The sequence below is a fragment of the Manacus vitellinus genome, unplaced genomic scaffold (genome assembly GCF_001715985.3).
Source record: "Manacus vitellinus isolate BGI_N305 unplaced genomic scaffold, ASM171598v3 scaffold_90_pilon, whole genome shotgun sequence".
Lineage (NCBI taxonomy): Eukaryota > Metazoa > Chordata > Aves > Passeriformes > Pipridae > Manacus > Manacus vitellinus.
The window spans coordinates 33,831-175,432 of NW_021940867.1; the positions used below are offsets into that span (position 1 = coordinate 33,831).

The following is a 141,602-nucleotide window of genomic DNA, read 5'->3' on the forward strand; positions in this document are numbered from 1 at the left end:
GTTAGCTTTAAATCCAGAGAAACTCCATATTCTACCTTATGTTGTGAAATATCACAGGAGGCAGATGGGATAACAGATGTGAGTTTCAGGCAACATAAATTAAATTCTTAAAACCGTACAATTGTTGAGTGACAACAAGATTCTCTTTTATTTAACTCACTAAATTTTCACTGATGTTACTCTGTTTAAATACAGACTACACTAATTGATGTCGCTGACCTCAGTCCTTCTCAGTGGCCACCTGGAAACACATTTCCATTGGGTTAATTGTTTCTGATTCAGATACTTTGGTTATCTTGCAACCCTCACTTCTCACTGCAGATTGATCTGGCAAAGATATTGGCAAGACAATGGGTACAGACAGTATGTGACTTGTCAGAATTCTGAATTCAGATACGTTAAGCAAAGTGAGAACAGAATTTCATCCTTTGCATTTTTATTTGAGAGCTTGCTTATTGATTTAGTGGTTCATTTGTCCTTTTGAAAATGAAATCAAGAGAAATATTTATCTGAAATGAAAATAAAGTTAAAATACTTCGGGAATCTCAGAAAATTGCAACAATTTAAGGTTGGGGCTTAAGGAGAATGGAAATGCTTCATGTAGCAGGAATACTTAGCAGATCCAGCTGCAGAATTGGGATGGCAGATGTTCCCCCAGAAACAGGTAGATACCCTAAATACTGTTCTACAGAATTCCTTTGTCATTTACTAGGCTACTTAATTTTATAGTTAGGCATATGAAATTAAATAAGACTTTACAGGATAACAGGCTGCCTTGTGAATATTAACATTACAAAGTCCCTCATAGCAAAACACTTAATTTTACAAGTATTCTTTTTCTCTAAGCAAAATGTCATTACCTGAATTGGATTCATATTTGCATACATTTTGGCTACCAAACAATCTTGTCTAATACTTCAGTGAATGAACTGAATCAATGGAAAAAATCAGCCAACTGTAGTACTAATACTAGCAGGAATAAATTATAGCTTCTGTAGAAATATCCTGCCAGGTTTTATGGATTCTTCTTAGAGTTCCTTCAATAAAAAGAAAGGTAAGATGAACTAATGTATTCTGTACAGAAAAACAGGTTATGACATGCTTGTACTTACAGGCTTCAGATCACAGTGAATGATTCTTTCCTGGTAGAGCACTTGTAAACATCTCAGCACACCCCGAGTGAAGTGTCGGATTAAAGACAGACTGAAACCTTGGAAGTTGTTCTTTTTGATCAGCTCATACAAATTTATTCTGTGGAGATGGAAGAAACAGAAGACAGAAGGCAGAAAAGAGATTAGGGGAACTTATTTTTAAGGCATGATTAGTTTCCACTGCATTTAGAGGGTATTTAGCTTTTCTTCTTACGTGAGGGAGGACTCGTGAAGAAGAAAAAGACAACTATTTTCCTCCTGGAGAATGTGTTCTGCATGTAATATGCCCAAACATCTCCCACATCTGAAGATGTACTGTCAGTGTGCCAGAGACTGAAATGGCTAATGATTTATGCATTCTAGGAGACTTTTGCAGGCATTTGACCCCCAGTATTTTTCCTGCCTTTCGTGATTAGCAATCATGCTGGCAGAGTTGAGGGGCACAGCAACAAACATGGTAAACTCAGCTCTTCCTGCCTTTTCAGGGCTTGACACCTTCAGCACTGGAGGGAGGGATGGGCCCAACTGCCCATCAGAGGTATGATGCAAAAGTCAAAAGCCTGCAAAAGTCTCCTAGAATGCATACCAAGTTGCATTGCTGGACCCTGTGGGCAGTGACTACATACGTTTTTTCCACTCTCATCTTTTCTTTTTCCTTGCTCTCCCTTACTCTTATCCTGTCTTTCTCTCCCCTATGCATTTTCTCCTCCCCCTCCAAAGGTTATCTGTATGTCACATTGTTATATGACAACACCCAAAATGCTAGCAGACCTGTTGATACAGAATTGTTAAAACAAACCTTCAGACACCGATTATTCAGTGTTGTTTCACTCTAATCCACCCCAAGGGAATTATTGCTAAGAACCTGGGTTACCCCCCTCCCCTTTTTCTGGGGCGGGTCGTAACACAGTGAACTTTCCTGCTTGCTAAACCCTGTGCTATGTTATGCAGCTGTGCTGGTTTTCACCAAGAACAATCAGCATTCAGGAACTGAAATAAATTTTCTGCAGTCTCCTTTCACCCTCATTTCTCTTTGCTGTGGTACCTTGTGTAAATCATCTTTCTCTAAAGATCTTTAATCAGCAGTAAATATTTCTAGATGGACTCCTCCATAAATTCAGGTCTCGTTAGGTTTTTGTATGCCTCCTGTGACCATCATATCTTAGCTCCTTCCAGTGGGGCCTTAAATGAGGTTGCTGACTTCTGCCAGCATGTGAATGCACAAGGGCCTGGAGTGACAGGAGAAGGGGGAATAGCTTCACACTGACAGAGAGGAGGTTTAAATTGGATATTAGGGAGAAAGTCTTCCCTGGGAGGGTGGGGAGGCCCTGGCACAGGTTGCCCAGAGAAGCTGTGGCTGCTCCATCCCTGGAAGTGTCCAAGGCCAGGTTGGATGGGGCTCTGAGCAACCTGGGCTAGTGGAAGGTGTCCCTGCCCATGACAGGGGGGTTGGAATGGGATGATCTTTAAGGTCCCTTCCAACACAAACCATTCTAGGATTCTATGACTCTATGAAGTACTAAGTGCTTAATTTGTGATCATTTTTCAGAGGAGGAAATGGCCACAGGGCTGGTGGCTCTTAAAGGGATGCACCAGTGTTTCCTCAGTAATATGATCTCAGGAGGTGTCCTCAGCACGACCCCACGTGCCTGGAAGGACATAAACAACTGCAGCTTTCTGTCTTCCCTCCTTGTGTGTCCACTGGCCTCAACCAAGGTCCTTTCCTTTGGATCTGAATTTACCAGGACTTGACAGAGAAGGAAGATCACAAATGAAAGGGGTTTTCACTATGTTTTAAAGGCAATAAAAATTTTACCAGAAAAACATTTTTCTATGACAACCAGTCTTCAACTCCTCTGTAAAGAGTTAAACATAGTGTCTGTCCCATGAATATTTTCCTCTGCGTTTCCATAGCAGCTTTCTGAAAAGACTGGTCTGTGTCTTCTCTGGAGAGGAGTCAACTCTTACCCCGTGTGTCTCTAAGTGACAGACTCACATGTAACAACACAATTAATTTAGGTTTCTTTGAGATCAAGCCATCCACGGGGTACTGAATCTTCAGCAAGGCTGTAACACATGTAGAAACGGGGGCTCTACTGTAAGGGATGGGGAACTGTGGATAACCTCCATAATTCCAGGTTAATTCTCTCATTATAACAAGGTTGATGACTAAAATTACCTGACTTCTCTAAAATTTCTCCAAAATTCCTCCTAAGATGTGTCTTGCAGCAAAGGTTCATCAAAAAGCAAGAAGGAGCTTTATTTTTAAATTATTTGGTATTATTCATATTTATATATCCTGAAGTTTACCAGTACTGAACTCATCATTTTACTCTTTTCCTCAGATGTCTTTCAGGGAAGAATACTTCAATACACAGCACAGAAAATAAGGGATTGTATCATGTGACTGTCTGTGTGAAGTCTTTTTCAGTTCACCTTGGGTGATCAAAAGGCTCAGTGTGTGTTCAGTATTCCTTTCTTGCAACATGAAGAGCTGCCAATTCTTCAGAAGAAGACACAGAAATTAAAGCTTGTAAGGCACAAGGTCTAAAATGCTCTGTAAGGTGTGTGTAAGGGAAAATGTACTTTACCCCAGCAGTTCAAAGGAAATACAGAAGTGGTTGCGAAAGTAGAAGTATTCCTTCATGTGGATGATGTTGTGAGTATCATCTTTGTCTTTCTTCAAGAGAGCATCTAGGATCTTCACTTCCACCAAAGCCTGGCTGTGAAATCTGCAATACCATGTGACACAGGAATGATAACATTAACTCAGTGTAGTATTTGTAGAAATATAAATGTTACAAACACCACAATCTTACTGTAAGCTCGGCATGTGGGACAATGATCAAAAATGTGTCATTTACCCCTGATAACTACTGTAATTTTGACTCATTATTGTTGGTTCCTAGTCTTACATAACACTTAAGGGCTGCTATTTTGACTGGTCTGAAAAAGCCCTTAAATGAAAAAGTTTCAAATGAGCATCCAGAGTAAAATCCTGGTGCTTTCAAAGTCCATAAGAACTCTTCTGTTTACTTGAACAGGGCCATATTTCACACCTAGCACAGTCAGACAGTCAGTTTTGAAGAGTGTCTTTACATTTAGTGTTCACTGAGGGGGGAAAATGGAACAGCTAAAACTCTGTTGCTGGAGTCAACAGCATCATTCTCATCTGCTTCATTGGCTCTGGTTCAAGGCAACATCAATAAAAAGTTTGTGACCAGCCATAAAAGAAGAAGAGGTTGCTTAGGATCCACAGTGTAGAATTTTTCATATTAAAGTGAGAGAGGGGAGCATCCCAGCATGTTCCTGTGGTTTTGGGGTCTTGAGGGGAAGTGAAGGCTCTCAGCTCTCAGTCATTCAGGGCTGGTTACCTGGGCTGTGAGTGAACTGTGTCACAGATATAGAGACCTCCATGGAAGCCTGGAAAAACTGTGTTTGCTTTCGTAGGCTGTGTCTTCTCTGGGTCTAGGCCAATTCTGAGTCCCTGACATCCCTTTTCTTCACTCTGATCTCACTGCATTTAATGAAAACCTGTTGTATAGGAGGTTTGATTTTGCTTTGCTCGCATCGTTGTGGTTTGTCACTGCCTGTATACAACACAGATGATTGTACTGCTTTAAAGGCAAAGGATGCCTCACCTTTTCTTATTCCTTATTATTTTCAGTGCCACTAACTCATTGGTTTTGTGATCCAGGCATTTGGCCACCTGCCCAAAGGACCCTTTCCCAATGACCTCCAACACTTCGTATCGATAGGCAATGTGGTCATGTAAAACCTTCAAAAAGAAAAGAAAAGGGTTCAGATTCAAACAGCACAGCAAAGATAAGGCTTTAAAAGTAGCTCCTGTGTGTGGGAGTTTGCTGTCTATGAAAGATGATGGACCAGTAGCAAGTGAAGTCTACATTAAACAAGGGTTTAATGAGAAAATCACAAGTGATGCTCCAATAGTCCAATGCAAAGTAGATTCTCCTCTGAGCTTTGAAGTGATTGGTAATGATTTTTTCACATTTATCTTCTAGAAACAACATTTATCTCATATATAACACTTAAGAGTTGGCACACAGTCACTACAAACTTATTGAGCTGAAAATAAAAACCATGATTTTTCCACTTACCTTTAAGTAGGAACCATGCTCATCATCATAACAATTATTATTCTGGGTTTCAGGCAAACCTTCAATCTTTTTAGCTTCCAGGCCAAGAAACCATAGCTCTGTATAATTGAAAATTTCTTTTTGCTCATAGACTGTTAACTGGTTTCTAAAATTTTTCAAGGCTTCTAAATCAGAAAACAAGAATGTAAAAGCAAAAATCAATAAAATGTCAGAAACCCAATTGCAAATTGCTTTTACAGTGGAACATTTTACAGCAGAGCACACCACTTTGAGCAGGATGCTGAGAAAAGCTGTTAGAGGTCCCTTCCAACAAACATTCTACAATTTTGTACAAATTTATATATAATTTTTATTTTTTTTTTACTAAAAATATTACATTCCTCATTTGTCAGCAAGACTTTTAGAGAGCTTAGGTAAAAACTACTTGATTCTGAGGGAAGTTATGTGCTTAGGTGTTTTTGAAAATCCCATCTGTTGCCTGTCAGATTCATCAAGCTTCATAGCTTGCATAAAAAATATATGTTTTTAATGGTTTGATTGTCATATTTATAAAATGGCAGTAAGGTTTAGTTTACCAAAGCTTTCAAGTGCTTGTTTTTCTGATAAAAAATATCAAGTTCAGATGCATTAGGGATTACATGGAGACCAAATCTGGTTCTCCTACTTCTGATTCTTCCTGCATGGAATCATTTCAGCTGCCCTAACACCTCCACTTATATCATTTAAATGTGGATATATATTCAGACAGGAGCATTATAAATCAACATGTTGCATGCATGTGTGGGTGTTTTGTTAAACAGTGGCAGATCTTCATCCAGTAATGCAGGGCTGCTAAACCATTTCAAAGCAAAAGGCCACTACTTTTTTTTCTTAGACTCCTCCTAAAAATAGATTATCTCTGCCAGAAACTTTCTAGAACTGAGAACTACCAAAATGCAGTTTAGCCCACACCAATAAAGTGGGACACAGCCACCAGCAAGTGGGAAAAAGTTTTATCACTGTAATAGAATACTGCTGTCACCTCCATGACCTACTCTTACACAAATATACATTCTTTTGTATAATTCATAATTCTCTCCTATATTTGTGTTAGCCTATTCATTCTCTTATTGTGCTCATATTTAGAAGTCTCTGAGCCCATCCATATTCCTTGTGCTCCACATTGTTTGTTAAACATTCCAGTAACCATTCCTCATGGAACCTCTACTCCCTGAGTATCCTGATTGCACACACTCCCTGTCACTCCAGTTTTTTTAGCATGTCCAGTTATATTCTACCTGAAGCTGTCATAGGCAGTTTGACCCCGTTGCTGGTGCTTTCCAGTTCTGATGGTTTTGTCTGGGCTCTAGTGTCACTTTCAGGAAGACTGTCTGGAAGGCTAAACTGGGAAAAATTGCCTTGAGGTCCGTTTTCCTGCTGAGAAAGAAAAAAAAAATTAGAAAATATATATTCTCAAAGACAAAGCTGCAAGATATTTATTTTGAATTTGTTGAGTAATCTCTCTGCAAATTTTGTGCTGAGACAGAACAAGCAAGCCTGGGGACCAGAATGTCCTGCTTACCCAGAGAGTGAATTCTGCCAATAGCACTAGAGGGTATTGGACCGTGGAAAGATAAATCTCTATAAATAAAAGAATGTGTGAGGGCAGAAGTGCTAGAAGAAAGAAATTGCAAAAGAAAAGACATACGGATGTCACCTGTATCAGCAGGTGACCAAGATCCCAGCACACACAGGTTCTCAGGACTCCCAGAATGGGAAAACAAAGAACAGATTACAGGATCGAGCCACGAAGAGATGAAGGGGATAAAAGAGCACCAGATAAGCAGATAGAAGAGTCTGGGACAAGGATGCTGGATGAGGGGGTCCAGGCCATGTTCTCTTCAATTCCTTCACTAAAGGGAGAAGACTCAGCTGGAGATGCATCCAGTGGATCCATACTTGGCTGAAGATACAGGGAGGATGGATGGATGGATACATTCTATGGTTATAGGACAAAGAACAAGAATGTCTGAGCAGAAACAGAATTGATCTGATGAAGCAGAGCAAGAGTGTCTGCAAAGAGCTTTGCTGGCTTAGTGAAGGAGGGTTTTAATGAGGCACAGCAGGGAAGAGCCATCATAACCTAAAGGCTTACATGGTAATTCAGTCACCCCAGTACCTGCTGATGTGCAAAATCATTCTGGGAGATTTTTGGACCGTGTTCTTAATGCAGGTGACCTGACATGAGCTGCTGGACAAGTTACTCACACACAAGGAACAGCTGGTTGAGGATGTGAAGGTCAAGGAAAGGGCAGCTTTGACTGCAGTGACTTTGTGATTGTGGAGTTTAAAATCAGAGAAGTGAGACAGACAAACAGAATTACAAACCCAGTGCTTCAAGAAAGCACCTTATGGCTTGTTCAGGGATCTCCTCATCATAAACCCATGGAAGACTGCCCTGGAGGGCAAAGGAAATTAGTAGAGCTCATTGTTCTTCAAAGTCAATCTCCTCAAGGCACAAGAAGGGTCCATTCTAACAGGTAGAAAGTTGCACAGACATTGCTGAAGGCCAGCAGGGATGAAAAGGGAACTTCTGACCAAGGGCAAACACAGGAAGGAGAGAAAAAAGGTGGGAGCAGGGATGGGTTATCTGGGCAACATGCAAAAGGCACCAGCTGAACATGCAGGAAGGATTGGGGAAGTCAAAGCTTAGCTGTACAGTACATCACCAGCAAAAAAACACAGGCTAAGGGAAATGTGAACCTACTGCCCAGTGGAATATGGGTCCTAGTGACCAAGGATTTGGAAAAGAACAAGGTACTCAATGCTTTTCATTGGGAATTTTTGCCCTCTGGCCTCCCAAGTCCCTGAGTATAGAAGCAGTTTGTGTAATGAAGTGGAGGAAGATAATCAGGGAGCACTTAAGTAGCTGGACATACCTATGTCTGCAGGACCAGGTGGGATGTGCCTGAGGGTGTGGAAGGGGCTGGCCAGTGTCATTGCAAGGCAGGTCTGTATCATCTTTGGAGGTCCTTGGCAATCAGGAGCAGTTCCTGACCATTTGGAAAAGGCAAACATCACACCTACCTTAAAAAAAGGCAAGAAGAAGACTTTAGGGAACTACAGGCTGGTCACCCTTACCTCAGTCACTTGGAGGGCTGTGGGACAATTCCTCATGGAAACCATTTCCAGCCAAATGAGAGACAGGAAGCTGATGTGGAACAGCCAGTATGGATTTGCCAAAAAATGGTGTCTGAACAATTTGATTGTTTTCTCTGATGAAGTGACTGGCTTGGACAATGGGGGAAAAGCAGTGGACGTGGTAGGCTTTGACTTGAGCAGGGCCTGTGACACCATCTCCCACTGTGAATGTGAAGCCCGAAAAGTGAGAGATGAACTGGATAAATGGATCATAATGTGAATGGAAAATAAGCTGGAAGGTCAGGTTCCAAGGACTGTGGTCAGTGGCAAATGGTTAGCAGTGAAATTCCTCAGGGATCAATACCGAAGGCAGTGCAGCGTCTTTATTAATAACCTGGACCATGGATGAGTTTACCCTCTCAAATATGCAGACCATAGCAGGCCTGCCATCCAGAGGGATTTCAGCAGCCTGGAAAAGAGGGCTACAGGCATTTTCTAAGGTTGAACAAAGACAAATGCTAAGTCCTGCACCTGGAAAGGAATATATCCATGCAACGGGACAGGCTGGTGGGCAACTGACTGGATGCAGTTTTGCAGGGAAGGGCTTGACAACAACCTGAGCACGAGATAGAAAAGAAGGCCAAACAGATTCCAGGTTGAATACAACCAAGAGAACAGCCAGCAGCAGGGTGGGAGAAGTGATCTCCCCCTCTATTCAGCTTTTGTGAGACCACAGTGGGAGCATTGTGTCTAGTCTGGGGTTTCCCAGTACAAGAAAGACACTGACCAACTGGAGTGAATTCAGGAGATGGTCAGGAGCCTGGAGCACAGGATGTACAAGGAGAGGCTGCAAGAAATACATCTGTCCACCCTGCAGAAGAGGAAGCTTCAGAAGGGACCTCACTGCTGCCGAGATACTTGACAGGATGGTACAGGGAAAGCAAAGCCAAACCCTTCTCGGGTGCACAGTTCTAGGACAAGGTAGGTGTCTAACCAATACAAGTTGCCATACAGGAAAAGCTGATTAGATATTAGGAGAAATATTTTTTACCGTGAGAGTGGTTCACTATTGCAACAGGTTGCTCTGAGAAGCTACAGACTCTCCACCCTTTGAAATATTCGGAGACAAGCTGGTCAAGGCCCTCAGTAACCTTCTCCAAGTTTGATCTGCTTGTAGTGGGAGGTCTGGCTAGATATCTCCAAACCTAAATTATTCCTTAATTGGTTTTTACTATTTGTCATCCCTTGAGAAAGTCCTGATGACTCATACAAATGGGACAGGATGGAGATAAAAAAGATCAGCCTATCTCAGTGTCAGAAGGGAGCAAAAGATGTATTCAATAACCAGCACATGGTTGCCAAGACAAGAACGCAAGTGATGTGATATGGACTAACCAGTGGGCAATCCTGGGCCCCTGTCTCCTTGAGAGAAGTCCTGACTGGTACCACTTTAATTTGTGCATCTTGATGCTGGTGAGTTTTGAGTTAAAAGTGTGTGCAAGCAAAAATGTTTTTTTTTTCAAAATGAAATCATCTTTCCATACTTGTCTCTAATTTTCCTACTTTTTTTTTTTTTTTCAGTATTAACTGGTACAAAAGCAAGGCAACACCTGGACAGCTCAGGTCTGTGCTGAGGCAGGTATTTTTATCCTGCTGAGCTGCACCTTGAAAACTCCCCTCTCCCCTTTCCAACACACACTCCCTTAATTCAGCAGTGCTGTGTTATTTCTAAGGAAGGGTAAACAAAGAAGGTCTCCAAAACAGAAAGCACATAATCATGCCATCCAGGCTAAAATGTTTACTGTCCCCTGGCATTTCTAAGCCAAGGAAAGAGGCTTTCTTACTGGTGTTTGCACAACTTCTTATATAAGTCCATAAATTCCATTTAAAGAATAATAATAATAATAACAATACAATCCCCTCTGTAAAACGCTTGGCTCCAACCTTTTCACAGCAAATAAAATGGAGGGATGGTTTGTTTCTGCATGCAAAGGTTAATCATTCAGTTTTGCAGAAGTTGAGTGCAGATTTGATTTAGGAAGGGCACAGAATTAAGCTTTAAAAAAAATTTAAATTATTTTGAAGACTAACCTGTTCCCCTTTATGCTATTTTGTGTCTTGTAGCTTTGCCCAATGACACAACTGAAATAATTGCCCCTAACCAAATGAAATAATTTTTAGTAGTAGCAACCTGCCAATTTGAAACTCAAAGTATTTGATAAGACTCTTGACCTCCCAAACAAAATGCTTTATGTGGGGACTTCCAGTGAAAGAGATTTGACAAGACTTCACATCGTAGCCCCATAGAACCTGTCAAAACTCTTAACAAAGAGACTCCTTTGGAAAAGAAAGGTAAAAAAGGTAGTGATGATGAGTAGTGCAAGCCCCTGATTTGCTGGGGAGAGAAGCAGCAAAGGAAGAAGAGTACAGACAGGATGGACACAGGATTTGTGAAAAACAAGGCGAAAAAAGGAATGGTGAAAGTGCAGATGACCTCAAAACCTTCCTGTTGGGTGTCCTTTAAAATATCTGACATTATAGACAGCCGTGCTGGTTTGACTTTTTACTTTCTGGTTGACTGTTTACAGTTCTTACTTTCTTTTTTTCCCTTTTTAACTATGGTTGAAAAGAGAAACTGGAGCAAAAACTGACACTAAGTGATTTCTCTGTTCCCCCACACCAGCGCTCTTGTGACACTTTGCCACTGACACTCTCAGTGGTCCCTAGAGAGAGGCTGTTTAACCAGGCCAACATAAGATGTCCAAGAGCTTTATAACTCACCTGAAGAGAGGAGAGGACACTCTGCAAGCTCTTATTTGCTATTTGAGGCAGGCTGCCCTCGAAGGGGGGAGGGTTTGCAGAGTCTGCAGCCAAGTCATGCTTTGCTTGACCTTCCAGATGTGGGAGGGAGAGAACACCACGGCTGACCCTCTAAATGGAAAGCAGAAGTAAATATATATGTAACGACCTAGCAAAGCAATTCTGTGTCACACCTACAAAAAGCAGAGGGGTTTCAACCTTGGGAAACGTCTGTAGTTCGCTCCTGACACCTAATGGCAAAGGGGAAACGAGCACATGTGCTCTGGCAGCTCCCGGTTGTACCAAACGGCAGGAGGAGATTGTCCGGGCAATTGGGCAGCCTGGCACATTTTAGGGCATGAGCTCCCTCACAAGAACACCTCCATGTGTGCTTGTGTTCACTGGAATAATCCAGAATTATCAGCCTTTCCTAACCTCTCCCATTTGTTGTTTGCAAAACACTTCTATGCCACTCGTTATTTAAAGCCAGCCATTTAAGGGCACAGTTTTATGAATGTTAGAACCTCTAATACCCTTGAATATATAAAGTCAGAGAAATCCCACTTTTAGCAGCAAAGAGAATTTTTGAGGTAGACTACTTCTTTGGTAAATGATTAAAAAATTATTTGAAGTAGATCAACTCTGCACTGTGAAATGCAGAACAAGGTCCAGAGAGCTGAGGCTACAGCCCTTATAAACCTGTGAAATTTTTGTCATTGGGCAAGGATAGAAACAGGTTTTTCGAGCTTTTGACAACAAAGATGAGGTTTGATCTTTCCTGAAAAAGCAAAGAAACAAAGCTCTCAACCCAATCAACTTCAGTGAGAAAGTGTTTTATTCCAATACCACGGATAAGTCTTTAAAACCATAGAACTTAGATCCTGGTGGACTTTTTCTGAAAGCTTCAGGAAACCAAAGTGATTTGGCAGAAGTGCCTCAAATGCTACTGAACCCAGTAAAACCAAAATAGTTGCAGGCACTTGAGACAGTCATACAGTGGAAATGGAAGAAAGCAGGGAATGGAGGATTTGTCTCTGCTCATATTCCTTTATTATAAGGGGTTCCTTAGAAAACAAGCACTCAGATATTTTTGAAGTCAGTTCAAGAGTCACATACCTGATGGAAGACTCTGTTAGATCCCAGCTGATCTCTCTCTTGAACAGCCAGTTGAGACTGAGAAAAAGCATCCACGTGGGAAGACTGCAAACATGAAGTGATGCTTTAATAAAAAACTGTTCTGGAAAAAAAATGTCATGAAATCTCTGTATGGTTTCCATGTTTCCTTCCTTTGTGACAATGCCTGTGCCAGTGTAGGAGAGAGGACCACAAAAGCTGCTGAAGACACATTATGGTCTAGCAATTCCTCTCCCAGTTGAGCAGCTGTTTTGTGGGCAGGTGCAGAGACAGCTTGCTTTGTTATTTTTCCTCTCAGAAGGTTTGATATGCTCATGTGGTCAGTGAAGGGGAAGGCAGCCCTTCCCATCCCTAAATATGTCCTCAAAAGCTGGCAGTGAGTCCTCTTAGAAGGATAACTTTAAACTGCCCCACAAGGTAGATTGTGAGCTCATCCACTGTTAACAGCAGAATTAAACTGATTCAGCTCGTGATTTAAACACAAATCAATGTTTAAATTTACTGAAATATATGGGAAAAACTCTACTGGTTCCAATGGACAGATAGTATTAGCAACAGATACAAAAAAACAAAGTCATGGGGAAAGTGCTAAGCAGCTCAGCATTTTTAAGATTTTGCTGGTGCTTTCAGTAGTTTTTTAATAAACATGGTATTGCACATTTCTGTCCAATAGCAAACTGCAATGAAATGCAGAAATCTTTACAATAATTTAGATACTGAAAAGTCTTGTGATAATTTAGATACTGAAAACTCTGTGGCTAAAGCAGTTTGGAGCTCTGGTCTACAGGCTGGAGTGAACCTCACTGTGTTTTAAAAAAAGTGCTCTCTTGTCCCCTGGGTTTTGAGACACATTGTCATTCTATTCACAGTGAAAAAAAAAAAATCACCTTTATCCAAATAGACACACCAGTTCCACTATAGAAGTTGTAGAACAGCAACATTTTCTTGAGAAACAGAGGAACTCTAGAGTTTCAAGATAACAAATACACAGTCAAAATTATCTTGTGGATGTGAGCTGCAGATTAAAAATACTTGAATGAAGCAGCATGGTATTTTCATATATTTGTTTTGCAGCCAGGCCTTCCAGGGCCTGTGCCTGTCACACAGTCTTAAACAGGCAGAGTACCTGCTGCTGATAAAGTCTTTGCTCCTTGCAATGACTTTTAGCCTATCCAGTGCCACTGTCAATGCCAGGGGATCACTTTTATATATATATAGATAGGAATAAAATCATAGAATCATTGAATCATTAAATCATAGAATGAGTTTGGGTTGGAAGAGAGCTTAAAGATCATCTCGTTCCAACCCCCTACCATGGGCAGGGACACCTTCCACTATCCCAGGTTGCTCAGAGCTCCAGGGTTCAGGCATCCACAGCTTCTCTGGGCAACTTGTGCCAGGGCCTCCCCACCCTCACAGGGAAGAATTTCTTCCCAATATCCAATCTAAACCTCCTCTCTGTCAGTTTGAAACCATTGCCCCTTGTCCTGTCACTCCAGGCCCTTAGAAATAGTCTCTCTCCATCTTTCTTGTGGGCTCCCTTCAGGCACTGAAAAGCTGAAATTAGGTCATTCCAGAGCCTTCTCTTCTCCAAACTGAACAATTCCAATTCTCTGTGTCTTTCCTCCTAGCAGAGGTGCTCCATCCCTCATCATCTTGGCATCCCTCCACTGGACTCAGTCCAGCAGGTTGCTCAGGACGGGTGGTACATCCGTCCTTGGATATGAGTTTGGATTAGAGACCTTCAGAAGACATTTCCAAGCTAAACATGGAGATAAAACTCCATGAAGGAAATGCTGCCCTTTGCCTGTCTCACCATCAACCATGAAGACACCACTCGAGTTGGGCAGAGCAGCTGGAAACTGCCTTTTGAATAACTGTGATGTTCATGTGTCCTTTCTTTTCATTTGAACACAAATAAATAAGTCCTTCCTCAAGCTTAGAGGGTAGATCAAGAACAAACTGAGAACAACTTTGAGCCTTATTATGCTAATTAGGTACATCTTGAGAGGAAGGGTCATGGGTATCTCTGAAGCAGAGGAGAACGTTAGGAAAGGGATGTGTACTAAGACCTGTCTTTGCAGGACATAGTAATTCCCATTTTTGGAACTGGAGATGAACTTGCCAGGGGTAAGGGATTATTATGCTGTAAATCCAAAACATTCCCAGAACCACCAACATCCAGAAGAGAACCACTGGACTTCTACATCCTGCATGTGACTGTCCTAGAGCCTAGCACAACAAAGATTTCTAGAGGTGACCTATGGAAAACCTAGTGCCAGAGTATTTTTACAGAAAAACACTCCACATGGAAACTACATTTCTTGCATTTCAAGTAAGAATTGCATGTTATGAAGGTGAGTCTGGGATGCACATTCAGAACTCTACCAGGTTTATCAATATAGCTCTTAATAAGACTATTAATTTTAGTGCATGTTGTACTTTTCCCCACACTTCATCCATACTTTATTCTCATCTAGCTTTTATTTTCAGTTTCTGGAGCTGATGAAAATATACCAATTCATTTAGAGACAGTTTCTTTTAACTACTTCATGCTTTTGTAACTACAAGTCTATATAAAGCCAGGATTTTAGAGAGAAACAGCTGTGACTGAAACCCAAAGAAACAATGGACTTTGCATACCTGTACAGACTGCAGAATCTTCACTCCAAAATGGCATTTATTCCTTTTAAAAGGCTAAGCATTACTAAAATATTGTTAATTTTTTAATCATTATTATATTTGCTAACGAAGCATGAAAAAATTCACCAAATGTCTTTAAATCCCAGTAAGAGCTAAGGAAGCAGGAGAATGAGCTCCAAGATGTGCTGCCAGAATTTGAAATCCATTTGATTTTGATTCAGTGGGGAAAGATTAACAAGATTTTGATTTCTCCTTTCACACTGCAAAAGCAAAATCAGTCCCTCAGGCTATCCATCGGCCGGGACAAAAAAGCCATGACTTTTTTTATCCTGGAAAATTGTGATTCTTTTTGTCTCTCTTTCTCAAAACCTGGTTATTAAGGGTTTATAGCTCTCTGTTGCTCTTTGAGCAATTTATTCAAAACATCTTAAAATCAATAACTGATCAACCCTCATAAAATTCCCCCAAACAGTTAAATAGAATAAGATTTCTTCTGTAGAAAAACTGATCTGTGCCTGCTGGTGGCTGAATGGGGAGCAGGTGGATTGATCAATTAATCCACACAGTGGCTTATTTGATGGTCTTGATCCAGGTGACACATTAGAGCTGCTTTAGCAACATCCTGCACTTCTGGTACAGGGTCCACAGCTGAGCTGTTGTGACTGGTTTAACTCTGGCACATGCAACTCAAAGAAAAACTGCAGCAAGTGTTACTATTCCTCTCCATTTCATTCTGTTAGTCCTACTCCCATGGCACTCAACCTGTCCCACAGCTCCAACTTTGCACTTCAATTCCAAACTATCAGCTCCTGCTATTCCAGCCCTTCAAATCAAGGATCACCTTGATAATTCCAGGTATCACCAAACAAAAAGAACAATGTCCTCGTTCACTGCCTAGTCTGCAGTCATAAGGACTATGTGCTGAGCATATAGCATTCTGGAAAATCAGAAATCATTATGTATTTTCATAATTCCCAAAATATCAGCTGATTTTTTCAATACTACGTTGACCACAGAAACCACAGAAATGCATTAAACTTTTAGAAATTATTAAATACACAACTACATAAAATATAGAATCCACTGTCTCCTCATTTAAATAGGCATTCTCTTCTCTCTCTTCTCACAACTGAATAAAGCCTGTAGAATGCATGGAAAGAATGCAGTATAGGTGTCCAATCATGCAATACATTAAAAAGCCATAGCAAATACACTCTCACTCACTCAAAACACAGTAGGAACATAAACATTTTCCCCACCTTGTCAACTATTTCTGTCAGCATAACTGCAAGATCTGTTAACTGGAGGATAGAAGTTGTTTATTCCATTCAACGAAGGCATTTCAGGAAGCCCACCTTCATCTAGTCAGAGCATAGCAGGAGCAGTTCCATACACAGTGCCCTGATCAGGAAAAAATGGATAATGCTTCTGCTTGGCTTCAGATTTAAATTTTCACCCCGGAAATATGCCAGTGACTATTAGCTGCTCTAGTATTCTTTCGGTGGCCATCTGTTCCCTTTCTCAGCCTCCTTCTAGCCAAATATAATTTTCCATATTTATCATGGCAAGTCAGTAATAAGAAAGACAAATATAACAGGATTGGCTGTTCTCCTTGTCGTCTCAGTCTGTTCTTTCTCACTGAGCTCATGTGCTTGTGAAACCAAAAAACACTCGAACTTGTATTTTGTCAAAATTTGTCACACAGACCTCGCTATGCAGTGAGCAAAATCTTTTCAACGAGACTGACAGACTGGAAAATGGAAATAAATTAATTCCTCAAGGGTTGGTTTCTCCTTGGGCATTATGTGTCAACTAATGAGGACCAAACTGTGGCACCTTGGGCTGGGGTTCCTGACGGCATCAATGCAGAGATGCTCTGTCTTGGGAGATAATGAGGCTCTCATTTTGCTGTGGATAATGAGACAGAGCTTAGCTGCCACCTTGTCTATCCTTTTCATCTTTTGGATGTTGTGCATGGGCGATGGAGCACTGATGGAGGCATCCCTATCTCCCCACTGTCCTAGGGGAATATCTACAACTGAAAATTCAGTGTGCTCCCTTCCTTCATAGAGCCTATTCCCTGCTGGTCTTAAATCTGTCAAAACCCCCCCAAATAGTTTCTACTTTCACTCAGAAACCAAGGTTTTCAAGGAAGAAATACATGCTCACCCACAGAAGCTATTCTAGAAGGCTGCCACTTTTGTGGATGTTCTGGAATGGGCACCACTTTCCACAGCATGGTCAAAGGAAAAACAGTTATTCCTTTGCATTCATGGTGGTCTGTGCAATGCCTTTGCCTAAAGTAATTGTTGAGGTGCACCATCTGAAAAGGCACATCACTCCCTTTTCCATCAATCCCACTTTTCCACTCTTTCAAGCCTGGCAACACTCCAACAAATCCTCCCCAGTGTTATACACCTCACATGAAAGAGAATCTTCTCATTTTCCAGCCAAACAACCACACAGGCTGTCATGCCACCGGGGAAGGCATGGACATCATGGAATCATAGAAGGGTTTGTGTTGGAATGGACCTTAAAGACCATCCAGTTCCAACCCCCTTCATGGGCAGGGACACCTTCCACTAGCCCAGGTTGCTCAGAGCCCCATCCAACCTGGCCTTGGACACTTCCAGGATGGGCAGCCACAGCTTCTCTGGGCAACCTGTGCCAGGGCCTCCCCACCCTCCCAGGGAAGAATTTCTTCCTAATATCCAATCTAAACATTCCCAGGATAACCTATATAGACAGGAGTGAAGGACAGATCTACCCAAGCATTCAGTTGTCCCCCCACTAAGAAGAACATCCTCTACTGCCCCATCCCTGGAAGATCAGGTTGGATGGAGCTCTGAGCAACCTGGTCTAGTGGAAGGTGGCCCTGCCCATGGCAAGGGAGTTGGAACTGGATGATCTTAAAGTCCCTTCCAACCCAAACCATTCTATGATTCTATGATATTTTATTTTCTTTATTCCCCTTTTTGCAATGCTTTCTCTTCTCCTCATTTTATTTTATTACATTCTTGTAAACATATTCAAATTTGCTTTGCTAAGTCATGCAGGAATAAAAACAATCTTCAGGATGATTATTTTCTCATACCTGAAGAGGACCAACTAATTTTTGACAACAAAAGAAACTGAATGAAGTTTTCTCGTACATTTCTCAACAATACTCTCAAAGCCAGAGAAACCTGCCAGGATTACTGCAAAGTCTCAGTCACGATATCCTGAAGTAAAAAGCAGTGCATAAAAGATTCCATGCATAATTTAGAAATTTAAAATTTGAAGGAAATATGCATGGTCTTTGTAACTAAATTTATTAAAAATACCCACCTCTGAAAGGAATTTCATTAATGGAGCTAAGTACAGTGGTAAAAAAATTCCTCGTGGATGTGATCACTAGCAGTGCTTATCACACAAACACCTTAAGGACAAATTTGGCAACAGCACTGTGAAGTAGAATAGCATAAGTGGCAAACAAAATTAAAGAGATTCTGATGCAAAAAAACCCTTTCTGGAGTGAGAAGAGGATTCATTCCATCTTAGCTAAATATTCAAGGTAAATGAATTTCCCCATGGAAGTGCCCCTGTCTGTTAATTGGCTTGGCTTGAGAAAGAACCTATGCAAATAATGTAGACTGGCTACCCTAAATTTTTACATCCCAAGAAATAGATTAGATCAATTCTGCTCTTTATAGCATTTACTGTGCTACTCCTGCACTTCAGTGTTCCTGATCTGAGCGAGGGCAGAAGGCACAGAGGAACAATGAGCTGAGCACTGTCTCCAGCCCTGTGCTTTTGCACCCACACAGGCTTGAGCAGTGCCCCAGAGAAAGTCAAATGCTGCCACTGCAGGCTGAAGCAGGGAAGATAAATATAAAATTCCCCAAAGTAGTGTGAATGGAGTTGACAAAAATCTTCTTAAACCATTCCTGCTCCATTTGCTGTGATAAAGCACATTAACTGTGTCAATAAGACTGTGGCAAAATCAGTGCAAAAGGAGTGGGTGATTTAAGGCTTTGCATACATTTAGTTGGGCAAAGATCCCACCAGATGAACCAATCAGTCCAATCAGTCCAAGTCTGCTAGAAATGGGAAAACCAGTCACAGTTTTCACAGTTTCTGTCTTCTTTAGAAAATGTCTTCCACTGAAGAGTGCAAAAGCTTGGGGTATGGTAAAATCAAGATTCTAACATTTAAAATAATTGCTAGTAAGTTGGCTCTTTATTAACAATTCCTATCATGGTTAAGATCTGCTCTTTAACCTGGCAAACAAGAAAAAATTTATAATGCTGGTTCTAAAAGGGCTCAAAAGCTGGATAAGAACCATGAATGTAATTTTACATAGGAGGGAATCATGTGTAGCTAAGGATGTAATTACCATAACTCTTTGAGATAATTCCTAACATCTGAGCAAGGGTCCTCAATGGAATTCAAATAGAATTTGGGGATTTTCCAAACAGCTCTCTGACTGCATAAAGCCACAAGGACCCCTAGCAACATCATCATTTCTAGAAAACAGGCTGGGCAAAGAAATGACAGCTCAGAAATCAGTGCTCCAACAGGCTTTTCTAATGCATCAATCTGTTCTTAGGACTATTCCAAGAACAGAAAATATGGTTATTCCTGGACTCCCAAAACGAAGAGAAATCACATGAGAAGCAGGAATTGGACATGGACCAGATAAGCTGATTTAAATCGAGTGGGGTGCACAGATGAAATGATGGATATGGTGAAAATTCATGGGCAAAAAAAAAAAAAAATAGTTGGTAGGCAAATGAATCACGGAATCATAGAATACCCTGAGTTGGAAGGGACTCACAAGGATCATTGAGTCCAACTCCTGGCCCTGCACAGACACCCCAGCAATCCCACCATGTCCCTGAGAGCGTTGTCCAAATGCTCCTTGAGCTCTGTCAGCCTTGGTGCTGTGCCCACTGCCCTGGGGAGCCTGGTCAGTGCCCAACCACCCTCTGGGGGAAGAACCTTTTCCTGAGATCCAACCTAAACCTCCACTGACACAGCTCCAGCCATTCCCTCGGGTCCTGCCACTGGTCACCAGAGAGCAAAGATCAGAGCCTTCCCCCTCCACTGCCCCTCATGAGGAAGCTGCAGATGCTGGGAGGTCTCCCCTCAGTGTCCTCTTCTCCAGTCTGAACATACCAAGTGACCTCCTGTGTTATTCCCTGGAAGGGGAAGCTGGAGAGGCTGGTCCAGGAGAATCAAGGCCTCTCAGTCCTTTTATAGTTCATAACTATACTTACTAAACACCTCCCCAGATACTCCTGACATCAGATATTCACCTGTGCACTCAGATATACCTTCTGAATAGTGCCATCTGGGGAGGAAAACTTGACAACTTCATCACTTCTGAGGAGTTATACAAATATGAAACTAGTAGCTCATCAATGAATGAACCCTCATGTTGATTTTCCTCTGGAAGGTCAGTTTAAACAAAATTATCAAATGTCAGCTTTAAACTTAGAAGCACACTTTTTTATAAGGCAGAGCTTTTGATTTCAGAGTAATGTAAATCACTGGGATTTCTATAGAGTATCTTATTTTTCTCTAAAATAAAAAATAGACCAGCTGTCTACAATATACATATATTTTTAATAAGCCATGAAGCCTTTCATATAAACCTGAAGTTTATTATGAAAACTTTTGCAGGACCCTAGTTACTCTGGGTGTAGAAATTAATAATTTGCTTATCATTTATGCAGAAACCTTTAAGATACTCCTGTGACTTAAAAATGTTAAGTTTTTAACTTTGCAGCATTACTGCTGTTGCTTCCATTAAAAATTGCCATCATAGAATCACAGAATATCCTGAGTTGGAAGGGACCCACAGAGATCACTGAAGTCCAGCTCCTGGCCCTGCACAGGACAGCCCCAAGAACCCCACATCTTAATTCAACTTCTCCAAAGAAATTTATGGTTAATACAATAAAAATATCATATGGAGTTGATGGCAGATGATGCAACTCAGCAAACTATCTTCTGTTTTCTAGCAGTTATCTTTCTATTCCTCACAACAGGTGTGTCACAACCTGATACAAACGTATGCACATCAAAGAATAAAAACAAATGCCAACCACTGTTACCTCAGGCTGGATTCTTTTATTTCTTCTCACTGGTAAACAAGAGTTACTGAAGAAGCTGAAATCACAGCAGCTCTCATTGTTTCCTTCTTTCTTTCCCCACCACGACAAAGCTTTTACATCTGTCTCCATTAAATTGTTCTTTTTGTCATTCAAATCTGGCACTAAAGTTAATCTAATCCAACCCGTGCCCCTCTGTGAATAAAAGCATGGGCTGATTGATGATTTTGATGCGTAAGGTGGCTGGAATCAAGTCCCATGTTGTTTTACCACGTTTCCCAGCACTGACAAAGTCTAAATAATATTAAACTGAACTGTGGATGGTAGCAGAGCTGCTGACGTGCTATGAAATCTTTGAGGACTTAGCACAAGCACAACATGTTTGTCAATTGGGCTCAGCAGGATTGCAAAACCATCCCTTGAGAGTCATTTGCTTTCCTTTCTTCTTCTTCTTCTTCTTCTTTATTCTTCTTCAAAGGACACAGCTTTACCTCACCTGCTATAAACATTAACTGTCTAATGAAGGTAATTCAAAGGTAATTCAGAGTATTTAGGCTCACAGCTCTCTCTTAGCCCTCAAAACTACTTGCAGTCTTGGAGTGAGTGTTTCTAGGTAGTCCTGTCTCTGCTTACATTTTAATTCTCTAAGCACCCTTTATGTATTAACCATCAGCAAAATGCCTACAGCAGAAACAGCCTTAGTTTGGAATATTAAGGGAACAGACTTCAGTCATGTTTTATTCACCTCACCATAGTCTATTTTTATACTCCTGACAGACTCCATGGGGAAGTAGGCAACACTTAGTCTCAAGTAATTATTTACTTTACTCTCTTTGCATATGAGAAAGCAATTCATATTTCATAAAGGCAGAAAAATGCAGACACAGTCTTAACCACAGAGAAAGAAAGATTTTAAAAAGCAGAGGAGCAATGCTAGCCTTAGGACAATAAAGCCATAGTGGGTTTGGAATAAAACAGAGAAAATAAACCTTCAAATCTCCTTCTTTTTTTGAATCACAGGATCATGGAATGGTTTGGTTTGGAAGGGACCTTAAAGATCACCTGTATGGGCAGGAATGCCTTTCACTAGCCCAGGTTCTGAGCCCCATCCAACCTGGCCTTGGACATTTCCAGGGATGGGGCAGCCACAGCTTCTCTGGGCAACCTGTGCCAGGGCCTTCCCACCCTCCCAGGGAAGAATTTCTTCCTAATATCCAATCTAAACCTGTCAGTTTGAAGCCATTCTCCTTGTCCTTTCACTCCAGGCCCTTGGAAATAGTCTCTTGCTGAGTTCATAGTGACTGGAGATCAGGATGTGAGGAACAATCCATCTTCCACGAGGCTTCATAAAAAACTTACTTCAGTTTCTCCATTTTCCATCACTTTCCTTGTCTCCTTTCCAGCTCTAAACTTGACTCCTGGAAACAGAAGAGCACTTCACTGATGTGAGTTGGAGCAGGATATGAAGACAAAGGCAGAATTTGTTTATTATGAACTTTATAGTGCAAGCCCTTCCACTTATTATTTTATTGCTGTATTTCCTGCCAAAGACAACCTCTTTGCTGATTCTCTAAAATATTTTTCAAATTGGTTTTCTATTTTTTTTGCAAGAAAAGTTATAGTCTTCAGATTTTATTGTTTGTTTCTTTACATTTTTTTAATTTCTTTTTGTTGGGTTTTTTCCTTTAATTAAAGCAGTTTTGGGTTTTCACTTCTTGTTTTGTCATCCGATTGTCTTTTTTCTCATCCTTCTCTTTCCTTGCCTCCCTTTTTTTTTTTCAAACTTCCAAAAGAAGTAAAAATTGAACAATGACAAAATATAAATTTAATCTCTCTGTGGTCCTGAATACTTTTTGCATTAAAATATTTTGAAAGAAAGAGTAAATAATATTAGGGTTTGTAAAACAATTTTTTTAACAATAAAAATATAAGAAAATTAACTCTTATTAATTTCAGTATTCTAAAAAAGGAAAAGACAGGACATGGACCTGTTGGAGCAAATCCTGAGGAGGCCACCAAGAAGATTATAGGGATGGAGAACCTCTGAGGTTGGGAGAATTGGGATTGTTCAACCTGGAGAAGAGAAGGCAGTAAAAAAGGTGTAAGTCTGTGACTTCCTAACATTTTAAATTAGGTTGATGGAAGAAATCACCTCTCTCCAGACCTCAGCTTACATATAACCTTAATCATCCCAATTGCAACTACATGGCTCCTACTAAAAAAACAAACACCATATATATTTTGACTAGAATTAAAAACAGATCTAATGATTAGGTGGAAATATGTAAAGGCAGGATGCAACTTCCAGGCACATCCCTCTGCCTACATTTTGCTTTAGACCATCTCTGACTGTTCTGGGTAGTTCTGCCTTCCCGCAAGGAATGGATGTGAAGCCCAGGGATTTTATTTAGGGAGGCTGGACTGCGTGCTCATGGGATCTACTTTTAGCTCTTGCAAGATGTCTACATTTATCTGCACAGGCTCCAGTGGCCAAAATCCAGTTTTCAGGAACGCTGTAGGCACTCATGCACATCAGAAACGCAGTGCAGGGGTTCACTGCTGTCTACTTCCTCTCATCCAGTGGACACCAAGGGAAAACCCTGGGATCCAGCCTGCATTTCATGTGTTGTTATTGACCTGAGCTCTGAGATATGCCTTGAATAACATGGTTAAGGCAACACCTCTGTGGGGGAGACATGAGTTAATTACCAGTGAGGCTCTGATTCAGTGAGATATTTCAGCTAATTTGGAGTGTGTAAGTGGTTCTATGTACTTCAGAGTGAGTGATCACAGTCCCTGCTAGATCCAGGTACTGGCAAAACCTCACAGAATCACGGAATCATTTAGGCTGGAAAAGACCTCCAGGATCATCGAGTCCAACCTGTTCCCAGTCCCCACCCTGTCCCCCAGCCCAGAGCACTGAGAGCCATGTCCAGTCCTTCCTTGGACACCTCCAGGGATGGGAACTCCACCACCTCCCTGGACAGCCCCTTCCAATGCCTGACCATGATGTCAGCGAAGAAATTCTTCCTGATGTCCAACCTGAACCTCCCCTGGCACAGCTTGAGGCCATTTCCTCTTGTCCTGTCCCTTGTTCCCTGGGAGCAGAGCCCGACCCCCACCTGGCTACAACCTCCTGTCAGGGAGTTGTAAAGAGTGGGAAGGTCTCCCCTGACCCTCCTTTTCTCCAGGCTTAACACCCCCAGCACCCTCAGACACTCCTCATATGACATTTTTCAGGAGAAATATGTATTTAGTAAAAGAACTTTCAAATTATTTCTAGAAAATATTTTAATAATAGTCTCTTAACATGCATTGTAAATTCACAGAATATTAGGGAGATTTTGAAGGAGAGCTATTTCCTTAATATTATTGTCCAAAGAATAATTGAAGCAGATGATCTCAGGCACTGCCTTAGAATCTAAGTGACCTAGAATCTAAATGGTGTTGCAGTACCACTGTTTATTACACCAGACCTGCATGTTTACTTGTGTTACCACAGTCTTGTCTCACATTTGGACAATAACACTCACTTTCTCATTCTTTGTCAGACACCCCCTGCATATTTAACCAGGGAGAGCAAAATAACATCATCATCAGGACAGTAATAAATCATATCACACGTTATCAAAACCAAAATTTGCTCATAAATCCTTTTTGTTCCAGAGGAGCTACTGCAGTATGTGCTGGGTAACATGTCTCAGGAGTGATATGGATGAAAATTTGGGAGTTAGGCAGTGTTCCCACTTGGGAACAGGCTGACTGTGATGTCATAATGCTTCCCATCTCTGAAACAACATACCACCCCCCACTCTTTTGGGAGCAGCTGGAAAAATCTGCCTCCAAATTTCTTTGGCAAGAAAGACAAATCTGAGCAAACGAGAAAAGGGGGAGAGGGAGCTGATCTCAGTGGAGACAAGCTCACCCCTGTTCCAGAGGGAACACAGTTCTGCACAAAATATGTGCTCCATTCTCACTTACCATTACAACCTCACTGGGTAATGAAGATACAGAGCACAAAGGTGATGAAGGAGGAGAATCAGACTTTCTGTGCAAACTGCATAAATTAGAAGTGGAAAACACATCCCATACAGATTTTTTTCTTACAATGATCGTTCCAAACCCATTCAGTGCTTCATCTCTATCTTGCTGATTTAAATGTTCCCAGGATCTTTGGCAGCTCTCCACATTTGCAGTTACTTTGCAGGTGTCCTAAGTGCAGCCAACTCTTAGGAAATATACCTCGTCTGCCTTTGCTTTAAGGGCATGTTTCACCCGTCCTAGGAAAGACTATGTGCCATTTTGTCTTCCCAGTTATATGTTCTGTTATATATTGAGTTCTACCTAAAATCACTGCAGAACCTCTGGAGATTATTAGAGATTATTTAGAAGAACAGGTAGGGAGAGGACAAGGGGGAACGGCTTCAAACTGACAGAGAATGGGTTTAAATTGGATATTAGGGAGAAATTCTTCCCTGGGAGGGAGGTGAGGCCCTGGCACAGGTTGCCCAGAGAAGCTGTGGCTGCCCCATCCCTGGAAGTGTTGAAGGTCAGGTTGGATGGGGCTCTGAGCAACCTGGGATAGTGGAAGGTGTCCCTGCCCATGGCAGGGGGTTGGAACGAGATGATCTTTAAGGGTCCTTCCGACCTAGGCCATTCTATAATTCTATGATCATTATGATTTTCATCTTATCTTCACTTTCCTGGAAATTTTATAACCTTTAGAAAGCGATATTTAAAGATTTGTTAATGCCAGAGTAAGCTATAATTCAGCAAACCACACACTGGAGGCCGTGAATGTGATAGGTTTCAGTACAATTTCTGTGGATGAAGTTCTAACATTTTACCAGGTTTCAAAAACTCTTAAATGATCTCAGAATGTAGGCATTTTCCTTGGAGGTCTCCATCTTATGGGATTGAAATAGGGGCCTAGAAAAGGAGAGATAATTACCAAAATTGTTCTCTTTTAAGTCTGGAATCTTATGAGCAAGTATAACCAACCAGTTACTGTTACTGTAACTATTATTAGTCCCTTCACCTATGAAAATGCATTAAAGCTGTGTTGTTGATATACTTGGACAAAAGTTGTTTGTTAAATTTCTGTTTGTTTTCCTATTCTAGATGTTTTGCTCCCAAATGTCACCCAACCCTTTGATATGCAAATACAAATCATATGTATATCATACATATAGCTCCATTGCACTGGAATGATAACTTGATGTTGTTGTGCCCTCTAATGTTGATTTCCTACATGGTTACACTTATATTACTCTTTAAGACAAGAATTATTTAAAAAATTCTTTAAAATATTAATATTCTTTAAAATTCTTAATATAATTCTTAAAAATATGCACCTGTCTTCTGAACTTTCTGCTGAGATGGGGTTCACAAGGTATTCCTAAAAGAACTGTCTGATTACAACTCTTTAGAGTCCTTCAGTTCAATGAATCTTACAAATATTTTAGAATAAAAGCAAGATTTATGCAGATTTACTGGAAGTAAAAAAACGTGAAACATCTGAGTAAACCTGTCACGTGTTCAAGGAGGGAAACAGAAAGATAACCAACCAGATAAATATCTGGTTTTCATGTTCAATCAGTTTTATTTTTTTTATATGATTTCTTTGTTCATCGTAGTCTTATAACTTTTAATGACATCCTAATTATGATCACCTTGTCCTCAAGGGCTGTCATTATGAAGAAGAATTTGGTAAGAGGAACTGAGAGGCCTGAGCATTAAACAGAGAGAAGCTTAAAGACACTAAGGAATATGTAGCTTTTGTCTTTTACACTCAACGCCAGTTGATCAAGCTTAAAGTCCTTTCATGCTCTTATTCAGACAACCCTAGAGAAAACTAACCTTCAAGAACAATTAAAATAAAAAATCAAACTGTGGGGAAAGCCCAAAATATAAGAAAATGAAATTTCAGATTTTTCAATATCCCAAATATGCAGGAACAACTCATGCTCAAAGCCTTCATTTAAAATGTACACAATATTGTGGGTGTGAGGAAAGATGCAGCACAAACAGAAACAGCCTTAACCCACCAAAGTTCTTTTGTTTATCACAGCTTTTTTGGCTTCCTCCCAAGAGAACCGTGTCACACATGAGTGGAGATGGACCAATAATTCTTTGTGAGCAGCAGGACAAAGTGTTTTAAAATGCAAAGGGCAGGTTTTTGCACAGGGCCTCAGTGGAAGTGGTAACACAGGGGTTTTCAGCTTTGTGGTTTGCACTGATAGGTTACAAGTCTGCTGGGGAAAAGGAAGTTGAGACAACAAAAGTGATCAGGCATGAAATATAGTTTACATTTGATCTGTTTAGAGCAAATAATACCCAACCCTTTTGTTGAAAATTAAAGAGCAGTTAATGGAACTCCTGTTGCACTCAATCACAGGAAATGGCATTTGGGCACTTCTGTTTCCATTAGAAAAATAATGGGGAAAGGTTTGTTTCCCTTATTAAATCCCACAGTTCTGAGTAAGCATTGTTACATCTTTATTATTTAATCACAAGATACAGATTTTCACATTAACAGAATACCTGAGAAAGGTATAGACCAGGGAAATGAAGGCTTGGCTTCAGGGTGACCTAATGGTGGCCTTCCAGGACCTGAAGAGAGCCCACAAGAAAGATGGAGAGAGACTATTTCCAAGGGCCTGGAGTGACAGGACAAGGGGGAATGGCTTCAAACTGACAGGGAACAGTTTTAAATTGGATATCAGGAAGAAATTCTTCCCTAGGAGGGTGGGGAGGCCCTGGCACAGGTTGCCCAGAGAAGCTGTGGCTGCCCCATCCCTGGAAGTGTTGAAGGCCAGGTTGGATGGGGTTTTGAGGAACCTGGGATAGGGAAAGGTGTCCCTGCCCATGGCAGGGGGTTGGAACAAGATGAGCTTTAAGGTCCCTTCCAACCCAGGTCATTCCATGGTTCTGTGATATTCCTTTGATAATGCAAATTGGAGAGTCATGACCAGATCCCTCAAGAAAGAAATGCATTTGCTACATCGTCCCACATAATCAATATGCTTAGATAGGAAATTATTTACATTATGGGGCAATAAGTTTGAAAGCTCAGTTTCATTACTCAGTAACTGTCACTCCAATGCTTTACAAAACCCCCTCTCTAAGCTTGGTATCATGGTCCTCAAAGAAGCCTGAGGAGCTCCAACCAAAATCCTTGTTGTCTGAGTCCAACCAATACTGCTGACTTCCAGTAAGGGCATACACATGCAAAAATATTTGCCAGACTGTAGCCAAAATTTGAAGTGATTTTCAAAATTAATAAAGTAAAATCATAAAATCAGATTATATAAAGTACTTTAATTTAGTTTTTTTAAAAAATACAACATTCTAAAAACGTATTTCCTGTCATACATACTGCTGTCTAGGCTATTTTATTGCCAAGAGTTTAGTTATTAGAGAATTAAAATTATCACAAACCAACGTCTGTGAATATAATACATGAAAGAGCTGGTGACCCAGATGTCACCTTGATTAAATAATACAATTATTCAGTAGCACTTAAGGATGCCCAGCAACTTGCAGGATAAAAACTCATTACAACAACGTCCATAAACAACAGTCCTTGAAAATGGATGGTGCCATGATGCTGTTTATAAGCAAAACACTTTCCACAGTCTTTTCCTTCATGTGGCACCTTGTCACTGACCATTTAACTGCTGGTGGCACTGGGATGCAGTGGTTTAACTCTTGCCAGTCTGGAGAGGCCAAGTCTAAGGCAGTGAGTAGGTGACTTAACAGCAATGTATTTCCCAGAGGAATTACTGCTTCCTGATGGAGCTGAAAATAAGTTTAAAACAAAAAGAAGGTATAAGAGGTTTAGAGGGGGAAAAAAAAAATAAATCATATGACTGTTGACTTTTTGTAGTTTTCCTAACAGAAGAAAAAAAAACTATTCTAAAGATATTGCAGAGAGGTCTGAACAACACAGCATGTGAAAATCAGCACACTCCCCAGGAATCCATCCCTTTGGAATGGTGCACAGTTTCTAATTAACCAGCAAGACACTGGAGCAACACTGCCCATAAAAAGTGTTCCCAGTGTTCTGTGCATTTTCAGGCACTCCACAGAGAATCACACAGCACAATTCCAAGTGGGAAAGGAAGCTTGATGGAAAGGAGCCAGAGAGAACCAGAAGAGTAAATTAGAAGGAAAATCAAAGCAAAGAGCAGGACTCAATGGCAGCAGCATGTTCAAACACCTGCAAAAATAAAGCTTCTAAGCACTTGCCTTACTGTTTGAGTTAAAACTCTCAAACATTTTTCTAATATTATTTGTTTAGGATAGATAATTAAGCAGCATGTAGCAGAGATAAAGAAAGCTCTAAATAAGAGAGAAATGGACATAAAACAATCTCTTGATCCACACTATGAAAAATATTTCATTAACCCCTCCTTCCCAGATAAAGGAGTTAAGGATAATGCTGTAAAAGAAGCACAGGGATAGCTTTTCATCCTTTCTCTCTTTTTTTAATCTTAAATCTGTCAAAAGAAAACCTTTCTTTATAAAAAGGCAAGCATTTTGCTGAAACAGTTCATTTTCTTTGTTTGCTTTCAGGTGAGATTGCTAAAAACTCAACTAATGTATCTGTTTACAGTTACAACCTCACACCTACCTGGGGGTGTCCATTTAGGCTTTTTGTGTGTTACAGGACTTGATGCAAGTAGAGGCCTCCCAACTGGTTCTGAGGAGTTGGACATCATCTTTTGCCCTGGCTCAGGTTTCTGTTCCATTGTCCATGAAGGAGAAACTACAGGTGATGCTTGGTTGGAAAATAAAAGTGACTTTGGGAAGGCACTCTTTAGCAGAGAAATCATTATGTAAGACGACTGATCAGCACAAGCTCTCTGCAGAAACAGCAAATGTGGTACTAGACTGTCCCATCTTTGAGCAGTAAATATTTATACAGACATGTCACCTACTGGGGAATGACTGAGACATGGATTAGCTTGCTTTCCTAAGAGCTGAGAATTGGAAGAAAGGAAGAAAGAAGGGAGGCTACTTATTTTTATAAATAAGCTTAAACTGAAACCAGCAACACCTCATACTCCAGAGTCTTCACGTTGATGCAAACCTCAGAAAACCACAAGAAAAATGAACAGAGGCTCTTTAAAAAGACAAAAGCTTCCTGGACAAGAAGGGCAGAAGAAATTTGTCCTGACATACAAAGGCAGGGAAGCTGTGGAATTCTGTCACTTTGGGGTCTGTGTATGAATAAGCTGCAATTGTTTAAATTTAGTGTGAAAGTGCTATTGGGTTGTCACTGGTATTAGAGAAGGGGGGAGGGAAAATACAGTGGAAGCAGCAGGAATTTCACTGAAAATACAAACTACATGTAAGGCATCACATTCAAAGCACATTTAAGGAGAGGGTTTTTGTGGAGAAGAACTTACTGGGGACAGACTCTGGCTCAGAGTCAGTGTCATGCTCTCTGTCATCACTGCCAACCACCTTCTGCTGTGCTGGAACTTTGGATGTCACTGTTCTTTTCCCACCATCACCCTTGGGTGTGTCTTCGTCCATCACCTGATTGAGACCTAGGAAAGAAGGTGGTTCAATTAACTGAAATTCACCTTCTCAAAAAGAAGAAGGTATTTGAGTTCCCAGAAACTAATTTGTGGTGATGCTGAGTTATACTACACAAAACCACATCACTGACACTTTGCTTTCCTGGGGTCCTCATCTTACTCTTTTAACCAACCAAACTGTACTTTCTCATTGTGACATTTCTCTGTAATCAAGCTAACAGAGGGACCAAACTAAAAACTGGAAAAATGAAGTTTCCAATGGCACAGCAAATGCTTGGTCATGTTTATTTGATCCTTAGGCATTACGGACCCATTAAAGAGTATTTCTTCTTAAAGAATGAAATGAAGTAAGCATCTAAAAATGTCACACGCCTGTTGTGTTTTCCAACTGACTTTTAGTGATGTGTAACAATCTCACTCAGCAATCCCCAGGTTTTCCCATTTTAAGACTTAATGAAAAAAATTAATGCATCCTTCAATCTTTATTTAAGACAAAGACTCTTTTTTTCACATCAGTGAAAAGCAACAATAGAAATAAAAAAAGAGAGAAGCTACTTAAATCCTCTTTCTGAAGACAGAATATGAGAACAACTTACCTAAAACCTCACTGTCTACACTGCAGTTGGAAAAAGGGGGTCTCCTGTGTATGTTTTCTGATTCAATACTCTTATCTGTTTTAAGATCCAGAAAAAAAAGTTAAAAAATATAAAATATCAACATGCAAAAAATGCATGATAAAAAGCAGAAATATTAATAAATGAAAACAGCTACAGTTTTTATCTGTCTCTAACCAAACTATATGTTTTGGGAGATCTTACTTTTCTCACAGAAAAAAAACAAGAACATAAGAAGACAGGCACTACCTAAAAATGCTCACTTCCTTATCAGGACATCTTGAAATAAAGCACGATTTTCAATCTATTCCACTGCAAAATAAATTCTCATGTTCAAATTCACTACATATGAATAAAGAGTGTTGCATTGAACTGCAAAGTAACCTTGTTCTTCTGAATTTTGCACCTCAAGGATATTTGCAGATTTTTCTTTGACAGACAAGGCTAAGGCAACTTCCAAATCTCTCTTATAAAGTTTGTCATCCAAGGATAACCTGGAAAAAAACCACAACCATGGTAAATAATAAAAGAACTATATGAGTGTTATAGATCTTCTTCTGACTTACTGAACTTTTTAAAATTCAGATACTTGTAAAGAGAGAAATATTTCTATACTTATTTATAGAATTTCATGTTCTGAGCACTACCTTCTGAAATTATTTAGTCAAAGTACACCCTGATGTTTAAAGCACTCTACACTTAAAAGTATCATGATTGCAAAACATTATATACATATATATATATATATAAAAACTAATAATTGGTATTAGCACAGAGTTGACCACAACATTTGTTACCTTTTACTAACTGTCTGTGTTTGTGACTGAGTCACTTCTTTGGGTGGCTTTTTTTGCTTCTCTTTTTTCTCCTTCTTTGGTTCCTTGGGCTGTGTTCTGGATTTTTTGCTTGAAGGTGCAAAGTCTTCATCTGTTGGAAAACAGCAACGAGCTCTCAGGAGTTTTCCTACACTCTTCCATGGGGCCAAAAGAAGTCATTTGACTTAAATCTCAACACACACTGAAAATATATCACAGATAACCTTTTTTTTCTGAAATTTTTAAAGAAGACAACAACTGTAAGTATACTATCCTTAAATGTATTTGAAATGAAAATTCAACAAGACTTCTTTTATATATGCTTTTATTAGCAATAAAGCTTCAGTGTCCACTGTGTTACCAGATTTTGATACACTGAGCATCAATCTTATTGATAAAATATGATAGGACAGGATTGATATTATATATTATAATAGTAATCACTACCACTGTGATTTCAGTTCCTGGTGTTTTGGGATTGTTCCCCTCAATGACTTCCACTTTTAAAAAATCTATGTTGCTCCCTTTTTTCTATCATTTTCATATTGCCTCCTATTAGGTATAATGCACTTCTCCAATTTTCAAATAAAAATAGAAGGCACGAAAACTGCCTTTCTTTCAGTTGAGGGCACTGCATATTACAGTGCAAAATAAGGAAAAAAAATAATGATCCTCAGTATTCTCTAAATGATGGAGAACCTTACCTAAGATCACAAAGGTTTTGGAGAACCTACGTTTTTCTTGATTGTTAGAAGTGGTCTAGAAACTAAGAAAAGTCGTGCACCACATTTAAACTAAGAATATGCATTGCCTTCAACATTATTTATTTTTGCCCTCCCCTTCCCACCAATTCAAACTGTTCCCTGGATCCTGCAAACAGCATGGAAAAAAAAAAAGCAAACAAAAATGGAAGCAAACAAACTCTGCCAGAAAAATTAGTAAAAATGATTAACATCCATTAGGGTTTAGAAGGAAAGGAGGACCTTTGTGGAAAAAGACAGCTTGCAATCTATTTTTCTGGTCAATGACACTCCAAATTTGAGCACTATGTCCTTACCACAAACCCACTGAGACAGAGAGCTGTGGAGAAATGTTAGACCTATGTGGAGATGATTCACACTTCCTCTGTATTCACATTTACAGTCCTGTGAACTAATAGTCAGGGCATCATGGAACTAATTGCCACTGAAAACTGGGGCACGGAGAGAAAGATTTAACTGCAACGAGATACTGTGTATTCCACAGTTTCCTGGCACACTGCTCTTATGCTCTGCTTTACAGCCATGACGTGGTTGTGGAATTGGAATATTTACCAGTGTGCCCAGATTCCTTCTGCTGAAAGAAGTAAGAGCTTAACAAACTATTCTTAACAAATATACTTCATTAAAGACACTCTGATGGTATTTTCATAGAACCAGAAAATCACAGAATATGCTGAGTTGGAAGGATCATCGAGGATCATCGAGTCCCTCATGAGGAAGCTGCACTGCTGTGAGGTCTCCCTTCATCTCTCCTCCCACCCATTTTGGGTGGTTCCATTAGTTCCTGGCGTGTTTGTTACATGCAGGAACACGCCACTTACCGTCATCTTCCAAATCCCCAAATTGAGAATAATCAACTACTTTCCTGTTCCTGTGTCAGAAGAAAATATAGACTATTAGTCCTTTCTGTCTGAGTATCTTGACTTGCTAACATTTCATTTTTGGGTGAAGCAAGTTTTACAAGAAAAAAAGCAATGCATGTTCAAAGGTAGGGAATAACAAAATCACAGAATACCCTGAGTTGGAAGGGACTCACAAGGATCACTGAGTCCAACTCCTGGCCCTGCACAGACACCCCAACAATCCCACCATGTCCCTGAGAACATTCTCCAAACACTCCTTGAGCTCTGGCAGCCTTGGTGCTGTGACCACTGCCCTGGGGAGCCTGTTCAGTGCCCAACTACCTTCTGGGGAAGGACCTTTTCACAATATCCAATCTAACTCTACCCTGACACAGCTCCAGCTGTTCCCTCGGGTCCTGTCACTGGTCACCAGAGAGAAGAGATAATGTGTATAATGAGTACTACTGTATAGAACAGGGTTAACAGGAATAGCTTCCAGATTTTTTAAAAATCTTAAAATAACAGCACTTTTTGTTGTTGTCATATGGGAGCATTGCATTGTCCTTATGGACACACTGCCTGTGAGCTGCTACTGTGCAATGGAAATTGTTTATCTACGAGGTCACTTTTAGGCACTTGAAATGCTGCTGTCAGGGCAGGTGTTACTTGAGGGGACCAGAGAGGACACAGCCTGGGATCTACCTGAGGGGTGCTCCCTGACAGGGACACAGACACACCAGGGAGAATCCCCGTGCTTCATAGAATCAAAGAATTTAAGGAAGGGTCAGGTTGGAGGGGACCACAGTGGGGCATCTGGTCCCACCTCTCTGCTCCAGCAGGGTCATCCCAGAGCACATGGCACAGGATTGTGTCCAGACAGCTCTGGAATATCCCCAGTGAGGGAGACTCCACACCCTCTCTGGGCAATCTGGTCAGTGCTCGGTCACTGCACAGCAAAGAAGTTCTTCCTCATGTCCAGCTGGAACTTCCTGGGCATCAGTTCCTGCCCGTGGCCTCTTGTGCCATTGCTGGGCACCCCCGAGCACAGCCTGGTCCATCCTCTGCCCCCTCCCTGCAGACACTGACACACATGGATGAGGTCCCCTCTCAGTGTCTCCTCTGGAGGCTGAACAGCCCCAGCTCCCTCAGCCTTTCCTCCTCAGGGAGATGCTCCAGTCCCTGAATCATCTCCGCAGCCTCTGCTGGACCCACTCCAGGAGCTCCATGTTCCTCCTGTCCTGAGGAGCCCAGGACTTCAGATGTTCCTCACCATGGCTGAGTAGAGGGGCAGGATTACCCTCCTCATCCTGCTGGCAGTGCTCTTTCCAGTGCCCCCAGGATGCCATTGGCCTCCCTGCCCCCAGGACACACTGTTGGCTCATGGACAGATTGTTGTCCACCAGGACCCCCAGGTCCTCCCCCGCAGAGCTGCTTCCCAGCAGGTCACCCCCAGCCTGTAGAGGTGCACGGGGTTATTCCCCAGGTGCAGACCCTGCATTTGCCTTTGCTGAATTTCAGAGAGGTCTTCTCTCCCCATCTCTCCATCCTGTCAAGATCCCTCCGAACAGCTGCACAGCCCCCTGGGATATCCCTGGGATATCGGCCACTCCTCCAGGCTTTGTGTCCTCACCAAACTTTCTGACGAGGCATCGACCCCTTCAGCCAAGTCACTGACGAACAAGTTAAACAACACCGGGCCCAGGATGACCCCCCCAGCTCTGGGGGCCCAGCACAGCAAGGACATGGAGCTCTTGGAGCGAGTCCAGAGAAGGGACACCAAGATGATCAGAGGGATGGAGCAGCTCTGCTGTGAGAAAAGGCTGAGAGAGTTGGGATTGTTCAGCCTGGAGAAGAGCAGCTTTGGGGTGACCTAATGGTGGCCTTCCAGGACCCGAAGGGAGACTAAAAGGTAGATGGAGAGAGACTATTTCCAAGGGCCTGGAGTGACAGGAGAAGGGGGAATGGCTTCAAACTGACAGAGAGCAGGTTTAGATTAGATATTAGGAAGGAATTCTTCCCTGGGAGGGTGGGGAGGCCCTGGCACAGGTTACCCAGAGAAGCTGTGGCTGCCCCATCCCTGAAGTGTTCCAGGCCAGGTTGGATGGGGCTCTGAGCAACCTGGTCTAGTAGAACGTGTCCCCCTGCCCATGGCAAGGAACGAGATGATCTTTTAAGTCCCTTCCAATGCAAACCATTCTTTGATTCTATCACTGAACCCCGAGGGACCCCACTAGCGACAGGCCCCCACCCGGACCCAGCGCCACTGACCGCGACCCCCTGGGACCTGCCGCTCAGCCAGCTGCCAATTCCCTTCCAGCTGGAAAGGAAAAACAGGGCCGCCCTGGGAGCCATCCCAGGCCCCGAGAGCAGGCGGCGAGCCCTCCTTTCCCCGCGGCACACGCACCTCCTGCCCGGCCGCGCCATCCCCGCTACGGGCGAGCGCTCCCGCCGCCGCCGCCGCTCGCCGCCTTCCTTTCTTCCCTCCCTTCTTCCCTTCCTCCCCTCCTCCTTCCCTCCCTCCCTCCAGAGGCGCTTTCTCAGCACGTTCGCCACGGAAAAAGAGCCGAATCTGCCTCTGCGGACGCGAAGCTGCGGTGCCGGGGAGGCGGGAACACGGCGGGTCGGCACCGCCCCGGCGGCCGGGTCATGGCAAGCGCCCGCCCGGAGCAGGTGAGCCCGCGGGAGGGGACACGGGCAGGCGGCCGCGGCCCGGGCGGTGATCCCGCAGCCTTCTCGGGGCTGGAGAACGGGGAGGGCATCACTGCGGGCCGTGCTTCGCGCTGCCCGGCTTTGCTCCTGCTTTTTTTTTTTTTTTTCAGGAGCAGATTTGGGAAAGGGGGTTCGCCCCCGTCTGCCTCTCCGCCACCTCGTCACGCCCACCTCCTGTACCCCACTAAACCTCGGGGCACAGCAGAAAGACCTTGGTCAGGCTTGTGTTTCTCCCAGTGTTTTCCCTTTGAATCCAGCTCCTGGGAGGGCGGGGACACCGCCTGGCTTTAGCGTGGGGTTTATGTTTATGTATCTGACCTGTCTCATCTATTTCCAACACGTGGGTTTGTTCAGAGGAAAATCCGGCAAAAAAACCACAAACAACAAAACAACTAAACGCCAGAAACTGATCCCATGAATTCTACTTTTTTTTTTTTTTCCCCCTTTCTTTGTCTTCCCCTTGGGCCGTGGTTTTTAGCACTGGGGAGGTTTCATCCGAAGCAATGTGTCCGGCTTTGCAGGTAATGTCCAAAAAAGAGGGATGTGAATGAGCAGAGGAGCCCGAGAGGAGGGTAAAATTACCGACGCAGGTATGTTCTCCCATCCTGTATTTTCATTCTGTAGACAGCTCTCCTACATTTCTTTTGGATTTTCGTTTTTTTTAATACAGGTTACAGAATGACAAAATAAACTCTTAAAACTTATTGCAAACATCCGCTCTACTCCCCCCTAGCTGTGCCATCTGCTCAAAGGAGGAAAGAAGACCTTTGTGCACTGAGAAGGATTTCAGATTTTGAGACATCCATGGCAGAAGTTAGAGTGTTTCAGTTAGTTTTGTGTTTATGAGGATTCCCATCTGTCTTGGTTATGCCTTTAAGTCAGGAGACTTATGCTGTAATTTCTGAGAGTAATGGCCCAAATTCATATAGTGATATAATTTAGAAATACAAATTAGCACTTGGTGTTTTGGAAATGGATTTATGCCCCAGTTCCAGCTGTATATGTTTGGAAGTCAAAACTGAGGGGAGTATCTATGAAAATGTGGGGGATTAAGTTTTTGTGACAGAAGCTATAAATTATTAACAAAGCTATGTTTTTCTTATTTTAAAAGAACGTAATTCTTGTTATTTTCATTTCTAGTGCAGGAAATCACCTCAAGAAGATGAAGCCTAATAAAGGAAAGACTTACACTCGGGAGAGAGACTATGTGTACACATTCAGTGCTGGAAATGAACATTTTGTGCTCACTGTGCCTCTCAAATTCCCCGTGCAAGAGAATATCAGTCATTTGCACGGACGTCTGATGGTTCTGCACAACCTACCATGCTTTGTAGAAAATGGTATGAACCCATTTCTTGAATCAGCATCACATATCTTTGTCCACAATTGTCTTGCAACTTGCTTTAAGGAAAAAAAAAAAGGGTATTTTAGTAGAGCAGTGTTAAAAAAAGTTTTTTAAACAGCAAAACATCGAAGAAAATCACTGTCAGTGCAAACAAGTAAGGTGGCCAAGGAAAAGGTTTTCAGAAAAACTATTTATGTTTCCTAGATGATTACTGGTACTTCTATTGGTGTGTTTTGTTGATGGACCATTCTCTTCTTGTTGTACAGACCTGAAGCAATCTCTGAACAAGTTCATAAAAGAGGAAACTATAAAAGATTACGATAGAGAAGCTGAAGTGGCCCTGGAAGCAGTGAAATCAGGAAAAGTAGACATCAACCAGCTGGCAGATACTTGGGCTAAAGCTTATAAAGAGGTAAGATTAAGGCTGGAAAGTTAATATTCAGGACTTGTTTTGTGAGAGTGTGTGAGTACAGACAGAATCACAGTTGTGAAGAGGCAAAATTACAGTGAAATTCACTTTTACTGAGTAATTCGTGCAGTTTTTTGTGTGAAAGTGAGCATTAAGTCCTCATCCTACAAGTTCTGTGTCAGGGTTTTCTTGAATTTAGTAGATTCAAAAGATACAAAATGAGGAAGTAAAGGGCTAGTTCGTTTACCAGTTGATATTCAAACAAAAATAGGCATAAGGATTATAGTGCATTAGAATTAAAGCAAGAGTGGTGTTTTTAAATTAAATTAAAGTGGTACTCCTAAATCTCAGTAGTAGCAATGAAGGCTATAAAGAGAAAGTGTACAATGGAGTGCAACCTCTTAGCTCATTTTTTGAGTTCATGTGACTCTTACATTATTTAGGAATGATGAGGATTTAGCTGGAATAAGGATTCCAGTTTTGCATGTGATCTTCAAAATAGTGGAATGGGAAAGAACTGGAGGGGTCCTAGTGAAGGCAAAAAAAGAGTTGACAGAAACTGCAGTATTTGGGGAGAAGTTTGTAGGAATTGAGTTTGCTTCTCATGGAATATAGAAAAATGTTGGGAAAAATTTCATAAAGAGCTTGCAAAACTGGCACTTTTGGGCCAGTCTTTGTTCAATAAAAGTAGCTTTTCTGAAATCACTGTTGTTGATCAAATTCTTAGTGACATCAGAGGTTAGTCATCCTTGATAGTAAAGCATTTTTATTTGCATAGCTGGTATTTTGGTCCTTATCTAAAATTCATCAGTTGCAGATACTGTGGACATTGCTGTTCTTTCCAAGTTGGTGTTGTGTGAAAATTCTTAAGTCCTCCCTGTAGTGCAAACCTTAGTGATTCTGCCTTCAGTTGCTTTGAACAAGAAAGAATATGGGAAAGGAGAAAATTTAAATCTAAAGTAGAAAGTTTAAATTAGGAGAGATGACGTACGTATGGTAAAAGCTGTGTGTGTGCCCACTTGGTTTTGCCCCACCATTGTGAGGGATCCTTGTATGTCCTAAAAGGTACCATGTGCTTTAAAATCTCTTTAAAATCTCTTTAAAATTCTTAGACAACGTTAGAACATGCCAGACCTGAAGAAACCAGCTGGGATGAAGATTTTGCAGATGTTTATCATGATCTGATACATTCTCCAGCTTCTGAAATGCTGTTAAACCTGGAGCACAATTATTTCGTCAGCATCTCGGAATTAATAAGTGAAAGGGATGTGGAACTGAAAAAACTACGGGAAAGGTATTCCTTTTTGTGTTTTTTATGTTTTCTTCTCTCTTATTGCATGTCACTGGGTGTATAAACTTTTAGGACAATGCATCAACTTGTATTTGTTTTGTGTAAACACTAAGTACGAGAGCATTTAGTGACAGGAGAAGGGAGAATGGATTCAAACTGACAGAGAGGAGGTTTAGATTGGATATTAGGAAGAAATTCTTCCCTGGGAGGGTGGGGAGGCCCTGGCACAGGTTGCCAGAGAAGCTGTGGCTGCCCCATCCCTGGAAGTGTCCAAGGCCAGATTGGACAGGGCTTGGAGCAACCTGGGCTAGTGGAACATGTCCCTTCCCATGACAAGGGTATTGGAAAGAGATATCTTTAAGGTCTCTTCCAACCCACACCATTCTGTGATTCCATGATTCATGAGGGACAGCTGTCTTATATTACTTTGATGGCCTTAGCTTTTATTATTTTCAATGACTGAGGAGAATATAAGTTTTGATTTCTGTTGTTCTAACCACCTTAAAAGTGTTAAAGGGCTTAAGATATAAAGAATATGAAAAGATAAGCAAAAGACTTGAGGCAGCTATAAATCAGAAACTGTTGAATTTGAATCCCAAGTTCTGGAATAAGTTTGGATAGCTGCAGGTGACTTTTTTGTCCACAAGAGGGAACACAGACAGTGTTTTTCTTTTCCTGCCAGAATACTCTGAGTAGGTGTGTTTGAGCGTTCTGAGTGGCAATACTGCTCTTGAACTGTGAGTGTTCAAGCTCACATTATGCAATGCACATCTGTTCATATGGTTTCTCTGAGACTGAATTGTACATATTTCTAATTTGGGTTTAAATGTTGCCAGTAACGGGTTTGTAAACTTTATTGCTGCTTATTGGCTCTTCTCAAATGTGAAGGAGCAGTAATGTTTTAGAGATCAGGTGTGATGCAGCTGTGTATTGACTCTGATGGAATTTATCAGATCTATTTGTCATAACCAGAAAACTCCCTATTCTGGTGGCAGCTGAGAGTGTCCCAAATGAGTCTAGGTTGTTGTTTTGTTGACACAGGAGCTGACTTGGAATCCCTGATCCTTAACTCTAATTTGTTTTGTGGATATCCATTGCTAAATCTGGGAGTGATGTAACTATTCACTCTACCACTACCTCTACTCTTATCACAGCAAAGGGTGTTCTTCTGCCAGGTTTTTGAAGTCTGTGTTTCTCAACTCTTTCAGACAAGGAGCAGAAATGGATAAGGTGATGCAGGAGCTTGGGAAATCACTGACTGACCAGGATGTGAATTCCTTAGCAGCTCAGCATTTTGAATCCCAGCAGGTAAACTGAGGTCCAGTCAACTAAAACACATCATACACATAAATGTCTTAAAAAGAAAACCCAAACCACTCAAACTATCACTGTTGTCTTGTCAGGATTTGGAGAACAAGTGGGCTAATGAATTAAAACAGACTACTGCTATCCAGAAACAGGAATATCAGGAATGGGTGATAAAGCTTCATCAGGACCTAAAGAATCCCAACAACAGCTCAATCGGGTATTTAATTCCTCTGTGATCCTTACTTCCACCTGTAATAGTTCAAAGGACTTGCATTTATGTAATCTTTTAAATAGAATAATATAATCCTATTAGGGTCGTTATAATATCTGTATAAACATTGAAATAGGGTAATCAAAGCAAATCAAAGGCAAATAAACCACCATAATTAAATGTCTGTATTATTAGGAGTTTCTTCATTATGTAATGCTATAACCTTTCAGTATCAGAAAGTGTTCTACTGCACTGATATACAACTTTAGCTGAATGGAATTTTCTCCTATTTTGCCTTTATTTCCTATGTCTGTCTTTAACACTGTTTCACAAGGTTTTTTGTTATCAGTTAAGGATGTTCTGCAGAATAATGGTGACTCAATACCATAATAATAGTTATAATGGTAACAATATCACACTTTTGGAATTAATAAGCCACTTGATGTGTACATCACTGGGCAGCTAAAAAAATGGCATTTTTTAGTGTGAACATTTATGGAGAGAGTGGATTGAAAAGCTTTCTGTTTGAGAAAATAGCAGGGAAATTAGAATTTGTAAGTGGTGGTGGGGATACTTAGTCTTTATCACTAGTAACCACCACCTTTGCTACTAACAGGAAAACAGGAGGAGTAAAACCTGATGCTTTCTTATCCCTCATGTTGGTAGAAGAGCCAGTCTGATGGTGGACTCAGTAAGGAATTTATGGGAAACACCACCTTTGAACAAAGTGGCTACCAGGGATAAGAGGAGACAGGATGGATTGCAATGCATGAAACACTTCACTTTCCCATAAGTGTTTCCTTTTGGGATAAGGAAACTGAACATATAGAGCATGAGGGAAGAGAGAGAGGAGGGCAAAGATGTTGGAAGATCGTGCTGTATGTTTAGCTTTCTCACTACTTCCCTCAGGATATTTTTTTTTTGTCTGTGAATTCATGTTTTGGAAGTTCTTGTGCAGTTCTGAGGTTAGTCCCAGAATGTCCTAGGACTTCACAGCTCACAAGCAGTTTGGCCACATTCTAATCCAGCGATTCCAATCCCTGCAGACTGTGCAGGCTCTAAGCCCAATCCTCAAATATTTTTCCACAGAATTTTCATGTTGACTCTGTTGATTTATTTCCATGAGGCTCTAAAGATAATGAAATTGCAAAGGCTGTTCGTCCTTGACAGTGTGAACCTCTTTCCAGGTTCTGGCCTTCTTATTTTACTGCTGTAAAATAAGACCAGAGTGAAGTTGCTTGGAGCTGAAAGCTAGAACTGGAATGCTGGAATTCCAGAGAGACAGTGAGGATGTCTCAGCTTCATAATCTTGGGTGTTTATTGTAGATGTGAAGTGATGGTGTTTTAATCATTGCACCCTCATGCAGTGGCAGAAAGGGGGATCTCTCTGCTTGTGTTCAGTCTTAAAAACTGTAGGTCCTTAATGCATTTGAAAATAATGCAAAGGAAGTCTGTAAGAGATCAACTAGAAGGTTAAAGAGAGAGAGAGATGTGTGTGTGTTACACATGTATAGACATAAAAGAGAGAGATATGCACATATTTATGCATTATTATATTGCTTGTATGTGTGTATATGTATTTATCAGTGGTATATTTCAGTCCTGTCTCATCACTAGGCATTTGCAATGTTTATAAAACACCTTTGTAAGTTTATAAAACACCTTTAGAGATGAGGCACTTTGAAAACAGAGAGAAACATTTCATTGATGCAGACTCAAATTGTAGAGATGTTCATGTTATTTCACGCAGCATCAACAGCACTTATTGCATCCCTAACAGACAGCTGAACTTAGGGAAAAAATTGGAACTGATATCTGAAAAATTTCCTTGTAGGTTGAACACTGTGGAACATTTGATAAGGCTTTTTTTAACCTCCAGTTTTGTGTGGGGAGAAAAAAGAAATGCTTTATCTGATAACTTCATAAATAAGTTTTTTGCTATTATAAATAGGCTGAGAAGATTTTTTTTTTCCTTTTATTCCTGCATTCTTATTTTGTTATAAAACTTATTTTTATTTCTCAGTCTTGGAATGCTTTACAAATAAGCCAAATCATGTAAATCTAACAGTGGAGTCTACTCTCCCTGCTGCCAGGAAGGTAAAAAAGCCCCAGATTAGTGGAGTTCATGGAGGTTTAGTGTCCTGGTTTCTACAGACCAGCTGAGAAAACTTTAGATAGCTTTCACAGAGTTGTTGGTCTTGAACAAAAAATTAAGGATAAACTCATTATGTATGTTTCTCATTATTTTAGTGATGAAATTAAGGTTCAGCCCAGTCAACTGAGAGAATCTGTGGAAGGAAATGGAAGAATTTATGAAGAACAAAGGTTGTTAGAAGAAAGCTTTACTATTCACTTAGGTAAGTGGAGTAAACTGACCCCAAAACCAAACATAAGAGGTGCTTATAAATAATGGATCTAAGCCATGTATTGTTTGCAGTATTTAACTGTCAATGTATATAATGTACAATTTGTTTTGTATTTGTTCTTTACTTGTGTAAGAGAAGAATAGGATGGTATAAACTGTGTCAAGCATTATCTAGCTATCTGAAATGTACTTCATGGAAGACATCTCTAGAAGTAAGGTTTTATCCACTTTAGCAAAGTGACTCATGTAGAAAAGCACAGTAACGTCAAACCCCGTAGTGTTTAAAAATGATATTTTAACTTTTCTTGGTAAGAAAACGTGGTTATCAAACTCAGTTCTTATGCTCAGTTAACAGAAGAGTAGGTACTTAAAATTTGCATTTTTTGTTTGTGCAGTAGAGACTTCTTGTGTTGTTTTGACCTTGTTATGTGGCTTAAAAAATCACCAGCAAAGGCATCAGCCAAAGCAGTTTTAATATAAATTTGCAAAGGAGCAAAAAGGTTCAAAGGCAAGGTTCACTCTGTTGCTTACTATAGAGATAAAGCACACAAAGGAAAATTGGATTGTAATCAATCTAAAGTGATTTAGGCAGAGATAGGCAGTGACAATCCTCCAAGTGTCTCAAACCTCAGAGGTTGCCAGCTCTGAGAAGCTTCTCTGTAAGAGGAAGATGCCAGTGCATCCTGCTGGGGTCCAGGAGAGCTCAAAGACATCCTTTAGGACCGCTGTCCATAGCAGTCATAAGATGATTGGCTTTAGTCATCTGTAAAATTTTCATCCTCAGGTTGGTAATTACTGGAGTTTCCAAACCAACTGGGAATTGTTTCCAAAACTCCAGCAGCAATGGTACCGTTCCCCTCAGGCCATGGTTCAGGTAGAGAATGTTTCAAGGCCGTCAGGGGATGACTGATGATCCCTGCTCTTGTCCTTCACCTCCATGCAGCTCCCACTTTAGCAAGACTTCCTAGGATGGTCAAGGGATGCCTCACCTTTACACTCATTACACAAACACCAAGGCCCGCCGGGAATTCCTGAGGCTGTAGAGTGGTTCTAAGGAAGGGGGGAGAGGATACACCACCACACACAAGTAATTGAATCCATAACCTTACAATATTCCTCAGGAAGAATTTCTTCATGGAAAGGGTGGTCAAGCACTGGAATGGGCTGCCCAGGGAGGTGGGAAGTCCCCAGTTTGGAGATGTTAAAGGAAAGACTGGATGTGGCACTCTGGCCTAGTTGACAAGGTGGTGATTGGTCAAAGGACTTGATGGTCTCGGAGGTCTTTTCCAACCTAAATGATTCTGTAATAGGGAACAAAGCTCATTTCAGGAGTGAACAAGCCTTGCTTTGTGACAGCATGTGAAAATACTTTACTTTGAAAATACCCTTTGCAAACTGCTGATACGTCTGTGAAACTGAATACAGGGTTAAGAACTTCTTTTGAGTGGTGTTGGTTTATAACTCCCTCACAGATCTTTTTCAACAAAACTTAGGGGAGCGCTTTGATCTCTTGCATTTTAATCACAATCCTGAGTTTTGTCTTGTACTGTGTGTGTTGAGCTGTGTGTGTTCTGGGCAGGAGCTCAGTTGAAGACCATGCACAACTTGAGGTTGCTGAGAGCTGATATGTTGGATTTCTGCAAACACAAGCGCAACCATCGAAGCGGAGTGAAGCTTCACAGGCTTCAAACTGCAATGTCTCTCTATTCAACTTCTCTTTGTGGCATGGTTTTGCTGGTGGACAACAGGATCAGTTCATACAGTGGGATCAAAAGAGGTGAGATTTCCCGGGGGCGTGTCATTTAAATTCTTGCTGTCTTCTCCCACAAAAAAACCAGTCCTTGTAATATTAAAATTTAGTGGAGACCCTAATGTAAAATTTAACTTCAGTGGAGACCTTAGTGTTTTGGATATGGCCTTGCAAAAGGGTAACAAATGCAAAAAGAGACACGGGTAAAGGTGGAGGACAGTGTTGTGCTGTTACCCCTCTCATCTCTTGCCTAGGTTTTGTGTTTGAGTGAGGAACATGCTGGAGAGGACATTTCGATGTTGATTTTGCTGCCTTTGACTTTTTATAGGGGCTTCTCACTCTCTAATATCAGATTAGCATGCTGAAACCTGTTTGCAAAAATGAAAAGGGAGTATGCTAAAGTGATAAGTAAATGTATAAAAATGCTTTTGATAGCACGAATTCCATTAAAAATGAACAACAGGAATATTACTTCCAGGTCTATTCCTGGAAAGCTTGATTAGTAGCATTGATTGAAGTCTTTTGAGGAACTGGACACTATGATGAAGGTGTTTTCTATCAAGGTTAACCAACTGAAGGTGTGTTTGTTCCTGTTCTGATTTTGGTCACCAGGACTTTCTGTGAATCACATTGCTGACCTTCCCACCTTGGTCTGGAAGTTCAATTCCAAAATATTCGCACTTGGAATGTCTTTTTTATGACTGGAACCACTACTACTTGTCATTATTCCAGCATGCCATAAAAAAATATACTTTGGAGGTTGATATTCCCTGGAAACAGTGTGGAATCAGGCTTGTACCAGTAAAAATTGCAGTTGCATTTGTGCTGTTTATGGTTCCCAAGCTGTTTAATTTTAACAGTATTATTTCATACTTACTTGCAGTTACTTTTTCAACTGCTTAAATATTTAAATGAATAACAAAAGCAGAAGATCTGTTTTTATGCTAAATTTTAGGTGATAAGACAGACATTTAGGTAATAACTTTAAAAACAAAATTGCGTTTCCCAGCCACCAAGGAGATCCTGCAGCCACAGTAAAGGAGGAAAATATGGACCATATCACAACCTGTAAAATATAATCCTCAATAAGTTTGGATTTCTTTGGCTTCTGAAGGGACTCTCTCAAACCTCTGAGAATGGTTTCTTTATATACTTTATGCCTTGCCTACCTCAAGTGTTTTATTAGAGCTTTTTAAGGCTACTGTGGCTCATGCTTGGAGTAGTTGTAGTGCACCCAGACAAATTATGAATTAAAATTAAAGTTAAGTACAATTTATTTGCTTTCAGCTGATGTCTTCTAGCCTTATTTTACTTTGATGCACACAGAAAACACACTCTTTTGGAGTATCAGCTTTTTTTCTCCCTTGGTTTTAGACACCAGAATTTAATAAAGCCTTTTGAAAATAGTTTTTAAGATGGAGATGTCATGCAAAAAGATAAGATACATTAAGATTTTTCTGTCTACTCTGCCTGTTCTTGTCACTGCCTGTTCATAGGAATATATGGTGCTCTCCAGACAGGCAGAGCACATTAAGAAATTAAAGGAGGATTAGAACAGGTACTCCAAAATGGGAAGTAAGTAGGAAGTGCTTAGTTTTTGTGATGGAGATTTCATGTAAAAAGATGAAACTCTTTGCTGAAGACTTGTTTTGGCTCCTATTGACTTCCTTGGCAAGACAACTGGACATTGGCATAAGGAGTTTAGAATACCAGTCACATTGTGATCCTAATTATCAGTATAATATTTCCAAATCTGATGTAATACCTTCTTTATCAGGAAAAGGAACTCACAGCTCTATTTAGCTGATGACACTTTTCTTTAGCTTTCAAGATCTGTGTTTTGAGAACTGAAAGGAAAGAACTGTAATTCCAGTTTTCCAGATGCACTGTTTAAGAATTTCATTAATAGCTCTCATTTTTCAAAACAAACTGGAATGTTATTGTTACTGTAGGAAGCATCTATTATATATGTTTTAACAAAGTATCACGGATTGAAAGACTGTTAGTAACAAGGCATCATTTTTAAAGCACAATTACATTTAATGCTCATATTATTGCTGTTATTTTGGGGGTTTTTTTGGTTTTTTGTTTTTTTTTTTTTTTGCTCTGGCTGGTTTTGTTTAAAGAGCAGCAACACTCAAAGTTGGTTTGGTTTGGTTTGGTCCTTTGGTTTTGTTTTGGTTTTTTTCCCCCCGAGCATTTAATTTATTTCAAAAAATATTTTGTTCCTCTCCGAATTTTTTTTAGAAATTGAAAGGGGGTGCAGCAATTGCAAAAACATGCAAGTCTGCTTTTGAGGGGGTTGACTTTGTAGCTTTGTACCCTTACTTGAACAGTGGAGTAGAATTATGTAATGGTACTGAGCACAACCCGATGACGCGGATCATAATCTTATTTTTTTCCTAGATTTTGCAACTGTTTGCCAAGAATGCACGGATTTCCACTTTCCTGGAATTCAAGAACAGCTTGAAATTGTCCAGAAAGTTGTACTTAAGGCCCGAGCACAGCGCAGCAGTAAGTCGAAAAGGCACCATGGTTAGTGACAACCAAAATTACTTTCCTTGGAATAGAACAGTGGGCAACTGGATGTTTGTGGGCAGGGGCTAGTTGATTCCACTCTTCTGCAGTTACCTCAGCTATAAAATCGGGATGTTTGGGTTTAGCAATAAACCCTGAGACTTCTGCACGAAATTCTCTTTTCATAAAAGTCTCTCTTTGCTGCCATAACAGATATAATTTTACTAAAACCCAACATATAAGTCCTTAGGTTCTGGTCACATTTTAACAGCATGGGAAGTGTATCAGGCCATCCTGCTTTCCTCTGCAGTTTAAACTGCCTGTAGCAACACAGACTTTATCTGTGGTTACATTTTATTTCTGTTTAAATTTAAATCTTTAAAAATAGCAGGAGAGGAGTTATGACTTTTTCCCCTTCCTTTAAAGTGAATGCTAAAAATTGAATAATAAATTGACTAAATGTGTGTACCTTTTAGTGCTGACCAGATCTTTGTGAATGGTTTCCTTTGCAGTTGTATTTACAAATGGCTATGAAATGTTCTGACCACGTGGTGTTTGTACATCCCAAAACTTTGTTTTTTCTTGCAAAGAGCTACCTGTGTGATTTAAATATGTCAGGAATGTGAAAAAAATTCACAGGAGTACATAGAAAACCAGGTTTTCTTGGGAATATTGCATTATTCTTGGAAATATTGCTGTGGTCTTGAGGGAAATAGTGAAAGCTGTTTTTATTTGTTAAATTTGTTACATCATTTAAAGTGTAATAGGTGCTATGTAGTTGTGGGGGCAATTTGGAAAGTTCAGTATCATGTATGAGGAACTGTGTTTTGTTTTTTTCCAAATGAAGAGATATCATAGAATATGATGAGGAAGTCGATAATTTGAGGTAGGATTCAGTTCGGTGTGTCTTGAAGGCAGCAAAAACACTTCTGTCCATCCTCCTTCTTTTGGTGGACTTTTGTGGTAAAAGTTCAAGCCAAATATCATCTTAGTACATCAAACTTTCGTGCTAAAATGTGATTAATAGAGGACCTGTTTAATGTTTCTGCTGTGTGTTTATGTACAGAAAACAAAATGAGTGGAAATGAAGATAAATTAAAGAATATTGAACGAAACCAGTCCAATATTTTGCCGGGTGAGTTGTGTCGCAGTGACCCCCCACTTCTTGAAGCAAGTTGTGTTCTGTACATGCACATTTTTAGCTCTAAAGTCAGAACATAAATTATAAACTAAACCCAAGTTGACCTCAATCAGAGGAGAAGGATGTTCTTGTGGCTAAGGCAGAGAACTGGGTGTCAGGACATCTGGTTTCTATTCCCAGCTTTGCCATTGCATCATATGACTTGGGGCAAATCACTTCTCTTTGCCTAAAATTTCTTTTCAGAATTTGAGGGTGAAAAAAAAAAAAGATCTCTGAGCGTCTTGGGGAAAAGATGAAACTGAAATGCCAGCAGCTAATTTTATTTTTTAAAATAACTGGGTGTACATCACTGTTGCGATGCAGAAAAGCACTTTAGGATGTGTTTTTTTAACTTGGGAATGGAGAAATCCATTCACCTCAGAGAAAGTATCTAAATCCTGATGTTTAGTAATGAAAGCTGCTGTGGAGCTTGAAGATGAATACATTGGTTGTTTGCAAACAACTCTGCAACTCATCTTCTCATTGTTACGAATTATTTTAAATTCTAATGATCACCGATACCTTTGTCTTCCAGTGCCATATCTCAGTTGTTACGTAACCCACTATCTGTTTCCACATCCTTTATTTGAACCCATCCATTTTTGGTATTTCCTCCTCCCACATCTGTCTGCAATTCAGTGCTTGCATTGTGTATTTTGAGTATTACACCTCCTCTGTGTTTGTTTTGCTGCTTCGTACTATATATAGATCATATCCGCCTGTGCTGGCACTGTTGTGTTATTACACCACATGTCCATGATGCCAGTGGAACCCATCAAAGCAGGAAAATGAGTGTAGGATGAATGTAAAACAGTGATATTCCAAGAGATCACTCGGTTCCTAACCTCTTTTTTTTAATCTCCTTGTTCCCATCTCTGCTGTATATTTCTATTTGACTTTTATCTTGAATGACCCCGTCCTTACACTGCCTAACAAGGGGATTTCATGCAGATCACCACCATGAGATCTTGGTTTATGTTATTCTGCAGGAGAATTCTACATCACACGCCATTCCAATCTGTCTGAAATCCATGTTGCTTTTCACCTGTGCGTGGATGACAACGTGAGGTCTGTTAATGTGACTGCTCGGGATCCTGCAATCATGGGGCTCAGGAACATCCTCAAAGTCTGCTGCACACATGACATCACCACCATCAGCATTCCTCTCCTGCTGGTGCATGAAATGTCAGAAGTAAGTCAGTGGAAAGGTTTGGTTTGGTTTTATATCCTTGGGTGCGACCGAAGTGATTTTTGCAAAGGGCGAGTTTCGCGCTGGTTTAAGCCAAATGGGGATGGTCTATCTCAGTCACATGCCATTGTCCTGGCACTTGGATCTGTGTGGTGACCCAAGGAAAGGAACTGAACCAATTAAAAACATTTCAGCCAGCTATATCACTTGGAGTTGTTATTCCCACCCCTCATTTTGGACACTTCACTTCCTGGATCCAGCTCGTCGCACAGTTGTACGAGTATTAATGAAAGGTGGAGTCTTGTGGCAACAGCTCTTGCTTAGGAACTGTACCTTCAGACTTGCTGATGCAGCAGTGATACCAGATCCCCAGTTTTCACTATCATTAGCTATAAAACCTGAAAACTAAGTTTTAGGAGCTGCAGATCTAGCAAAGCTCAGCTTAGAGTTCTGTATTCCTAAACACCACTCTGTAGCACCTCAGCCCTGCACAACAGCAACCAAATTTCACCTTTACTTTTAACTCCCTCCTTCTTCACTGTCTAATCAATATCATCCTTAAATTTTGTCCCTTTTTCCTCTAAGTCCTCCCAGATACCAGCTGGGCAAGAGGCAGTATATTGCCGAGGCTCTTTGTGTTCTTACCTACTAGGCTGAGTTCTGTCTTATTTTCTTTAGTGGGATTCTGATGTGGAGCTTACCTCTCAGTCAGTAAGTTTTCACAGTGCACAGTAATTTAAAACTGTTGGCAACCTCTTTTCTCTGTCACACCTGGCTCAGAAGACGCCAGCAGAGAAGAAAAGGGGGTGGAAAGGCAGGGAGAGAAGTGATGGACAGGCAGCACAGCCATATCCTTAAGAGGTGGAATGTCTATAAACCTAAAGAAATGAGGAAAAAAAAGATAATTTTGCCATCCATGCCAGGGTATCAATGGTAATTATAGTCGGTTGTAGGTTTTTTTTAAATAATCCTTTGATTTTTCACTTGTAATTTCAATATTGCCTTCACCTCTTGGGAAGTACCTGAGTCACAGCAAGGTAAAGGCTCATGAGAGGATTCCCTTAAACAGTGACTGGTTTTGTAACAGAATTTGACTGGAGCACAGTGTAGAAGTGGCCCCCCTTTTGCAGGATCAGGGTCAATTATGAAAAAGCAAGCAATGCAAAAGGTAAAAATGTTGGAAAGTGAAGCTTCTAAAGGATATACTAGCATACAGAAAAGCAGACTTTTAGGAACAGATGGAATTAGTTCTGAAATTTGTATCAAGTCCTTTGTTTTGGGCACAAATGCAAGTAATCAACATGCAGGGTAGGAGTGTGGGTCACTCATGGGACCCAGTTGCTGTGTTTCACAAATTAATTTACCTTTTTCTTAGCCAAGTTGCCATCTGATTATATTCTTCTTCTCTTCTTTTGTTTTATTTAAACTTTGTTAGTTTTAGCTTTCATTTGCATATCTGTATTTTAATATACAAATAAAGCAGAAGACCAAGTGTTCATCATGTCTTGAGAATGTGTGAAACTGAAGATTAATCTTCTTGTCTAGTGCAGGATTCTTTAAAGGTCCTGATAAAACAATTTATGTTTTATATGAAGTTGTAAGTCTTTGCAGAATAAGCAGAAAGTGACCTATATGATAAGTGTATGTTTAGGCAAAACTACCCTGTGTGACTTGCATTGGCAGCATTGTTTATTACAGTGCTTTGCAGCTGGCTGACCTCATTTGAAACATGCAAATATGTGACTTCTTGGTGAAGGAGAAGTGAATAATGACAGGTTTCTGAAAGCTCAACCTGAACTCTGTGCCTTTAGCGGCCCCAGTTCTGAATCTGCGTTTACCACCTACATAAAAACATTTTTGTAAAGTGGTTAACCAGGAGCCCAGCTGCAGAGATGTTTCACCCTGACAGGCATTCATTAGGAGTGTTCTCTCTGCTTTCTTTTATGGTTGGAAGGTTGTAACCTCAGAGAAGTGATCGCAGAATCACAGAATGGCCTGGGTTGGAAGGGACCTTCAAGATCATCCAGTTCCAGCTTCCTGCTGTGGACAGAGACACCTTCCTCTAGACAAGGTTGCTCAGGGCCCCATCCAACCTGCCCTTGAACACTTCCAGAGATGGACACTGTTTCTCTCTGATCACTGTTATTATGGCTGGGCTTCATCAACAAAGATTTGGAAAAGGCTCTATCCACATTTGTTACAAGCACGCTGGTGGCTAAAAAGGCCAATATGAGATAGACACATCCGATTGCAAAAGGCACAGCAGAAAGACTCCTTAGGTGGTAAATTCTGCAAGACACGGTTCTTTCTGCGTTGTCTTTTCTCCTCAAGAGTGATCCTGTGTGCTTTCTCAAAAGAAGCAGCGACGTTATAGATGGTGTGTCTCCAGGCCTCCTGATTGAAGACCAGAGTAGACCAGTTATGATGATCAATGTGACCAAGGCTGAGATGTTGTTTCAGGGAGTCCTTGTATCTTCTCTTCGGGGCTCCTCTCTTGCGGCAGCCGGTGGCAAGTTCACCAAAGGCAAGATCTTAGGGAGGTGGTGGTTGGTCCTTCATCCTTTAGATGTACCCTGCCCAGCACAGCTGTGTTCTCAGTAACATGGCCTCAATACTTGTGACTGCTGCTTGTTCTAGAACAAATGTATTGGTCACATAATCTGACCAGTGGATGTTTAGGATTGTATGGAGACAGTGTTGATGGAAGGGTTCTGGGAGACGCAGGTGGTGGCGGTAGATGACCCAGGATTCAGATCCATACAAAAGAGTAGACAACACTATGGCTCTGTAAACACTGATCTTGGTACTTTTCTTCAAGTGTTTATTTTGCCAAACTCTTTCATGAAGTTTTCCAAAAGCACTATATGCCTTTGCTAACCTGTTGTCTATCTCTCCGTCAATCTTACCATTCGAGGAGATGAGGCTGCCTGGGTAATTAAACTGCTGGACTGATTTGAGCACTGATTCGCCAATGGTGATATGGGGATGATGGGGAACTTCCTGAGGTGCAGGTTGATAGAAGACTTCTGTGTTCTTTAGGCTGACTTCCAGCCCAAAAACCTCAGCAGTGTCTGCAAAGCAGGATGTTAAAGGCTGCAGAGCTGCTTCTGTGTGTGCAACAAGGGCGGTGTCATCAGCATAAAGCAGCTCCTGGAGAAGATGATTTAAAGTCTTGGTGTGAGCCTTCAGTCGCCTTAGGCTGAAAAGGCTTCCATCAGTACGATATCGAATGTAGATCCCGTCCTGATCCTCGAGGTCTGCTATGGCCCTTTGGAGCATCCTGCTGGAAAAGATTGTGAATTGGGTTGGTGCAAGAACACAGCCTTGTTTCACACCACTGGTTATTAGAAAGGGCTCAGAAAGTGTGTCGCTGTTTCTGACTTGGCCGTGCTGATCCTCATGGAGTGAGATGATCATTTTAAGGAACTTGGGGGGACATCCTAGACCTTCCAAAATCTGCCATAGACCTTTTCTGCTCACAGTATCGAAAGCCTTGGTGAGATCAACAAAGGTTACACAGAGACCTTTATTCTGTTCCCCACACTTCTCCTCCCGGGACGCGTGCGCTCAACGCGGCCCAGCCCTGAGCACTCGGGCCCAGGCCTGGCTCTGTTCTTGCACCAACCCTATTCACAATCTTCTTCAGCATGATTTTACTTCCTGTATTCTGCACTGTATCTTGAATTGGTACTTAAATGATCATCGTTTTCACAACTGTTACTTAGTCTGCACACAGAGAAAAATCCTGATAATATGGCCAATTCATGAGAACTTACGTTGTTAAAGATGGATTAGAAATGAATCACTGCGACATCATTTTGAGTTCCTGTGGCTTTCATGGAGTGACATTCTGGATTCAACCTGTTATTTCCCTGAGTGCCCACAAAATTTAACATCTGTGTTCCTCTAAAACAGTCCAAGGAATAGTGTCATATCCTGCTGTTTCAATCAATCCTTTTAAGGCTTAGTTCCCATCAGTAATTGCACAAGGTAGTCCCAAGAGAGAACTTTTCTTCTTAGTCACTTGTTTTTTTACCCAAGCCAAAACAGAGATCAGAGCCAACAATAAACACCTAAATTATTGTGACAGAAAGCACATGTGGGCAGATAAGTTGTAATAAAGATCAAGTGTTTCTTCTAGAAAGCTTAGAAATTAAAAAACTCCAAACCAATACTTGTTCAGCATTGTTCTGATTAATGTGTTGAATACCCTAAAAGCAGCATCTATTGATGCAGTGATTTACATAATGAACGTTTTCTGAAAAGACATTTCTAACTTACACTGTTTTAAACGTGTTGTGTATTTTGGGGAGGGCAAGGGATACTCCCACCTAAGTAGGAATTTTGGCCACACATTCAGTTTATTGCTTCAGTGTTGTCAGTTATCATTCTTAGATAACCTTCCCTCTCAAGTAACTTTCTTTAATCCTGAAATTAAGCTCTTTGATAATGGCAGATTGCAGTGTTTGACATTGCAAAATAAAGGCTGGCTTTTTTTTTTTTTTTTTGTGAATAGAAAATGATGTAAAGCTTACATTTGAAAAGGTACCTGGGAAGATAAATTGGTTTCCACGTCTCTATTCCTGTATTCAGACTAGGAAGTGCTCATCTTCATCTTGAGAGTACATCTGAACAAATAGAGACTGTTTTCTTTCTGAGAAGTGTTTGCAGTGAGTCATTCTGTCTCTGACTAGGAATATTCAACCAAAGAATGTTTAATGTACGAGATTATTTAAACTGTTAACTTAAATTATTTAGTCCAATACTTGTAGCCATATCTTAAACACATGTGGTTTGCATGCCACGTTTTGCTATTGAACTTTTGGTAAGGATTTGCTCTCTGTTATATCTGAAACTCCTTCATCAGATGAAGATGAATTTTGTTTGTTTTTACCGTTAACATAAATGCAATTTTAGAGAAGGGCTTCTTCTAGTTCCAGTATTAGACAGAAGGTTTTGCTGAAGGCTGTGGGTGTGCCAAGTAACCTTCACCAAAATCATCAAGAACAGATAGAAGTCATTATGCTGTTAAGATGTGGTCAGGAGCCTGGTTTTGACTAGCTGAAGCATGAACCTGACATTTATCAGTTGGATATTGGACATTTTCCTGCATTTTCCTGTATAAAAGCGTTCTGACATGGGAGTCTCCTGCCAATAAGCAGTGGCAGTGCTTTTCTGATCTCCTGTAAGGTATATACCACCTGCCCAGAACACTCTGGAAAACTCAGTCTGTAATGCTGCAGGAAAAATGAGGTTCTGCAACAAAAATATATTACTTTTAATAATTACCCTGCCACTCTTGTTGGTTAGATCCATTGTGCACTGAGGCTTTTCTTTCATTCATTTTTAGGAAATGACCATTCCATGGTGCTTGAAGAGGGCGGAGCTCGTGTTCAAGTGTGTCAAAGGTATGTCAGTGAATGCTTTGGTTGGGTTTTGGTTTGTGTTGCATTTGGTGACATCCCCTCTCAGCTCAGGCTGTGTATTTTACAAAAAAATTTAAAAAGTGTTTTTCAAAGTTTATCATTTGTTAAACACGCTTATATTTTTTCCTTTGAAACTATTAACTGTCATACCAGGAAATGCTCTCAGACACTTAGAGTACTGAGATGAAAAATGTTTCAGAAGGATCTTTACAACTTAAACACAGAGAAGAAAAAGTGCACAGTAATGCTTTGAGAAGTTTCTGAAGGGGGGCAAGAGCTACTGTTACAGGTGAAGGGGGGGATTCTGCCCCTCTGCTCTGGGGAGACCCCCCTGCAGTGCTGCCTCCAGCTCTGGGGGCACAGCACAGCAAGGACATGGAGCTGTCAGAGCAAGGCCAGAGGAGGGACACCAAGATGATCAGAGGGATGGAGCAGCTCTGCTGTGAGGAAAGGCTGAGAGAGTTTGGGATTGTTCAGCCTGGAGAAGAGAAGCTTTGGGGTGACCTAATGGTGGCCTTCCAGGACCTGAAGGGAACCCACAAGGTAGATGGAGAGAGACTATTTCCAAGGGCCTGGAGTGACAGGAGAAGGGGGAATGGCTTCAAACTGACAGAGAGCAGGTTTGGATTGGATATTAGGAAGGAATTCTTCCCTGGGAGGGTGGGGAGGCCCTGGCACAGGTTGCCCAGAAAAACTGTGGCTGCCCCATTCTTGGAAGTGTTGAAGGCCAGGTTGGATGGGGCTCTGAGCAACCTGGGCTAGTGGAAGGTGTCCCTGCCCATGGCAGGGGGTTGGAACTGGATGATCTTTCAGGTGCCTTCCAACCCAAACTATTCTATGATTCTATGATTCTGTAATTTCCAGTGCCCTTTGTATTTTGGTTGCCTCAAACAATGGAATTCTCTGCATTTTTCCAAGACTAATTTATATACTAATTCATCTCCTTGATGCAAAGTCCTCATGACTCAGCATGGTTTTCTGTCTTTCCAAGTGGTGTTATTACTTTCTGCATTTTTGTGTGCTGCACTTAAATACTTGAACCAGTCATTCAATTTAAAATGTTAGTAGTGTTCCTTCTACCACCTACTTGAGGGACCTCTTCCTATGGTGACCTTTAGTAATTCCTGATGGATATGTCATCCATCCCTACTTTTATGTGAAAACTCCCTCACTGATTGATGCTGGTGTGATTAACAGGAAATATTGCATGGATATATAAGAAATGCTGTTATTTTAGGTTTCATGATGGAAATGGCCTCGTGGGATGGAGGAATTTCTCGGACTGTACAATTCCTGGTACCACAGGTGGGTTAAACCAAATTCACATCCAACCTAGGAGACTGTTGGAAAAAGAAGTTACATGTCAGCAGATCTAGTTTTGATGTGTTTGCTATTCCCTGCTCTTTTGGGGTGAGCTTAAATTAATCAGTGTGGTTTTGGTTCCTTGCCTGTAAAACAGGATTAAGGTTTATATTTTTGAATATCCAGTAGTATCTTCTGAGGATGCTAAAATTTCAAACTGGGAAGTTCAGCTTTCCAAATGTGCATCATTTTTGAAAAAGAGACTTTTTTTTGCTGTTACCCTGAGGAGATGGGCTAACCTTGCATTACAGAACTTCAGGTGTTTATTAGTCATAACATCTAACAACTTGGAAAGCTGCAATGCAGTCACTTCAGTCATGCTTCCACAAAAACCTGAATTACTCCGGGTATTTGAAGTTACTTGTAATTAAGGTTCTACAATGGTTTAATTTGGAGTTGTAGCTGATCTTCAGAAACAGGAAGTTTTCCAAAGATAAAAGGCAGTGCCGGACATAAAATCAGAGTTATGTTAGGAAAGAAATAACATGTATTTCTTGACAAAGTAGGAAGCTGCTGAGCAAGGAGGAAGCCAAGAATAAATACTGAAGTTTAATTTAATGCTGGAATTCAGAGGGCAGGAGTCCTGTAGATAACAAGCAGCACTATCCTACTTTTGTTAGGTAGAAATAATTATTGGAACAAGAAATCTACTGGAAATGGATATGTCACATAAATACAGTGGGTTTAGGTCAGTCTTTTCCTTTTAATTTAATTAAGTAGGATTATAACACACAGTTTGAAAATTATCTGTGTGGTCTTCTGAAAAGCAGCAATTCTCTGAAATATCAAGAAACGAGGTTGAGAGAGACTTAATTCTTCCAAAAGCCAAAGCTTACTGGTGTGGGTTTTTTTTTTCCCCAGACAATTTCCGAGGAAATGTTTTACCAACTGAGCAACATGCTCCCCCAGATCTTCAGAGTATCCTCTACACTGACTCTGACCTCGAAGCACTGAATTTTGAGGAGCAGAAAGCTGTATCCCGTGGACAGAGGATGAGATTAAAGAGATTCTGGACTAGAATGTCTCTTTCCTGAGGGATGATGACCCTGAAATGGTATTTGTTGCATTTTCAAGAATCGTGTCATCATAATAAAAGATAAATGCTGTCTGCACCTGGGTGTGAGCAGCTGATTTTTGCCTCTTGCTTTGTTTCAGCACGGTATTAATGTTGAAGTCCTAAACTTGGAATAACTTTGGTGTAATTTGTAACAGTGACCGCAAAATAAAATGTATTACTGCCCCATTTTTACAGAACGAAAGACATTAATCAAACATTTAACCTGCTACATTTTGTAAATCATGGGAGTGTTTAAAAAATCAAATTATTATACACCTGTGACAATAATTAGAATTTTTAATTATTATTTCTTCCTTTTTTTTTTTACTATGTTTGGTTTTTGCTTCATTTTCAGACTTCATATTGACAAGTGTGTCATATGAACAACTTAATAGGAACACTAAAGTGTTCTGGACTGTTGTACAGGTATAATTTGCTGCTTATTAGTTATTAACATTTTATGAATAATCAGAAATTCTGGGGAGACAGCTCAAGATGCAGCTATGGAATTTCTTGGGACGAACTTGAATCCAGTCAAAAAACCCCAACCAAACCAACCTTGCATCCCAGTGATGGCAGGTAAGGACGATATTGGGAACTGGTTTTCCTCCTTCTTGGACATCCTGGAACTCAGCTGTGGACCCAGGAGACTGGAAGGAGCCCTTCTATGCAGAGACTGGCCACAGGGAAAGTCCTGTCTGGAATTGGGATTGCTGGGATTGCCAGGACTGTTGGGCTCGTGGCAAAGCAGGTGGGGAGGGGAAGGTCCCAGGTGACTCCTCAGATCCCCAGTTCTGCTGTGTAGGAAGTGTGGGGATCCTGGCAGAGCTGGAATCAGAAATCTCTGCCTGTGTATTGCTGAAATTCTGCAATACTTGAAAACTGGAGAACCTGAAAGCTGATTAAAACCCAAATTCTTTTCTATCTCCATTGTGATTTTCTTTGAAAGTGATTTAGTTTGACAAATGCAAAGATGGCAAAGCTCCCTTGTGGGGAAACTGCATAATTTAAAATTCTCACAGAGAATCCAAGGAATAATCACCAGTTCATGATGTGTATAAAGTCACTGTGTAATAACAGACTCTCAGCTTAGTATTTTTGAGTCCTGCGTGCTGTAAGAAGCCACTTAAGTGACCCAGCAAACATCTCTTGCTGAACTGTTAAATACTTTCTTTTCCTCTGCCAGCGACTTCTAAAGAGGAATCACGCAAGTAATGCAACCTAATTTGGTGTTCTGGAAAAGAAGGATGTGAATTCATCTAGAAGGAGCTGGATTAATCCTATTAGAGCTCATTTTACATTGCTGGCCTTCAGCTGAAATCAAACTCTGGTCCCAGAAAAGCAAGTGCTCTTAACACTATTCTGTTTAGGAAAGGTGTGGTGGCAGAAGTACCCCTTTTTATAAGCTCTAAGACTTATCTGTGTTGTGATAAAGGTCTGTGTTACAGATTTTTAGTTTTATTTTTCCCTTCAGTCATCACATCCACCAACAAGGAGCCTGTGGAACACCAGCAGTCCTTGAGCAAACATCTTGCTTATACTTCTAGACTATTTGTTAATAAAAATTATGCCCGTTCCTTTGCCAAAGCAGGAAGACACCATTTAATTTAGTTGCACTTTGGTGAAACTGCTGCTAATTTCTAAGAAAATAGTTAAGCTTTTTGCCTTTTATTTTTTGAATGTGTGTTTTCAGTCCTCAGGAGGTTGCATAGAAACTTGTCAGCAGTTGGTCTTTGGTACTAAAAAGAACAAACAAGCTCTAGAGATGAGGTTTTGGAAAGTCAAAGTGGTTTGGAATGGTATGGGGAGACTATTAGTTCTGCTTACTGAAGTCTGACCCTTGGAAGTGCTGAATTGTCCTGCCAGAGGGAATCTTTGTCAGAAGGATCCTTGACACAACATGTATTATTCCCATTTTTCATGTCTATTCCCAAGGAAGTGGTGGTAACAGCAGATTTTTAGCTGCCTTTTAGAAAAAAAAAAAAAAACCAGAATATAGAGATGGGATCACCTAAACTGTACTTTCTGTTTGATCTGTACCCAGCAACTGTAACATCCAGGCTGTAACTTCTCAGAAACCCTGTTTGGGTCATGAAAAGCTATTCAAGATTAAGAGGAAAGTGACTTAATGGGAATGAGGTTTTCTATTTGTATATGCAGTGCACTATTCCTTGGAAGGATGACAGGATCTAATGCCTTGAAAATGTCGTGTAAAATTGCAGGCATGGCTCGTATTGAATAAAAAATTTTTGCCACTAGGAGGAGTGAGGAGCAAATGCCGTCGTTCAGCTTTATTAACCTGCTCGTGGCGACCACTGTAAACTGCAGGTGCCCTTTGCAGAGTCTGAACTGAGGTTGTTGCAAGGAAAAAAAAATTGCCGAGGGTCTTGATTTGCCAAGGATCTAAGTTACTGACCTTCACCTATTGTCCCCAGCTCTGTGATCCCTGTCTGTTTGCTCACATGGTAACTGGTGGCAAACAAGGGCAGCAGAATGCAGGCAGTTGAGACACAGATGTACAGACCTTGTCCTGCCCCTGCTGCCATGCCAGAAATTATCCTGTTGGTAGATGGCACTGCCCAGAGGGGTGGGAATGGCATCTGGGGTCTTTCCTTCTGCAGTAGTTCTCTCTGGAGAGCACAATCTTATTATAAAAAGTTATTTTATAATTTTTCCCATTGTATCAGAGATGAGTGAAGCCACAGAAGGTGATTATGGAAGAAGAGATATAGTGTAAAGGAGGAAATTATCATGGAATGGTTTGGGTTGGAAAGGACCTTAAAGAACACCTGGTTCCATCTCAGTTAGGACTGAGATCACACACTCTAACCCAGTTCTGTGATTTCTGTGAGCTTAAAAGTTGACCAGTTTATTTCATCTGTGTCTCATTTTCCCCTCATTGGCAGAAAGTTTAATTTACACTTGCATGATATTTTGAGCATTAGTCCTTGCAGGCCTCATTTACTCTTATTTCTTGCCTGTGCTATATCCAAAAATATATAGCTATTTGCTGGTATTCACACCAGGTCAGCAGTGTAAAGAGATGCCTGCCCTCTTCTTGTATCTTTGCCTCATGGAAGTACCAGAGCACACCATCAGTACTGCATAAAAATACATTTATTACTTCATACTAGATAGTGGATGTGGTAGAAGTCAGTAGCAACCACAGGATTGTGGTCCCGTGGGACCACAGAATTAGAAGAATATATTCTTATGCACAAGGACAAACAACTTGCTCCTGGGCTGGGCCCTGGGGAGAGCATGTATGGTGAAGGCAGCCTGAGGTTACCAAATCTGACTGAGCTCAGACACAGCCAGTTGTCTTATGTGCTTGTTACTCTTGAAAATGCATTTTTGAATATTTAGAAGCAAAGCATTTCAGTTCTTGGAAACATATTCATGTCCCATGCTTCAGTACCAAGTGCTTCCATGGGTGACTACAGGCTCAGCATGGGTGGCAGGCTCACAGCATCTGAAGTGGGCATATAAATTGCATCTTAATTTCCATTTGGAATGGGCTAACTTCTTTCTCTGCACATGGTACAGGCTGCCCTGATGATTTTAAGCTATAGAGAAACCCATAAGAAATCTGTAAAGCTCTTTTGAAGGTTGTTTCTCAGAGGCTAGGCCAGATTCTGGGTAAAGACAGGTGGTTCATAGTTCCTTATTTCCAATTCCCACTTCAGAATAAACTGGAAAGGGAGAAAAACAGGGTTATCGTTTATAATAAAGAGAAAAGCTGTTGAAATGAGTCAGATTAAGATGTGAAGTCAGTCTTGCAAGCTCTGTCTTGTTCTATAAGGTTCCATACTGAGTGCCATGTCCAAAGTCCATTGCTTAGGAGGACCTATCAACTATCATTATAGGGAATCATGGAATCACAGAAGGGCCTGGATTGGAAGGGACCTTAAAGATCATCCAGTTCCAACCCTCTGCCATGGGCAGGGACACCTTCCACTAGACCAGATTGCTCCAAGCCCCATCCAACCTGGCCTTCAACACTTCCAGGGATGAGGTATCACAACTTCTCTGGGGCAACCTGTTCCAGTGCCTTCAGTAGAGAATTTCTTCCTAATATCCAATCTAAACCTACTTATATCCAGTCTAAACCTACTCTCTGTCAGTTTGAAGTCATTCCCTCTTGTCCTGTCCCTACACACCTGTGTAAAAAGTCTTGTAAAAAGTCTTGTAAAAAGTCTTATAAAGAGTCCCTCTCCATCAAGGAAGCCAGCTGGAACAGGAACACAATTTAGACCAGGCCAAAGGATATGGCTGGAAAATAGCTGATGTAATTTTGCATCCCATATATGCAGCCTATATGTTTAGTGGAATATGGCAGAATGGACAGGCCACCAAAAAGACTGCAGAGGTGCTGGAACACTGTATAAAGAGTGGAGTGGCAGGTGCAGCTTGGGGAAGATGAGACAGTTTGAGCAAGCAAAACTTCCTTTGGGCACTTCATTTCTATGTCATGTATGTTTTTAACTGGAAAATGTACTGTGGACATAAGTATGTGATGCACAGTTCCCATCTCATTCACCAGTTCCTCTGCTTTCAGAACTGACATGGAACAGCACTTTCAACCAGTCCTATGCAGGGCTGAGAAAAGGTGGAGAGATTTTCTCTAGTGGGAATAATTATCGATACCCATCGGAAAAAGAAGTCACAGAGCAAAACAAGGTTACTGTGTCATGGTTTGTATCATGGTCCTATAAATTTGAAGTATCTAGTATCAAATAATCTATGTAACATAGAATCGTGAAAGAAATCTGCATGGACCAGCACATAATGGTGATATCTTCACTTCTCACAAGAGCCATGGTCTGTACTGGCATGTTCCAGGTGGCTGTTGCACTTCCAAACTTCTAAATATTCACTCAGTGTGAATGCAAGGAAAAAATATCATGATAGAAAAGGCACTAACCTTGTGCAGTCTGGGGCGTGCAGGATGTGATGTTAGTTTTGATTGTCTTCCTAGTTTTTATTTGGCATTCACTTCCTGCTCTGTGTTTTGCTCATGTAAATTCAAAGTCTACCAAAGTTCACTGTCTTACTCCAAAATTACACAGGTGTAACTGAGGGCAAAATTTGTGTCCCCCTCGCGTGTCCTTCCAAGGGTGCTGCGTTTGAAGAGATACACACAGAGCGACACTGGCTGAATGACAACTGAAAGGGAATATGAAAACCATCTGTAAATATTCTAAGGGTGCAAAGAGTAAGGAGGAGGTGGGTTTGTACCTCATGTTCCAAGAAGGGTTTCGACTTAACTAACAGGGATAAAACTAGCAGAAAAAAACTATGTAAGATTTAGAGAAGCAGCCTTTCTAAAAACTTAGAAATCAGTCTCGTAATGTACAAATATTTCTCTGAGAATGGAGAGAGATCCACTGTGTGGATCAAGGTGACAGGATACAGCTATGCCTTTGTGTTATAAAATGCTCTCAATCTACCTGAGAGGTAGAAAGACAGGGCTCCATGTCTGCCTTCCTGGTTGCTCAGCAGAACTGGATTAATTTTTCCCACCTTCTATTCCATCTTTGGGAAGCACGTGCATGACTGTCTGTGTCCAGGCAGACATGGTTCATCTCCAGTTGGCTTAATATGTTGATTTATTTTAAATCTGCACAAAGGAGTATCCCATGGAGAATATCTCTCCGTTCCTTCTAAAGAGATTTTCCATGGAAGACAAAACCTTGGGGGAAGGAATCCTTACTCTGAATTAATTCAGGTTTGGATAAAGGGGCATAGAGATGTGCTACATGGCACTGCCAGCTCTTTCCAACTCTTAACAGTGCCAAATGTCATCAGAGCATCTTGGAATTTCAATAGGAGTTCAAGGCACTCAGCCCCCAGGCAGGAACAGACCCGGTACACATAAAGTTAGGAATGTCTTGGACTGGGAAGTTACCAAAGGTGAAACTAGCTTGGTTATCTCCCAGAAATCTTATTTTGAGTTCCTTAAACTGAGCCATAACAGCTCCTGCCTGGCATAAATTACAATCCTCCAAAATGTTCTGTACTCACTCATGCAAGTCATTTATAGTGACTGTTTCAACTTTGCTCCAAAGGACAGTTTTAAATCCCAGCAGAAATAGCAGCACTCCACAAACAGGGGCCTACTTCCTTCCACCCCTCCTCATCCATGTTATCAGTCTTCTCGTGCCTATTTCCACAGCGGAAATCCTACCAGCACAAGCCAGCCAAGCCTCCTTTTTTGAGGACTGAATCTCTCCTTGCTCGCCAATAAAAGATGGAATCTGCAGTGGGTCACTGACAGGAGCTTGGCCTCGAGCTTGACCAGCTACACAAGAGGATGTGAGTCCTTCTGTTGAGTAGTTGTTTGGAAACCGCTGCCTGACCACCAGTTGTTATCTTGGATGTGTTTTTAGCCATTTTAGGCAATTCTCCCTGCCGATGGAAGTGGTTCTTTCTTCCAGGCAGTCCATAAATTACAGGCAAGTCTTGCAAGCTGATGTTGCTACATGTAAAATGGTCCACACTGCTCTTGCATTGATAGTGCTCCTCAGCTCTCTGGAGTCTTCCTGTTGAGAAATATGAACTGCAGATAAAAATACACTGTTGGCATCTTTCTGAGTGACCACAACGCAGAAGGCAAAGCTTGAAATGAAATTATTGTATCCTTAATGAAAATTAGCTGCCTCACCCCTGAAGTGCCCAACACCCAGCAAAGTCCCTGTGTTTCAAATTATATAGTCCCTTTAGAAAGCCTACCATTGCATCAAACAATCTATTCTACTAAATTGATTTAAAAATGGAAGCATTCAAGAATGATACACAGTTGACAGTCATGTAGAAGACAGGCAGCAGACCTGAGGAGTTTTTGTTGTTAGCACTGAAGAGAGACCTTGTCACTCTCTACAACTCCCTGAGAAGAGGTTGTAGCCTTGTGGGGTTTGGTCTCTTTTCCCAAGGAATAAGTGATAGGAACAGAGGAAAGGGTCACAAGTTTTGCTAGGGGAAGGTTTAGATTGGATGCTAGGGAGCATTTCTTCAGAGAAAGGGTTATCAAGCACTGGCACAGGCTGCCCAGGGAAGTGGTGGAGTCACCATCCCTGGAGGGATTTAGAAGACATGTGGATGTAGTGCTCAGGGGCATGGATTAGTGGTGGACTTGGCAGTGTTAGTGTTTGGAGTCCATTGTCTTTAAAGATCTTTTTCAACCTAAGTGATTTTGTGATTCTATGAAGCTGCAAACTGTGGGCCAGGTAATGATAGGATAAATTAGAAAGAGACAAAAAGTAGTTTTAGATCAGGACATTATGCTGATTGGAAACATTATACAGCTATAGAAAAGTTAGATCACTTAAAATCACCTGGGAATTAAGTAATATGTCCAGATTCTGATAAGGCCTCAGAAGAAAATACCAGCACCCACAGGTAATTTGAAGCTAATTCCTTATAATTGAAGTCCCATACCAGGAAAAAGATCATTACAAGGGTCAAAAAGGTCATTACAAAGGCCTTCCAGCCAGAGCACTACACTCAAGCAGCTGGGAGCTCTCCCCATGAAAACAGCAGGTTTTGAACTGGAATGGCTCTGTAAAGAGGACCATCGAAGTTGTTTGTACTGAAACTACAGAATTTGAAAAGCTAAAGCCCCAAAACCTTCATGTGATGATCTTTGCTGGGTGCTCTTATAGTGGCTGACTTTAAAGTCAGTCTTCTCCACTCAGTTGCCCACCTAAGCCAAATTCAGGGCTTTTTATGGCAACACAATGTTAAATACCAGCCCTACTGAACTTTGTGGGAGTTTTGGCAGCATCTGGCCCAAGATTTCACTTCCCAGCCTATCTCTAACAGTAAGAACATATACAGCTCCACAAAATTCAAACCCATGCTTTCCAAGTCCCCCTTGTTGGCAGTGCATCAGTGTAGGCAGAACATAACTCATGAAAAACAAAACAAATTAACAGACCCATTCATTCACATCAGTAACATTATTCAGGTGCTTACATTTTCACAGAAGAGAAAGAAAGAAAGAAAGAAAGAAGAAAAGAAAGAGGAAGGAAGGAAGAGAGAAAGAAAGAAAAAGAAATAAAGAAAAGAGGAAAATCGACTGCCAGAGGTCTTTGCAACAGGTACCATCCAGTGTATTCAAAAGATCCCCCTAGTCAGAGAATTATTCTTAGCCCTATAGGAATCATCATATGTTAAGTTAGATGGCTGTCTCTCTACTGCTGGAAATACAGCATGAAGGTCAGCCATGGCTTGATCTTTTCTAGGGCTGGCAGGAGTCCTAATACAAGTGGGAGGTTAGACTAGATGACTTCCAAAGGTCCCTTCCAACCAACATGATCTCACACCTATATTGTAATTAAAAGGATCATGTTAATTAAAAATAAAAAAAAGAATCTTTGAGATGTGCAGAACACATGAAGGGTATTCATTTATAGAGTTTGGAAGAAGAGGCTTTCAGTCATGCTGATTCTTTATCTATGTACACCATATTTATATCTGACCACCACAGTTATATCTTACTTTGGTTTACAGTGGGGAATCTTTTGCTGAAAGACGACAACAACATTTTCCAGTTCTTCTTCTGCCCATAATTATTTTACAACAAGTAGATATTTATTGATTAGGACAGTCTGCCCCCTTGTCTGGGTGTGAGACCCACCAGGTGAGTCAGCACATCCTGGTTGTTGCGATGAGGGGGCCCTCAGGTCCCCAGCACAGAATCTTTTGGAGAGTCCAGAGGAGGGACACCAAGATGATCAGAGGGATAGAACAACTCTCCTGCGAGGAAAGGCTGAGAAAATTAGGGTTGTTCAGCCTGGAGAAGAAAAGGCTCCAGGGGAACTTTCAGTTCTCAAAGGGCATCTATAAGAAAGAGAGGGACAAACTTCTTTGCAGGGCCTGTTGTGACAGGACAAAGGATAGTGGATTTAAATTAAAGAAGGGTCAACTGACATTAGATATAAGGAGGACATTTTTTACAATGAGGGTGATGAAACAGGTTGCCCAGAGAGGTGGTGGATGCCCCATCCCTGGAAACATTCAAGGTCAGGCTAAGCAGGGCTCTGAGCAACCCGATCTGTTGAAGATGTCCCTGCTCATTGCAGGGGGGTTGGGCTGAATGGCCTTTAAAGGTCACTTCCAACCCAAATGATTCTATGATTCTAGGAAAAAGGCATCAAGAATTTGGCAGTGCAGGCTTTATGCAATAAATGTTGGATCCATGTCTTTTTTGTGTTTTCTACTTGATTTTTTTATGGGGAAAGATGCTTTCAGTTGTGACTTTTGGGAAGCTCAGGTCATGCACATAAAGGAAAGAGCTCTCCTGTCCATCCAAACACCAAGCAAGGTCTTCATTTTTGAGTATCCAAACACCAAGCAATGTCTTCATTTTGAGTACCCAAACTAAAGCAGGTTGGCTTTCAGATGGGACACATTCAACACTTTCTGAGAGCCAAGCCCAAGTGTCTGAGTTTAATGCATCTCATAAACAGGGGTATTTGGAATTGCAAGCTGTCTGGGAAAGCCTTGGTCTTCATGCAGTGCAATGACACCAAATTGGTGCAAAATCTGGCTGTGCCCCTGTGGTTTGCTCTCACTGATGGCAGCACTTGACATCACAAATAGCTCTTTAAAGAAGCATCCTACTCAGTAATAACTGCCTGCTGAGTCACCTGCTTGCTGCAGGTGAGAGACCAGACCTGCCAGACACTTATAAAAACTAAGCTGAACAAGAACAAAAGATGGAAAACATAAAGGAATCAGAGAGAGGTAAGGATGGGTCAAGCTGGAGGTGGTGCTTCCTGTGTTTGTCACACAGATAGTAATAAATAGTAATAAAGTACAACAATCCAGGGCCTATTAGCATGCACTCCTGTGGCCAATTCTGGTTTCTCAAGGTGGATTTTATTGTGCCACGAGCGCAATTAATTTTCACAACATTATTTTCGTGGGAGGTTATTACACATTACATTACAGCATTGCCATGCCTCCAGGCTTTTTTGTAACAGTAGGAGAAATGATGGGCTGGAGAAGACAGCTGCGTTTGCACGTGGTATATGTCAGTTTACTTAAGCAGAACCATTTTACTGCTGCTGGAGGAATGCAGCAAAAGGTCAGTGCTGAAACTCCGCTAAAGTAAGCTGAGCACACATTCCATAGTGAGCCAACATATGCTCACTACTTGCTTGATCAAAAAGGAAATTTCAGAGCTCTGCTACATGCTTGCCTTGACCCTGCTCCGTACCGCCTGTCCAGTGTGCATCAGGCAAACTGTTCTTTAATCCTGCATGGAGTACACATTCTGGTTAGGGGATGCTTGGAATACTTGCATATCATCATTAGCAGCATAATCTTTAAACTGGGCCTGTGCTTGTGGAGCAGTGCAGGGTAGTGTGGAGAGGGATGTCAAGAGAAGTGTTACATGAATGCATAAAATGTATGGTATTATTTCTTAGTCCTTTGTGCCCATCACAACCTGACCCTGTCCAAATGAGACTCGTCTTTGCAGGGGAAAAATAAACTCAACATTATTATTCAGCTCTTGCATTTTCTTCGCCTGTCTTCTTCCAATGTTTAATCTTCTGGAGTTTGTCAGATCTGGGCAGTGTCAGAGGAAGAATTCTGTACTAACAACATGCACAAGAAGCTGTACCAACTTAATTGGGCTGTTAAAAAGTTGCAGAAGTGAAGCTCTTGTAGCTACAAGAGCTTTAGGCTGATTTAGAACATGCCCTCATAACATCACTTGATAAAAATAAGACTTGAGCTTTTTAATAGAACGAATTACTTGGGTTTTATATTTAACCGCAGTCACTGTTAAAGCTATAACTGGTTTTCAGAATATTTTAGGAATCTGATCTTGATCTTCCATATGTTAAAAACCATCACAACAAATACCTTACACTGTGGTTCCCGACAAAGAAGTAACGAGGTGGCTGCAGCCCTTTCTGAAAATGGGACTTGCAGGCTTTAAAAATATTATGCAATGATTGGTGTAATCAATTAAAACTAGTTGATTAAAAACCTCTGGGCTGTGCTTTGGGGGGAAGCTACAGTTGGTTTCAGTGTATTGTATGGTCATGGATTAGGAGCAAACCAGACATTTACTTAAGAGTTGGACTCAATGATCCTTGTGGGTCCCTTCCAACTCAGAATATTCTGTGATCTAGAATCATACACAGATAAAAAAGTGGGTGTTAAAAAGGGCACGTCTCAAGGATGAAGGACCACCGCCTCCCTAAGATCCTGCTTCATGGTGAACTTGCCACTGCCTGCTGTGTGAGAGGAGCCCTGAAGAGGAGATACAAGGACACCCTGAAACAACATCTCAGCCTTGGCCACATTGATCAACATAACTGGTCTACTCTGGCCTCCAACTGGGAGGTCTGGAGACACACCATCTATAACGCAGCTGATGCTTTTGAGAACGCACGCAGGGTCACTCTCGAGGAGAAAAGACAACGCAGAAAGAATCGTGCCTGGCAGAATATACCACCTAAGGAGTCTTTCTGCTGTGCCTTTGGCAACCGGACATGCCTGTCTCGTATTGGCCTTTTCAGCCACCAGTGTGCTTGTGTCACACGTGGGTAGAGCCCTCCCCAAATCTTCATTCGCGAAGCCCAGCCATGATGGTGAAAAAGATGAAGTTAAAGAATAAGGTCTTTTCGGGCAGAAACCCAACCTGCTTTTTTAGTATCCCTTTTTACTCTGGGTACTATGTATGATGACCACGTGGTAGAAAATCACAATAAATAATAATCTGGGGCGTGGAAACAATATGCTGCATGAATGGAGTAGGCATTTGAGGAAGAATCCACCACTAGCACCAGATTAGTTTAATTTCCCTTACTCCACAAGTTTGTAGTTGGCAACAATAAATTGTAGGAAAGGCTGATACAATGAGGGTAGGGCTGGCATCCAGCAGGACCCTGGAAAGGTGGAGGGATGGGTTGACAGGACTCTCATGCAGTCTGCCATTAACAAATGCAAAGCCTTGGCCCTGGGAATACATTATTCCTGTCAATAGTCCAGGTCTCATAGAATGAACAGAGTTCAGTTCCACTTTTCTAGTGTCATATTTTACCTTTTTCCATGTTTCTGTTCATAATTTCTTTACTAATCCTGTTATACCATTGAAATAGAGGCTGTCTCATCTCCTTCATCTCACACCAAAATACTGCTTATTTTGCACCCTCTTCTCCTTAATGCTCATTCTACCTTCTACATGTGCCTTTCTTTACGTAAGTCAGGCCAGTTCATTGATCTGCAGCAGCACTTTGAGAGTGTGAGCAGTCCCAGTTTCCATAGGTGCCAACAACCACAGACTCCAAGAGTGCAGAGTGCTAAAAGCTGGGTAGTGATTGATCCCAACCATCTGCCACATGTTTACATTTCCTGGACAGACTTTTTTACCTCAATCTTTCTTTGCAGAACTGAGTCTTAGCAGTTGCATTGACTTAAACAGCTCACCTGTCTTGCAGCAATGGTCCCTTGCAAGGTCTATACAAATTTGGAACTCCTCAATAAGATATGGCATAGCTTTGAGCCCTCTTTGCTGTATTACTTTTGCTGCTGTTGGGGAGCCAAAAATTACCCCTTTCTCTTTCCCCTATTCAGAAAAGGAGCTGTAGGAACAAAACCTGAATTACTAACGTTATGAAAACTCATCCTGTTTGCTTTAGCCTGCAAACCTGACTAGAATGCAGAATCACTTCTGAAATGGCTACTTTTCATCATTTAGCCAGTGGACCTCCTCTTTGGATGAATTTCTGGTGGCTAACTGAGCTTCAGCCACACATCTACATGGCTTTCTGAGAATGCAGCCTGCAGGTTTACCAGACCTCTGGTGATAGTTCTATATGCAAAGAGGGAATTAAAAATCTACTGTTACTCCTGTAGATTCAGTTTAATCTCAGGTCCCTTTTAATAAGTCTCAGGAATCAATGCATTTATACTAAATAACGATGAAATAAAACTCCTCTACCCTCCCACCCTTGTTTGCCTATTTACAGAGATTCACATAAATAGCAACATGAAAGGAAAACTCCAGCTCCATCTTTAAGCTAAAATGACATTTTTGAGCCATTGAAAATTCAAGATGACACCTGTTCAATTTATGGTCCCAGGAACTGAAGGCAAATAATTCGATCTTCTGGACAATTTTAAGGACAAAGTTCTATAACAAAAAAATATTTACCCTTTAGAGTAGTGCAGCACTGGAACGGACAGTCAGAGGGAGTGTGGAATCCCCAGGAATCCCCAGTCTTTAAGGACACTTTTTTCAGAGCCTTGAGTGCACCAGGAGGCTGTAATTGATCTGTACATCCCCATCTCTGCCCTCCAAACTTCATCCTCTACCCATTGCTCCTTTAAGCTCAGAGCTGCACCTTCGGTCCTGGCCTAAGCTGCAGAATAGGCATTCCTTGGGTCCCTGAACTCCTTCTAGCTAGGTAGCCAAGGTCTTAATCACACGGAAGGCTCATGCCACTGATGACAGGAGCCAAGTGTTTCAAAACCCTTCATGGGTCACTTAGCTCAGCCTGGAGTTTTGATGCCTTTTAGAAATGTTCTCCCAAGTTCAGATCTGGATGCAGGCAGGGTCGGGATTGTGCATTATGCTGCCACCCTCCACCCACCCTTGTGTAGCTGGGAATGTGCAAATACTCCAGCATTTGCAAGGGCATGTAATGACAGGCCAAGAGGGAATGGCTTCAAACTGACAGAGAGGAGGTTTGGACTGTATACTAGGAATTCTTCCCTGGGAGGGTGGTGAGGCCCTGGCACAGGTTGCCTAGAAAGCTGTGGTTGCCCCATCCCTGGAAGTGTTGAAGGACAGTTTAGATGGGGCTCTGAGCAATCTGGGATAGTGGAAGGTGTCCCTGCCCATGGCAGGGGGGTTAAAATGAGATGATCTTTAAGGCACCTTCTAACCAAGGCCATTCTATGATTCCATGAAACCAAAGGAACATGGTCTTTGAACACACATCTCACCCCAGAAAACATCCAGGATGCAGCAACCAGAATACTGAGACACCCACCTGATACAAGAGTGCAGGAAGAGTATGCTGATTATGGACTTGAGTTCCCTTTTCAGACTTTGAGAAACACGTCTGTGCCATCGGAACAGACGTGCAAGAGGTTTCCAAGCAGACATCCCTGCAGATGCTGCTGGATCCAACACCAGCTAACACACCTTTACCTGCAGTCTATTTGCTGCTCCATTCCCAGGGAGGCTGCTGGGTGCCAGGGAAGAGATTTGTCTCCAGAGTAGAAGGCATCCATGTGTCTCAGCTCCTGTGAAACACAGACCTTGTCAATGAAGGTGGTGGAGTCCCAAGAGTGTTTCAGCTCCCTCCGAAAAAGACAGCTACTGGGGGGTGAGCTGTGTCAGTTCCTGGGCTCCTTGACTGTATTAATTAAATCCCCACTGGCTGCTCTGCAACCTGAAATCCTCAGTAGACATGGACCTACACACTGGTGTCTGAATACGAAGCAGATTCCCACCTCAAGCGGTCTAAGAATCCTTTTCCTTGAACCAAGCTCTCCTCTCTCCTTGTGGGAGAGCCTGCACATTTCCCCTTTCCCCTTCCTGTCACTCTCCCAGTAACTCATAACTTCCTCTGTGGAAGGGTAACACACAAGGGTAACACACCTGTCTGACCTATGGGATTTTGAAGGTACTGTGAGAGCAGCCAAAACATGAGGTAATGTTGCTTTTCCTCACCTCCTGGGGACAAGTGGGCGATCCTGCCACGTGCTGGAAACATCTGTTATGCTTTGGTTCAAGTCTTGTATTCCATTTAAAAACTAAATGCTACTTCCCTAAATATCAGGGATCTGAGGAGTTTCACTTCCACCCCTCAAGTAGCTGTGACCAGGACTCCAGGATGCAGTATCCACCCAGCATATTCCCACCTTCTCCTCCCCCACCAACACAGCAGGGAGAATGGGAAAAGGGCAGGAGAAGAGGATAGGAGGAGATTTCAAAAATAGGATTCTTTCTATGGAAATTAAACTACAAGTCAAAACTGCTGTCAAAAAATGAATTACGAGCTTCAGAACTTCAAGTGTTGCCCACCATGCAGGGAAAAAAAAGCTTGAAAAAAACAGGGAAAAGCTCAGATGACTGCACAAAAGGTTTCAGAATTCCCCTTCAAGAGATGAGGAAGGATCCAGACCAACAGATGAAGAATTGACGTGCAAGAGAAAGAAAGTCCTCAACAACACAAGGAAGTTACCTGGAAAATGGCAGAAATTGCCTTTAATCATCTATACTGGATTGCATCATTTAATCTGAATAGTTTCCAGGTCAGGAGTCACCCAGAGATCTGATCAGCTGGGCCATTGGACAAAATCTCATCACCAACAATAAAAACAAGGGTTTTTTGCTTTCCTATTCATTCTGTTACTTAAAAGTGGCATTTAGCATCCCTGTTCCTGCTGTAATGAGAAAACCATTCACGTGACAAACTAAACCCAAATTAAACATGCACCGTGTCATTCCTCTCTTCTGATAAATAATACCAAGCAGATCCCTGTGGGGGCTGGTGGCTGTCACTTCTGTTTTTTCCAGCTCAGCCTTTTACCCTTGGACTGCCTGTCCCTGCAGAGTGGGAACAGCTGAGGAGGTGATGAGAGAAGCAGTGTGGGCTGGTGGGCACAGCAGCAGTTGGGAAGCCACAGGTTCTCCGTGGAGTCAACACTCTGTCTTCTGACTGTCATTCCAGCTCCTGTAAGACATGGAGAGACAGACATGGCCACTTCAGGAGGCAAAGATGGGTGTATTTGACTGTATCTGTGCTTGATGTTCCCTCTTCAGAAAATGAATTTATCATGAATAAGCAGTAAACCAAGATTTTTTTTTTCAAGGAAACTAAAATCTCCCTAGTCCTAAATCTTCCACAGTTTCCTTTGGGAGTAGATACTTTTTGCCACTTCCCTCAAAAAAAAAAATAGCAGTAAGCTGTTCTGTGATTTGTGCCTGCCTGTAGTGTGTGAAATCTCAGCGAGAGCCCTTGTGGTGAGACCTCTCTCTTACCCATGTACTCACATGCATGTGCCCCAGTGGCCTAGCCAGGATCTCTGTGTGTGTGACATGAAGGATGAAGTAGGACCTCTGTTAACTCTCCACTGTCTTGGGTTCCTCTTTACTGACAATAACAAACCATGTCTGAACAGGTCTTGTATATGTTTTAAGAGGCAGCAGCTGTAATGAGGTGACAGTTTTGGTTCAGAAGTTTGTTTGCTTCAGCCTCCAAGAGCTTATTAGCCCTCAAGAGTCTTAGCCAAGATTGCTGCCTGTTGTCCTGTTTGTTCATTCTGGGTTTTGGTATGACAACAAATCCGCCTCTCTGTTGGATAATGGGGAGACAAATAACAAATTAATTGTGCTATAACCATTTTTGTCACCCTCCTGCTACCAGGGCTCACGCCTGCTGCTGATTAATCACCTATGCTGTGGCCCTATCCAAATTAGTCTTGATGCCAACAACACACTCCTCAGTGTTTATCAGTTTTATGGCTACTGGGGGTCCTTGGGTGTCAATACAGCCCAGCCCTACAACCTTTGCTGTATTTGATACTCTCAGGTCCATGGTGTGACTCTTGGGGATGGTTCTGTGCAGGGCTAAGGGTTGGACTCGATGATCCTTGTGGGTCCCTTCCAACTTGGCATATTCTGTGATTCTTGATCACTTTTTCCTGCTGCTTTCATACTGTGATTCATATTTCATTCATAATAGCCCCTGTATTTGTGTTATAAATCTCTACATGCTGGCCAACAAATGCCAAACCACTAAAGATGGTCTGATGGGGCTCCATGGTCATTCTTGGGCTTACAGAGTTTTATGCAGGTTGTCCAGAGTCTGCAACACTTGCCCTGCCACAACAGTCAGATTTGCCACCTGGAAATCTCCTATCTCCTCTGACCACCACCAGCCTGGGGCTTCACAGGCGAGGTGAACAGTTTCAATCTGTCCTTCTGAATGAGGGATTGCTCTTTCCAGGCCTTAAAATAGGGAGAGACTTTAAAGAGATTTGAAAATGGAACTTAGGATCCCTAAGTCATCATGCATTTTTTTGAAAGACGTGCTCTGCATCCATATCATGTTACTGCTCAGCTGCAGGACTTTTCTTAGACTATCTGAAAGTGGATCCTTGCTGCTGTGTTCCAAAGGGGATTATTTTAATATTGTACTAAAATACCAACAATGAAAACTCGTTACTTTAATTAGGCAGTGAGCACTGTCATCCTGGGTCTTAAGATTTCCAGTAAGTGGAGGTTGACTGCTGAAGTAAATTTTTACCATTTTTGAGTTTTTGGAGGGTTTCTTTTACTGCAAATGCTATAGGTCTCTCCCTTGATGCCTTCTGTGAAGGCACATGAATCCAGGACAACATTCTGTCTGAAAATTAAAAGGTTACAGAGTGTTTTCTGGAAACAGCTGCTTCATGGGCCAAGAGCACAAGTTCAAGGAGGAGACATCTTTTAGAGGAAACAAGGCTTGCCTAGTTGAATGAGAAGCTCCAGGATTAACATTACAATTCATCTTCATATGCAAATACACAGAAACTCAGCAAACTACTGGCCACAGGTCTGACTTCAGAATGGTTCCAGACTCATTTCAGCTCCGATGCAGAATTGCTGAGCAACACAAGACTGCAGTATTCACTTTATCTCCCAGCTGCACACCACTTTGTCTTGGGCCAGATACCAAGGCTCCTGCTCTGATAAGGGCCAGGTGTCCCAGTGAAATCACAATTTTTTAGCTATTTAGTTTGGTTTTCAGGTCCAGTAGGAGAAGTCCTGATTTTTGCAAGCATTCTGGCCAGCCTCTCCACACAGAATGCTGTCACATCTACTTGCTGGGAAGAAACCACCAGAGCAAGGCTGTCCCCTGGTCCACCATGGCCCTTAGCAGTCACTTTCCAGCTGGGCTGACTAAAAGGCAAAGCAATGCATCCCATAGACTTGTCAGAATTTATCCCCCCCCTTTTTTTTTTTTGTCCTGCTATTTGGTATTTCTTCTAGGATCAAGGGTGCTGGGATGAGACACAGTGTATCCCACAAAGTGTTCCTTTGACTTGGGCTGTCAGAATACCTTGTAGGGAATCTGCAGCACAGGTTAGAGAAACTCTTTTAGCCCATGGCTTGTCTTTGCAATGAGAAACCTAATGAATAAGATATAAAAATGCAAAGGTGATTAAAAGATGATTAAAGCTGATGATGGAAATCTATCCATTACACTTGAAACGTTCTTTAAGGGGGGAAAAAAGCGGAAAGGAAATACTACAATGCATATTTTAACAGACAGTGATGGCTCTGAAATCAGGCAATGTTTCCAGGAGTCATGTGCATTGGGAATGGGCAGGTCTTCAGACTGCAGAGAAATTAGAAAATGAGTGCTCCATGCTTGTAACAGTGACCCTGGGCTTTGGTTCCCACTGACACTGCCCTCTCACAAGGGCTAAGAGGCCAGAAAGTACTAGTGATATTCCTTCCTAAAAATTATATATGTGTTTTGCATAGATGAAAAATCTTGAGGTGAAGTAGGATGAGACAAAGATTTGAAGATTTTTCTTGTGAGCAAAAGGCAGAAGGTACAATTCCTTTGGTCACAGCCCCAAGCCTTGCAGAGTTCAAGGAGTGTTTGGACAATGCTCTCAGGCATGTGGGGGGATTGTTGGGGCTGTTCTGTGAAGGGCCAGGAGTTGGACTTGGATAATCCTTGTGTGTCCCTTCCAACTCAGCATATTCTGTGATTCTGTGATATTCAAGTGCTGCTTCAGCAAAAGCACAGAGGTTTTGAATGTCACCTGGCACAGGGTCTAGTCCAGTGCCTCCCAATGATTTTACAGCTAAGCCTCTCTCAAGAGAGCCATCATGATTACATACCTCACTGGATCTGACTGTTCACCTGCCTCAGGGCTGCCATGGGCTCCCCTTCACTCAGGGGTCTTGTGCTGAAGGGTTTGCAGTGGCTCAGGCCTCATATTACACTGCTCCTAATGTGAAACTCTCTCACGCTGGGTGTGCTCAGTTCAATTACACTTCCAGGTACTCTCCTCCTTAACATGCAGGCATCTCAAATGACACAGAAGATGCAGTTTCTTTGCTGTGAAAAGCTGACAGTCATATTGGCAAAAAATATTTGTATAAATCTCAACTGTTTTCCTCCAACTAATATCTTAATAACTCCCGTGAAACTAATTTAAAAGATTAATTTGTCCAACCCCAAAGAAGCTGAAACGGTATCAGTGCAAAATGAGGGGAAACAAGCAAGGCAGATGGAAGGAGAGGCAAATTAAGATAGTCATATGTTATTAAAAAAAATAAAGTGAGTATTTGCGCTTGGGGAAAGGAGACAGTGAAACAATAGGGAGCTGTGGCCATTTTCCCTTTTCCCTCTTCTTTAGCACATTACCTAAGTCCTTGTCTTGCACATACAAATAAAATTGCACCCCTGCAGGAGGCAATTACACCCTCCCCAAATAAATGTGATCATCTTGAAGTCACCTCAGTGAACGACATGAACACTGAATGTACCCGGCTACGTGTCACTGCAGGATCAATGCTCCAGCCTGCACGCCCTGCTCAGCAGAATTGCCACTGCAATAAAGGCAGCAGGAGCAAGCCCAGGGGCTTCCTCTCCCTTTAGCATGGCTTACCTGTCTGTTAACCAGCCAGGAGTTCTCCTTTGAGAGGTACAGACCAAGCTTTAGCATGTGGATCGCTTAGGAAGAGATGCCTTGGATTTGCTGGGTGTGTACAAAAAGAGCAATGGCCACTTGGAGCCAATTATCCCCAAAATACTGAGACGCTTGGTGATAGTGCCACCGAGGAAGTGGCTGCAAACTTTTCATTGCTCACTGATGAGGTCCTCAACTGTTTTTACACTTTCTCCTCTAAATAAGGAAGCTGTGAGGCTTCTGACTAGCCGGCCAATTTGACTCCTTTGCTTTCCACAGCCAATGAAATCCCACTCCTGCCTCCAGTCTTGGGTGACAGCATTCATCAAAGCTCGGCCAGCCGGGGAGGACGGCAGGTTACTGTTACAGCCGTGGCAGGCTTACCTTTGGCAGGCTGTTGATGTCAGAGTGATGATGTGGGGAGGGACAGCCTCTGCACTATAAAGATGGCTCAATCAAATATAACCGAGGCTGCCCACTGGGGAGCAGGATCTACAAAACATGTTCCCCACCAGTCGGAGTCCTGCTGGCCTGTCTCTGCTCCCAACCCAACTGCTCTCGGGCTTTAGTTTCAGGTCAGCAATCTCTATTTGCTTTCCAAAAATAAGCCTCTGCCACCATGCTGAAGGGAGAAAAACAAGAAGGGCGGTATTTTTAGGGCCATTAATTCAGACCACGTGCCCAGGAGGTGAACCGGATGGCCACTGCACAAAGACTCCTCATCACTATGTCCTGCGAAGCCAGCGCTCACCGGACGTTCCCTGCCTTCGTTCTCCTGGGCTTTCTAGCTGGGATTGCTTCTACACATCCCGTTGTAAGCAGAACTAATGGCACATTGCTGGAGAGAGGATGGCAATCTCTGTTGTCCAGGTCCATTGCTGGGATGTCAGGGGAGAAGTCAGATGTGAACTGGGAGAGTGACTATTTGCTAGGAATCAAGAGGCAGCGGAGGCTTTACTGCAACGTGGGCATCGGGTTTCACCTTCAAATCCTCCCAGATGGAAGGATAAGCGGAGTTCACAATGAAAACCAATACAGTGAGTTGCATCCAGAAATGAAATAGAATAGATGTCACTTAATTGCTGTGAACTCTAATAATTACCCTTCGCAGAATGCAAATGTTGTTACTTGGTATTATTAATCTGTTGCCTTTTGAAAGTCTCTGGGATCAATAAACATCAGGACCCTTTTGTTTGAAACATGGCACAAATGCTTAGCCAAATTTAGGTAGAATTTATTGTTACTCTGCTTTACTGCACGGATGAGAAAAAAAACGAAGCACGTTGAAAACTGACTCTTCTGCTGCATTTTCTCAGTCCTCATTTTCTCATTTGCCTTCTGAATCCGGGAGGTCGTCGCTTTGTTCCAAGTGCCAAAGCATGATTTTTGAATCCCAGATGACTGTTTCTTTTGGGACACTTGGTGTGTCCCATGGAAGGGGCTTGCTGTTCCTGGTTTACTCATTCTTGTGGGTGCTGTTCTGTAGCTGTAAGAATAAAGAAAAGCATTAGTCATATGGATTTGAATTTCCTGCACAGGGCAGTTGCTAAAATCTTTTGCAGCTAAGATGTCATGTGGGACTTCAAAATAGTAAGCCACACTCCTCTAAAGCTAATAACAAACCCTCTGGAAGTATAGTATATTAGATAAAAATAATTTGCTTATAAGAAAGCCCAAGAGTTTGACAGATCAAAAGAGTCAGATAGAGCAAAGGGATTACATAGTGTGTGACTATGATTTCAGAATAATTATTTTTCAAGCCTATGGCATGCAGGAAAATGCAAGATCTTCTCTGTATACCTCTAGACTAGGGAGATAACTCTAATAGAGAAAATATGAGTTCCTTAGGTTTTTAAAATAAATAATGATATATGAATTGCCTTGGATTAGCTCTAGATTCTGTGATAACACTTCTGCTTAATGTCTTATTCTTCAGGTCTCTTTGAGATATCCACTGTAGAGAGAGGTGTTGTCAGCCTGCTTGGGGTGAAAAGTGCTCTCTTCATTGCAATGAACAGCAAGGGGAGGTTGTATGGAACGGTGAGTGTCAGTGCAAACACTTTTTCAAGGTTTAAACAAAGACTGCAGAGGTTTTAAAATGGTTTGGTTTGGTTTGGGTTTTTTCTTGGTGGAAATCTGTGATTACAAGCAGAGAAAACAGCCTTGCAGCTACAGGGAACGTGCCCAGCCTGGTGTCATCAGTGTTATTTAGTGCTGTTGGAGGTCTGGGATTTTAAAGCTTCCCAATAGGACTGTACAGGGAGCACCCTGGGAAAATGAATGTGTCCTACAAATAGGACAGATTAATTGAGTGGCTTCTTCTAAGGTCTCAGTGCTGCAAACACATTCTAGTAAAAGTGAGCCCTGTTGATTTCCTTTTGCATTGCATTGTGTGTAGGAGAGGTACAGTTAGAGCTATTAGTAAAATAATGACCACATGCTTCCCCCTACCAAAAACAACCCAGCATGGAAAATAAATAGGAAGTCTACCCTACAAGGCCAACATATGCAGTTGGGGCTATTTTAATGATCAGTTTTGTGAGATCAGTTGCAAATGATGAGAAAATAATGGCTATTAAGAATGGAATGAAAACCATACTGAAACACTGTCACGATTGTCCTCATCTGGATGATTTGTCATCTAAATGCAATTTAATTTCTGAGGTATGAGCAAGACATCTCCAGGACATTCAGCAGTAAAAGTGCTTGTTAGGAAGTGCATTTGGAAGAGCCCATTTCAAAGTAATGAACAGCACTGATCTCTTTTGTCAAGGAATAGCAGAGTCCTTTCCTTTGAAACAGCTGTAATTTCAACAAAACATTCCAGTTGCTTAATAAAATGGCAAATGTTGTGAAGGACCCGTAGCCCAGTAGCCATTACTAACTTGACTGATTCCTTCTCACATAGATAAGGGACATTTTGAGGTTCCACCCCAGGAATATTATTTCAGTCGTGTCTGATCACCAGCCCTTAAAGAGTGCCACAAACCCAACTGTTTTGCTTGACTGGGTCTTCCTGAAGAAATGCAGGGTCTGGCTTCAGAGCTCCCTTTGATTGCCCCCTATTCCCCCCCAGTTTCAATCCAGTTTTTTTTATCTTCAAAGACACTTTTGAAAGCTGTAAGAGATGTGTGTTTTCCCACACACAACAAGCTTTGAATGGTGTTATCACACAGGTGTCCAAATAGCACAGCACTGGTGGCATCTCATGCGTCAAATATTTGAAGTCAGAGAACTATTCTGTCTCTTTTAATTTCTTCTGCATTTGTCTCCTCCTTGTCCTTGCATTCCACTCTCCCAGATGACTCCTTATCCTTGGATTTACATGATGTAATGTGGAGAAAAACAAAACTGTCTTCCCAGGTTAGAACCCGCTGCATAGTTAAATATCACTAATGATTTATCATTGTTAATCAAATCTCTTATCTGAGCAAGCAGTTCTCCCTGGACATTGGTGTTTGTAAGAGAACTGAAGTTTTGACATCTAGCATGTAGGTTTTTTACAGGACTTCTGGCAGAGGGGAGGTATTAAATTAAGCTATGAAAAGGCTTGATGCTGACAGAAATCTTTCCTTGCAAATAAAATGAAGAAATCCATCATTTAGAATTAATTAAGTTGATCTGCTGCAGGAAGTGCACAGTCCATTATGTGGACAGGTGGCATCTGAGTTCATCTGACACCAAATTAGCACTGAGGAGGGAGATTTATTGTTGGACACAGTCGCTGAGGCACCACCTGTTGCTCACTGCAACGAGCCCTTCTGTAAAAATGTGAGCAAGAAAAATGACCTGGGCTTTTGTGAAGTATTTATTGTACCTGCTTTGTTCTCCCACCCCCCTCCCCTTACTGTGCTTCAGGCTGTCTTCCAAGATGAGTGTAAATTCAAGGAAACCTTGCTGCCCAATAACTACAATGCATATGAATCAAATGCTTACCGTGGTACTTACATAGCCCTCAGCAAACATGGGAGAGTGAAGAGAGGAAACAAGGTTTCTCCTGCGATGACAGTGACCCACTTCTTACCCAGAATATGAACATGAGAAGACTGAATCCCAGGAAAAACTGTTTCATTTTGCACATGGGGAATAAGCTCCCAGGTAAAGTAGTATTTATACTGGTCATTGAAAAAAAAAATCTATATATGTATGTGTATATTTGGATAAAAATATTTGTACTAGATTCATCACATAGCATATATAATATGATGCTGCTTCTCTTCTACTCTGTACAAATTTTACATGGCTGTGTGCCTCCTTTGGTGCTGTACAGAGAAAAAAAAGCAAGCTGGAGTGCAAAGGATTTGGAAGAAAATTATACAAAAGTATACAAAAGAAGTATTCGGACCGTCTGTGGGCAACCATCTAATCAATCACTCAATCACTATTATTTACTAAATAATATTATTTACCTCAGACAATAACCTTTCCTAGTGAGCTGTTTACATATCATGGGCCAAATCACCAGACGATTTTGCTTCACCAGAGCTTCAGGCAGTTCACTCGACCTGAATATCTGCCTGCACCTCCCCTTCTACAGACTGTGTCCTGTCTTGCAAAGTCCTCAAGCTGTTTTGATCACTAAGGTGCCAATTCCACAACTGTTTCTACACAAGCAAACTGTTTGTCTCCAGAGACCCTCTGTCTCTGAAGGGATTCTCCAGGGTCTCCTCACATGGACTGGTTGGCAAAATGAAGACCTACAATCAATTTCCCACAGGAAGGGCCATGGGATAAATCACAGATGGGTCCCAAATGCAAAACTTATTTGGAGCTGAGGATTTTGAATGGCATTTTGTGAGCTTAGTTTAGACTTACCTCAAATATAGATGTGCACATCTTTAATATAAGTACTTGTATATATATAGACATGGGATGTGTGAGTGTGTATCTATGTAATTACATGCTTTTAATGAATTAATCATCCCAGTCTCTCAAAGCCCAGGTGCCTTTATATGCATACACACCTAAAAGAACATAAATATTTAAAGGCACTGTGTTTCATTTAGGCTGAACTTTGTTAATCTCTAAGAACTAGAAGTGATCTGCAGGATGCATTTTATACAATGTAAGAAATCCATGGAAGCTTCCAGCAAAGGGTTATTTTAGAAAACTTCTCTGTTTTGAATTTTCTATTTACCGCCTTAAATATATTTGGCTCTTCTCTGTCATACCTCATGAGGTATGGAGGACAGAGAAAGAAGGAGGCTATATAAGCAAACCTTCCCAAGTTAGGACAGAGGAATTTGTGCCATAATTCCAATTTCTGTCACTTGCAAAGCATCAGTTTCAAAAAGAACACAGCAAGCTGTGTGAAATACCCTTCAAAGCTCTCCTAGAAGCCGTACAAATGGGCCATAACCTCGCCTTGCTATTTTGACAACCTTCTTCCAGATCACCAACAAAGCTGCATTCCCTGTGCCTTTGAAAGAGTATTCTGAGAGGCCCTAAGTCAATAGTCACTATAAATGTCAGTTACCAGAAGCCTTGGGATTCCTGCATTGATGGTGTGCTCCTAAATTTGAAACTAGATTCAATGCAATGTCAGAGCACGAGCATTTTCAGCATAGATGGGCTGTGCTGCTGCAGCAGGGAATATATGAGTGCAAGATTATCTCCCACGGCCAGCCAAAATGGGGCTATGTCTAGCCTTGACATGCCATTCTATTTGCAGGGAGTGTCTATTCGTGATGAATTTGAGCCTTCTGACATGCATGAAAAACACTGTCAGGGCCAGATCCTCACTTGGAGTAAATTAGCCTACTAAGACTATCAGTTTATAGGTGCAGAAGATTCGGCCCAAAGAACACACCCACAAGGATGTACCGACAGCCACCACTCCTGAAAAACTGCCAAGACAATTGTTTTGTGAACAAGATACAGTTTTCCAGCGTCTTTTGTGTGATTGATACTTGAATTTATTTGGATGAAATGTAAGTGCTGGTTTTAAACTGATCACAGTTTACGTGAAGAGAAAAAAGAGGGGAATGCTGCTTACAGGACATGAATGAGATGCTTTGGATGATGCTTTGGAAAGAAAGGAGTTACTCTTCATTTTCTGGTCTTGCAGTGTGTAGAGAGAAGCCAAGTTGACACACTTTGTTCATCCACAACATGCACAGCAGTTTGCTTTGGAAAAATGTGCATTTCAAGTGAAAAATCAGGATATTCTGAGAGGGGAGAGTGGGTCAGAGGAAAGTTTGGAGGGTATCCGACAGTCGCATAGAGTTCCTAGAGGTAGAGATAGGAAGACTGCAGCTGTGATGAAATGCATAAGCTGGCAACCAGTATCCTGGTGTTATATTCCTAATTGTCTTTGAAATGAAGTTTGAAGAAGGATGGAAGAGTACATGGATGTGAAAATGTGGTTTGAATTCTGACACACAAGTTTGTTTCTGATTACAGTTTAAATCAGTCTTCTTAGGATAGGATGAAATCTGTTCCCTCTTAAACCAGTGGAGCCTAGAGGAATTTATTGTTGCCAGTACTGACAAGCAATGGGATAGCTGACACAAAAGGTGAGAATCAGACTCAGTGGCTCTGTTTTTCACACACTGGTCAAGGTGAGAACAAACCATAGACCAGGTCACAAGAAGCCAGAATGAGGAACCTCAAGTTGCACCAGGGGAGGTTCAGGTTGGACACAAGGAAGAATTTCTTTACTGAAAGGGAGGTCAGGCATTGGAAGGGGCTGTCCAGGGAGGTGGTGGAGTCACCATCCCTGGAGGTGTTCAAGAAACTGCTGGACATAGCACTCAGTGCTCTGGTCTAGTTAACAAGGCGGGGATCGGTCAAAGGATGGACTTGAAGATCTTGGAGGTCTTTTACAGCCTAAATGATTCTGTGATGCTACAGATCTGTGCAGACACAGCCAGCTGGGCTGAGATTGTTCTTAGGAACTGCAGACTCTTTCAGGTGCAGTTTTGGTGGGCATTTGGAAAGCCCCATCAGTCACTCTGCTGAGTTACTCTTTACAATACTGCATTTTTTCCTTATTACACATCGGTGACAGCCAGATCAACACTGAAGTCAAGGCTGAAATCAAAAAAGGTCTCGCGATGCCAGGAATATTGACTAATATGATATGTCAGGAGGGATAGCCGTGGGAAGAAACCCCTCCAGCACAAATAGTGCAGAACTGAAGTCCTGTGGAGTTTTAGACCAGTTGGATATATGCTTTGACAGAGGTGCTTCTTAATGCAAGTCTGCTTTCCAGAGAGGAGCTGAGGAATGTTTTGGCACACTGCAAGCAGTCCAGGGGCTGCTCATGGTAGCAGGGTTCAAGAAGTTATGCAGCTAAGCTCTGCCTGAGAAATGGCCTGATCCTGTTCTGCCTCATGCTTGATTAGCTAAATTCCTCCTCCTTAGGCTGTTATCGTGGAGAAGGAGGAATTAGGAAGCCCACCATTCCTTTTGCACACCTTAGGATAAATTTGTTAAGCTGGCAAAACCCAAACCATTTGAAAGCCTAATGTACGTGATACGGTGGCTATGGAGTGAATATGAACATCATCTGACAAACTCTTACAAAAAACCTTCTTCCAAAGAAAAGTTTCATGGATGGGTGACTACATAAAGAAAACTGATGAAAGTGAAGGGATTTCCCAGACCAGGGCCAAATTAGGAACTGCAACGCACATCTCATCTCAGTGTGCATTAATGGGGGGTCATGACATGGGCTACAGCTCTGAAAGCATTGCTGTGAATGCCCCACACCAGCCTGTCATGCCCATATTTTCCACATGGGATTCTCCTGTGGAGCTGATACCTGTTTTCAAGGTTTCTTCTTCCTTAGGCAAATCCAATAACAATTTCAGACTTAATCCACCCCCGTTAGAACTGAGTCATGTTCTTAAATAACTGTATTTTTCCCAAATGTGCAGAGGCACAGATACACACACAGTGGAAAAGCAGAGTAATATTTGTATACCTCACTAACTATTTCAATTCCAAGAATTTATTTTGCACAGTAAAATGGTGCCAAAGTTCTCAGATTACTTTTTTTTCACTAAAATATACCTCATATTCTGAATCAATATGGACTCACAACTGAGACTGTAAATTTGCAAGAAACACGAAACTGTCCAATCAATTGTTTGTGAAATTGCTTCTATTTTTATATGTATGTGCTGTGCACAATAGTTTAATGTATTCCTAAAATAAAACTTTATACATTTTTGGTAGTGTTTTGACTCTATGTCCCTCTTAATATTCGGGTTTTTTCCTTGATTACAGAGATTCTGTATTAACCACGTTCAGGGCAAAGGGCAGCATCAGTGCTGGCACCCAGAAACCCCCCGTGCCCTGGGCTGCACCCAAAGCAGTGTGGGCAGCAGGGGAGGGGGGATTCTGACCGTCTGCCCCACTCTGGGGAGACCCCCCTGCAGTGCTGCCTCCAGCTCTGGGGGCCCAGCACAGCAAGGACATGGAGCTGCTGGAGCGAGGGACACCAAGATGATCAGAAGGATGGAGAAGCTCTGCTGTGAGGAAAGGCTGAGAGAGTTGGGATTGTTCAGCCTGGAGGAGAGAAGCTTTGGGGTGACCTAATGGTGGCCTTCCAGGACCTGAAGGGAGCCCACAAGGTAGATGGGGAGAGACTATTTCCAAGGGTCTGGAGTCACAGGACAAGGGGCAATGGCTTCAAACTGACAGAGAGGAGGTTTAGATTGGATATTAGGAAGAAATTCTTCCCTAGGAGGGTGGGGAGGCCCTGGCACAGGTTGCCCAGAGAAGCTGTGGCTGCCCCATCCCTGGAAGTGTTCAAAGCCAGGTTGGATGGGGCTCTGAGCAACCTGGGCTAGTGGAAGGTGTCCCTGCCCATGGCAGGGGGTTGGAACTGGATGATCTTTCAGGTCCCTTCCAACCCAAACTGTTCTATAATTCTATGATTCTATTCTGCTATCTGAGGGCCATTTAATGACTATGGTGCTAGAGACAGGTAAAAAGAGTCTGGCCTCCTAAGGCTGATTACTGCCATTTTTAATCAGCTGTTATTCCTATCATTATTGCCCTCTGGTGGTTATTTTGTTCATTTAGCAGCAAGATGTGAGAGATCAAGCATGGATTCTGTACCACAGACCTGGGCACAAGTGAGAAAGGAGACTCCCCCCTCATGGCTGGTACTCTTTAAATGCTTCAGGCCCCTCACTGTGTTGGTATCTGTTGCACCATTATATAGGGAAGTCACAATTTTAACTGTGAAGCCACCACACAGTATTTGAGATTCAGGTTTCTCCTTGACAAGCAACTTTTCGTAACAATAGGCAGGTAGATGGTTCAGGAAAACTATTTGGTTTTCACTCCAAATTTTCCAACTCGAAGGTTTGCCAAGGATTTTGCAAACATAAAACCCGAGCCTAGGCCTCGACGGCAGAATGACTTAAAAGACATAGGCATGGGCCTGTTGGAGCAGATCCAGAGGAGGGACACCAAGATGATCAGAGGGCTGGAGCAGCTCTGCTGTGAGGAAAGGCTGAGGGAGCTGGGATTGTTCAGCCTGGAGAAGAGAAGGCTTTGGGGAGACGTGAGGGCGGCCTTTCAGTATTTGGGGTCTATGAGAAAGATGGGGACAAATTTTTTAGTAGGGCCTGTTGCAATAGGACAAAGAGTAACGGTTTTAAACTAAAAGAAGGTTGATTCAGACCAGGTATAAGGAACAAGTTTTTTACAGTGAGAGTGGTGAAACACTGGCACAGGTTTCACCTGTAGATGCCTGATCCCTGGAAACATTTCAGGTCAGGCTGGATGGGGCTCTGAGCAGCTCCTAGTTGCAAATGTCCCTGTTCATTGTTGGGGGATTGGACTAAATGGCATTTAAAGATCCTTCCCAAGCCAAATTATTCCATGGAAATACTGTTTAGCAGCACGGAGCACCTTGAACGGGAAAGAAGAAAGCACAAGTTTTTTCTAAATTACACTGAAGAGAGAGATTTTAAAGCATGTTAAGAAATCCTGTTTTTCCTGTTACCTCACTGAGTGCATTAATACAAATCGTGCTGTGGCACCATAAGTGATCACAAATGATACAGTCTCCAGTTCATAGAATCACAGAGGAGTTTGGAAGGGACATAAAAGATCATCTTGTTTTAACCCCATGCCATGGGCAGGGACACCTTCCACTAGCCCAGGTTGCTCAGAGCCCCATCCAACCTGGCCTTGGACACTTCCAGGGATGGGGCAGCCACAGCTTCTCTGGGTGACCTGTGCCAGGGCCTCTCAACCCTCACAGGGAAGAATTCCTTCCTAATATCCAATCTAACCCTACTGTCTGTCAGTTTGAAGTCGTTCCCCCTTGTCCTGTCACTCCACACCTTGGAAATAGTTTCTCTCCATCTACCTTGTGGGCTCCCTTCAGGTCCTGGAAGGCCACCATTAGGTCACCCCAAAGCTTCTCTTCTCCAGGCTGAACAACCCCAGTTCTCCACCCTCTCTTCATAGCAGAGGTGCTCCAGCACCAGGGAAGTTCCTTAACTACTAGAGATATTTTTAAGGATGAGGAGCTCCGGGGGTCTGGCTGCCAGGGGGCAGTGTGCCACCTGAGGAAACCACAACTCTGGGGAAAAGGAAATACACAACGAAATTCAAAACCACGCGGGGTTCACTCACAGTTAGAAACAAGAATATTGTTAAGAAATGTACTGAGCAGAGATTTACCCCACCAGCAAAAACCAAAGCATCACAGTAGTGTCAATTCTCCACCAACTGCTGAGCTAACAGTTTTTCTAGGCGAGCAGCAGGTACCAGAGTTTCGTGGGGAAAGGGTTAACATTATACAGGAACACATCCCAAGGAACTATGGGAGATGTAGTCTCCACAGCAAGCCCCTGGAGACAGTTCTCAACAGAGCATATACTCAGTGGAAGGACTCGCTAAGAACCGGGGGAAATACGGGATGTCACGGGAGGTTTATAAGGGCTTGTTAGCCCGCGAATAAACGATTTATCAGTTGCACATGCATAGCTTTGGTCCGTGAAGCTAAACGCTACAGAGTTTCATGAAAAAATATAGCCATAGCTTTCCTCAGTGGAAAAAAAAAAATAGGCTTCCAATTCAGAAAAAACCAAACCAAACCAAAACATCAACAAACAAAAACCAAACAAAACCCACAAACAAAGAAACCTAAAACCAAAACCCCAAAACAACAGCCCAAACAATACAACAAACAAAAACCTTTCAGGTAAGTTGTACAGGTACATCAGAAAAACGATATGTGAAAATATTTTGATTTTCTGTAATTTTCACTCATTTCCTTTTTAGATCAATAAAGTTTATGGTGGAAAACATCAAATTTTATTTAATAGGTCCTTATTTTCTGTATTGTAGGAAAAGGAAGAAATCCTTCTAGTTTACATGACAGTTATGTGAGACACTGCTAATTCTTTTAAAAATGGGAACGAACAGGCCAACACAGTCTGAGACCACTGTACATTATGTCCATAAGTGTCACCTGACATTTAAGGTTCAGGCTTGCTCAGTGTGTTTGATCCAGGCCTCCAAGAAAGTCTCTGTGATTTTCTGTGCTGGATCCCAACGCTGATCCTATGAGTGGGAGAAAGGGGTGGGATGCATCATTGAAATCTCATGGGGATCTGAGGACCCAATTGACTCTTGGATCTTTTTGTCCTTATTGGAACTTGTTGTTGCGCATGGGAGGTCTCAGTATGGATGTCACAGGGTGTCCAGCAGCTCTGGGATGCCTGTCCCCAGCTTCTCCCAGTCAGGAAAAGGGACTGGCTCTGCTGTAAGCCAGCTAACCCCAGCCTTGCAGCCATCTGCCTGTTTCCCCCCAGGCCCACCCAGCCCCTGGGGCTGAGAAGGGGCCCAAACCCAGCCCTAAGTCGCTCCCTTGCCACTTTGCTCTTTCCATTGCAGCTGTACACCCCATAAAATCCCACAGGTGCCCCACATCAATCTCATCCCTCGACAGCAAGTCTCTCCTGATCCCAGCTCTGGCTTGGCAGGGGCTGCTGCTGGAGCCCCAAGGTCACTATTTGACCTTAGTGGCCCTGACCAGCCTCACCTGGGACCTCCTGGATTGAGATACATCCTCATAACTCTGGAGATGAACATGTCTGCCTGGAAACTGGCAATATTAGGGAGAGGCTAATGTGAATTTTCACCATTAATCTTATTTTGGAACTGGAGGAGAAAGACCTTTTCCTCTAGGAAAAGGTTCCCACAGGGGTTCTGTAACTGCATCCAGATTTGCCTCCTCATCTCCCCCAGGATGAACAAACCCTAATCCAGCAGCCTCTCCCTGTACATCCTATGACCAATCTGGACTTGCTCTTACTTCTTAAATCTCTCTTGCAAATGGACCTCAAAATTAGACACGTTTTCTAATGCGTGTCTGATGTGGGGGCATTTTCTGCCAAAGGGGAAATTAACACATCCTTCAAGTTGTTGGATGTGTTTTTGCCAGTGCAACCCAGGATGCCATTGTTTTATTTAATGGTTGCATTGATAGTCTTCCTTACTAAGAAGTAAGTAGTGCTCTTAATAAAGAGACCCAGAAGGCAAGGAATGGCAAAGGCAGAGTGTGTAACCCAGGGATTCCCCCTCCAGCCTCTCCAGGGAACAGCCAGACATTCATTTAAGGCAGAGCATGACAATCGGGTGAGGCAGTTGTCTGGATTGCATTAAGCGATTTGCAAACAAATTAAAATATTGTGAAACTGTCTGGTCCCCATGGAGCTTAGCAATGCCCAATCCCATTCCCACTGTTCCTAAGGAAAGCAGTGGATATTCATTACCTTTTCAGACATTTGGAGGCCGTGATCTAAAGAGCTCTCAGATTAAGAGTGCTGGTCAGTATTTGCCATCTAACTTAAGATATGCTTATAAAAGAAAATAAACAGCCCCAAGTCTCTTCTGCATTAGTTTTTTTTGTTGTTGTTGTTTATTTTGTTTGTTTGTTTGTTTTACTTTTGGCGTTTTCTGAAGCCACCCTGCTCTGCATTGGTTTAAGCAATGAAGGAGACACTTAGGACCAAGTTATTTAACTACAGATTACTTCGTTCCTTGGAAAAATGACCCAACTGCAAGCTCTTGTGCCTCATGTTTGGAATCACAGTGACTCAGCAGAAGTCAAGAGGACATTTGGTTCCCTTGTCAGAACCTGAGAGTAAAGGAGGAAGTAAGAATCTCTTCCAGCTGTTGGGTAACTGAGGAGGAGACTGAAGCTCAGATAAACAGCGTAGGAATCTCTAGGTTTAATACATGTAATGCAAACTGGAATTGCAGTTCACTGCAGTGACCAATCCTGGCTGAGGGAATAGCTGTCACTGGGAAAAAAAATCATAAAAACAAACAACCAAGTATGCAGCCACAAGCAGAGATTTCTTTTTTTTTCCCTCTCCAGCCAAGCTCTGCATCCAGCTCAATCCAAAAGCATGTTTGTTTTGGAAGCCATAGTCTACTGAAAAGTGTTTGGCCAAAATCCAAGGGGCCAATAAGTCCAGATGAGCTGAACAAGCTGTGTCCTTGGATCATGAGATTTGAACATATTATTCAATCCTGAATCTCACGCATGCATATTACTGCTGACTGTTTTTTGTCACAGGGTGTGGACGAAAATGCCTTGGTTAGGACAAAATTTTTTGTCCCCTAAATCAACTGTTTGCAATTCACAAATTTATTATGGGCTTGTGATTTCATGGCCCATAGCTCACAGCTCTGGAGTAGCTTCTCCAAGGACAATGTGACCATACCAACTTACGTCAAACGAGCAATCAGCAGCGATGATGGATAAAACAACAGAGCTTATAATTACGTTTGTCTCTGGGCTGTTTGGAGAAGAACATCTCTTTTTTTTTTTTTTTTAATTAAATGAGAACTGATCCATCCTGAGTCATTCCAGGTGATTAGAGCCTGTTTGTTTTTTTTTCTGGGGTTGCTCTGTGACCTGGGCTCAGGACTCACTGGTCCAACATGAATTTATTGAAGAGGCAATAAAGCAAAATGATGCAAAAAGGGAGTTATGATAACTAGCCTAGGTTTAACTCAGTGAGATCAATAGCACTTTAACTACCTCAGTTATCCCGTGAGGGACAAGCCAGCTTGCATTCACCACAGGGGCAAAACACAACAAGGGGGAATGGCTTCAAACTGACAGAGAGTAGGTTTAGATTGGATATCAGGAATAAATTCTTCCCTAGGAGTGTGGTGAGGCCCTGGCACAGGTTACCCAGAGAAATTGTGGCTGCCCCATCCCTGGAAGTGTTGAAGGCCAGGTTGGATGGGGCTCTGAGCAACCTGGGATAATGGAAGGTGTCCCTGCCCTGGGTACGGGGTTGTAACCAGATGACCTCTAAGTTCCCTTCCAACCCAAACCACTCTGTGATTCTATGATAATGCTGATTTTGCAAAGGCAACAACTACAGGAATAGAAACTGTGGGAAAGGGGACGCGTGTGGGGCATGCATGGGTGCCACGTTCTGTAAACCTTGAGCAACTCTGCAGGCACTGTTTTTGCACATTCCAAAAAGAAAGTTGCAGATTTTAAAGAAGAAAAAGTTAATCTCAAGTAGGATTTATTTCCTACACACCTATAGCAATCAACATGCAGGTCTACAGGCCAGCTGGGTGACTGTGGAATTTCTTCTGTATGAAATTTCTTCTGTATGTTTGCATTTTGCACCTCAGTCTATGTTGAGCTGGTCATCAGATGGTCAAGAAGGTGTTAACTTGAATTAATTTCCAATTTTTTTACCAGAAGTGAAGACTGGGGAATGAATCAATTATGGAGCAAGGGTTGAAGAAGTGACACCAGTGTCAAAGAGACATAGTCATGTTCAGGGTAGGCAGATGGACTAACTGGCCACTGGTATGTAAGAAGGGATAATGGAAAAGATAATTTGGGATAATGGAAAAGATAATAAAGAAGAATTTATTTTTTTTTAATTAAAAAAAAAAAAGAAAAGTGTTAAGTTGCACTTCTAAGTTTTTTAAAAATTGTCAGTGAGGAAATCTTTGCTTTTGGAAAATTGGGCAGTTTGATGAGAGTCCAGAACTTCATAAAAATGACAAGAACAGTCTGTTTGACTTATTTGAAAGGGAATGTGTTTCTCAATCAGTCCTGGTGTGGCACCAGCTTGTGACAGCTGTGAAAATGGCCAAAGATCAGCAGGGCCCAGGTGCAGGATCAGTGTCCCAGCAGCTGATGAACCTGTGCATCCAGGGCACAATGTGACACTCAAGCTCCTCCTTGCCAAGCAACGTGACAGGCTGAGAAAGCAACGTGAAGAGCTGCTGTGCCTACAATACACCAAAAAAATATTGTAGCTGCAAATCTACCTGAGAAACCCAAATCAGAGACAGAGTTCAAGACATATCTTTGCCAGACTTCCATCCAATCTAATAGATCCTAATCTATTTGTTCCAGGTGCCCCCACCACAGAAACACCTCAACAAACAGAAGCCAGCTTCTGAGCAAAGATGAGCTAACACAGTTTAGGTGAAAAAATGAAGTTTCTATTAGTTATCTTGCCCTGTCCCTTGCAAAGCTTGATCTCCATGTTGCTTTAAAGGAGTCCAGAAACACATATTGGGCTTGTAGTAGCTTAGGAAATCTTTCTACTTTCCTTGCATTAGAAGTACTGGGCACAAGTACAATGCTTGGTTCAGTCAGAAGTTTTCTTCATTTGCTGTTTAGGTTTTAAGGTTAAAAAATTACTCTTAAAACTCACAGAGAAAATGTTTCTATGATCAAGTTTTAGTTTCAAAGAGATCTCATTAAAAAAATAAGTCTCAGAGCTAAAGAGCAGCACCTGTAGTTGCATTGATGCAGCTTTAATCACACCAGTCACATGCTCTGTTATTCCTGCCCCCAGAAAAAGAGCCCTTGGGTGATGATGGTGTTGTCAGCATATTTTGTCTTTTGAAAGTTTCCTAAGCCTTTTTTTATCTCTTCTTCAGGGAGACAGATTGAAGTGAAACATGTGAACCCGAGAGATTGGAATAGGTTTAAAACAAGGTTAAAATAAGGTTTATTATTTACCCTCATTTTCTACCTAACCAGGGGAGATAATCCTATTAGTTTATTGGAAGCTGTCAATGAATGCAGTCACATATATCATGTATCAGAGAAATAGGTCAGAAGGAACTCCTGGATGTTGCTGGTCCAAGCTGAGATAACAATGTTGGGAAATGGGAAACTTTACATAAACCAAAGAGTTTTCCTCAAATAAAATGGTCAGTCAGCCTGCTTTTAGCCACCTTGCAGTATATTACAATAGGAGATGGATGACTGAACTGACTTTCTTGTTGAGGTTGTATATCTGTGTCCATGGGATTCCTTAGCACCTGGAAGCAAGCACACCACACTTTCCCATGTAAGACACACTGCCTAGCCAGGCAGGTGAGCAGAACTGGGTGTGCCAGTGACAGACAAACTGTAGCACAGGGTACATTTCAGAATCTACACAGAGAAGCTTCAGCCCTTCCATGCCACCTCATCAAAAACAACATTTTGTGGCCTTCCAGTACCCAAAGGGAGCCTACAGGAAAGATGCAGAGAGATACCACAAGAGCATGTGGTGACAGGACAAGGGGGAATGGCTCCAAACTGACAGAGAGGAGGTTTAGATTGGATATCAGGAAGAAATTCTTCCCTGGGAGGCTGGGGAGGCCCTGGCACAGGTTGCCCAGAGAAGCTGTGGCTGCCCCATCCCTGGAAGTGTTGAAGGGCAGGTTGGATGGGGCTCTGAGCAACCTGGGATAGTGGAAGGTGTCCTTGCCCATGGTAGGGGGGTTGGAATGAGATGATCTTTAAGGTCCCTTTCAACTCAGGCCATTCTACGATTTTCCGAACTCGAGGGTATCAGCAGCTCTCCTCACAGATTGCAACCACTCTCTCTTCCACAATACCTAAGAAAATTCAGACCCCTTAAAATGTCAGAAACACTCTGTGTTCCGAAAACAAAACCTTTTAGGGACTGGTTCAGCTTTGACTGGGAGCTCTGCCAAGGATTTCAGCTGGAGGAGGAATGAGGCCCTTCATTTCTGTTCCTCAGAGCAAGCACATTGCAGCAGCTGCTCATACACCCTGTGGTCGCCAACCCAGTGGGCTGTGCTTACCTCATTTGTTTCACGTAGGTGAACTTAGCCAGGATGTTTTCTTTAGTCGTGGGCAGTGTGACAAGAATGGGACATCCAAATAAGGTCACTCAGGATGTGTTTAACAACACCGGGTAAAGTCTGTGGCAAAGGCTTGTGCACACACACACACACACACACACACACAGAGCATCCACTCTACATACCCTTGGCTTAGTGCATCATTATTCCTAGAATAACTTCTGGAGAGGCACTCCACCCTTGTGCTTCCAACCCTGCAGATGTGATTGTCCCAGAGCCACTTGTCACAGTGATTTTAAGGAAGGGGAGGCAGAGGGAAGGGCCCCTGATTTCTGTGATCGCTTTTGGAGAGATGTGACGCAAAGAAAATTATTAGAGGCAGAGGCAGTTTCAAATCTGTCAACCCAAACTGCCTTGTGATCTTTGAAGCTTCCTGAAGCCAGCACAGACACTCAGCACAGAATTCTGCAAAAGGGCAAACCACACACCTGTTTAAATATAAAGCAATATGTTTTATTAAGCAAGAGTGCTACAGGTGCTCCTACATGATGAAAGGTAGTCCAGCACTGCGAGGGAACGTGTGATTTTACTCGTAGGAGGATCCTGGAATGCTGAGTAGAAAACTCCTTTTTATTAACCTGCAAATTTCTGATGGTCCACAAACTACTTCCAGGGGGTCTGCAAAAAGTAACTGAGAGCAAGTCACTTGTAGTATCTTAAATTTGTTGTGACAAAAAGCTTGCCTTTCCCTTGTAAGTCCTCTGCAGCTGATTTAAAGTGATAAGCAATGAAATTAAGGAGTTACTTCCCTTGCAGCAGCACAAGGGATGACACACAGTTGCTGAAATGGGGGTTTTACGGATCTGAGATGGTAAGTTTTGATTGAAAAATGAGCTAGAGCTGAAACACAAAGCAGTCAAAATGGAGGAAAGTCAGACCCCAAGCTGCTGCCTTCTGTGCACAGTTTTGGATATAATTTGCAGTTAAATGAGCACACCAGCAAAGTATGAGCATCACAGGTGTTACAGCTGAGAACTGAGAAAAGCCATCTCAATTCATCAAACATCACAGAACAATATAGAAACCTGAAAAAGCAATATCACTATATGTGGTAAAAGTTGCAGAAATATTATTACTGATGCATCAGCATAACAATGCAAGACAAAAAAAGGCTGCCATCACTTCTCTTAGACTAACAGGCTGAGCTGGAGAAGTAAACAAGCTTTCATACACCTGGTTACTCCATCAACAGCTGAATGTGTAGGAGAAGATAAGTAAAATACCAACAGAAAGAATAAATGGATTAGCTGGAGATAAAAAAGAAATGCATTGTTAAAAAAATCCACACAAACCCCCAAACACATGCAGTGGGCATTTGTAGGTTTAAAACAAAACAAACCAAAAGTCCACGAAAAAGCAAAATTTGCATTATCATTCTCACAAGCAGAGATTTGAATAAATTCACTTTAGCCCAGCATCTTAAACAGAACTTAGGAAAATCTGGAGTTTTGTTGACCCTGTGGGAAACTTTTGAAAGTGCTCAACAGTTTAAGCATGCAAAAGTAATCTTTACATCTTTGACATATATAGAAACAGCTGCTCACAACTGACGTGTGTTTAAATGAGGTTGAATCAATTTTTTAAATATGTGAGAACGTTTCCTCTGCCATCAAGACACCAGAGGGAGATCAGATCAGAGCATGCTGGCAAGTCCAGGAAAGTGTCATGGTGAGTATGAAATATCAAACCAGAAAAACAGCATCCACCAAAGAATAACGAAATATTCCAAGAGGACACACTATTCTCTAAGCACCTCTGGCAGAAGCTTTTGCAATTGCTCCTGAATCCATATCCACATTTCCATAGGAGTCTAAATAAAGGGGGAAAAATAAAACCATGGAAAGCAAAACAACAAAAATCTCCAACACTTGTTTTAATATCAGAGTAAAAAGTATGGGTGGATAATTTCAACAATAAATAGAGATAACACCTTTAAAAAGAGAAGAAAAAGATAACTCTCCTTTCCTTCACAGCTATCTTTTAAATTAAAGCCTTTCAGACATTATAACCAGTAAAATATCTGTAGCCTGGATGAGCTGTCAGGGAAGACAGCTTTGTCAGGCTGCTCAGTTTAAGACCTGACCCTTATACACTTTGGCTAAAAAGTGCTGTCATTTACACAGGTGAATATACACTGATGCAAGCCTCTGGATTTACACAGGTGTGGCAGAAGGATTTGGCAGGCTTTTGCTAATTTTAAACAATTTAAAAAAAAAAAAAGAGAGATTCACTTTTGCACTGGGTTACAGTTGTATCAATCCCCTGATGTTATCAATCCATTATGTGCTGATGGCACCGCTCCACGGCTTGTTAATGAAACTCAGGATTTTTCATGCTGTGTCCAACTAGAGACTGTAACCAAAACTAACACTGCTACAATTAAAATCCTTGGGCTTCATCAAAGAAAATTATTCATTTATTGTTTGGTGCTCCTCAGTTTTATATTAATTTTTGAAAGGAATCTTAACACAGTCTCGTTACAGAACCCGTTCCTCCTATGATTCCCCGTATACAGTGTCCCATCAGCACAGCATTTTCATACAATAAATAGAACCACGTTTGTTTTTAAAGCAGATTTGTTTGCAAAGACACAGATCATTGGCAGGACAATTGAGAAGCAGGGCTTGTATCTTGGAACATTTTTTACACCACTATCCGCTTATTACTTTTTAGCTTGGTCCCTTCCAACTCAGGATATTCTATGTCCCTTTGTAGCTCCTCCACGCTTGCCTGTTGTACCTGGAATACCAAAAATGTGCCTATATGAGTGATTTCAGGTTTGATTCAGACCCCATAACTACTGCCCAAGCAAACCTGTAAGACTGTAAAACTGCCAGCCAGATGTGCAATGCAGGAACAAACATCCAGTTTTTAAGTGTATTACACATAATTTTCAGCTGTTTGGCCAACTTCAGATATTTAGGTGGCTCAAAATGAAACAGGAGATATAAAAGGGAATAAAAGTTTATTTGAAGTGGGTTGTGTGCTCATATCAAGTTCCCTTTGCTTAAATGCAGTGACACAAATATCATCCCAACACGCTTGGTGTGGAATTTACACCATAATTAAGGAGGGATCAGGCCCAGGGCAACCTAATACGAGCTTTTCATATATTTGCAACAAAATTTCAGCTCTATTCAATGTGTTTGCTAGATCAGAATGCAGTTTAGAAACTCTGAGGGGAGGTGGGAATCTGAATAAACATGCCTGCAAAAAAAGAAAGATAATTCAGGTCCGAAGGGTCATTCCCTTCAGTTCAAGTGCAGTGGATTGCCCTTCCTGGATCCAACAGTAGGGGCGTGGGAAGCTTTCAGATGTCACAGGGTTGTAGATAACATTTGAACATATGATTAGCTTTTGTGAGCTGTCTTTAGTAACCTTACATTTTTTCCCCCCCACACCTTAGCCAGAGATCCTTCCCTTGAGGTTTCGGGACACTTAAAATGTTGCTTTGCCAAAAATCAAGGATGTGGAGAAGGTTTTCCTGTGTGATGTCATTTTGCTGCCCTTTATAAGCCTCTGCAGAGAAGAAGGGAACCTATCTGAGGATCCACACTCCAGCACAAGGGCGAGCAAGGAGCGTGGAGGCGAATCCAGCTGCAGATCCCGACCGACCATGGAAAGGCGATCCATGGCACCCTGCAGCTCCCTGCTCCTGGTACTCTGCAGCCTGAAGGCTACCTTTGCCTTCCCCAACTCCTCTCCACTGCTGAATCCCAGCTGGGGGAATGGAGACTGCCTAATGCACCTCTACACGGACACGGAGAGGAACAGCTTCCACCTCCAAATCAATGCCGACGGCTACATTGATGGTGCCCCTCACCAAACCATCTACAGTGAGTAGCTTCCTATGGATCCTCAGCCTTCATGGGAGCAGGGGAGGGATGACAACAGTTTTAGTTTCTCACTACCTATAAAAAAATCCCCTGTTCTCCTTAGGCAGGCTGACAAGCATGGGTACGGGATGGAAAACAAGCATAATTATAATCCTCCTTTTGTTTAAAAAATAAAATCACTCCGAAGAAATGTAGTGGATGGGGAATTTCAGTAAAGTCCTTTGCTTCCTCTGCAAGCAAAAACTACCTGAATTATCCTTCACTTCATGATTTTACCCAGAGCTTCTTGTGGGAGTTCCTATCAGAGGTTGGGGATGACATTCCCCAAACAGCTGCTTCCCATTGTGGTGACAGTATTCCCAAAGGAACTGCACTGAAGGAACACCAGTGCTGGAAAACTGATAGCAGTCCTAAAATCTGTGTTTTGGGGTACAAGGCTGATAACTACAAAACTAACTCTGAATGTGGATAGAACATGGGTATACAGAGGTCAGTTAAAAAGGGGAAAACTAGGAAAGGCCATAAAAGAAGTGCTAAGCCTTTGGGGTTCATGAGAAATAACTATTCTCTAGTATAACTAAAAGGTTCTCAAATTGTGTCCTCACAGTTTATTTTATTAAATACTTACTGTGTATTTTATTATATGCTTATTGCTTATTTTATTATTCTATTTACACATAGAATAATTTACTAAATTTCTTCCTTTGCTAAATACTTGACCCAAACTCTTTAGTTAGTAGAAAAATGGTGGTTTTTTTAAGACTTGGTGTTCTTTTATAGCATTTCAAAAGTACTTCTGTCTTAGCAGCACTCAAATCACAAGTAGGTAGGCAACATAAAGTTAAGTTATTCTTATTATTATAGTATCTTCTTTACACACTCAATTAAAAATCTAAGCACATAGAACAGTGTTTTTGCATAATATATTTGCAGCACATATAAGGATAAAGTTATAATTTATTCAAGGAGAAAAAAAGGATCATGTTCTATTTTTTTAAGGAATTGCTAAGGAAACACTTGCAGGAACACTTGCACTGTCTTGTTATTCTTCCTGCATATTTAAAGATTTTATAAAACTCATTTTAGGTATGTTAGTCAAGAACCAGTGTGGGATTTTAGAGAACAACAGGCAGGAAATTGTCATGTTTTCTCATATCTGCCATGAAACAAGAACACCAAAATTTGGAATTTGAAATCAGACAACAGAAGGGGTTATGAAAGGGAGGGTGACTGAACTGCTGCCAGGTCACCACAGCACCACTGAGACACCAGGCAGAAGGGAAGTTCTGCAAAGTTCTGCCCTGGGGTGGCAAAAACCCCCAGTAAGTTTGGAAGGGACCACAGTGGGTCATCTGGTCCCACCTCCCTGCTCCAGCAGGGTCATCCCAGAGCACATGGCACAGGATTGTGCCCAGACAGTTCTGGAATATCCCCAGTGAGGGAGACTCCACACCCTCTCTGGGCAATCTGTTCAGTGCTCAGTCACTGCACAGTAAAGAAGTTCTTCCTCATGTCCAGCTGGAACTTCCTGGGCATCAGTTCCTGCCCGTGGCCTCTTGTGCCATTGCTGGGCACACCAGCAAAAACACCACAGGGCAGTCACAGAGACGGGGAGACAAACTGCCAAGGACAGAACTAAGGGCAGTGTCCCCAGACTGTGATCTAGGACTTCAGAGAAAAGAGTTGTCTTTGGGAGGTTAGTTAGCACAACATTGGAACAGGGCACCTGGAGAGGTGGTCTCCATCCTGGGAGCTTTCCAAAGCCACAGCTGACCTGATCTAGGGTGGACAACACCCCAAGTCATGTGGGAGGTTGGTTTGGACTCCCACAGGGCACTTCCAGCCAGAGCACCTGTGGATCTGTAAGGCAGTGGTGCAGGGTCAAACTGGATCTTGGATTTGACATCTTCGTTCTTCTAAACAGGTGCCCTTATGATCAAGTCTGAGGGTGCTGGCTCAGTAATAATCACAGGGGTGAAGAGTGGACGTTACCTATGCATGGACATGAAAGGAAACATATTTGGCTCGGTGAGTGACCTCTGCTAAGCCTCAAGGCTGAAGGGCAGGTGCAGCCTGCTGCTGTGCTGCCCAGGCAGGGACAACATGTGTAGGTGCAGATTTAAGAGAGGGTGTGCCACTTAGGTAATACTTTCCTTTCCTCTTTGATTGTACTGAGTTGTAGAGCTGACCAAAATCATCTGAGATCCTGCTTGGGTAAACTAGGGCAAAATGAGATGCAGTGATGGACCAGTCAGAATTCCTGATGTAGCATAGAGCCACGGGTTGGGACCCTCCAAAAGAAAACAATGTTATCATTAAAATACCATTGCTGAAAACATTGGCATATATCTCAGATCTACTGAGTTGTCTCAGTTACAGACCTGGGAGATTAGAAAGCAAGATCTCATCCCTCTTTCCCTCTTTAATTTGTGCCAAACCCCTCTGCTCACAGGTGTCACGTTTTTTCCCCTCAGCATTACTTCAGCCAAGAGGACTGTGTGTTCAACCACAGGACGCTGGAGAACGGATACGACGTGTACCAATCTCCCAAACACAACTTCCTGGTGAGCTTAGGCAGAGTTAAGCAAGCTTTTTTCCCCGGCACGAACCCGCCACCATACTCCCAGTTTTTATCCAGGAGAAACGAAATCCCGTTGTTCCGCTTCAACACCCCCAAGCCCCACAGGAACACCAGGAGTGCAGACATGGATCCGACGGATCCTCACCAGGTCCTGGTCCCGCAGAGGAAGACCTCTGGGCTTGGCTCTGCCCTGCAGCAGGAAGCAGACTTCTCCCACGTGCCCAGGGAACCCGTGAGGATCAACCAGAACGACGTGGTGAACCCCGATGACCCCCATGCCATGATGGACGCTCGGAGGTACCCGAGCCCCCGGTTCTACATCACCAGATAACTGTGACCCCGGAGCCTGCAAAGTGAGGACAGGGGCAAAGGGAACTGTCTGACACACTCTCAGTCTGAATGTCCAATGGGAAACATCGGGAAAAGTTCCTTATATTTCAAATTTTGTACTCAGAGATGACACAGTACTGACAAAGCAAGTTGAACTTTTCCAGCCAGAGCTCTGTGGACTGAAAAGATATATTTTTTAAAAGAATAATAGAAATCAAACCTTTTAGGATCCTAATCACCTTAACTTTCCAGCAATGAAGAAAAAAGAAATCCCTTGAATGAACTGATATTATGTTCCTGATGTAACTGGGAAGAGACCTGGAACATCTGACATTCCAACAGAGACAGGGAATCCTCTTATTGCACTGTCCCTGAGTGTTCAAACACAGCAGACAAACTCTCTGGTAGTGTGTTATATTATTATATAAAAACTATTATATATGTAATATATACATTATCTAAAGGGGCCTACAAGGAAGCCAGAGAAGGATTTTCCTTCTGAGTAAGTTCTTCATCAGGAAGTGTAGTGACAGGACAAGGGGGAATGGCTCCAAACTGACAGGGATCATGTTTAGATTGGATATTAGGAAGAAATTCTTCCCTGGGAGGGTGGGGAGGCCCTGGCACAGGTTGCCCAGAGAAGCTGTGGCTGCCCCATTCCTGGAAGTGTTGAAGGCCAGGTTGGATGGGGCTCTGAGCAACCTGGGCTAGTGGAAGGTGTCCCTGCCCATGGCAGGGACTTGGAACTGGATGATCTTTAAGGTCCCTTCCAACCCAACCATTCTATGTTTTTAGCTTTTAAGTTGGAGCTTCAGTCTCTTTTCATGCCCCTATGAGTCAAAAAATGACCACTCTGCTGTTATAAGAGCACCACATGTGGAAAACTAGCAAGTGACAGAAGGACAGGACAGGATTAAATGGTCTTGTGTAAACAGAGCAATTCTGGACACTTTCTGAATCAAAGCTGAGGTTTGGGAAAAAAAGAGAAGAGTCTCACTGTCTGTCAAGTGCTTCTCTGTCACAGTTCTACATTCACTGAATTCTGGCATCACAATGTGGAAAAATAATGTAAAGATCATTAGTTTTGCATCTTTCCAACCTAGAGAGAAGTACTAGGATTACTAATAATCAATAGTGTGTGTCAAGATGGTTTGTTTTGCATACTGCTGAACTACACAGGGGGAAAAAGAATCCAAAAATTTATGCCTTGTAAGTGTCAAACTGTTAATAGTTTCACTATAATGAAGACTCTCATCTAATAAGTGAAAATTAGGTATGTATTTAGAAAGGAGCATCTAATTAGCATCCATGTTTCTATTCAGTTCTGAGCAGATATTAGATGCTTTATATTTGTAAGAGCGAAATTACCATTAATCAAGAGATCTCTCATTTACAGAACTTTTTCCCTAGATTGATTTATGTTATGGATAAATTTACTTTGAAAGTTATTTGTGATGCAACTGTGCAGAAATCAATTCACTGGAGTTACATCAGTGCAACAAAATCAAAATAAGGCCCTCCTGTGTTCATTGGAATTTTTCTGGATTTAGCACAGGGTCTGTCCTGCTGACAGCATTTAAATATTCTCTTTTCCCCTCCATATATATGTATAAATACATGATATCTCTTTATCTATAACATTCAACTCATGTTAGAAAAGTCACAGGTCCTGATACTACTCTTAGAATAGTTTTCCTATCTAGAGTGATTCCTAATTCATGTAAATTCTAGGGAGCACAGGACAAGCCAGATGATTAAGATTAGACTAAGAGTTCTGTCTCATCATGGTTTTGATTAATTTCTGAATGAAATGAGTGATTCTAAGGAATTCAGGAGAATTGCAGGTGGGTGGAGAGTTGTGCTTTTTCTTGCTTATTCAAAATGCAGCAAGACTTTTTACCTTGCTGTCTGTTGTACAGTGCAGAGGTGTGATTTTATTTAATAACTTTACTTGATTTCTGTTCTTGGCTTTTGCTCCTTGAAAACTCTGGACTTCAAGTACAACAGCAAAGTTTGCCTTTTGCATAAATTGTTGGAAGCTCCACAGGCTCTCTGGGACTCCAAGACAATGGACCTACAACAATTTGAATCTCTGTCCATATCAAACTTTGATGAGAAATGTGGGGTTTAATCTCTACACCATCTCTATATCCATACATTAGAACAAAGTAAGCAGGTTGCTCACTCTCTTAGTAGCCAGGGGATTTAGTGCCTAAGCTAAGACTGAATACACAGTGGATTTTGCATTAAAAAAAATGTATTTGTAGCTATAGACAACTGTATCAAAATATCAAAAGAATTAATTCTTCAATGGAAATGCTGGCAATCACCAGCTGGTAAGAAAGCATTATTATTTATGTTGCAATATTTATTTATTTATTTGTGTGGGTCTTAAATCCCACAGAATATTTATAAATATTTATAATAATGTATAATAGAGATTATTTCCTTTAATAAAAGCACCAATAAACTTTTCATTTTCTCCAAATGGTGGATTCTGCATTGTCTGTCTAAATCCCCCATTCCAGAAGGATTTGAGTAGCAGGTATGTCCAAAAATTTTTGTGTCCCCCTATCCCATGAGCTCCAGCCTCACAGGTTGCAGCTTCCTGGGTGTTTCAGGGACCACAAGTATAAAAGTTTTGTGAAAGATGATGAGAAAAACAATGTCTTAGTAGGTCTAGACCGACCATGAGGGATTGTCTACTGGGAATTCTGCAATGCAAAAGCAGTGGAAAACCACTGGTCTGGCAGTTCAGTCCCATTAGGAAATATTTGTGAACCTGGCTCCAAGACCTTAGGGTAAAAGATACTTGGTAAATTAAAAGTATCTGCAGGGAGGGGGCAGAGGATGGACCAGGCTCTGCTCGGGGGTGCCCAGCAATGGCACAAGAGGCCACGGGCAGGAACTGATGCCCAGGAAGTTCCAGCTGGACATGAGGAAGAACTTCTTTGCTGTGCAGTGACCGAGCCCTGAACAGATTGCCCAGAGAGGGTGTGGAGTCTCCCTCCCTGGGGATATTCAAGAACAACCTGGGCACAATCCTGTGCCATGTGCTCTGGGATGACCCTGTTGGAGCAGGGAGGTGGCACCAGATGCCCCACCGTGGTCCCTCCCAACCTGACCCAGTCTGTGATTCAGAGAAGACTCAAGAAGTAGCAAGACTGGCAAGTTAACTAAATTTAACTTCCATTTCTATGACTATTTTGGTGCTTTATTAAGTAGGTCTGCCCTTCTTCAGCCCTACTCTGAGCATTTAAATGAGATACAGGGCTTGTACCATTTGTGTGCCCAAAAGTGAACTTCAGTCCTGCCTGTCAGCGTTCAGGGTAAGCAACAAGCTTAGGAAGGAGGTCAATGTTACCCCAAGTTATTCTCCTCTTTTGTTGTTTCAACAATTATTTTCCAACTCAGAGAGGGAATTCTTGTCATTGGGATTGAAGAGCCTGAGCTGGCAATAGGTAATTTCAAGACATGTCTTTGATTTCACTCCTCAAATTCACCATTTCCTCCTCTACATGTTATTCTGCCCCACACACTTATTGATGGTGCTTTCTCATGAACATTTCCACATTTCCTAAATTTTATTCAAAGTCATTACAAAAAAATAACCCCACGAGGAACTTAAATACTGATTTTACCCAAGCCCAGTGCTTCACCTTGGACATTATTACTTACTCCTGTGCCCAATAACTGGTTGCATACCTACTTCACCTTCTTTTATCTCCTAAGTAACATTTACCTTTTCCAGTTAAGCTTGTGGCATCGTGTCAAATGTTGAATTAAAATTCACCATCATTTTTCCCTTGCCTATACATCAGTTATTTCATCAAAGAACCACTCACGTAAGTCTGAACTGCTTGTGGTAAAAACTCAATTTTATTCCAGGTTTCATTTACCACTCTTGTCTGTAATTACATTCTCCTTCAGAATTTATTCAGCCCTGAGTGTTATTAAGGCCAAACTGACAGTCCTGTAAGATTGCTTTGTCCTCTCTTCTCAAATAAAAATTACTTTATTTCCCATTCTCTAGTTATATGGTTCCACATCCAGTTGGACAGATCTGTTTAAAATACTTGCTTACAGATGTGTAATTTTAGATGTGCTTTATTCTGGGATAAAGATTGGTGATTTCATCTGACACAAGCATACTAAATTCTTGAATTCTTGGCTTTAAAAGGGAAGAGGAGGGGCAGGCACTGATCTCTGCTCTGTGGTGACCAGTGACAGACCCAAGGGAATGGCTGGAACTGTGTCAGGGGAGGTTTAGGTTGGATATCAAGAAAAGGTTCTTCCCCCAGAGGGTGGTTGGGCACTGAACAGGCTCCCCAGGGCAGTGGGCACAGCACCAAGGCTGCCAGAGCTCAAGGAGTGTTTGGACAATGTTCTCAGGGACATGGTGGGATTGTTGGGGTGTCCTGTGCAGGGCCAGGAGTTGGACCTCCATGATCCTTGTGGGTCCCTTCCCGTTGAGGACATTCTGCTATTCTGTGGTTATAAAACTTCCGTGATTCTTCAGTATACCTGACATCACTAAACCAATTTTATGATTCTTGTCCTTCTGAAATCAAACCTTCTTTTTTTACCTTAACTTTAAGTAAATTAACTTTTTAAGATATATTCCAAAATATATTCAGGATTTATTACAGTCAAGTCTGTTGCATCATCCCTCTTCTGTTCAGCTATGGATGGATCAGCCAGCTGGGCACCACAAGGAAAGAATTACATCCAAAGGGGTTCTGCCTGGACCTCAAGTGCATTCCTGTGGTGACTGGTAACACTCTACTCATGATTTGTGGGTTTTATGCCAGTATCTTCCTGTGCCATATCCTCTGATTGTGCTCTCAGGAGCTTCTGGCATTCAGGTGAGGCATCCATAGTCCCACAGGGTCCCTGCATGCCAGGAATCCAAGAGCTGTTTGCAAGTGACAGCAGAGCTGTCTCAGCTCAGGAGACCTTCCTGAACAGCACTGGATACCCTGCATGCACAGATCCTCCATATCCATGGATGTTGGAAAAGCAGCTCACACACTGTGCCCATGAAGCTGCCATTTGCCTTGGGATCACTATATATCCAAAAACCTCAGGCTCATGGCCAAAGCCCTGAAAAGAGGGACACATCTGGGGGAAATCTGACATATTTTAGGTCCAGGCATGTGGGTTGTGGATCTGAGGCAGCCAAAAGCTTAGACAGAGAATGCATCTGATTTAAATTCTGTTCTGAAGGAAAAAAGAAAAAAAAAAACCTCCAAAACTCCTCCTATTGCAAAGACAGGGCTATGTCTGGAAAACAGTCCCTAACAGAGAACTGTGGGAATGAAGAAAATATCTTTATTTTAGAGGAAGGAAACTGTGATAGTACCAGAGCTCTCTGCCAAAGCACTCCCCTGATGGTTGCTGGAGGTCAGACCTGTGAGATGATGGTGGTGGAGCAACACTAAGGAACATGAGCTGCCATGAGCTTTGACATGCTCTTTTTCTCTCCTGTCACCTCTTCCAAATTAAGCCTGGTCTGATAAAGCACCGGCTAAACATGAACAACTCCATCAAAGGAGGCCACAACTCCCCTACCTTTTGAAACATTATTGCTTTGGAAGCAGAATACAACTGGGCTCTTCAGCAAAAGAAAACATCAGCTTAGAAAGGAGCTGAGTTTCCTCTTGTTTTTGGTGATCTCCACAGCCACCTTTTTTTCTCTCCTGGTGCTCAGATGAAAAGGCCTGCCAAGACAGCTTTTATTTTAACTTTCACCAGTTTCAAAACCAATTTTCAAGCACACATCAGTTCTGCCAGATCTGACTACAGTCAGACAGGCAAGTTGAGAAGTTTCTAACATTTATTTCAGCACCACCTTCCTAGAAAGGTGTTCAAAAGGAATGCAACATTTTCTTATCACCCAAAATTCTCCTGATCCTGGCAGTGTCTAACAACTTGATCTGCTTTCTCTGCCTCTCTCACATCTTGGCAGCTACTGCTGAAAATCCACCCTGTAGTTAAGGTCTTGTCTTCTGCTGCTAATTAGAGACTGGCACATCCATTGCCCACTACTGAGTAATCCCTCAAATATTTATGTTCTGTTGCTATTCCTTACAGAAGCATCTATCATTGCAACTCTCCCATGATCCCAAAAAACTGTACAGATTTACTGCACAAATGCACAAGAGCCACTTGATTAAAAAAAGCAAGAAGAGAGATTTAGTCTCAGTGTCAATTTAAAGACTTGAAAAGAGCAGCACTATACACAGACCTAAAGAAAACAGGGGTTAGAATTAACTTCAGAAGCTTCCAGAATTAGTGACTTTTTAATGCATAGAGAACCTCACATCTGAAAAAACAAAGGTGAAATAACTATATTAGGGCAGGCTATAAGATCATCTAGGCTAGTCTACAATGTCAAGTGCAGACAAATAAGGAAAAAAATACAACAGGGCAACTGCAGAACACACTTGATTACTTGTACTCCCTTGGTCACTGGCAGATGTGTTTGCACCATTTTAGTGTGTTTTACAAAGTCTGAATTGGGAGATTCTGACTCAGAAGTTTTTCACTGAAAAATAAATGTTACTTCATTAATAGAGGAGCTGTTCAGAAAACTTGAATGGTTTCACCCCCTGGTGTTTTTCATCCTACCATCTGCCTGCCCTGTGTAAGAGTTACCAAAAGAGGAAAGGATTTGGTAACAATAACTTCAAGAAAACAATCCTATAGACATGATCCTATTTCTTAGCATGGGTCTAAATTTTAACCACCTAGAAACACATTAAAGAAGGCAAAGTGTATTATAGAGGAAGAGCCAAAAATCCCTCTGGGAAGAGTATCACCCAAGCAGTGGCAAAGCATTCATTAAAAAGGTAGATGTTCTCCTAAGTTATTTACATCATCAGCAAGAATAAAATGTTAATTACCTGCTTGAGAGTAGGCAAGAAAGAGAGAAAAAGAAGTCTTTTAAACTGAGAAGTACATAAATCACTAGAGGGTTTTGAAATATTTGACAGAAGTTACAGACTTAGGGAGAAAAAACGTGTTATATCTCCAGTCATCTTTCAGCTGATGAAGGAGGCACATTTTCAACCCAGTTACTCTGGCTCCAAGAAGTATTAATGGAATGACTGACAAAATTCAGGACATGGCAATTCCAGAAGAGTTCAGCTATTTAAAGCACTGACAGGAGAGCCTCCTGCTATGTAACTGCCCTTCCTGAAATAAATAGGCAGTGCCAGGGACAAGCAAAGTAAGAATGAACTCCTGTCCCACCCTCTGCCATTAAGTCTGTTATAAGTCATGCTTAGAACTGTTCCACCTTCCTTGGCTGTGACCATCATTTAGTATTCAGGAGCCCTCTAGGAAGATGCCTCTAGGAAGGAGCTCAAGGAGCCTGTGCAAAAACCCCACATTCCCTTTTTTCCTTCCTGAGAACACAACTTATTTCCTTCAGTACACTGAGAAGGAATTCTTTTAGTTGGGAAAAAGTGCTATGGACACTTTTAAACGAGTCTTGAGTAGTTCCTCGAGCTGCCACTGTTATCTCTGTACTTCTGATTTTAAACAGGTCCTTTTTAATTTCACAAGTACAAACTTACTGTTTGGGTCAATGATGTGGTCAATAATGGTTGGCTACCAAGGATTTTTCCAACCCAGCTTAAGGGCACCCAGTCCTTCAAATTATATGTGTTTGAGGTTGAAAGACCAACCTTGCTGACACCAGAATACAAATATCCATTTTTTACAGATCAGATAAGCCACTTTAGAATCATGGAATGGTTTGGGTTGGAAGGGACCTTAAAGCCCATCTCATTCCAACCCCCTGCCATGGGCAGGGACACCTTCCACTAGCCCAGGTTGCTCAGAGCCCCATCCAACCTGGCCTTGGACACTTCCAGGGATGGGGTAGTCACACCATCTGTCAAAAATATACTTTCCTCTCTATGGACTAATTTCCAGATACAGCAGCAGAGGGTTTAATGGTTATTTGCTAGATAAACAAGCCCTGCTTGGCAAAAAACAGGTAAAAATCAGGTTAAAAGCCTAATGTTCATTTCCAGGTTCTGGAGAACACAACTCTAAAATCCCACCTCCAGTCACCACAGGACTGAACACTTCCCACTCCACCCCCTACATTTCAGCAGTGTTAGTGTTGAACAAACAGCCCAGAGAACTGACTATTTTTAAAAATCATAAAACATTAAAACTTGAGTCAAACAGTTAATTTTGTACAGTCACAAGCAATTTTAGGCATGTCCTTAACATTTTTACATTAGTGCTTCCAGGTTAAGAGGCAGGACAGCACTGAACCATCAGCCCTGGAAGTCTTTTTCACAGTAAAAGTCTGGCCTGGGGTTTTGCAGAAAAAAAAAAAAAAAAGGAAGTTGTGTGATCTGAACAAAGCTTTGTAGAGTAATTGTTCATTTCTCATACTCGTTATTCATGGATTAATATTAAGAAAGATTTTTACCTCACAAGAAATACAGATGAAATGGAAGTTCTATTCAGAAGCCTTTAATTGTTTTTTTTTTTTTGAACAGGTTTAAAATATGCAAATGAAGAAAAAATACATGGATATTATAAATAACATAAACCAGATAAGCTTACACAGTAACACTACAAACATCCCAGAGGGGAAAGAATGCAGTATTAACATCAAAAATTGCCAAGCAATCAAATTTGCCTAATTCTAGGCAAAAATATTCACAGAATCAGACAGAAGGATTTTAGTTGGGTACAACTCCCCCTATTGATAAAGTTCCTTTTTAGAAGAGAGACCATTATTCCAACTATGTGCACATAAGGTTCCTCTTCCTGCTTGCAGCTTAAAAATAAATATTTTATGTTTGTGTACAGTGCTCTTCAACAGAGATGACAACAACCCGAACAATTTCTTAGGAAATACTCCCAGCGAGGTAGGTATATCAGAATTTCCACTTTACAAATGGGAAGGAGATTTTCCCAGAGTCTCCCAGCTGTTTAGTGCCAGAGCCACATCCCCTGACTCTGCAACAAACCTTTCCCACTAGGCAATGCTCCTTTTTTAGGTTATACTATTGCATTCAAAATTTTATTTTAAGACAACATGTATGTTTGATATTACAATATAGCATTTTGTAATAAAACAAGAATACAGTATAGCTCATCTTTGAGGTACCATTCCTCTCCCCTCCCCAACTCTTTTACATGGAGGTCATAAAAATAATTATGGAGTAAAGCAAAGGAGTTTTTCAAATTATGTGCTATAAGAGCAGATATGCAAGTGACTGAAGTGTCATGTTTCTGTTCAGAAAGAATATTTGTTTTATTTTCCTACTGAAAACTTATGCTGGGCACTAGGACCATGCAGTTTGAGGTTTTTCAGGATGGTAAGCACTTGCAGTTTAGTGTCAGTAACTCCAGTCCATCTCAGTAATTAGTACAGGTACTTTTCCCATGCTTAGCAAAATGATGATCTAAATCCACCTCCTCCCTGAAGGGGCTGCTAAAACACTTTTGAAGCTACACATTCAGCTCCCACATCCACTAAGTGAGAGTCTTGGTTAAGACAAACACACATGATTTCAGGTTTTGACAGGTTCCCATTTTCAAGTTTTACAACGAAATGACTGACTCCTGTATTGGGACTGACAGAAGACAACTGGGACTTGGTTAAATCTGCTGGTAAAGTACAGTTGAGATCTGAAACCAAATAACCAAACCAATTTCTCATGTATGCTCCATGACTCACCACCAGTATATTGGCATCTAATATTTTGGAGGATCCACTGCCTTCAGAACTCGCTTCTCCTTCACTGCAGTGGTCTGTCCAAGGGAAAACAAACTGTTCTTTAGGTGTTCCTGAGCTTCTGCTGGATCCACCAGGGTCCTTCTGTTCCAACCCAACAGCTAGCTGGCACAGGAATTCAAAAAAGTCCCTCGCACGTTCTCTCACCTGAAGAGAAAGACCAGGAGGGAACATTGGGAAGAACAAAGAGATTGTTGTGAAGAATGAAGAGATCGTGAAGAAATAAGAGATCCTTGTGAACAAAGCAAGAGGTTCTGACTTTCAGAAATCTGAGCTACAACTCCTTCAGTTAAAAGACAAATATTTATCACAGACAAGGCTCAGAAGTCAGTGTCAAACTACTGGATGTTGTACAAACTCCCCTTGAAAGCCGAGGCTGAGAGTAACTGCCACCATCCTCCTGCAAATCCTCCTCTTTCATGAGGAGTCAATCTCAAAATCAATATCTCAGTTGCAAAGAGCTTTCCTACTTGGCAGCCACTGTTATAAGGCCAAGCAGTGTTTTTAGCTTAGAAAACAACTATCTCTGGTTGGGCTGAGCTCTCAGTAAGTTCCTAAGTAGCACAAGCTGCAATTGCACTGATAAAACAGCCTAGAAAAGGAAGGTACAAATAAATAAATAAATACCATACTTCATCCAGTGTCTCTCCTCCAGAGGGGGTGAATGAAGGACATTGCTCTCCAGCATCCTTTGCCATAGCTTTGAGGTCAGCCAAGGGCCTTCCTTCTGCAACACCATATTTCTGTGAGGGATAAGGTACAAAAAGAGGGGTTGTCAAGGTGTGTCAAGTCTCCTGTTCCCCTTCCAATGCAAACAGCATTGTTTTCTTGAATTCTCCAATGTAACATGAAAGTTTAACCACCTTTCATATTTTATGCCAATTTTGAGGGGAGGAGGTATCTTTATATTTGCTATTAAAAATTTTTCTAAAACTATGTATTTTTATATATATATATATAAAATATATATATTTTTATAGATATATGTCTGTGCGTGTGTATATATATATATGCTGGGTAGACAAATATATTAAGAGTAGCATCTCATTTAAAGCACTGACATTCAAAACATGACCTTCAGCCTGATCTTTAGCTTGAGATTGTTTCCTCCAATGACACTCCTAGCTAACAAAATTCAAGTGTCTTTATAACTGAGGTTACACTGCAAACACTTCTGTGCACAGCTGTTCACAGGAGGATAAACTCCATTTACTTTTCATTTGCACAAACACCAAGGGGAATTATTTTTCACAAGTAAGAAACAAATGTTTTCTCTACAGATTTCTGAAATCTCCACAGCAGAGGATAAATCTCTGCAGATTAATCCTTCATTGCCACTAACATAATTATCATGGAATATAATATATAAATTACTACAGTCTTCAGAATTTAAACATACTGAAATACATTTACTCTCTCAATCCCCTTCTCTAAAGCAGAATAGCAGCAATTTAAGAACACTAAGAAAGATATGAAGAAATCAGTGCTCTAAAGCTGCTGGAAATGCAATCCTAATCCTAAAGACTTTTCCAGAAAAATCATGAAAGCAAGGCATGAGAAAATAAAACTTTCTTAAGAGGGTCAGTGACATGTGTTCTTTTAAAGTACTTTGCTTCTTTTTGTGCAATTCACTTAATACCTGTTATCCTAGTAGTGACTCACAACCAGTGACCTGCAGACACTGTACTGGCATTTCCATACATCCATAAAAACACCATATAAAACAGTGTAACAGAGATGTAAGATTACTCTTTCTAAAATCTGGTATCATGAGCCATAATATTTTTCTAAAAAGTCAGGTGGTAAAGCAACTAAAGAAGTTTGGGAGGTATTTAACTTGCTGGTCTCAGGAGAAGAGTTGGAATTTCTGAGAGAAAAAAAGGATTCAAACAGGAAATGCTACAGTCATGTGCTGTTCCTTAAACAATAAATATTACCTTATTTAAATCATTAAAGCATCACAGTTGCAACATTTATCACTAAATTTTGGCTTTGCTTCACAATTCTGCAAACAATTCATTGTCCCTGACGTGAAGAGTTCAGTTTTCAGTGATTAAGAACACAGCAAATAATGCTCTCCACTGTTAAATCTACGATTTAATAAGCCAAGATATCAATCAGCAGTAAGCTACATTTTCAAATTCTTCAGCATTTGATATTAAAACAAATTCTTCTGGCACTTACTCTCTCTCGCAGTCTTGCATCATACTTGATTTCCAAATCTCTGCAGAACTTATTCTTTCCTAGAATGGCAGTAGCAGTCTAAAAAGTGAATATACAGTCACTTCAATGGGATGGAACAGAGACCATGTTACACCACAACAGCCAAGGTGAATCACATCAGTAGTGCCCAACAACCCAAACCAACAAAATAAAAAGTTTTCCAGCTGAATTTTGTGAGAATTGGACATATGGCCTAGACTGGGAAAAGATTCTGGACTTTCCTTCACATTTCAAAGTCCAGAAGAGTTGAAACTCTTAGCACCTATGAAAGGTGGGCAGCAGGATTTACTGGGATAAAAGCCCCATCATGAGCTCACAAATCCATCGTGTCCACACATTCTTCACATGTACTGCGTGGGACAGACTCAGGTCCTAAAAACTGCTCAGTTAATCCAACTGCAAAAAACATCTGTCTGACACCTGCCTGGCTGCCACAGTCAATCCCAGAATCATTAGGGCTGGAAGGGACCTCTGGAGATCATCCAGTCCAGTTCTCCAAGGCAGGGTCACCTGGAGAAGGTGACACAGGAATGTGCCCAGGTGGGTTTGGAATGTCTCCAGAGAGGGAGACTCCACGACCTCCCTGGGCAGCTGTTCCAGTGCTCAATGGAAAGAAATTCTTTGTCATGTTGAGGTGGAACTTGTGTTTTAGTTTGTGGCCATTGCTCCTCGTCCTGTCACTGGGTACCACTGAAAAGAGCCCAGCACCACTCTCCTGGCTCCTGTCTTGGAGATATTTATGTGCATTAATGAGATCCCCTCTTTGTCTTCTCTTCTCCAGACTAATGAGGCCCAGCTCCTGCAGGGAGATACTCCAGACCCCTGATCATCTCTGTGGCCTCCACTGGATCCCCTCTGACAGCTCCCTGCCTTTCTTAAACTGGGAACTAAAGGATGGCCAATCTGCTCCAGTTCCTACATGCACCAAAGTGTGAAGGCTGTACTGGGCTCACAGGAACTTTGGACTGGAAATATCTGCTGGTAGTGTTGTGCCAACATCCACACCCAAACTGAAGTTCAAATAACTCACTTGGAAAAGGCTCCTTGGATTCTGGCAAAGAAGAATAAGCCTTGTTGTACTGACAAGGTTTTATGATTGATTTAACGCATTGCTTAGGAAAAGCTTTATCTTGTAACTTTAAATTTCTGTCACAGAATAACATCAAAATTCAGATAGGGTCGAGTCTGCTTCCTTGTATATATGAATAGCATAGTTAATTGTATGATTATATGCTGGAATCTCCTCTTTTTCAACAGAATTTGTACATTCCTCTCATATTTGATCTATGAAGTGACAGCTTAGTAACAAGACACTTCAGAGATTTGCAGCTGCCAAGAAAGGGAATTCCAACCACATGGAAACTGCACCTTTATACATCTCTGGAAAAGCTTTCACCAAGTCTGGATAGCTTGTCAAACAAATGGCAAAACACATGTCCTTTAGGCAAAGGAAAAATTCAGGTCTGTCTTCTCCATTGTGAGAGTACAAATGCTTTCCACAGAAAAGGTTGTCTCTAATACAAGGAAAAAAAATTCCAAACCCAATTCCCCTAAGGCAGGCACATAGCCCAGACAGTTTTATGAAAGTCAGAAAGTACTATTGTTTTAAAATATAATCACTGCCTTCCACAGAAGATATGTCCTAGAACAACTGATCTCTGACTTTAAAACTTCTGATTCCCTAATTTTGAGTATTTCATAATCTTGCACACAAAATCACATGTAATCCCACTCAGTAATTTACATTTTTTTCCTCTTTATTTAACATATAATGCATCAAGGTGAGAGGTGTGATGTTCCTGGCAAAATCCAACCTCTCTGCACATCTAATGATCCCTTGCTCTGACTTCACAGCAAAACTTGATCTTGCCTATATTGGCCTGGATTCCTCAGAATTTCTTCCACAAATCCACAGGCACAACAGTGCATGAAATCCTGCAAAATGAGCTGGCCTTTATTGATTCCCAACTGAGCTGTTCTCAACAAAATTTCCCTACCCATAGAGGCTTCCTGCAGTTCTACACAACTCAAACTGCAGTGGCAGGTCCATCAGAACAGCTTTTGGCTCTCCCTGCATTATTTTTGCATCATCAATCTCAAATAAATGCTGAATTTTGCAGCTAATTGTTGCCTCAAGAAGCACTCACCTGTTTTGCTCGAAGGAGGTCACTTGAAAAGACATGAGTAAACTTCACATTACTGAGGAATACACCAGCAGCATCTGCTTGTCTGAAACCAGTTGCAGAGAGTGGCTCATCCACTCCTTGACCTGTAAAATAAAAACCCATCAACATTAAGACATGCAAATTTCAGATCATCGAGCAGCTGAGCAAGTATGACAATAAAGAGTCTGCTCAGTCACAATAAAACCCTTCTCCTTCAGTAAAGCCAAGCATTGGGAAAAGTTACTGCTCTTCTGGTCTTCCCTAAACTCAGTCACACAATTTTAACAAAACAAAGGAGTACAGGATAGGAACACAGAAGGATCACTGTCAGTGATATTTATATTAACCTATACCTCTGAAAAATTTAAACTTAAAACCATGCTGGTATAGGCCTCAGACCTCTCAAAAACACAAGGCTACCTTCACTTGCTATGCTGGAGAGGGGAGAGAAACCCACTGCATTTGACCCAGAGACCCTGGAATTTAAAATACATCATTGGTATTTTCAAGAAAGTAAGGCAGGGAAATATTCTTTATTCATTTTACTATGAGCACAAAGCCCTGTTGCCATATCTGTAAACAGCAATGTCACAGAGGTAGAAAACAGAGGTAAGAAAATCTGGGAGCATGAGCTTTTCCTCACAATATGGCATTGTATAAAGTTCATTTATTCAGAGTACAACCCCAGCAGGATCCTTGTAGTGATGCCTTGATTTTCCTACAACAGACATCCAAGCAGCCCAGTGTGTGTGTTTTCAGTTCTGGGTGTCCAAGTCAGCAGCCACTAAGGTGAAGTCTAGTTTTAAATGTATCTAATAAAGACTGCCTTCCTAGAAGGAGCTGAGATTGAACAATTAAAGCATTTAAACAATCTTTTTGCAATATTATTCCGTAATAATACTTAACAGCTGAGCAGTTGTTACAGGGTTTCACCACGATTTTCCAGCAGAATAACTGATACTAACCTTGTAGTATCTTGTCTTTGTTGTATCTTGTTTCTCCACTGAAAGAGATTATAAACAACAACAAAAAAATTAACTCATAATTGGTTTACTGAATTTTCAAAAATGTTCTTATGTTGGACACCAAGAGACAGCAGAGCCTGAATGTGAAAAACAGAATACAGCACAGATTCTTTTCAAAAGGATGCACCTAAAGGCTTTACAACAACAAAAATCCATTTTCAACCAGTTAGCCCCAATCATGTTATCAATATTTTTAAGACAAACCCACCTGGAATAAAAGGAAATGAAGTAACTACTTAGATTTATCAACAATGCAGCATAATTTATCTATAACAACTACACCTCCATGCTGGAGAGGATAAAGTTGGTGGAAGATTCTGGAGCCCTGTTATGAAAGGCATGTGTTGGCCAACTGGACCTCAAAATGAGCCTCAAACACATAACTGTTCACAGAAGGCCAGTACCTTTAAAATGAGCTCCCATCCCTTTGGTGAATGATCTGGTATCTTTCTAAAGTGCCTGCAAGAAACTCACATGAACTTTTCAAGAATTCAACAAACTGATCCAGGCTCAGGTTTTCTAGCTGATGTAAAAATTAACTGTGGTCACAGCACCACATCAGCAAGATCCAGGTCTTTAAGGGAAGAGTTTCTCTTAAGAGGAGGAAAATGAGAAAGGAAAATCAGTTTTACTGATTAAGCGTTAAATCACAGAAGCATGGAATTGTTTGGGTTGGAAGGGACCTGAAAGATCATCTTGTTCCAATCCCCTGCCATGGGCAGGGACACCTTCCACTTTCCCAGGTTGCTCAGAGCCCCATCCAACCTGGCCTTCAACACTTCCAGGGATGGAGCAGCCACAGCTTCTTTGGGCAACCTGTGCCAGGGCCTCACCATCCTCACAAGGAAGAATTTCTTCCTAATATCCAATCTAAACTTCCTCTCTGTCAGCTTGAAGCCATTCCTCCTTGTCCTGTCACTCCAGGCCTTGGAAATAGTCTCTCTCCATCTACCTTGTGGGCTCCCTTCAGGTCCTGGAAGGCCACAATTAGGTCACCCCAGGCTGGATAATCCCAACTCTCCCAGCCTTTCCTCACAGCAGAGCTGCTCCATCCCTCTGATCACCCTGGTGTCCCTCCTCTGGACTCGCTCCCACAGCTCCATGTCCTTGCTGTGCTGGGCCCCCAGAGCTGGAGGCAGCACTGCAGGGGGGTCTCCCCAGAGCGGGGCAGAGGGGGCAAAACCCCGCCCTGCCCTGCTGCCCACGCAGTCCTTACTCTAACGGAGAACCCCAGGGTTCAGCTTTCATAAAAACCGAAGGGTTTTCTCCTGCCCATCGCAGGCAGCGGGAGCTGCTCGGAGCGCCCACAGCGCCGGGGCTGGCGGTCGGTACTCACTGCCGCACGACGGTCAGCCCGAAGCGAACCATGGCAAGGCTGGCTCAGGTGAGCTCGGGTGAGCTCAGAGCCGGGCTCAGGCGGGCTCTCCGGCGGGATTCCAGGCGGGATTCCAGGCAGGATCTCACTCCGGTGGGATCCAGTCGAAAGGCGGAGCTCCCGCTGCCCGCACTGCCGGCGCCGCTCCGCGCCGCGGTGACGCACCGGGCCCGCTCGCGCCCCGCGGTGACGTCACGCGGGAAAAAGGAGGCGGCTCCCGGGAAAAAAAGGACGCTCCGGGAAGATCTCATCGCTCCGGGCGTCTCCCTGGCAGCAGCGGGTAGCCGTGTGCGGGACGGGCTCTGCTCCCAGGCAACCAGCGACGGGACGGGAGGACACGGCCTGAAGGGGAAGTTCAGGTGGGACGTCAGGAAAAAAAAAAAAATTCCTCATGGAGAGGGTTTCCAAGCATTTAAACAGTCCGCGCGCCGTCCCTGGTGGTGTTTAAAACAGATTTAAAAGCCCCGTGGCTGCGGCACGTTGCGAACAGGGCTCAGCGGTGTTAGGTTCGCAGCCGGACTCAGAAGTCGCCTCCACCCTAAATGATGCTCCGATTGTCACTTTGCAGTTGTAAGCAGGTGGTTTTCGCCTTAAAACCCTGGTTTTCACGTGATTTCACGATTCTGGTGTTAAGGAAACTTCCCTGCCCGACCGTCCGGGAGCCGCTCTGGCGGTGACACTGTTGCACCGCCTTCGGTCCTCCTGCAGCTGCACTGAATATGTTCCTCGGCTCCAGCCCCAGAGAATTCAGTAAGTCTGTCATGTTGCAGAGCACATAATACTTGGTGACATTCAGCCTGGTTACATCGACTCAGTTAAGAACACTTAATCGGCAACAGGGCTTTGCTCAGAGTAGTATCAATACATTGATTTTTTTTTTTTATATGATAATGCAAATGGCATTACTGACAAGGCAGTTAAAAGTCTTGGGAGCCAAATCACACCCCGGAGTAACCATCAGCAAAGGAAAGCTGGTTCAAAAGAGCAGTGTCAGACCGTCGGTGCACAGGGTACAAAGTGTATGTGGTGTGGGCATCCACAGCCAGCTGGGAGCATGCTGGCCTTGTGCTGCAGAATCACAGAATGGTTTGGGTTGGAAGGGACCTTAAAGACCATCTTGTTCCAACACCCCTGCCATGGGCAGGGTCACCTTCAACTAGACCAAGCTGATCCCAGCCCTGCCCAACCTGACCTTGAACACTTCCAGGGATGTGGCAGCCACAGCTTCTCTGGGCAGCCTAGAAATTACTGCTGGTGAAATGGACAAAGTAACACAAGAAGTGACTGGAAATCATCCTCTGACCCTCAGAAGGCTGAATTTTTATGGATTACAGAAAATGTGATTAACCAAAATGTTAGTTGGTCAGATGGCTGAGTGTGTTTCCTTTTGGATTTCACAACCGGATGGAATAAACGCTATCTAAAAATCAGAAATTCTGGTTTGCACAGAGATCTGACCTAACTTTGCAACTGGTTTGAGGTTTAACACCAAACACATCCTAAATGATGCCTAAAACATAATTTGTTTCATTTGATAGTTTAAACCAGCTGCTAAATTAAATCTTTAATGCAACAGCAGGTCTGCTTCATTCCTGTTTTATCGTCTTTGGCAGCGTGGAATTAACCTCATATTTCTGCAGTGCTTTTGCTCCACAGATTTCAGAGCTGACATTTTCAAGGAGTGAGACCAGTGATATGTCTCTCCTCTGTAAATGAGCCAGTGCCAAATGACTCAGCCCTGGCCTGTTTCTGTTGTGTCACTGTTAAAAACAACTGTGTTTTACTGCGATGAGGAGACCCCGGCTGTGTCTTGAGCATGTTTTAGAAGGACAAGAATCAAACATGAGCCAACGCTGTTGGCATCTATATTTTTATAAGTGCATGTTTTGTTACAGGTCCATTTGCAGAAGTGATAGCCCTTCAGGCAAAGTTTTAAAGAGACTGCCTGAAGTTGCACAGCATTAACATTCTTATTTTTCATTTCTTCCTCCTCAGAAATTTCTCTGATTGGCAGCAGCACATCGTGTCAGTCCGTGTTTACGAGTCTATTTTTTTAAATTGACCCATTGAAACAAAATGTTTATAAAGCACAACTGCTACCATGAGCACAGAAGCTCACCAGATGAGGAGCAGTATTTTGAGGAAGTCATCTTGGGAAGGAAAAGCTTTTGTGAAGCCGGAAATTAAGCATTTTTGAATGAGAATCTTTTTTCCCAATAGAAATTTTAAACTTCAGTAATGTTGACTGTCTAGTAAATTCATCATCATATAGATCTCATATCATGAACATCAGACAATATCCTAAATCCAGAGTGAGTTGTGATAGAATCATAGAAGCATAGAATGGTTTGGGTTGGAAGGGACCTGAAAGATCATCTGCTTCCTACATCTGTGGCATGGGCAGGGACACCTTCCACTAGCCCAGGTTGCTCAGAGCCCCATCCAACCTGGCCTTGGACACTTCCAGGGATGGGGCAGCCACAGCTTCTCTGGACAACCTGTGCCAGGGCCTCACCACCCTCCCAGGGAAGAATTTCTTCCTAATATCCAATCTAAACCTCCTCTCTGTCAGTTTGAAGCCATTCCCCCTTCTCCTGTCACTCCAGGCCTTGGAAATAGTCTCTCTCCATCTACCTTGTGGGCTCTCTTCAGGTCCTGGAAGGCCACCATTAGGTCACCCCAGGCTGAACAATCCCAACTCTCTCAGCCTTTCCTCACAGCAGAGCTGCTCCATCCCTCTGATCATCTTGGTGCCTCCTCTGGACTCGCTCCAGCAGCTCCATGTCCTTGCTGTGCTGGGCCCCCAGAGCTGGAGGCAGCACTGCAGGGGGGTCTCCCCAGAGCAGGGCAGAGGGGCAGAATCCCACTCACACCTGCTGCCCACGCTGCTTTGGGTGCAGCCCAGGGCACGGGGGGTTTCTGGCTCCAGCCTCTCACCCACCAGCACCCCCAAGTCCTTCTCCCCAGGGCTGCTCTCCAGCTGTTCATCCCCAGCCTGGGTTGATACCAGGGTGGTTGATATCCTGACCCAGGTGCAGCACCAACACTTGATCTTGTTAAACCTCGTGAGATTCCCATGGGCCACTCTCGGAGCTTGCCCAGGTCCCTGTGGATGGTTCCAATCCTTCATATCAACCCCTCAGCTGCAAAATTGCTGAGGGTGCACTTCGTCTGTGTCGTTAATGAAGATATTAAATAACAGTGGTCTGGTCTCCATGCAACAACAGCTGGCAATTAGGAACACGAAAGTGAAATCATCAAGGAATGCAGCCCACTTGTCATTTGGGATCCGATCTTGCTCTCACGAGTACACCAGCCCAGCAGAAACCCAGGCCGAACCGCCTCAGCCTTGTCCTCTCCCGCTTGTCCCCGCGCGTAATCCGTGCCCGCTGGTGTTGAAGAGATGCATAAACCCTACAGAGGGACCGTGCCGTTCCTTTCCCGGCCTGGAATGCCCGGGTTGCTCCGGCGGGAGCCCCGGCAGGCCCCGGGCCGTGGGCGCGGCGGTGCCGCCACCGCGCGTCCACCCCGCGCCCTGCACCTTCCCGTTCCATCCCACCGCCTCCGCCTCCCCTGGGATGGCACGTCCCACCCCATCTTTCGCTCTGGTGCTGCTGCTCTCGTTAAGGAGAATCGCGTCCGCGTTTTAGGCGTTCCTGTTGCAAATCGCTACAGCGTTAGGCCAAGCCTTAGTACCTAAACTTGGGAGATTAAACGGTAACCATCGGCGCGCTCCAGAAAGATCTTTGTCGTGGGTAAGAAGCAAATGCAAAGAAACTGAAATAAAAGGCTTCTCAGAGAAGCAGAGAAGTTGAACTTAGAATCATAGAATCACGGCATATCCTGAGCTGGAAGGGACCCACAAGGATCGTGGAAGTCCAACTCCTGGCCCTGCACAGGACACCCCAAGAATCACACCATGTGCCTGAGAGTGGTGTCCAAATGCTTCTTGAACTCTGTAAAGCTTGGTGCTGTGCCCACTGCCCTGGGGAGCCTGTTCAGTGCCCAACCACCCTCTGGGGGAAGAACCTTTTCCTGAGATCCAACCTAAACCTACCCTAATGCAGCTCCAGCTGTTCCCTTGGGTCTGTCACTGGTCACCACAAGAGCAGAGATCAGGGTCTGCCCCTTCACTGCCCCTTGTGAGGAAGCTGTAGGCTGCAAAGAGGTCTCCTCTCAGAGGGAACTTGAGGAAGCCGGAAAAATTGAGAGAAATTTTTGTTTAGGTGTGCTGGGTAACAATGCTGATTTCATTCGCCATCCTTCAGCTGGTTATGTCCCATTCACAACTTTGTTCAAGTTCTGAAAACCCTCCTTGTCAGAAAGGTCAGTCTATTGCTCTTCAGGGATGCTTGTGGGTCCCCTGTCAGATGAACCAGAGCTTTTGCTCTAAGAAGTATTACCAAGTAGTTTGAGGAGCCAATTACCTAAGTCTAAATACTTCAGCTTTACTCACCTTACTTTGTAATCCTAACAGGTCTTGATTTAATGTGTCCATCAGAGGAGATGCTCACTTGAAGCCCACCTGAGCACTGGCCTCATGTTCTCCCTGGCACGTGTCTTCACTAAGACTCCCACAATTTTCATTGTTATCTTCTGGAAGCATCAGCAGTAACATCAGCTGCCACACACACTTTTTGGTGTCAAAATATTGTGGTACCTGTTCCCCCGAGGCTGCACACAGCTGGAATGCAAATCACCTTTGAGAACCATTTTAAATAGAATCACAATGCCTTTTAAATAGAATCACAATCTCAGAATCACAGAGTAATGTTGGAAGGGACCACAGTGGGGCATCTGGTCCCACCTCCCTGCTCCAGCAGGGTCATCCCAGAGCACATGGTACAGGATTCCAGACAGCTCTGGAATATCCCCAGTGAGGGAAACTCCACACCCTCTCTGGGCAATCTGTTCAGTGCTCGGTCACTGCACAGCAAAGAAGTTCTTCCTCATGTCCAGCTGGAACTTCCTGGGCATCAGTTCCTGCCCGTGGCCTCTTGTGCCATTGCTGGGCACCCCCGAGCAGAGCCTGGTCCATCCTCTGCCCCCTCCCTGCAGACACTGACACACATGGATGAGGTCCCCTCTCAGTGTCTCCTCTGGAGGCTGAACAGCCCCAGCTCCCTCAGCCTTTCATCGTAAGAGATATCATCATTACACTTAGAAAAGCAAAAGAGTGTTTGGTTTGCTTTTAATATTTCAAGTAGGTACAAAGTAAATGTGGTACACTTAGCTTTCTCCACAGATCTAAAGGGATCCCCAAAGAGCTTTGAAAATAAACTTTCCCTTAACTGGGAGGAAAGACTCAGCAAGCTGTGGGGGTGAAGAAGCAGAGCATAGCCTCTTTCCCTGCCCTTCCAGCTTTGATTTGCTGACAGCACAGAGAAGGCTCTACCACAATTCTTTAATACCTGAATGCAACTACTCTGTCTTTATACCTGCAAGGGGATGCAGAAAGGTGAGAGAGTGTATCAGCAATAGAGCTACAAAGCCATGTGGGTTTCTGGGCTTTTTCTTCCCCATGAAGAGTTGAAATAGACCTTTTCTACCTGCCTTTCCATCAACATTACATTTACTGAGGTGACTAATAATTTACAGTGTGAGGCATGAACAAGGTGGAGTTGGTGGGAAAATTACTAATCTGTTGAAGAGCTTCCACTGTCTTCCAGCAGGGAAAGAATTTCATTCTGCTTGTGCTGGTTGCATGAGATTTGATGGGAACTTTGCTTTTAGGGCAGCATGGAATAAAGAGCGACTACACAGTTACTGGACAAATTAAAAAACACACAGCAATTGCAATAGAAGACTTTGAAGACTCCTGGAACAAGCATTCAGGATAAGTTCATTGAAACACAAAGGAAAATTCCCTGCATTTCTTGTCCCCACAGAAAAATTTTGGGAAATGTAAAATAAAAAATAACCTAACTCGTATTCTGAGATTGGAAACACCAAGCAATTATGTGTTTGGGGTTTTTTTTCTGGAATCTCGGTGCTAAAGCTTTCTTTCCTTTGCCTCAGAAATTTCCCTAAACACAGGAGTCAGTCCAGCCTGTGCCCATCCAGTTGTTTTAAGCATGATTTTTCTGTGTTGTCCCTTCTTATAATCCTCAGGCTGTACTTATATAAAGTATAGGATCATGATGGGCAGAGACTGTTTGCAGATGGTAAGGAGATGACAACACAAAATAGTTTCACAGGCCACATAGTAGTGAAACTTAACCCTGTTGTCTGTGGCTTCTCAGCATCCAGCCAGCTTTCTTCAAAGGAAAGGACAGGCTGTTGTCCAATTAATTTCAATTTTAGCTTCTGTGCCCCAATTCTGAAAATATATATTCACTTAATGGCAACAGAAATCTCCTTCCTTCTAAATCTAGATTTAGTCAAACCTCTCAAAACATGAAGATACAGAGCACATCCGTGCAGTTCCAGGGCTGGTGACACTGTATCAGGAAAGGAATTAATCCCCTAAAACCCGAAATTAGGCTGGAGAGCACCCCTTTGAGCCTTAGACCACAAAAGGAAGGAGTAAGAACCCTCACAAGTTCCAGTTCTTCAAAGGATCCAAGTTGTGCCTACAAGGTGCCAGAAATTGTTGGTCACATTGTCAAATGGTGGCCAGAGGAACAGAGGATTTGTTATGTTTTAGAATCTCTACCTTTGGTGCACACAACCTGGGAAATATGAGGCTCACAGGCCACTTTGCAGGGAAGTCTTAGGAGACTTTGCCTAAAGCCACAGGTCCCAAAGTCATGTGATTATTTTTAAAAAGATCTGTATGTCCTGATTCACAGCCTCCTGATTTAATTCATGTTTCCTATTAATTTCTTATTCATTCCTATTAATTTAATTCATATTTCATATTTAATTCATATTCATATTAAATATTTCCATCATTTTTTCTATTTGTTCGTATCTGTTTATTTTTGCTCATATGTTTATTTCAGCAAGATTTTTTTTTCCTTTTTTTTTTTCTTCTCCCTGTTCATTATATCTTGGATTTTCTTTTTTTTTCTTTCATTTATCTAGTATTGGCAGTATTATTCACTTGATGATGGTGTTTCCCCAGCATGTCTGCCCAAATGCCTCTTCTTCATTCTTCAGTGCTTCTTTGCTCTCTCAAGTTCAGGAGAAAACTCCTACTGGATGGCAGTGGAGGAGGGATGCTGAGGTCAGGCCAAGCACATCACACAGGCTGGTCACTTCACAGCAAACATCCACAAGCAGATGTGGAAGAGGGAGAGGTTGAGCATCCCACCTCTGGCCACAGGCTTAGCACATGGAGGCTCTGCCTTCGCCATAAATCCCACTCCTTTTACTCTGTTTGCCTGAATATTACAGAAACAAAAGCCACCTAGGTTTTGCAGTAGCATTCCAATGCAACAAATAACTGAGTGGGGATTTAAATCATATTTCAGTAGGTTGCAAAAACAGGCACTCCCATGTCCTTACAATGACTTTTCACCAGCTCCAGTTAATTCTGACAAAATGTTTTGATCCTGTACTTACCTTTTAGGGCTTTGTTCTCCTTAAATCTCACTGGATTGTTTCACAGAAGAAACATGCCAGGATTTGCCTATCCAGTAGGCAGGAAAGCTTGTTCTGGGACTGTGACACTCAACAGTGCACATTTTGTATGCCTGCTGACACCACCAATCCAGATCAGAGGCTTTAAAATCACACTCTTTGCACCATCACAATCACACCCAGGAAAACACCATCATAAAGTGAGGAATGCAGCCAAATTCAGGGAAAGAATAAAAGCAAGGCAGGCAAATGTAGGTCAAGGTGAGTTTATTGTCCATACAGCATACCTAATCCCGCCAAAACACTTGTCTTAGAACCATCTTTAAACTAGTCAAAACAACAGGTTATTAATAAAAATGACAACACTGAACAAAGACCTTTTAAAAGGTAATCAAGACTACACCGTATCAGAGTCTTATCCATTGAAAACAACCTTGTGTACTTTCTAAATACTTTTTGTTTACCCTGATGTCTACTACCACACTTTCTAGCATCCCCTGACCACATAAACATCCACACCTCTTAAAGAGCACATTTGTGAGAGAATAACATTGACTTGATATGGCATCACACTCAATAAAGCCAAAAAAAAAAAAAAAAAAAAACCAAAAAAAAAAAACCAAAAACCCAAAGAAGTTTGAGAACAGAAACTGTGCAACCGAGACTGATTTCTGAGGTACATGAGAACATGGTAATAAACATAGTGGAAAAAATCCAGTGGCCAGGTGGCTTGCTGAGTAATGAAGAGCCATCCGATGACTCAAGCACAAATCATCGACATTGACATGGGATTAATCATTTTTCTCTTTCACAAGCATGTTGGAAATACAAATAAATACACTATGAGGTGCTCCTACACTACAGGAACGGGAGGGAGGGGAAAATCATCACAAAGTACCATCAATAGGAAGCTGAGAGAGAAATGCTTTTAGCAATTCTGCCAATCCTTTGGCACCTGGGAAGGCATAATCAGCACCACCTTATTTTTTTTTAATCAATCCATTGGAAGGTTTAGGATTTCTGCAATTCGGGGGGAGGGGGACACTCACACCTCATTTGCAATAACAGGGCACTCCCTTTAACATCTGTTAGAAGAGAGCACTAGACAGTAATTTTATTTTGGAAGCTATTCTGAAAACACTCAAGTTCTAGGTTTTCCAGACTTTAAACATACAGTAACCAGGTGGGCCCTGTGAGGGACTGGGGCCAGCACAGGCCTTCCAGGTCCCTGTCAGGGACTGGGAATGCTGAACGGTGCTGCTCCTTCCAGCACAACCGGATCTGACCTCGGCGGTGGCCCTCAGCCCCTTTCTTGGGGTGTGATCCTGCAGGGATCACCCCTGTGATCCCACGGGACCAGGGCACGCAGGAGACGAAGAGCAGGGGCAGGCACCCTAAATACTAGTGCTGCCAACACTTGACCTCCAGCACAGAGGGGAGCAAACCATCCAAACATGATGAACATGGTGCCAGCGCTCATGCCATGACAGAGAGGCCATCCCACCATCTGGGACCCTCTGGCACATGCAACCACATTTGCTGTCTGGGAATGGTGTGATCTGTCACATACAAGCTGCGTGGAGTCTGGCTTCAACAACATTAACTATTTTTTTCCTCCAGGAGAGACACTGTCGCTGAACTCCAGGCGCTCCCAGCGCGGAACATCGAGGCAGGAGGTGAGGACAAGGCTGTGCCCACCTGTGACTCTGGGAAAGATGGACCAGCCAGTGGAGAGTCAATGCATTTTTTCCACTATGACAAGAATACCAAAGATAAAAAAAGGAGCCAGTGCCCCGCCTTGGCTGCTTGCAACCCCTCTCCAGTGCGGACAGAGCGCGGGCCCCGGGGCGAAACCGAACTGTCACTGTGTGAGGTATTGTGAAAATGGGAACCATTTGTTTTGTCCAGCAAACCTGAGGTAAGTATACCATCTTTGCAGGATGTGATAAGGAAGGAAAGGGAAAAGAAAAAAAAAAAAAAAAAAAAGAAAGGAAAAAAATAAAATAAAAAAAAATAATCATGAACACGCTATTAGGAAAAAAAAAACAAAAACGACTGTACAGGGCATTTCCAGTAAATCAAAAGAACTCATCATATCTCCACTTAACCATCTACTTCAGGATTTGAAATTTAAGCAGTAAAATAATATATTATAAAAATGTTTATAAAATAGCAGCACACTCAGTGAAACAATACAGCTAAGTACTGTTAATGTGAATAAGAATGAAACAAATCATAGCTTCTTAGCAGCGCAAAAAAAAAAAAAACAAAACCAAAAAAACCCCCCAAAACCAAAAAAATCCCAACAAAACCTTAGAATCTTACTCCATTTTTCTACCCTCATCTAGCCAAATATGGCTAAGTCCATACATATAATTTTCTTCGAAGTAGCATGTTCTTTCTGGATTTTTTTCTTAAAAATGCAAACATTAACATTTCAAACCAACAGCTTCATATTGGATATCTGCAAACTGTTAATACATTTGTGCAAAAAAAAAAAAAAAACAAGTTGCTCCAACTCCTTTTGCCATCTAAATGCCTCTTTGTTACAGGTGGAGCAGGAAAATAAATTCAAGTACACTGAATACACCTTTGTAATAAAACTCCAAGTCACACACCTCGATGTTTCCCATCATGTCTGTTGCATCAGGAATGTTCTTGCCTTGTCCACAGATGAGCATGAAGGTGGTTATTAAGATCCTTCTGTGACACTGAACAATACAGATGGTCAGGCTTTTTTCCGGAATGTCATGACAGGAATGTCATCTGAAGTGGGTATTGGTATTTCCAGCAACACCTCAACTAACCAAGTACACCAAATACTGGAAAATATTGACTATAAAAAGCTATAGGCCTTGTTTTTGTGTCTTCTTTCTCTTTTTTTTCCTTTTTTTTCTTTTTTTTTTTTCTGTTTTTTTTTTTTTCCTCCTCGGCAAAATTGTCATAAACCATCTCATTTAATCCCTTAGGAACAATTTTCAAAGTGCTTTTCGAATGAAATGGTTTACAAAAAATGCTCACTGTGGATCAATAAAGTTAATGAAATGCTGAAAAAGTGTGCGGGGGTGGCGGGGGAAGATGGGAAGGTAGACGAGGGATCAAACCAAATCTCATCTTCTTTAACACAGTGAGGTTTATGTCAAAAAGGAAGATGGACAGAGCATCATTTAAATGTCTTGATGGCCAAGCTAAGAAGCTGCCAGAAGTTAACATTGATGTGAAGCATTAGCACTGGGAAGGAATATAATGCTTTTCATAGATGATCCACCACATCTTGCAATCCAAAGGCTGGAGGTGGTCTAATTAGAGCCAACCACTTGGGATTAATTCATGCATTTCCCCCACTGAACATCGACACTCGGTAACTTTGGCTTGGCCCACAGCTGGGTAAACAGAATTGCCCTTATGCCAAAGATGCTGCTGTGTTTAGAATGAACCATTTCTGAAGGAGAAGTAGAAAAAAGTCAAGAAGGGAGAGGGGAAGTCGAGAAAAAAAAGAAAAATAAATCAACTAAAAATAAAAACCAAAAAACACCTGCTCTTCTGGCTGGTAAAATAAAGCATCTTCTTTCTTAGGTAGCAGCTACCACAGACAGCAAGAGTAAACAAAACTAACATACAGAGATCCAACAAACACTTCTGACTAACAGAGGTGACAGATCAGCAAATCTCTTCTGCATTCAAAATGGTTCAATTGCTTTGGGGATCTTTTCCCACTTTGCCCTAAACCCCTTATTCTATTGCTTTGCAATCTAGTCAAGCCATAAAATCGCACACACGATTCCTTTCTTAAATCTAAAAAAGGGGTGTATGCACTAGGTCATAATACACAGACAAGTATACTCTACTTTCTTCCCACAAATGCAGGCTTACATTGATCTAGCTACTTTGTATGCTTTTATAAGCATTTAATATCACTGATACATAATCAAATAGCAATTACCAAATATATTGTGGGATTCCCTTCTGTAGAACATCACAGGCACCAAATGCTTTTTTTTCATTATTCAGTTTTTGTTTTGTCTTTTTTTGTTGTTGTTGTTGTTTCTTTGTTGCTTTTTTTTTTTTTTTTTGCCTAAAAGAGGTTTAAATATGCTCTATGTGGGAGCAGATTAAAAAAAAAAAAAAAATTCACTCTAAAAACAATAACAAAAATAAACTGGGCTGGGAGGAGCAAGCGTGACTTCGTGTGGTGATGTCCTCACAGGTTGATATCCCTCACATCTGTGGGAGTGCTGGCCTGGTCCAGTTCATCCACCGTCTTGGAAGGATTGCTTTGCTGCTGCTGCTGCCGGACTTGTCGAAGGCTGTTTACTAGCACCGCTTCGATCTGTTCCTGACAAGCTTTAAGGCAGTCCTAGACAGAAAGCAAATTGATGTGTTAGTGGAGGCAAGGTAGGGTTTTTTTCTTCACAGGGTTTTTTTTCCTTACTGGGTGCTAGTCAGAAGAGCGTCAATCTGGTGTTCCCCAAGGAGCGTCTGCTCTGATGCAACACGACCTTGAATTCTCACGGGCAACCTCTGTGTACAAACTGCTTGGGTTAAACAGTGCTAATGCCATATTTATTAGACTCTAAATCTTAATATTTTACTGGTCCTTGCTCAACAGTTTGCCCTGAGAAGCTGCAGATGTCCATCGCTGGAAGTGTTCAAGGCCAGACTGGGATGGGCTCTGAGCAACCAGGGATAGTGGAAGGTGTCACTGCCTATGGTAGGGGGTTGGAACTGGGTGACCTTCAAGATCCCTTCCAACCCAGGCCATTCTATGATTCTATGATTTGTGTGGTCTTCTTGAGCAGGAAAAAAAGCAAGGGAATGAAGGGTATATGATTTTTTTCATTTTCCTATGCAGGGTTAAGTTATTTGAGAGGGAGCAGAGCCTGACCCCCACCTGGCTACAACCTCCTTTCATGGAGTTGTAGAGAGTGAGAAGGTCTCCCCTGAGCGTCCTTTTCTGCAGGTTAAACACTCCCAGCTCCCTCAGATGCTCCTCATAAGACTTACTCTCCAAACCCTTCCCCGGCTCTGTTGCCCTTCTCTGGACACACTGGTACTGGCTCCTCCAGTGCCCAGTACAGAAGGGCAATCCCTGCCCTGGTCCTGCTGGCCACACTGCTGCTGATAGAATTTGTTCTCTGAGCACATTCTAGAGAAGAAAAGTGATTTCAGCAGCAGAGGAGGAGGAAATGTAGGATGTGCTCTTCACTCTGAGAGCAGGGCTATTTTAACAGCCCTAGGAATAGTTATTGGCAATAATTCATAGAAGACAATAAAGCAAAGTCTAGATACTAGAAAAATATGTAAGTCAAAACCACACAGCCAAGCCTCAGAAGCCACTGTATTTCAAACTATACTACATAACACTCAGAGAAACAGCAGGATACACAAATGTGGGAACCTTGTGCATCAGGAGTCCGACAATAAACATGAGGCATGAATACAGAAATAATTGAGAAGGATTCACCACCCTTAAACTTGACACAGCATTAAGAAGATGACTATTAAAATATTTATGGGATGTTCCATATTCTTGATAACACGCTGGAAGACCAAATAATATGGTTTAAAAAAAAAAAAAAAGGGCGTGAGAAAACATTGACAAACAATTATAGCAGAAATTGAAAAATAAAACCCAAGCTGTGACTGTATAAACACAATTACATGCGGTGGGCTGGGAGTATCAATATGACACTGTGCAGGTTGCCACGTGGTGCTGTGTGTGATAAATGGCATTTTCTAAAAGCAGTCCTTCTACAACACTGGAAAAGGTACTAACACTGCAAAAACTTCCTGCAGTCTCAGTCTGCCTGAGAGCTGGGACTCTCCCAGAAACTTCAGAGAGCAGAGAAACACAGGTTTTGGAAGGAGGATCTTTACAGCACAGCCCTGGCAGGGGCAGTGAGACTCAGCATCACCCTTCCCACTTTCAGGCAGAGGAGCTGAAGGGCAGAGCTGGGCACTGAGCTCCACAGGGTTCCACAGGTGCTTGGGAATCCTCTGTGGGATGCCACAGCATCGCTGGGGAGATGGGCTCTGACCAACACCCCCCACTTTCCCAATGCAAGATCAGGTTATTTTGGAGATGCTCGACATATTCGTGTATGGAGGTTTGATTTGTCTGGGGAAACATGCCAAGGGAGGAGGATCTCTTCTGCTGATTACACTGATGCTTGTGATGGGTGCAATTAGCTTGTGAACACCCATTTTTCTTGGCTCCTGTCCTCTCCTTGTCCTGAAACTGGCAAAAGCTACCAGAAACTCAGCTAAAAAAAAATCCTCTGTTATTAGCATGGGCAGGTTTTAAGTCCATCATAACCTGTAAGAGGGCAATGGCAAAAAGTTACTTCATGGGTCAAGACATTTTTCAGTGTGGGGGCACCTGTTTGGAGACTCTTGTAACAGACTACACTCATAATGCACTTTTTTTGTTTGTTATAAGAATCCTTTCTTTTAAAGCACAGTGGTGCACAATTTCAAAATATTTTGTCCTCCTGAAAACAAGCCAGATTTTTTTTAAAGCAGCTTCAGACTGAAAAGCTTAATGAGGCAATTTCCTTGCAGCCAGGCCTGGGGAAGGAAGGGTGGTGACAGGAGGAACATAAGGCTTGAGCATTTGGAGTCCACTTTGTCAGTTCCTAAACACCCTTAATATGATCATTTACACCATTACTATACAAACTTCTGATGGGCAACATGATGATTCATTTAATGTATGAAGATGCTAAAATCTCTAGGTAGCCCTATGGAGAAATTGTGTCATTTCTTATGTCTTCATTTTGTACATAAAATCAATTAAGGAGCCTCGACTGGAATTGCCACATGGATTTTATTTCATATGGGAATCCACAGGCCACTGTGTATTATTTCTCTGGTCTATACTTTTGTTTTGAACCTAAAATAATGTACCACTGAACTCTTTAAAACAATGAAACTTATGGTAAAATGACCAGCACACTGCATTCAGCATGACATAGCTTCCCAAAAAAGTGTTTCCATTTGAATACTAAAGCTCCTTGGATATTAATCTCACAGGTGAAAGGAAAAAAACCCCTAATTTACAGTATATTACCAGCCCAGTTGTCATAGTGTGATAAGGCAAGTGGCTTTATTTTATGAATGGGGGCACCACTGGAACTTTCTGTCAGTTCAAAGTTCAGTGACATACAAAATACAAAAAAGCCATCAGGACAAACAACCTGGCATTCCCATGACACAGTTTTTTTAACCCTTCCTAGTTTCATGGGGATCTGCTGTATGTGTACATATTTTACTAGCGGGCTTTCATTTTGCTCTAGATCGCCCTGACAAGAGAAAATTAAAGCTTTACAAATGTATCAGAGAAATAAAACATGAATTGCATTGTTTTCAGCAAATCTTCCTTGAAAGAACACTGTAATGCACTGCAGCAGTGGCCCCAGATTTTCCAATAAAGGGACTGGGCCATTCCTTCAGAATACTGCATGGTTGCCTTTGTTGTTTTTTATAAAAAACTTTAAGTGTGTGTCACATGGATTAACTTCCCCATTCTTCTATATGGTCTAGTAGTTTTAATGATTAAAATAGTTCCAGTACTTTCCATTCCATAGTTTTATTTTTACTTCAGCATGTACAGAACTAAAAAGGCAATTAACTTTTGGGGTGGTTTTTTTTTATTTTATTTTCTGGAACTCTTTCATCCCTAGGTGATTTTACTAGCACACTGGAAATGTATTTGAAGGAAAAGAAAAGCTTTTCTGTGTCTGATGAGGGATAGCTTCATGGCTGTGATGGAAATGCTGGCAGTGAAAATAACTGGAAGGAGGAATCAGCAGCTCTATGGCATGATCTACGTATTCAAGTCAATAAGAATTGAAGATTTCAATTTCCATTCATGACAATCTTGAAAGAAAGTACAACCACTAGGAAAGATCCTGCAGCATATTCTATGTAATTAGTTTTCCTGAACTTTTCTACACCTCTGTAAGTCCTATACTGGCCCCTAGCTTTCAGTTTTAAACTGGAATTTACAGTTCACCGGCAAGCTATGAGGGAAAGCCACTCTGAGTTAACTAACAGGCTCTTGCTTTGCACTGGCAATTACTGGGATTTTCAGTCACGATGGCTCCAAGCTCCAGGAGCAGCCTGTGACCCACGTCCTCTCCATCTTGCAAAATCATGGCTGGACTGATAAATTAAAATGAAAAAAAAAAAAGGCAAAAAAAAGGAGAGGATATTGAAGAGGCATTTTACAGTTGGTTTAGGAACTTGGCTTGGGTTTCTGCCATAGACTTTATACGGCTGGTTTCAAGTCTTCCTTGGCCCCCCTACCCAAATAGTCCCCTTTGGATGATGGTACTTCCTGCATCAGATCCCACCCCACCTGAGTAGCAGTGTATTTACTACACCTACTCCCACCTCCCTGCTCCAGCAGGGTCATCTGAGAGCACATGGCACAGGGTTGTGTCCAGACAGCTCTGGAATATCCCCAGTGAGGGAGACTCCACACCCTCTCTGGGCAATCTGTTCAGTGCTCGGTCACTGCACAGCAAAGAAGTTCTTCCTCATGTCCAGCTGGAACTTCCTGGGCATCAGTTCCTGCCCGTGGCCTCTTGTGCCATTGCTGGGCACCCCCGAGCACAGCCTGGTCCATCCTCTGCCCCCTCCCTGCAGACACTGACACACATGGATGAGGTCCCCTCTCAGTGTCTCCTCTGGAGGCTGAACAGCCCCAGCTCCCTCAGCCTTTCCTCCTCAGGGAGATGCTCCAGTCCCTGAATCATCTCTGCAGCCTCTGCTGGACCCACTCCAGGAGCTCCATGTCCCTCCTGTCCTGAGGAGCCCAGGACTGGACACAGCACTCCAGATGTGCCTCACAGGGCTGAGGAGAGGGAGAGGGGCAGGATCACCCCCCTCGACCTGCTAGGAATGCTCTTTCCAATGCACCCCAGGATCCCATTAGGTGCTCCCTGACTCTGGCCAGCAGGAAGACATGCCTTACAGAAGGAATGAACTCAGCTCTGGTCTGTTCCACAGTGCCTCAGGACACAGTGTTTTTTGTATTGTGATTTTTAGATTCCCCTTTAGCACCTCAGTTTGGGTCTTGCCTGAGAGAAGAAATAAAAAAGCTTACCCCAGAAAGCACCTTAATCTTTGTCTGCTTACTAGAAACTAGATTTAGGGAAACATCTGGGTACATGGAAACTGGTCTGAACCTTGCAGCAATGCAGCCTTTTCCCACCCAAGATGGCACTCATTTGGGAATCCAGAGAAAATACATTATGGCAGCATTTAAGGAAGAAAACAAAGACTGCAAAAGTACTGCTTAACAGGGTTAAAATATTCTGCTAAATTTAAATATTGCTTAGCCCTTGACAAGATCTTACCTATGTGGTGAGGGGTTGTGCATCAGGAACCACAGAATAAATAAGGCCAAAGCCTGAGCCAGTTAAAAACCAGGCTGAGGACAATCCCACTTGCTGCCTGAGTGGATCATTTCTCAAGGCCTTCCAAAAGCCAAATGCAACCCTACTCTCCTTTACAATCAGCTGCTGAAGAGTAACAGTAGGGCTGTTGTTATATATAACATATATACATACAAGCAATATATACATACAAAATATATGTATGCAAACAGCGCAAAATACTGACCTATACCTCTACTGGACACTTTTTGATGCCCCTGCATTTCCTGACTGGATTTAGGAGCCTAGATCCAAACCCTAGGTGCTTGGCTGAGTGCTCCAAGCCCCAAAGCTGGGAATGCTTAAAACACCTTGCGGCATTTTTGTGTTAAAGGGTGGTTGGTCTTCCACATATACATTAATTAATTCACAAATTAACACCCCGATCTCTTCCTCTTGCTTAAAACTAATTGCAAAAGGGAAATCAGGAAAAGACTTTTTTTTACCTGGTATGATAAATGGGAAGGATGCTGGATATATCTGAAGTGACAATATGGTTCACAGGTCATGTATGCATCGCTTGGATAATCTAAGAAAGCAGCAATCATACATGCATTAAAGAGTTGGGGTTTACATAAATTCCAACGTGGAACGCTTCATCTGTACTACTCCTGACTACACAAGGAGGGCTGGATTCCTCCACTGGTTCCCATTTAAGCCCCAGTTCAAACCTCTCCAGAGCACATGCTTCACTGTTGACATAAACAGGGATTCCTTCCCAAAGTGGGGCCTTCGTATGCCGAGTGCTGGTCCTTGAGCTCGCCAGCATTCTCCAGAGAGAGAGCCTGGAAAGCTGCTGTAGGAATATCATATCCATTTACTGTATTTACTGTATCACAGTGATCTCGCAGCTCACGGGTGCAGTTTAAAAACAAAATTATTTTCCCTCCTAAATGTGTGGTTTCGCTACTGTAACAAAGAGCATCAATCACAGATAGTGTCTTTGTCTCTTTTTCCACCTGCAAGTACAGAAAAGCAATGTGCTGTTCCAAAGGGCATTTCATGCGGATTAACAAGGACATCTCATCTTAAGAACAAAACAACCCCAAAAAAACCTCATCTATGCCAGAATTTCTCCACTTACTATTGCTACATTACTGCAATGATGCAATAAATAAGGTGACTAGCATTAAGCATATGAAAGATGGGTCATTTTTCTCTGCAATCTTTAGGTCTTTCCAGCACTTTCACCAGTGTTCTTTCTAGATTCAGATTCACTGTTTGCTTCAACAGCCAGTTTGTTTCCTGTTGCTCCTCTGGGTTATTTCTCATTGCAGTAGGAGAGAACAATGTTTTTAGGACAGGGAAAAAGTGAGAGTAAAGCCAAACCACCAGCAGGGTGATCCAGGGGCAGAGTACCTGGAATGGTACTCCCTGCTCAGTGTGACTTGGGATTTCAAGCTCTGTCAAACAGGTAATACTTTGCAGCTGCGAAAAGCTGGGAATTTTACCCTGCTGTAACAAACGCCCTGAGGGTTTATTGAGAAAGGGGGTTTTAAAAAAGCTGTGACAACCTGCCTGTGTCACACAGAGCTGAGTGAGGATTCCCCGCCAGAGGTCGAGGGCCAGTCTCCGACCAGGCTCTCCATGGCCTGTGAGCTCCCCTGGCTGTGGAGCCGGTTCCTCAGGGTTCCTCAGGGGGCCTGGCTTCCTCGGAGTGCCGGATTTATGAATGGATCTGACGGAACCCCGCCATGAGCCCGCGGTGTAACTGCATCACCCCATTGTTGCTACACACGCACAGCACTCACTAGGGAACAAAAAGCTGAATGAAATGGAGCAGCTGCCAACTCAGGCAAAGACAACTTAGGAAACTATCTCATTCTTCCTTTCTTTTAGAGGCTATTTTGCCTGTTGTTTCCTTGCATACAAAATGCGGTCTGCAACAAATAAGGCAGGATAAGATACAGCGAGTCCTGTTTCTTGGTTCCAAAACCACAGGCCCTGAACACTACAAAGGAAGGGATAAATGGTGTATGTGCTGTAGGGACAATGTTCAATTGCGACCCATTCAAGATAGATTTCCATGATTTTACACTGCAGCTCAACAGAAACTGAATTCTTGAGCACGGGGGTTCTGAACTTCGTTTCTGGGCAGAAATTTGCAGGGATCTTTAGGAAGGGACTGGGGGACAAAAAAAAATCCCAGCACAGACATATGTCTGTGGCACACAGAAGTGGAGACATTTTAAATGCCGTTTATTGTGGGTCCAGTCTTCAAAAAACAGCCCCACTCCACATATTCAATGGCTCACAGCCAGCTTGTTCGACAGGACCTAAAGAAAATCCCGATTCCTTATTTTCTTTCTACCTCAGGCCTCTAAATATGCTTTGGATTTTCCAAACAACTCAATACACACCAGTTTCCATCTGGAAACAGACTTTTCAAAAGGAATTGTGCCCACCTACAGGCCTACACGTTGTCTCTGCCTGAAAAACCTCTTCCCAACTGCTGAAGCTGGGGAAGGACAACTCCTTGTGCCATCTGGATGCGACCTTGAGAGCTGGGCTCAGAGAAGATGCTCCTCTTGTGCACATACAACCCCTTCATCACACACAGTGGACCCAACTAGCCCTTCTGGTGACCATGGTGCTACAAGCTTATTAAACAGATACTATCAGCTGCATTTGGGATGTAACCTTGTTGGCTTTTGTCAGTGATGTAACCCTGAAAAAATTTTAAATATGATATAATAGTTTCAACATTTCTACTTGGCCTCATAGAAAAGAGACTGAAGGGGCCTTTGGAGGTCTAAAACTTAGTTGTGTGCCTTGTTCTCACTGACTTAAGCCTACAAAATTCTGGTCCAAGGTGAAGATTTTCATCTATCTACCTCTGTAGTGGTTTCTCCAGCTCCTCAGAGACCTTATTGTATTTCTCCTCTGGGAGGAGATCTGGGGGCCCAGACCAAATTCCCTGCAAGCAGAAACCAGGCCAGGGCACACCTGCCCTGGACATGATTTATAGGAACACTCCCAGGCATGCCCAGGGAGACAGCTCCCAGACCCAAGGCTAGCAAGCTGACACACTGAACTGACAGATGGCTGCTCATCCAGGAAGTGAAAGAATGGATTTACCCAACACAGGTCTGTGGCAAAGCAGAATACTGACTGCAAGGCCTTAAAATGTGCCCTGCCCACTCAGCTATCCTTCCTCACATCTCATACTTGTGCTCAGCAGGGATGCTGGTATCCTCCTCCGAAGCATGGAGCTCCACCAGGGACAGGATACTGCTCCCACTGGAGTGCTGGTCTGGGATGCTGTGGAAATTCCTGACTTCCTGAGTTGTTTGTTTTTCCATTGCAATGACCCACCAAGAGATGCACAGGGAGCTCCACGGTTTCCTGTGAGTAGGTCTCTTAACTCTTTGCCCACCAGCCTCTCCTCTGCAAGCAACAGCAAAGGGAATGTTCCCACCCCCTGGCAGGAGAACAGAATGGAACATGCAATCCCCATCCTGCAGAGCTGTGTGAAGTCAGAATCACATAAACACAGAATGGTTTGGATTGGGAGGGACCTTAAAGATCACCCGGTTCCAACTCCCTGCCGTGGGCAGGGACACCTTCCACTATCCCAGGTTGCTCAGAGCCCCATCCATCCTGGCCTTGGACACTTCCAGGGATGAGGCATCCACAGCTTCTCTGGGTAATCTGTGCCAGGCCCTCACCATCCCCACATGGAAGAATTTCTTCCATATAGCTAAACTAAATTTCCCTTGTTTCAGTCTGAAACCACTCCCCCTTGTCCTGTCACTACAATTCCTGAGGTAAAGTCCCTCCCTGGCTTCCCCTGAGGCCCCTTCAGATACTGGAAGGTGCTGTGAGGCCTCCACACAACCTTCTCCAGGCTGAACATCCCCAACTTTCTCAGCCTGGCTTCATAGGGGAGGTGCTCCAATCCCCTTATCAACTTCATAGCCTCCTCTGGACTTGCTCCAACAGTTCCATGTCCTTATGTTGAGGACAACCTACAGGTGTCCGGGTAGGGTCTCATGGGGGCAGAGTAGAGGGGGCAAATCACTCCCTAAGTTATGTGGGAGTAGCTCTCAATGACTCTTTGGGACAATAACAACCACAAAAGGCAACTCAAATACACCATGCAGAGCTACTTTCACTACCCCTAAGGCTACTGAGCTTCTCAGCTCCCTGGTGTTTATTTTGGTAGGGGGAAGGAGTAATGAAACCAAGGTTTGCATGGCCCTGTTGTCACTGTTTCTCCAGGCTGTGATTTACCCTTTGCCAAACAGCCCAGGGCACTGATTGATCAGAAATAACTGTTATCTTTAGAATGACACTGACAGGATGCTTTGTAAAATCCTGTCTAAAGTCTGGAGTGCTGCTTTGGATTCCTACAAGGATATCCAACACCAATGTGTCTCAAACAACCAACGTGTTGGTTGCTTGCTTACCCGACAGCTGGGCTCTAAATTACATGTTGTTTATTAATAACATATTTTTTGGTCTAATTCTTGATGAAACATACATTAAAAACATTCATTTTAGCACTAAATGTCAAACTCTAGTGCAATTACAATCTAGAGTAACTCCATTGATTTCAGCCTCCTGGTTTATGCAGCTATTTCCCAGCAAATAGACTGCACCCTTAAATTATCATTATAAACCAAAGTTCAGAAGAGCTCACTGCAGTTAAGCTGCATCAGGGTTTCATTATCACTCTCTCTTTTCATATGCTTGGAGCTTTGAAGCTGAAATTTTTCATAGAATCATACAATTATGATTCTAAGAAAAATTTCATGCTTCACCTCGGACGGTGACATCTTTTGAAAAGCCAGTAGGAAAGTCCTATCATCTGTTCCCATGCTAAGCAATCACACACTCCAAAGCCAAAAAGGATCAGAAGGCCCCAGCACCATCTGGCTTGGGAAGGACCCTCCCCCAGCCTCCTGATGGTTCCTGTGCCACGAGGCACAGGGGGGCAAGAAGTTTTTGCTCTGTAGAACTGTAATTTCTGTGAGTTCCCCTGCTTTTCTACCATGTGATGCTCCTGAAGGCCAGGAACTCTCACTTCCCCCTCTTCCCTAACCTCCCCATTGAAAACAAAATCATTCACACAGTGACAAGGAATTAATTGTGTCACTGCAAGAACAGCTCTCAGGCATCAGAAATTAGGAAGTGAGAGAACTGAATCTGTTCATTCAACTTTAATTAAGTCCTAGTGTAAAATATATTACAATAGTCTTTACTCTTTATTAACACAGCCTTGGGCTAACTCTTACACAATCTAGCCAGTACATTTTTTTCCAACAATACATTTTACACATGAGGCTGGTATTACTACCTATTGCTAAGACTGCCCCTGAAACCATGTTTTCAGTTGTTTCTTTCTCTCTCAAGTGTTAACATGTGGGATGAAAGTTTCCAGTCCTGGGCCCTTTTGCATTTTTCCAAAGCAGAAGTCACGAAGGAAATTTCTACCAAAATATTTCTCCCAAATCCAAATAGCTGGCTAATGAAAAATACATTGTTTTGTCCAAGTTAAAAATTTTGGTCACCTTTGGTTGGACTGAGACTTCAAAGCTTGCAGGGAGTTAAGGCCACAACAATGGAAACACCTCGGAAAAAAATGACAGCACCTCCAGCTTCTGCAGAGACTTCTATTTCTTAGCAATTAAATTATCCAGAAGCTCCTTTTATCCCAAGTGTGCTCTGATTTGGGGACTGAAACTCTCCTCCATTGTCTGTGCTGCTGGGGGCTGACCCCAGGAGCAAAGGGAAGGAAGTTTGTCTCTACCCAGTGCCAACAGATATTTGGAAAGGAGATGAGACCAGTAAAACATTCAGAGTTCTTTGTTATTTGGGAAGAGTGTCTTTTTGTTTTTATCCGAAGGAACATAGTCTCAGTTGGAAAGATTTTCAACAGGATGACAAAAAGCAAATTTCTGACAAAAAAAATCTGCTAAATTTAAAAGGTGTAAAGAAGTTTTCAATTAAAAAAAAGCCCATTTTGTTTTCTTCTAATCATTTAAGAACTACTGAGCTATTGTGGTAGGTATTTGCTTTCAAACTGAAACAATCTGGGTAAAAGAATTCAACACAGGAGATAAAAGTTTGTCCAATCTGCAAGATGCTGCAAAAGGGTCTTACACCCAATTCTCTCAGCCTTTCCACACAGCAGAGGTGCTCCATCCCTCTGACCATCTTGGTGGCTTCTTCTGCACTCGCTCCAAAAACATCAATGTCCTTCCTGTTAGAGCGAGTCCAGAGGAAGGACACCAAGATGATCAGAGGGATGGAGCTGTGAGGAAAAGCTGAGAGAGTTGGGATTGCTCAGCCTGGAGAAGAGAAGCTTTGGGGAGACCTAACTGTGGCCTTCCAGGACCTGAAGAGAGTCCACAAGGAAGATGGAAAGAGACTTATTTCCAAGGGCCTGGAGTGACAGGACAAGGGGCAATGGCTTCAAACTGACAGAGAGGAGGTTCAGATTGGATATTAGGAAGGAATTCTTCCCTGTGAGGCTGGGGAGGCCCTGGCACAGGTTGCCCAGAGAAGCTGTGGCTGCCCCATCCCTGGAAGTGTTGAAGGCCAGGTTGGATGGGGCTCTGAGCAACCTGGGCTAGTGGAAGGTGTCCCTGCCCATGGCAGGGAGTTGGAACTGGATGATATTTAAGGTCCCTTCCAACACAGGTCATTCCATGATTCTATGATTTGCACTCTAAGCATTCAGAATTAGAAATGTCCCTTTTCCTGTGCAAATCCAGTTCCAATCAAAAGACATGAGAAGCCACAGAACTGCACTTGAAAATTAGGATCGTATCG

General features: G+C 42.3%; 8 protein-coding genes and 1 long non-coding RNA gene across 17 annotated transcripts in view; 4 read left to right on the forward strand and 5 right to left on the reverse strand.

The window, feature by feature from the left end:
* DYRK4 (dual specificity tyrosine phosphorylation regulated kinase 4) overlaps positions 1 to 16,421 on the reverse strand; it is a 23,406-nt gene extending 6,985 nt beyond the window's left edge. Inside the window, exons 1-8 of one of the 2 annotated variants that reach the window (XM_018086232.1) lie at positions 16,225 to 16,421; positions 12,305 to 12,388; positions 11,171 to 11,320; positions 6,547 to 6,682; positions 5,270 to 5,433; positions 4,793 to 4,929; positions 3,743 to 3,883; positions 1,113 to 1,251 (exon numbers count right to left, since the gene is read on the reverse strand). In XM_018086232.1, coding sequence (XP_017941721.1) covers positions 1,113 to 1,251; positions 3,743 to 3,883; positions 4,793 to 4,929; positions 5,270 to 5,433; positions 6,547 to 6,682; positions 11,171 to 11,320; positions 12,305 to 12,388; positions 16,225 to 16,248 — 975 coding nt within the window. In that variant the 5' untranslated portion in view covers positions 16,249 to 16,421. Of the gene's footprint in view, positions 1 to 1,112; positions 1,252 to 3,742; positions 3,884 to 4,792; positions 4,930 to 5,269; positions 5,434 to 6,546; positions 6,686 to 11,170; positions 11,321 to 12,304; positions 12,389 to 16,224 lie in introns of both variants that reach the window. The other variant, XM_018086231.1, reaches the window with a different exon arrangement.
* Positions 16,422 to 28,360: 11,939 nt separating this feature from the next.
* RAD51AP1 (RAD51 associated protein 1) lies at positions 28,361 to 36,097 on the reverse strand. 2 transcript variants are annotated; one of them, XM_018086239.2, is made up of 8 exons: positions 36,045 to 36,097; positions 33,620 to 33,669; positions 32,020 to 32,149; positions 31,607 to 31,716; positions 31,205 to 31,279; positions 30,474 to 30,617; positions 29,696 to 29,830; positions 28,361 to 28,860 (listed from the first exon to the last, which is right to left on the reverse strand). In XM_018086239.2, exons 1-8 carry the CDS (start codon positions 36,062 to 36,064, stop codon positions 28,733 to 28,735), a joined length of 792 nt encoding a protein of 263 aa, XP_017941728.2. In that variant the 5' UTR covers positions 36,065 to 36,097; the 3' UTR covers positions 28,361 to 28,732. The 2 variants fall into 2 exon arrangements, with proteins under 2 accessions (XP_017941728.2, XP_017941727.2); XM_018086238.2 differs by having other exon boundaries at positions 29,696 to 29,842.
* A 449-nt stretch (positions 36,098 to 36,546) lies between these two features.
* CUNH12orf4 (chromosome unknown C12orf4 homolog) lies at positions 36,547 to 57,825 on the forward strand. 3 transcript variants are annotated; one of them, XM_018086236.3, is made up of 15 exons: positions 36,547 to 36,564; positions 36,871 to 36,939; positions 37,490 to 37,689; positions 37,961 to 38,106; positions 39,216 to 39,397; positions 40,603 to 40,702; positions 40,798 to 40,919; positions 43,164 to 43,270; positions 44,858 to 45,055; positions 47,435 to 47,563; positions 48,612 to 48,680; positions 49,715 to 49,917; positions 55,265 to 55,322; positions 56,578 to 56,645; positions 57,564 to 57,779. In XM_018086236.3, exons 3-15 carry the CDS (start codon positions 37,512 to 37,514, stop codon positions 57,654 to 57,656), a joined length of 1,653 nt encoding a protein of 550 aa, XP_017941725.1. In that variant the 5' UTR covers positions 36,547 to 36,564; positions 36,871 to 36,939; positions 37,490 to 37,511; the 3' UTR covers positions 57,657 to 57,779. The 3 variants fall into 3 exon arrangements, with proteins under 3 accessions (XP_017941725.1, XP_008928529.1, XP_017941726.1); XM_008930281.4 differs by lacking the exon at positions 36,547 to 36,564 and having other exon boundaries at positions 36,807 to 36,939; positions 57,564 to 57,825; XM_018086237.3 differs by lacking the exon at positions 36,547 to 36,564 and having other exon boundaries at positions 36,807 to 36,939; positions 47,435 to 47,542; positions 57,564 to 57,825.
* A 2,942-nt stretch (positions 57,826 to 60,767) lies between these two features.
* LOC108641998 lies at positions 60,768 to 77,578 on the reverse strand. 5 transcript variants are annotated; one of them, XR_001922387.2, is made up of 5 exons: positions 77,404 to 77,578; positions 73,261 to 73,466; positions 71,775 to 72,030; positions 63,784 to 64,301; positions 62,658 to 62,925 (listed from the first exon to the last, which is right to left on the reverse strand). It is a non-coding gene; the product is annotated as an uncharacterized LOC108641998 (long non-coding RNA). The 5 variants fall into 5 exon arrangements; XR_001922388.2 differs by lacking the exons at positions 62,658 to 62,925; positions 63,784 to 64,301 and adding an exon at positions 60,768 to 61,451 and having other exon boundaries at positions 73,323 to 73,466; positions 77,404 to 77,576; XR_001922386.2 differs by lacking the exons at positions 62,658 to 62,925; positions 63,784 to 64,301 and adding an exon at positions 60,768 to 61,451 and having other exon boundaries at positions 77,404 to 77,575.
* A 327-nt stretch (positions 77,579 to 77,905) lies between these two features.
* FGF6 (fibroblast growth factor 6) lies at positions 77,906 to 81,475 on the forward strand. The gene is made up of 3 exons (XM_008930282.3): positions 77,906 to 78,461; positions 79,361 to 79,464; positions 81,283 to 81,475. Exons 1-3 carry the CDS (start codon positions 78,122 to 78,124, stop codon positions 81,457 to 81,459), a joined length of 621 nt encoding a protein of 206 aa, XP_008928530.1. The 5' UTR covers positions 77,906 to 78,121; the 3' UTR covers positions 81,460 to 81,475.
* A 16,435-nt stretch (positions 81,476 to 97,910) lies between these two features.
* Positions 97,911 to 101,858, forward strand: FGF23 (fibroblast growth factor 23). The gene is made up of 3 exons (XM_008930291.3): positions 97,911 to 98,393; positions 100,318 to 100,421; positions 100,868 to 101,858. Exons 1-3 carry the CDS (start codon positions 98,174 to 98,176, stop codon positions 101,303 to 101,305), a joined length of 762 nt encoding a protein of 253 aa, XP_008928539.1. The 5' UTR covers positions 97,911 to 98,173; the 3' UTR covers positions 101,306 to 101,858.
* A 7,926-nt stretch (positions 101,859 to 109,784) lies between these two features.
* Positions 109,785 to 117,928, reverse strand: TIGAR (TP53 induced glycolysis regulatory phosphatase). Its single transcript, XM_008930283.3, has 6 exons — positions 117,823 to 117,928; positions 116,427 to 116,464; positions 115,444 to 115,565; positions 113,258 to 113,335; positions 111,706 to 111,816; positions 109,785 to 111,220 (listed from the first exon to the last, which is right to left on the reverse strand). The coding sequence occupies exons 1-6, from the start codon at positions 117,852 to 117,854 to the stop codon at positions 110,771 to 110,773; spliced, it is 831 nt and encodes a 276-aa protein (XP_008928531.1). The 5' UTR covers positions 117,855 to 117,928; the 3' UTR covers positions 109,785 to 110,770.
* On the forward strand, positions 117,853 to 127,292 carry LOC115308022. The gene is made up of 2 exons (XM_029965194.1): positions 117,853 to 118,220; positions 127,006 to 127,292. Exons 1-2 carry the CDS (start codon positions 117,853 to 117,855, stop codon positions 127,265 to 127,267), a joined length of 630 nt encoding a protein of 209 aa, XP_029821054.1. The 3' UTR covers positions 127,268 to 127,292.
* The window catches only part of CCND2 (cyclin D2), a 30,945-nt gene continuing 14,978 nt past the window's right edge, over positions 125,636 to 141,602 (reverse strand). Inside the window, exon 4 of the mRNA XM_029965197.1 lies at positions 125,636 to 129,742. Coding sequence (XP_029821057.1) covers positions 129,587 to 129,742 — 156 coding nt within the window. The 3' untranslated portion in view covers positions 125,636 to 129,586. The remainder of the gene's footprint in view (positions 129,743 to 141,602) is intronic.

Bases quoted from the DNA above. Each gene is read 5' to 3' on its own strand.
- RAD51AP1 (XM_018086238.2), bottom strand. From the start codon at position 36,064: ATGGCGCGGCCGGGCAGGAG. The intron at 32,150-33,619 runs GTAAGTGGCGTG...GTTTTCCAACAG, and splicing joins TGGGGATTTGGAAGATGACG to ATGAAGACTTTGCACCTTCA. The intron at 31,717-32,019 runs GTAACAAATGTT...GTTTTTTTCCAG, and splicing joins ACACAGACAGTTAGTAAAAG to GTTATCCTTGGATGACAAAC.
- CUNH12orf4 (XM_018086236.3), top strand. From the start codon at position 37,512: ATGAAGCCTAATAAAGGAAAGACTTACACTCGGGAGAGAGACTATGTG. The intron at 37,690-37,960 runs GTATGAACCCAT...CTTGTTGTACAG, and splicing joins ACCATGCTTTGTAGAAAATG to ACCTGAAGCAATCTCTGAAC. The intron at 39,398-40,602 runs GTATTCCTTTTT...CAACTCTTTCAG, and splicing joins CTGAAAAAACTACGGGAAAG to ACAAGGAGCAGAAATGGATA.
- FGF6 (XM_008930282.3), top strand. From the start codon at position 78,122: ATGGCCACTGCACAAAGACTCCTCATCACTATGTCCTGCGAAGCCAGC. The intron at 78,462-79,360 runs GTGAGTTGCATC...CTTATTCTTCAG, and splicing joins TCACAATGAAAACCAATACA to GTCTCTTTGAGATATCCACT. The intron at 79,465-81,282 runs GTGAGTGTCAGT...ACTGTGCTTCAG, and splicing joins AGGGGAGGTTGTATGGAACG to GCTGTCTTCCAAGATGAGTG.
- FGF23 (XM_008930291.3), top strand. From the start codon at position 98,174: ATGGAAAGGCGATCCATGGCACCCTGCAGCTCCCTGCTCCTGGTACTC. The intron at 98,394-100,317 runs GTGAGTAGCTTC...TCTTCTAAACAG, and splicing joins CCCTCACCAAACCATCTACA to GTGCCCTTATGATCAAGTCT. The intron at 100,422-100,867 runs GTGAGTGACCTC...TTTTCCCCTCAG, and splicing joins AAGGAAACATATTTGGCTCG to CATTACTTCAGCCAAGAGGA.
- LOC115308022 (XM_029965194.1), top strand. From the start codon at position 117,853: ATGGCAAGGCTGGCTCAGGTGAGCTCGGGTGAGCTCAGAGCCGGGCTC. The intron at 118,221-127,005 runs GTGGGACGTCAG...TTTTTCCTCCAG, and splicing joins GGCCTGAAGGGGAAGTTCAG to GAGAGACACTGTCGCTGAAC.
- TIGAR (XM_008930283.3), bottom strand. From the start codon at position 117,854: ATGGTTCGCTTCGGGCTGACCGTCGTGCGGCA. The intron at 115,566-116,426 runs GTTAGTATCAGT...TTTATTTTACAG, and splicing joins CAAAGACAAGATACTACAAG to GTCAAGGAGTGGATGAGCCA. The intron at 111,221-111,705 runs GTATGGTATTTA...CTTTCTCTTCAG, and splicing joins GAGGAGAGACACTGGATGAA to GTGAGAGAACGTGCGAGGGA.